Below are 144,179 nucleotides of genomic sequence, written 5' to 3' on the forward strand. Positions count from 1 at the left end.
TGTGTCTGCTGAGTATAAATTAATATAATGGGCGTGTGTATAGCATGATGTAACGTTTGTATGGTATGAGGACGAGAGAAGGGACAAGGTGAAATAGCAGTGCCGGCAAACAGCCATCGCCTCTAGAACAGCATCATGGCGACGGCCAGGCATCTCACGAATGGATCGCCATCACTTCGTGAGACACTGCAAAGAAGTTTGGAAATGAATCCAAGACATTGGCTCATAGTCTCATGATCAGAAACTTCACATCACCAATTTTCATCCCCTTGTCATCCAAATACTGCCTGCGAAAATTTCTTGCAACACCAAGATTCGAATCTCCGAGTCGAGCTCCAACACACAGGAGTGAGTTAGCGCCCTCAGCTACGGTGGTGAGAGATAAATCTGGAACAAGAAATGTCAGTTTTGGCTCGGTGGCAATGGCAATAGGAAATGTGGCCCATCATGCGAAGAACATTTCAGGTTAAAAATTGGAGACATTTTTCTGCCTTATGCAAGACACGAATAAGTTCGCTGTATGCAGAGAAAGTCATTAAACATCAGATATTTGTTCGATATAATAATAAAACAGGGAAATACTGGGCAGATTATCAGCATAAATTTTAAGGCGAATGCTCTATTTGATTATGCTGGTTACGTGAATCATACATTAACGAGCTACAGATGAGGATATGTCTATTACAAAATAGAGTAAAAGCTTTTTTTTCATAATGTGGGGCCACTGTCATAATATATTTCTTTAAAGTCAGTAACGCCATTAGACTGTTTTTTATTTGCTGTGTTACATTTACAAGATCATGATTTCGGCTTTAAATTGCCATTATCAAGTGTTTTCTGAAAGCATATTAGACAATAACAGTGAAATACATAACAAGTGACATAACCATAAGAATCTATATTTGTAATGCTTACTTACAATGTTATACAATGCCTAAGATGGCATACTGTCATATTTAAAATACGCTGTTAGACACATTGCCTACAGGAATTTCTTTGACCAAGACAATTTGACACTTGGCCAACTGTCATTCAGTCGAGATGGTACACTCAGTGATAAAACAAAGCAGCACGCTTTTAGCAGAAATATTGACCCTTAGACAGTGTGACTAATAATGTATTTTAAATACAACAGTATGAAAACCTATGGGTTTCGTTATGAAAACGTTCACTAAAACTCATCAAACTCCAATGCCAGACATTGTAATATGGGAGTTGTGCGTCACGGGGATTGTCACTGTTAAAATCTGGAGAGCGCGCATTGCAAGACGAGTCAGGTAACGTATTACTTCTTCCCACATGCATTGCGTGAAATGACCACTACGGGAAAGTTAGAGCTCATACACAGTCTTACCAACATTCCTTCTTCTCACGCACCACTTGAATGGAATAGGAAAGGAGAGAAATTATAGTGGTGCCACAAACGGCAAGGTAGTTCGCGGAGTAGTGTCCAGCGCTTCTACTTTTCATATGGAGTTTCTCTGTGTAGGAGGACTTGGATGAAACTGTTTCAGCCACGCAAAGACACCTTAGAAACCCCGATTTCAAAAGACAATATCAAGAAATAGAAAGCAGTGCGCTGACCACGATGGCTTACACTGAGGTCGGCCGGAAAATTAATTTCAGACGAGACGATAATACTACAAATTTCAGCTGTGTATAGTGTTGCGATCACCTTTGAGAAGTTCAAATATTGTAAACACATACTTTCTTTATTCTTCCTATTTCAGCTTTGTTGTTGCCAAAGAAGCAACATCATACTTGAGTACATTCTGTGTCCTTTATGTCTTTGAGATCTTGGATCTCTCTTTCTCCTCAACCAGCACATTATCTAACTCTTCCGAACCTGTATCTCTAGTGGATACAATCAGATAATGGCCAGAAAGACTTCCGCTGATACTAATTTTAAAAATATTTTGTTTGTTGCTTGTGCTCGTGTTGCTGCTAGAAGCATGCAGGCACAGACAATTGCATGACATCGTATCGTGACAGATAAAATAGACACATGATCTTTATTGTTTGCATAAGTAGAATATGTTATTTGCATCTACAGTGGCCATTTTGGCTATTATTTTCCTCCTCTCATAGCCGTCGGCTTCGTGTGGTTACTGAAAGAGCGAAATTCATCCAGAAGATATCTAATCTTTTGGAGACGGGAATTTTTGGGTGAAAAGGAGCCGGATTAGACTGTTTTATCACTGGATGATTGGACAGCAACATACTTAAACTTACTACTTTCATTAGTTGAAAATAGAGTTGCTGTAACACGTTACATATGAAATCGTTAGGCATGACCTCGGTAAAAGTTAAAGAAGTACTTCAGTCCCCAAAAAGCTCTAATGTGTGCCAAGGTCCATTGGAACGTCACTGCATAGTACCATGACACATACTGAATAGCAACTGCAAAGATAAAGTTATTAAAATGCTCTGAGGTATGTTGCAATTCACGCAGAAACTAGCATAATAAATTCCAGCACATCACTGTAAAATTTCTCAGAAATAAGATAAAAGAGACCAAAGGTTCATTAGTTTACAACACACAATCAATTTCCACTTGACTGCAGAGTTCCGTTTCATCCTTTTTTTAAAAACTCATAATTATACGCCTTGTAACTATTAATTGAACTCCTGGAGAGGAGTCGTTTGTGAAGCTGGTACACCACAGCTACTAAGTACTTGAAAAATGAAGACATCCTCCGGGAAGTTGTATTTTACTAAACGATTAGATTCCATAGCATTGTCGTTATCTGATCAGTGCAACTGCATCATACTATCTACTGTAATCCACTGTTTATCATGTGCCACAAACCACTAAACATGATATGCATTTATGCTTTATTATATATGTATAAGCGGCATGATCTATGAAATCTGTAAACTTTGCAATACGAAATTTTATTTCTAAAAAATCAAAATGCCTAGGTAAGCTGCAGCGTATACACAGTGTACATCCTATTTGACACCACACAACAAACTACTGAAAGGATGTGTTACAAGTTGTTTCATGACTGAAATTAAGTTAGATTTCAATGTCCCGTGACGGAATACAAATATGGACCGTAAAGAACGCGAAGATAAATCGGCTTCGGCATTGTTTACCGAACAAAGTGATTTAAGGGAACTACGGAAAATTTAAGACAGGATGATCGAACTGCTTTCAAAACCCACTTTTCCCGAATACGAGTTTTAATTTCTGCGCTACCACGAAAGGCGTTTTCAGACTGACTTTCAAGCTTCGCTCCATAGGAATCGCAGCACTGTTGACACATATCGTCGGACCTACGACAGCTATTTTATAGTCTTAGTAAGAGTGAACTGAACATTAAATCACAGCAAACAAAGATATAGCTTTATTTTTTTTACTAACCTATTCTATGGACACAAAAGTTTGCACCTATATCATGACAATAGGTTTTAAGATAACTGCATTGTTCTTCAAGATCAATTTTCTTCTTTGGGGTGTCAGTGCTTGCTGGTCACCAGAGGTCGGGCACCCGAGCGATTTCGGTTATGAAATGTTTGTTGCAAGCCTTGATACTTAGTATTTAGCTGAATTCAAGTGCTTGTATAGAGCTTACACGATACACTCATTCACCTTCTCTACCTCGTCTCACAAAGAGTTGCCGCGAAAACTCTTTACGCTACCGAAACTCTATACCCCAGAACACGCGTCGGTCGCCACCGTGAAACCGCGATTACGTGACCTCGACTGTGGAAGCCTTCTGACTACCAGCATGCAAGCTCTCAACCTGCTGCGTTGTCTCAGTTTTCTGTCCCCCGTCTTGTCTTCCATTCACATGAGAGGATATTTAGATCAAAGTATCAAAGTAGTCTCTAACCGTTGATCGCTCCAGTAACCTCATTCCACATCATGAGTTTCAGTTCCAAAGACAACAATAAAATATTCCACAAGGTAAGCCCGTACTCCAACGACAAAATTTCGGATATTGTTCAGGACTAGTTTCTGATTATTTTGGTTACAGGAACCTGTTGTCTCCAATGGCTCGTTATAGAGTAATAATGTGATTACGTTATATTCAGTTTAACATCCTAATTAACAGTGAAGAAGGCAGCAATATGCAATCACCAAAACGTACAACACAAAACACAGAGTAATGCAACAGCCCTAGGACAAAACACGCTTCTGGGTGTTCTGCCGAGTTGGTGTTTCCATTTTATGCACAACATTTCGACGACTTCGTATGTAGATAAAACGAAAGTGACACCATTTCAGGGCAGACAAACAGTAAGACCTGAAATAATCTGAATAATGAAATCTTAGGGCAAGTTTAACATTTTAAATATGTAGGATGCGAAATAACTTACGAATGTAAGCATGACGTGATCAAAGAATTAAATAAATTTACTTCCATATGTGGAACGATAGTAAAACGTTTGTAGAATAAATCCAGGAAAGAAACACAACTGAAGTTTTATATACAAAAGAATGGAAATTTGTGGTAAGGTCTTATGGGACCAAACTGCTGAGGTCATCGGTCCCTAAGCTTACGCACTACTTAATCTATTTAAACTAATTTACGCTAAGGACAACACACACACCGAAGCCCGAGGGAAGACTAGAACCTCCGACGGGTGGGAGCCGCGCGGACCGCGAAAAGACGCCCCAGACCGCGCGGCGAAGTTTTGTAAAACAATAGCAGTACCTACCCTTACTTCCGGAAGTGAAGCACAGAGACAACAAGAAAGCATGATACAGCATCAAGAAATGATATTTCCAAGAAGAATGAGAGCAAGGGTTGATCGTAAAATATATGAGGATATTACGAAAGATTTAGGAATATATAACCTAAACGGTAAAATAAAGGAAAATAGGAGGAAAGGAATATGTAGACCAAAGGGTGGAGAAAGATTCTCTGCAAAGACTGTCAATTATAAATGCACTGGAAGAAGAAGTGTAGGAAGACCATACAAGAGCTGGAGTACCGTAACGGGCAATTTGCCTAATACATGAAATGAAGAGGAAGAAGAAGAAGTTTTCATCGACCGACCCAGCAGCTGTATGGTCTTCAGCCAGACATGCTGATGCAATAGCCCAACACTTAACAATAATATACAACCGTTCGCACGACGGAAGATCCGTACCCAAAGACTGGAAAGTTGCAAAGGTCACCCTAATATTCAAGAAAGATAGAAGCAGTGATCCACTTAATTACAGACACATATCATAAACGTCGATATGCAGCAGTATTTTGGAATATATATTGTGTTCGAACATTATGAATTACCTCGAAGAGAACGTTCTATTGACACACAGTCAACAAGGATTTAGAAAACATCTTTCTTGTGAAACACATCTAGCTCTTTACACACACGAAGTGTTGAGTGCTATTGACAAGGGATTTCGGATTGATTCCGTATTTTTAGATTTCCAAAAGGCTTTGGACAAATACAACACAAGCGGCTTGCAGCGAAATTGCTTGCTTATCTAATATCGTCTTAGTTATGTGACTGAATTCGTGATTTCCTGTCAGAGAAGTCACAGTTCGTAGTAACTGACGGAAAGTCATCGAGTAAAACAGAGTTATTTCTGGCGTTCCCCAAGGTAGTGTTATAGGCACTCTACTGTTCCTTGTCTACATAAACTGTTTAGGAGGCAAGCTGAGCAACCACCTTAGGTTGTTTGCAGATCTGAGTAGCCGTCATAGATTGTTTGCAGATGATTCTGTCATTTATCGTCTAGTGAAGTCATCATAAGATCAAAACAAATTGCTAAACGATTTAGAAAAGATATCTGAATGGTACAAAAATTGGCAATTGACCTTACATAATGCAAAGTGAACGGTCGTCCACGTGAGTGCTAAAAGGAATAAGTTAAACTTTGGTTACACGATAATTCAGTCTGATCTCATAGCCGTAAATTCGACTAAATACTTAGGAATTACAATTGTTGTTGTTGTTGTGGTTTTCAGTCGAAAGAATGGTTTGATGAAGATGCTACTCTATCCTGTGCAAGGTTCTTCATCCCCGACTAACTACTGTAACCTACATGCTTCTGAATCTGCGTCGTGCACTCACCTCTTGGTCTCCCTCTACGACTTTATACCCCCCCCCCCCCCCCCCCGCTCCCGATGCCATCAAATACTAAATTCGTGGTGAACCCTTGATACCTCAGAACGTGTCCTACCAACCGATCAACCGATCCCTTATTCTAGTCAACTTCCTGACACTTAAGTCTATACACGATGTTAACAAATTTCTCTTCTTCAGAAATGCTTTTCTTGCCATCGCCAGTTTGCAGTTTACATCCTCTGTACTTCGCCCATCATCAGTTATTTTGCTGCCGAAATAGCAAAACTCATCTACAGCTTTAAGTGTCTCATTTCCCTCAGCATCACCTGCTTTAGGTCGACTACATTCAATTATCCTTGTTTTGCTTTTGTCGATGTTCGTCTTATATCCTCCTTTCAAGACACTGTCCATTCCGTTCAGCTGCTCTTCCAAGTCATTTGCTGTCTCTGACAGAATTACAGTGTCATGGGCAAACCTGAAGGTTTTTATTTCTTCTCCCTGGATTTTAACTTTTATTCTACCAAATTTTCTTTTGTTTCCTTTACTCCTTGCTCAATATACAGATTGACTGTTAGTAGTACCGTCGGCATGTTGTCTACTCCAGGGGCCTTGTTTCGGCTTGAGTCTTTCAGTGCTTTGTCAAATTCTTCACGCAGTATCATACCTCCCATTTCATCTTCATTTACGTCCTCCTCCATTTCCACAGTATTGCCCTCAAGTGCATTGCCATTGTATAGACCCTCTATATACACCTTCCACCTTTCTGCTTTCCCTTCTTTGCTTAGGACTGGTTCTTCATCTGAGCTCTTGACATTCATACAGGTGATTCCCTTTCCTCCAAAGGTATCTTTAATTCTCTTCTAGGCGGCATCTATCTTACCCTTAGTGATATATGCTTCTACCTTCCTACATCTGTCCTCTAGCCATTCCTCATTAGCCAATTTGCACTTCCTATCGATCTCATTTTTCAGTCGTTAGTATTCCTTTTCACCTGCTTCATTTGCTGCATTTTTATATTTTCTCCTTTCATCAATTAAATTTAATATCTCTTGTGTTACCCAAGTAACTAGCCCTCGTCTTTTTACCTACTTGATCCTCTGCTGCCTTCACTATTTCGCCTCTCAAAGCTACCCATTCTTCTTCTACTGTATTCCTTTCCACTGTTGTTGTCAATCGTTCCCTAGTGCTCCATCTGAAATTCTCTACAGCCTCTGGCTCTTTCAGTTTATCCAGGTTCCATCTCCTTAAGTACCTACCTCTTTGAAGTTTCTTCAGTTTTAATCTACAGTTCATAACCAATAAATTGTGGTCCACATCTAACCCTGGAAATGTCTTACAATTAAAACCTGGTTAGTAAATCTCTGTCATACCATTATAAACACATCAAAAAAAGTTTTGCATCACCTCGGTTCCGAGATTTCCGGAACCCGTACAGAAAATTGGAATAGAGATCAACATAAACATCATTTCTGCCCTCTTTATTGCTCATGAAAACCACACATTGCATGTTGTACCACCTAACAGCGAGACCTTCAGAGGTGGTGGTGCAGATTGCTGTACACAGCGGTACCTCTAATACCCAGTAGCACGTCCTCTTGCATGGATTCATGCCTGTATTCGTCGTGGCATACTATCCACAAGTTCATCAAGGCACCGTTGGTCCAGACAGTCCCACTCTTCAACGGCGTTTCAGTGTAGATCCCTCAGAGCGGTTTGTGGGTCACGTCGTCCATAAACAGCCCTTTTCAATCTATCCCAGGCAAGTTCGATAGGGTTCATGTCTGGAGAACATGCTGGCCACTCTAGTCGAGCGATGTCGTTATCCTGAAGGAACTCATTCACAAGATGTGCACGATGGGGGCGCGAATTCTCGTCCATGAAGACGAATGCCCCGCCAATATGCTGCCGATATGGTTGCACTATCGGTTGGAGGATGGCATTCACGTATCGTACAGTCGTTAAGGCACCTTCCTTGGCAAACAGAGGTTTTTTTTTTTTTTTTTTTTTTTTTTTTATACACTATGGGACTTAACTTCTGTGGTCATCAGTCCCCTAGAACTTAGAACTACTTAAACCTAACTAACCTAAGGACATCACACACATCCATGCCCGAAGCAGGATTCGAACCTGCGACCGTAGCGGTCACGCGGTTCCAGACTGAAGCGCCTTTAACCGCACGGCCACACCGGCCGGCTTGGCCACCAGAGGCTTACGTCGGCCCCACATAATGCCACCCCAAAGCAGCAGGGAACCTCCACCTTGGTGCACTCGCTGGACAGTGTATCTAAGGAGTTCAGCCTGACCGGGTTACCTCCAAACACATCTCCGACGATTGTCTGGTTGAAGTCCTATGCGACACTCATCGGTCAAGAGAATGTGATGCCAATTCTGAACGATCGATTCAGCATATTTTTGGACCCATCTGTACCGCACAGCATGGTGTCGTGGTTGCAAAGATGGACCTCGCCATTGACGTCGGGAGTGAAGTTGCGCATCATGCAGCCAACTGCGCACAGTTTGAGTCGTCACACGACGTCCTGAGGCTGCAGAAAAGCATTATTCAACATCGTGGCGTTGCTGTCAGGTTTTCTCCGGACCATAATCCGTAGGCGGCGGTCATTGACTGTAGTAGTAGCCCTCGAGCGGACTGAGCGAGACATATCATCGACAGTTCCTGTCTCTCTGTATCTCCTCGATGTCCAAACAACATCGCTTTGGTTCACTCCGAGACGCCTGGACACTTCTCTTGTTGGGAGCCCTTCCTGGCACAGAGTAACGATGCGGACGCGATCGAACCGCGGTATTGAACGTCTAGGCTTTGTTGAACTACAGACAACACGAGCCGTGTACCTCCTTCCTGGTGTAATGACTGGAACTGATCGGCTGTCTGACCCTCTCCGTCTAATAAGCGCTGCTCATGCATGGTTGTTTACATCCTTGGGTGAGTTTAGTGACATCTCTGAACGGTCAAAGAGACTGTGTCTGTGATATTATATCCACAGTCAACGTCTATCCTCAGGAGTTCTGGGAACCGAGGTGACTCAAAACTTTTTTTGATGTCTTTAGATTGAAGTGCCAAAGAAACTGGTATAGGCATGCGTATTCAAACACAGAGATATGTAAACAGGCAGAATACGATACTGAGGTCGGCAACGCCTATATAAGACAACAAGTATCAGGCACGATTGTTATATCAGTTACTGCTGCTACAATGGTAGGTTTTCATGATTTAAGTGAGTTTTAACGTGGTGTTACAGTCGGCGCACGAGCGATGGGACACAGCATGAAGTGAGAATTTTCCCGTACGATCATTTTACGAGTGTACCTGGAATATCAGGAATCCGGTGAAACATCAAATCTCCGACATCGCTGCGGCCGGAAAAAGATCCTGCAAGAACAGGACAAACGACGGCTGAAGATAATCGTTCAAAGTGATGGAAGTGCATCCCTTCCACCAATTGCTGCAGATTTCAATGCTTGGCCATCAACAAGAGTCAGCGTGCGAAGCATTGAACGAAACATCATCGATATGGGCTTTCGTAGCCGAAGGCCCACTCGTATACCCTTCATGACTGCACGACAGAAAGCTTTACAGCTCGCCTGGGCCGTCAGTATCGAAATTGGACTGTTGATGACCGGAAACATGTTGCCTGGTCGGACGAGTCTCGTTTCAAATTGTATCGAGCGGATGGACGTGTACGGGTATGGAGACAACCTCATGAATCCATGGACCCTTCATGTCAGCAGGGGACTGTTCAAGTTGGTGGAGGCTCTGTAGTGGTGTGGGTCGTGTGCAGTTGGACTGACCTGGGACTCGAACAGAATGTAACAGATCTCCAAGCAGAAGAGAAACAGGAAACAGAATGGACAGTGTTCATTTGAACCAAGTGCACATCCTGGTTGCAAAACCGCGAATGCTGATGGCCAAACCGACCTCCAAAGATGTGAAATGTATCAGTGGGGACACAAAAATATTTTCCAAGAGCTTATTTCGATTAATCAATATTGACTATAACGGAAACACACAAAGCATTGCACAGATAATGTCGCGATTTAATAAAAACAAAAATATTGTGAGAAAAAATGAAGTTGGAAGTGAACAGGTAACTTTCGAGCTCAAAGTACTGGACTGTGGCACCAGTAGTTTCAAGACACTTGTTTTTTATATAAAGGGAAAACCACGGGTCGCCTACGAGTGCTCGTTCATGGCGTAGAACGCATCAAACAGCTTTTTGCACGCAGTTTGCAGATATTTACTCGTAATCCCAGCCGAGAATTATTCATTATTCATATGTGTATTTAAAGTGTTTTGTATCAACGTTTGTGTTTCAATTCATACAAGATTCAGTTGCTACAAGTCCTTCATGATGGTGATAAACAACAGTGTGTTGGCGTGGAGATGAAAATGAATACACTCCTGGAAATGGAAAAAAGAACACATTGACACCGGTGTGTCAGACCCACCATACTTGCTCCGGACACTGCGAGATGGCTGTACAAGCAATGATCACACGCACGGCACAGCAGACACACCAGGAACCGCGGTGTTGGCCGTCGAATGGCGCTAGCTGCGCAGCATTTGTGCACCGCCGCCGTCAGTGTCAGCCAGTTTGCCGTGGCATACGGAGCTCCATCGCAGTCTTTAACACTGGTAGCATGCCGCGACAGCGTGGACGTGAACCGTATGTGCAGTTGACGGACTTTGAGCGAGGGCGTATAGTGGGCATGCGGGAGGCCGGGTGGACGTACCGCCGAATTGCTCAACACGTGGGGCGTGAGGTCTCCACAGTACATCGATGTTGTCGCCAGTGGTCGGCGGAAGGTGCACGTGCCCGTCGACCTGGGACCGGACCGCAGCGACGCACGGATGCACGCCAAGACCGTAGGATCCTACGCAGTGCCGTAGGGGACCGCACCGCCACTTCCCAGCAAATTAGGGACACTGTTGCTCCTGGGGTATCGGCGAGGACCATTCGCAACCGTCTCCATGAAGCTGGGCTACGGTCCCGCACACCGTTAGGCCGTCTTCCGCTCACGCCCCAACATCGTGCAGCCCGCCTCCAGTGGTGTCGCGACAGGCGTGAATGGAGGGACGAATGGAGACGTGTCGTCTTCAGCGATGAGAGTCGCTTCTGCCTTGGTGCCAATGATGGTCGTATGCGTGTTTGGCGCCGTGCAGGTGAGCGCCACAATCAGGACTGCATACGACCGAGGCACACAGGGCCAACACCCGGCAGCATGGTGTGGGGAGCGATCTCCTACACTGGCCGTACACCACTGGTGATCGTCGAGGGGACACTGAATAGTGCACGGTACATCCAAACCGTCATCGAACCCATCGTTCTGCCATTCCTAGACCGGCAAGGGAACTTGCTGTTCCAACAGGACAATGCACGTCCGCATGTATCCCGTGCCACCCAACGTGCTCTAGAAGGTGTAAGTCAACTACCCTGGCCAGCAAGATCTCCGGATCTGTCCCCCATTGAGCATGTTTGGGACTGGATGAAGCGTCGTCTCACGCGGTCTGCACGTCCAGCACGAACGTTGGTCCAACTGAGGCGCCAGGTGGAAATGGCATGGCAAGCCGTTCCACAGGACTACATGCAGCATCTCTACGATAGTCTCCATGGGAGAATAGCAGCCTGCATTGCTGCGAAAGGTGGATATACACTGTACTAGTGCCGACATTGTGCATGCTCTGTTGCCTGTCTCTATGTGCCTGTGGTTCTGTCAGTGTGATCATGTGATGTATCTGACCCCAGGAATGTGTCAATAAAGTTTCCCCTTCCTGGGACAATGAATTCACGGTGTTCTTATTTCAATTTCCAGGAGTGTATATTGCTAAAACACATACACACACACACATACACGTAGACACCCACAATCTTCCAGATAGAATTAGTTAATGTTAGGCATAACCATAATAGTTTCAGTCGTAATATTTCGAAGTAAATAACTGTTCTACATTAAGTTCTAGATGGTTGCAGATGACAAACAGTGTAAGAGAACAACTAAAATAAAAAACATAAAAATCCAGGAGAACCATATCGTATGGTAATAAGGGATATACACAAAACTTTGACTGGTTTTCAGATTCGTAGATACTGTCTTAAATACTCTAATTTGTTTGCGTACACGTAGTGAAGAGCGTTTTTCCTTTTTAATCGAAAGATAATAAACCCGACTAACGTTCCTAAAACTTCAGCGAAATATGTCTAGGAAATTAAAATAAAACATAAAAATCGTGTTTTGCTCAAGGTACACCGTCTAAGAAAAACAAGTCGATAAAAATTCCTTTCACGTTTAGTGTTGAGGTATGAGGCTACATTGCCGGCCGCGGTGGTCTAGCGGTTCTAGGCGCGCAGTCTGGAACCGCGCGGCTGCTACGGTCGCAGGTTCGAATCCTGCCTCAGGCATGGATGTGTGTGATGTCCTTAGGTTAGTTAGGTTTAAGTAGTTCTAAGTTCTAGGGGACTGATGACCACAGATGTTAAGTCCCATAGTGCTCAGAGCCATTTGAACCATTTATGAGGCTACATTCTATTTAAGTGGACAGCTGTAGCACCATAACGCAAGAATATGGGGAACGCAGCAGCCACATACTGTAGTCCAGCTCGAGTGGGACTCTCGAAAGCTTCAGGTGGTTTTACGCCGTTTCTCGGGAAAAGATTTGCGACCTGTTCTTGTTTGCGAAAGAACGGTTACGGGAATCACGTATCTCTGTATATATATGATGGGCATCTGGTTTTTTCCACAGTTGCGGGGATACGCCGAACATTCCATTTTTCAACAGAACGGAGCACCAACGCACTGGCACCTCCATATTCTTGAACAGTAAGCTGTACATATCGGCTCTGAACGAGCGTACGGATTACGCATTGCACCGTTGGCCTGCAACGTCACGTGATTTCACAGTATGTGATTTTTTGTGGCGGTTTGTGAAAGATTCCGCCTATGTGCCTCCCCTGCCAATAACTTATTGTGACCTGCGAGGCTACACAGCAACAGCAGTGAATGCACTGACTGCGGACGTACTCGTAAAAGTAAGGGGCAAGTTTCACTATTGTCTGAATGTTTGTTCTGTGTCCGGTGGAGAGTAAAATGAACATTTGTGAAAGGTAAATTAAAACTTTCATGCCGAACATAATTCTATAAGGGGCGATCAAAAAGTTTCCGTCTGAAGGCATTGCTGAAGCGTATATGCAACACAGCGCGACTCCGACGCAGGTATATAAGCACCAACACATAGGAAAGGAATTAGTGTGGCATTTGTGTCTTTCCGACGAGATTGTGGTGAATGTGGAAGGGAACTATGGCGATGTTAATACTAAATGCGTCCAAGGAGGACCAACGTGTTCAGTAGCGGACCTAGAATATTTTTCTGAGAGGGGGGGTGGGGGCACAAACTTTCATGTCAATAATTACCCATACCACAGCCGAGCACAGTGTATATGTCTATGATAGGATACCCATATGTTAAAGTCAACGTGGTCTTCACAAGGACTTCCTAATAAATTTAAATCAACTGAACTGTTTTATTTAAATGTTACTGGTTTCATTACAGCAAAGCAAGTTGAATAAACATTTATATAGGTATCAAGTAAGATACATTCTAATAACTACTGCACTCTCAAAAATACTGCAAGTTCAATCTTCTATCAAATTTTCGACAGAAAACTTCTAGCACTTCTACTGCTGTAAATTTGATGTTCCTGTTGATGTGCATCAAAGCTAAGCCATTCAGTCGGTTTTCTACCATGGTGCTACGAACATAGGTTTTTGTGCGTCGCTGCGCAGAAAATGACCTTTCTGCTGTGCTCGTAGTGATGGGCAGAATCGATAAGAGCTGAAGGAGGAATGTGATATTTGGAACACAAGCTGAACTTTTATAAGCTTCTTCTGGGGAGATTGGCTTGTGGTCTTGTTTTTCCCGCAACTGGTTCCAGATCATCAGTTCCCTTTCCAAAGCTGTGAAACATGGGAAATCATTTTTGTGTATTACAGCACTCTTCAACAGTTCCACAGTGGACCCATAAGAAATTTATTTTGGTATTAGCTTCTTTAAATGAGCAGAGGCTTCAAGCTGTACTTTGGGGAATCTATAGGTCAGTTCATTACACAGAAAATGTAGAAAAGGAATCCAGATTGCTGCTCTAAAGTATTCCACGTGTGACTCAGCTGCGGTATTCGTTCGATTCTTCTGTAGAGCAGTTGTTCTAGCATTTTCTATCTCAGCGCCAAATTTCTTAGCAAGTTCTTCATCTGCCTTAAAGACAGGATAGAAGTGTAAAATACTGTTCTGACCAAGTTCTTTCAAGCAGTCGCACGTTGCTCCCACGAGTTGCATTGCTTAGAATAGATCGATTTCCTTGTCTTGCAGTTGTTGAGCAAGAGGAAATGTTACCCAAGCACTTTAGCAAGTACACATAAACTTATAATAAATTCTGATGACTGCACAGCGGGAAGTAAGGAAAATGCAGCCGTTGCAGTACTGCTTCCAATGCGAATGTTACATAGTTTCTGCAGCGGGGTATTTAGCATAGGAACGATGTCTCGGAAATGTACGACAGCATCATGTCTCTCTACCCAACGCGTTTCGCACGGTTTCTTTATTGTGTGAATCTTTTCTGCTGGTAGAGATTATTGTAATTGTTCCTCTAGTAAGTGTCGTCGTCGAGCAAATTCCGTAATGAAGTTCGCTACTGAACCAGTTATATCCATTGCATTTCGTACGCTGCTTAAAGGACCGACTTTTCTTAGCGCAATACTGAACCTGTCAATAGCGCAGTGACTGTAAATGACTACTGGCTGAACTCCTTTAAATGAAGTTCGCTACTGAACCAGTTATATCCATAGCATTTCGTACGCTGCTTAAAGGACCGACTTTTCTTAGCGCAATACTGAACCTGTCAATAGCGCAGTGACTGTAAATGACTACTGGCTGAACTCCTTTAAATTTGCCGCTCATATTCGCTCCTCCGTCATAGGATTGTCCTCACCAATAAGCAACATCACTGCCATTTGCCTTAATCTCCTGGGGGATAGTGTTTGCTAAGTTTTCACCCGTCAGTTCAGTAACAGCAATGAATTTTAGGAATTCTTCTCTAACAGCTCTACTCCAAGAAGCGTAGTGATAATTGTTCAGAGATGCTTATATCAGTTGTCACATCTGCTGTTATTGTGACAAATTTGGATTCCTTTATGGAATCAACCATTTTTCCAGTAATAACATGAGCATAGCAATCTGTTAAATTATTTTGTATTGTCTTATTGGTATAATTGGCAGTTTTTGAGACCGACAACATGTGTTGTGTTAACATTTCATCGTCTGCGTTCATTCGAAATTTCAGTAAAGCTTGAAAGTTTCCCTCTGAAGTAAATTACAATTATTCATTGTTCATCTCCTGACTGCCTTCACCAAGTAATAGTCCCTCATCTCTATGCCCTCGCAAGGGTATATTCTGGGCTCCACGTAACATTGTTGTCTTTACAATTGAGATTAATTTTTTATGTTATCATCCACTCTTCTCTTTCTGACATCATCCATTATTGCTAAAACATCCGTTGACTTCTCTTCAATCACATGCAGAAAGTTCTGCCAGGCAACCATATTTCTCTTATGATACTCTCTCCTGGTGACTGTGCTTAATTTCAGTTGCTTTCTTATACATTTTCATTAGTTGGTACTGTTGGGCCTTCAAGGCCTGTTCGGGCGGTGTTTGTGTTTGTTTTTTTACCCAAATGCACTTTAATCTTTGACATATTCCCTCGTCCGTCAGATGTCAACTTCTGTTCACCAAATTACGGATAGTATGTTCATCCGCAATAATCTTGTCATCACATAAACCACTCACATTACTTGCAGACGAATTACTAGTAGAAGCTGGATTCACAACAGCTGGAACTGATGCCCCTTCTCCTACATTAATTCCACTTTCACCTTTTAAGTTTTCACAAAAAAACTAGCGAACTGTCTTTTGTCGTTTGGACTCAATCATATCGTTTCCTGTTTAACGCCCAGCAGGAAGCAAGCACTATAATGTATGTTTACAAACAATTGCTGAAGCGATCAAGTTCGTCATGTTTATTCCACGAGTAACTGATTGCCAACCTTTCTTGTTTAAACTATACCGAATAAGAATAGCAGTACCTCTACTAAAATCATCTACCGGCCATAGTTACAAGTACATGAGTCTAAAATATGTGAATAATGAATACAATGTTCTAACAAGCGTCCCGCTGTGTCCCTCCCCCCCCCCCCCCCCCACCCCCACCCCCCCCAAATCCGCCACTAACCGTGCTGTTATTCTGTTCTTGGCTGCCGACGGATAAACACCGGTAGACATCTATAGGAGAATGAAGAATGTGTATTGGGGAGCATGACTGTCGAAACACTGTCCCGCACGTCCCGACGCTCACCCTGTTCTTTGATTACCGGGGCCCACTGCTTATTGCTTTCGAAGAACCAAGCACCTCGTCACTGGAGATCGGTATTGTGCAACGCCGGAGAAATTACGGCACTTTAAGGCGAAACGTCTGGAAAAACTGCAACATGCGATGCTTCTGCTTCATGACAACGCACGACCCCATATCGCAAATGTTGTCTTGCAGAACTTACATCTGGGAGACACTCGAGCACCCGCCCTAAGGTCCTGATCTCTCCCCATGCGATTATCAGGCCTTCTGTCCGCTAAAAAGGTCTTGAAGTGTCGACCATTCCTGTCTGTAGAGGATGTGCAGCAGGCAGTTACGAAATTGTTCACACAGCAGCATAAGGTGTTCCACCAAATGAGTATTTTCAGTCTGGTGCGTCGGTGGGGTTATTCCTTCAATGCTCACGGGAATTTCTCCTGATTGGCACACCGATTCTGGACTGAACGGTCTCGAACGGAAACGTTTTGGTCACTCCTTATAAAAAGCACCTCAAGGTTGGATGTGCATGCATTTAAAGATACGCCAGTGTAAAATAGGACGATTCTTTTGAAATAAAACCTTGTAGTATTTCGCGTAATTTAAAATTCACTCACGAACGAAGAAGGTATAATCGTGTAAAATGGGATCAATTTTTTTAAATGCACTATTCTATGAACACTTGTAGAAAATTAGTTCTATAATATGGAAAAAAAGCTTCTTCGGACCGGTGTGCACAGGCTATGACATATTTGCTTTGTCGTGAATGTTTTGCCGTATCTTTGTGGTACATCTAGTATGCCAGCGAAATAGTACTAACAAACTGTTCCGCATCTCTGGTGCTATTTTAAAATAAATATCTCTTCAGTCAACAGCTAACTCGTAAATTTAAGGAGGAACAAGAACGAGACAGGTTGCAAGAGACCAATCTGCCGGTCAACATTTCTAAATACGGGAGAACAACGTACAGAAGAGGGCATGGATACCATTCACGAAAGACATTATCACCTGTCTCGATAAACTCATGGAAAGAAATTTAGACTAGAAACTGTATAAAACACAGCGGAAAAAAATGACGATGGCGAAACTACTGAAACAGATGACCATTCGAGGCAAAAGAAGAAACGATGACTTCCTACCATCAAAATTAGAATATGTGTTTGTAATTCAAATACATCCATCAGCAGGCTCGTAACGACGCTTTCCGTATGCGAAAGCCGTACCTTTGCTAAAGATTGCTCGTAAAACTGTGGTTCGCCTTAGCGGCTGTTGCACACAAACAAGGTCAAATCAACTACATCAGCGCTGCAGGCTCTGCGGAGCCACGTATTGGTTGCTTATTACTACTGGAGAAGAAAAAATGCCTGTGCTAACAATAATCAGAGAAACTTTTTGGATGACACTGATCGCCTCATTTCCGCAAATACAGTATTGGTCCGAATGTAAGCCGCACCCTTGAGAAAGGAAAAAGAGAGAGAAATTCAGTGGAGAAAAATTTGTCACATAACTTATTTACAAAAAATTGTTCTCAGCATGGTCACTTTCAGTCACACTTTTTATGTTGTTATTTAGATAACTAACATATAAATACCACCCTTCTAATCATTCTTCACTAATGTCACTGTTACGTCTCTAGTGGTATTTGTTTCATCAGTGTCAGCATTTTCGTCACTCTCTTCCTTGAGTACGTTGTCATTGCTACCATACCCGACAGTTGACACGCAGCAATTCTCGAAACCTGTGACGATGCAATCTGGTGATATAGTGTGTCATAAAGTGTTAATACACTCACACAAAAGGCTAGCTGATGGCTTGTCAGATGGACTGAATGCACGATCCCCTTCTGAAAGCCATTCGGAATGGTGTTTTCGGAGACGGTCTCCAAATGGCATATTTACGACGACATAAAGCCCCTGTAGTTTTGAAGTCATACCTCCATGTGTAGCTACAAGGTCTTCAATGCAGCAACGTTATTCTTTAAATCAGATGTGAGGCATCCAACACTAGTAGCTCTTCAGGTCTACAGTTCCAAACAGGATCCAGTCAGTTCATCATTAATCCTGCTGCCATCCAGCCTTTTTCTTGGCAACGAATCACTAATTCCTTAGGGTATTTTTCCTGAACGAAATTTTATGCTTCAGAATAACATAAGGGGTGGGGGGGGTCAACTTTAGTCCATCTGTAACATCACGATAAATCTTTTGTTTTTCATTTCAGGATGTTGCTAATGAGCTGCTAACGCCCCGCTTCTAATCCACTATTGTACTGCCCGGCGTTTTCCACAAGACGGTCGTCTTGTCGGCGTTGCCTATCGAGTGTTGAGGGTAAGAGTGCCGCTGTCACAGTTGGATCAAGCCTCTGGAAAATAAAATGCTTCTCGGTAAAATCCTCGGACAGTCTATGTGCTAGTGAAGTACTTCGCCGGATAGAGTGGCAACTTTTACGCATAAACCTGCGGCACCAACCGATCCGGCCACGTAATTCTCCAAGGCCTTCAACTGGATTATGTCGAGAGGTATGTATCCCATTTTTGTTTTAATCTTCTACAAAGGAAGGAACCCTGTTTCGCATATTTTGGCCCTTTGTTGGAGTTACTTGATGAAACTACAGTTTGCATCTTCTTCTCCAATGCAGTCCAATGCCGCACATTAGATTCGTCTAAGCTATACTTTTTGATAGCTTCTCTATCACACTGATCAGCCAGAACATTATGACCACCTAGCTAAGAGCCGGTACGTCCACCTTTGGCACAGATAACAGCGGCGACGCGTCGTGGCGTGGAAGTAATGAGTCCATGGTAGGTCGCTGGAGGGAGCACACACAAATAAGTCACCTAATTCCTGTGAATTCCAGGGAAGGGGACTATGAGCTTTGATTCCACATTGAATCACATCCCAGATGTGTTCGATCGGTTTCAGATCTGGCGAGTTGTGGGGCCAAACCATTAACTGGAACTCGCCACTGTGTTAATCGAACCACTCCATCACACTCGCGGCCTTGTGACATAGGACGTCATCTTGCTGAAAAATGCCACTGCCGTCGGGAAGCATGATCGTTATGAAGGGATGTACGTGGTCTGCAACCAGTGTACGGTACTGCTATGCTGTCATGGTGTCTTGCATGAGCTCCACAGGACCCATGGATACCCAGGTGAATGTCCCACAGAGCATAAGGGAGCTGCCGTCAGCTTGCTCCACCGCGAAGTACAGGTGTCAAAGCGGCTGGAAGACGACGGATTCGCGCCCTCCCATGGGCATGATGAAGAAGTTAACGGGATTCATCACACCATGCAATGCTCTGCCACTGCACCAACGTCCAGTGTCGATGGTCACGTGCTCATTGAAGTCTTAGTTGTCGATGTCGTGGTGTCAACATAGGCATATGCATCGGTCGTCGGCTACGGAGGCCCATCATTAGGAGTGTTCGGTGCACTTGTTTATTCAGACACACTCGTTCTCTGCCCAGAATTAAAGTCTGGTGTTAGCTCCTGCACAGTTCTCCACAGTTCGCCGCATGTCTTGTTTTACCTGTCTGCCAAGCCTACGATGTCCGACATCTGTATTGAGGGGTGGCAGTCCAACGCCACGACGTCTGGACGTGGTGTACCTTGGTTCCGTTACGTGTTGAAGATACTCGCCACAGCACTCCCCGAACACCCGACAAGTCACGCAGTTCCCGAAATGCTCGTGCCAAGCCTCCGGGCCATCACAATCTGCCCTCGGTCAAACTCAAATAGATCGCACGCCTTCCCCATTCTACACACGGACAACACATTCACTAATACCATACGCACCGTGCCAGTCATTCCTCGTCAGGTGAAACTGCCCTCGCCTGGACGGGTTTATATCGATAGTAGCTCGGTAGCCATAATGGTTTGGCTGATCACTGTGTATGAACTCTTCACATAACGAATAACTGAATTTGAAATTTGCATCATAGCTGTGCCAAAGGCCGAAGTTTGTTGATTAATTTATTTTGACGTTACCAATCATTGGTGAATACTAAATGCTGCTCTTTAGATGGAGAAAAATTGTTACATAATAAAGAAGCAGTGGGCTCGATGGCATTCACTACTTAGAAGAGACGTCAAAAATTGAAGACGGTTGCCTTATTACCTCACATGCAACCATTAATTTCCAAACACTAGCTATATTTACCAAATTTTGAATTAAGGGTGGAATATTACAGTTGAAGCGTTATAGTACAATGTAAAAGTATACCGGTATTTGTAAGGTTGCGCTGATAAGTCGCACCCTGATTTTTAATTGCAGAAATTTGAGGGAAGGGTGAGGATTATGTTCCGGTCAATAAAATAACTTGCCCACTTAATGATTATGCTAAGGATCTAAATAAAAAAATCAAGCCATTGTCCATTTTAATGTCAATATTTGTGATTCTGCCAGCGTTTGCCACCCAACATTGAACAGCAATTTGCAGCGACATAGAATATATATAAATTGGGATATCCCACAGACCTCGCCATCACATTCACACTTCCTTTACTTACTGATAAGCTTCAAAAGCTAATTCCATATGTTACCTAAAAGGGCTTTTACGATCTTGACGTAGTAGACACAAGTTAGCCGCTTTCTGAGAGTTATATACATTTTTGACTGTAAGTTCTTACTTTCTCACATATTCTGTTATCTATATGGACTTAATATCTGCATGCTGTACACATTCGCTCTCTCATATCATTTCTACTGACAAAACCTTGCGCCGTATCAATATAAATGGGATTTGAGAAAACAGGGACATTTCTCTTTCAACGCATTAAGTCTTCATCTTTTATTTTTCTAAGATTCCGTGCTATCATCTGAGTCAATGGTTAGGAAACTGTTGTCCGGGTAAAAGCTGTTCTGGCAAGCAGACAAATTGTTAACTACGAAGGGACTTCAGAAAGTAAGTTACACATGTCGTCCCACGCTAGGACCAATTGGCAGAGGAGAGTACGTGTTCCACATTTTCTGCAGACACAGTTCTGCTGGGCTAAAAGTAACAGGTGTTCATAGTCTGTTAATGAAAGAACGCGGTAACTGGAAACGTACTCCGGTAAGATTCTTGTGGGCAAAACGTATAAATTTCACACCTATTCACGGTGAAATTCTAGCAGTGTATGCACCAAACACAGTGTCGTATCAGCCGTAGTGAAATGGTGCCAAGAATTTGATTAAGGTGGCACAGAAGCAGTTGATGCTGATCAGGATGTGCACATGTCCACCATGCGATTTCCATCTTTTCTGTAAACTGAAAGAACATCTGGGGGAAAAGAGATTTTCCGACGATGTGGACATTCACACGAATGCCTCCTTGACCATCGTTGAGGAACTCAATGTCTGGTAGAACGTTCGGGCCGTTCTTTACAGAGACTTGGTGACTATGTTGAAAAATAGTGTTATGTATCTGTGTCACTCTGAAGTGTAGTTCAGCATTGAACAAAGTTTACTTAGCTTGCAATAATTACTTGTGACTTACTTTTTTAAGTCCCCTCGTATGTATATATGAATGCAAAGTAAGAATCTGAAAGACTTGAACAATCGCCAGAAAGAGGTACCCGAACTGATATCGGAGATCGCTCTGATAGCCCTGTTCTGTTCTAATACTGTACTAAGTGAACGAACAGAATTGCCACAGATTATGATACTACGACAAATCAGAGTGGAAATACGTAAATTCAGAAGCAAGATTAGCTTGAACGTCCCGTCGCCCATCGACAGCAGTGTCATTAGAGACGCAGCGCAAGATCGGGTTAGGAAAGGATGGGGATGAAAATCGGCCGTACCCCCTTCGAAGGAACAAAAAAATGGTTCAAATGGCTCTGAGCACTATGGAACTTAACATCTATGGTCATCAGACCCCTAGAACTTAGAACTACTTAAAGTTAACTAACCTAAGGACATCACACAACACCCAGTCATCACGAGGCAGAAAAATCCCTGACCCAGTCGGGAATCGAACTCGGGAACCCGGGCGCGGGAAGCATGAACACTACCGCACGACGACGAGCTGCGGACGTCGAAGGACCAGTCCAGGCATTTACCTGGAGCTATTTAGGGAAATTACGGAAACCTAACTCTTGATGGCTGGACGGGGATTTGAATCGTCGACCTCCTGAATGCGAATGAAGTGTGCTAACCATTGCGCCATCTCGTTCGGTTGTACCACCGAAAGTCTTCATATATGACCAGAATTTCGTTTGGTGTTGTGAGGGCTTTTTCGATAAAGTTGTGCTGTGGGGGTTATTGAAGTATTTATGCAGTCCCCTCTGAACACCCAAACGCGTATCAATTACCATTTTTCTATTTACAGTCCTATGCACTGTTTTACAACTATGTGTAGTAGTTGCTTTGTCTTTACAGAGATTGTATACCATAGAGAGTCTCTCCCATTACGAATTGTTCTACTAGATACCATCTATCCAACGCTTGGCTGACTATTCTTCTAAACTTCAAGCACAGTTCCTCAGTTCCCAGAAGGTAAAATAAAATTTTCTGAGGGGTAAAAACAAAAGGGTTTGATTATGTTTCGCTGACGAAACTTTACTATTCTTAAAAGACCGTTACTATTATTCATATTTCGTAAGACTGTACATCTACATCTACATCTACATCTACATGGATACTCTGCAAATCAAACTTAAGTGCCTGGCAGAGGGTTCATCGAACCACCTTCACAATAATTCTCTATTATTCCAATCTCGAACAGCGTGCGGAAAAAGCGAACACCTATATCCTTCCGTGCGAACTCTGATTTCCCTTATTTTGTTATGATGATCGTTTCTCCTTATGTAGGCCGGCGTCAAAAAAATATTTTCGCATTCGGAGGAGAAAGTTGGTGATTGAAATTTCGTGAGAAGATTCCGCCGCAACGAGAAACACCTTTGTTTTAATGATGTATCATGTCAGTGACGCTCTCTCCCCTATTTCGCGATAATACAAAACATGCTGCTCTTCTTTGAACTTTCTCAATGTACTCCGTTAATTCTGTCTGGTAAGGATCCCAGACCGAGCAGCAGGACTCCAAAAGAGGACGGACAAGCGTAGTGTAGGCTGTCTCTTTAGTAGATCTGTTACATTTTCTACGTGTTCTGCCAATAAAACGTAATCTTTTGTTATCCTACGCCATAACATTTTATATGTGTTCTTCCCAGTTTGCGTTGTTCGTAATTGTAATGTCTAGGCATTTAGTTGAATTTACGGCCTTTTAGATTTGACTGATTTATCGTGTAACCGAAGTGTAACGGATTCCTTTTAACACTCACGTGAATTACCTCACACTTTTCATTATTTAGGGTCAATTGTCAATTTTCGCACCATACAGATATCTTTTCTAAATCTTTTTTCAATTTATTTTGATCTTTTGATAATTTTTCTAGACGATAAACAATCTAAGGTGGTTGCTCAGCTTGTCGCCTAAATCGTTTATACAGATAAGGAACAGCAGAGGACCTATAACACTACCTTGCATAACGCCAGACATCACTTACTCAAAGACTTTCCGTCAATTACTACCTCTCTGACAGGAAATCACGAATCCAGTCACATAAATGAGACAATATTCCATAACCACGCAATTTCACTACAAGCCGCTTGCATAGTACAGTGTCAAAAGCCTTCTGGAAATCTTGAAACGCGGAATCATTTTAAAATCCCTTGTCAAAAGCACTCAACACATCGTGTGTGTAAAGAGCTAGTTGTGTTTCACAAGAACTATCTTTTCTAAATCCGTGCTGACTGTGTATCAGTAGACCGTTCTCTTCGAGGTAATTCATAATGTTAGAACACAATGTATGTTCCAAAATCCTACTGCATATCGACGTTAATGATATGGGCCTATACTTTAGTGGATTACTCCTACACGTGTCTTGAATATTGGTGTGACGTGTGCAACTTTCCAGTCTTTGCGTACGGATCCTTCGTCGAGCGAACGGTTGTATATGATTGTTAAGTATGGAGCTATTGCATCAGCTTGCTCTGAAATGAACCTAATTTGTATACAGTCTGGACCGAAAGACTTGCTATTATTAAATAATTTAAGATGCTTCAGCTACTCCGAGGTTATCTACTTCTAAGTTAATCATATTGGCAGCTGTTCTTGATTGAAATTCTGGAATATTTACTTCACCTTGTTTGGTGAAGAATAATGGTTACATAAGTTACCAACAACACATTTTTTCGAATACTAACTTCAACAAGTGGAACAACGTGGTGAAGGTAATAGCTTGTGAAATGAATGTATGGGCAACATCTCCCTCATATAGTCCTCCCACTATACCCATAAAAAAAAGCACTCCGTCTTCAGGCCGCGAGTGGCCTACCGGGACTATCCGACCGCCGAGTCATCCTCATGGAGGATGCAGATAGGAGGGACGTGGGGTCAGCACACCGCTCTCCCACTCGTTATGGTGGTATTCTTGACCGAAGCCGCTACTATTCGGTCGAGTAGCTCCTCAATTGGCATCACGAGGCTGAGTGCACCCCGAAAAATGGCAACAGCGCATGGCGGCCTGGATGGTCACCCATCCAAGTGCCGACCACGCCCGACAGCGCTCAACTTCGGTGATCTCACGGGAACCGGTGTATCCACTGCGGCAAGGCCGTTGGCCGCACTATACCGATAACAGTTATTATTACTATTATTATTGTTATTATTATATAATTATCAATTATTAGTGACAGTGGTTGGACAAAAGTCACTGACAACCTGAAACCTTCCAGTGTTTTCCAGTTCAGAAGTATGGAATCCTGCAGTCAAGTTATTTACGAACAGTACGTATAGTGCATAAATTTTAAGTTGGTTAATTTTATATCGAGTAGCAGGGTCTGGATAAAGCAAGTATCGCCAGGGAGAGGTGTGATGTGGAGGACACATGTTTTGTGACAAGTGTCTACCCTCAATGTGTTTAGCAGGTTTTCTTTTCCGAGGAAGAGCTGGGAATTACCTCATCATTCTATAAAAAAACAAGACTTTTAGAAATAAACATTACTAACTGTCTCATTGATTAATCAGTTCGTTGTTTAATAAAACATCTACAACAACTAAATATCATTTATCTTTCGTCATTATAAAAATAAAAATTATCAAAGAAAATTCTTTTTCTGTCTATAGTTCAGTTAGGCGCTAATGTTGGTAATGGTGGGGGTGGGGGTGGACGTACTAGCTAATATCTGATAGTACTCAGGGGTAATCGTCTCAGAAAGGTTGGGAACCAGTGCTCAATATTTTAAGTTCGTCCTTGAGATCTGACGCTACCCGTTTCTAATTCACTGCTTGCGGTAGTTGCACTTCGTATATTGGCAATCATTGTTGCTACAATCGCCTCATGGTCATTGAAAACTGTTTCAACTTGGGTATCCTTAAAGGGATCAGGTTTATTTGCTGCCGCTTGATCTAATAGGTTCCCACCATGAGTGGATTTCTGAACCGTCTGTTCTAGTTAGTTATCAAAGAAGACATTTAGCACGATTCTGCAGAAGATCTTGTCACACCCAACACCTGCAAAACTCTTTTGATTCCAATCGTGTGCTGAATGGTTAAGATCTCTTCTAATTATAACAGTATAATTCGCGAACGTACGTACTACCTACCTGAGATTTTCTCCATTTTTTCTGTTTGATGTGGGGGTAAGTCTGATGCTCAATGGGAAGGTCCATTTATCAAAGTCGTGTAATCTTTAAAGAAGGGAAGAAAGAAACAATCTTGCATGCATCCCACACACAGTCATACGTTACCTAGGTAGCAGCATGTTACGTGTACTGTACCCTTGACCCTTTGTGGAGACTTTAAATTTCTCAACCATAAGGAGCAAGTCTAGGAAGTCGCAGCCTAACACTAAAGTTACGGAGTCTCTGATTCAAGTTGTCCACTGGGACTAAGAACCAGGAGACTACAATCATTTCTGAAGACGATACAGCAGATTGTGTGTCCATGAGATAGGTGGGTCCTCCCACTTTCTCTGCTGTCGCTGGAACGACCCAGGTATGACCTCGGAGCCCAGACGGCAGGCATCGCGCGTTCCGACGTGGTCTACAGTCTGCAGCTGCCTTCACTCTGCTCACTCAATAGCAGCCGGAACAGCCTCTTCAGCGTGTTGAATGGAGCCTCCAGGCGTACTCAGTGATTATAAACTGAAGTAACAAAAGTCATGGGATACCTTCTAATATAGTGTCGCACCTATTTTTGCCCGACGTAGTGCAGTATCTCGTCGTGGCCTGGGCTCAATTAGTCGTCAGAAGACCCCTGCAGAGTATTTAGCCATGCTGCTTCTATAGCCACCCATAACCGCGAAAGTGATGCCGGTGCAACGGTTTGTGCAACAATTGATCTTTCGATTATGTACCATAAATGTTCAATGGGATTCAAGTATGGCGATCTGGGTGTCCAAGTAATTCACTCAAGCTGTCCAGACCGTTCTTCAAACCAATCGCGAACAATTGTGGCCCGGTGAGGTGGCACATTGTCATCCATAAAAATTCCATCGTTGTTTGGGAACATGAAGTCCATGATGGCTGCAAATGGTCTCCAAGTAGCCAACAAAAACATTTCCACTCAATGATTGGCTCAGTTGGACCAGAGGATCCAGTCCTACACCATTATCTAGCCACCACCAGCTTGCTCAGTACCTTGCTGAGAATTTGACTCCATAGCTTCGTGGGGTCTGCGTCACACTCGAACCCTACAATCAACTCTTACTAACTGAAATCGGGACTCGTGTGACCAGGCCACGGTTTTCCAATCGTCTAGTGTCCAACCGATCTGGTCACGAGTCAAAGGCACTCGCGTCGATCTTCTGCTGCCATAGCTCATTAACGTTAAATTTTGCCGCACAATCCTAACGGCTATGTTCTTCGTACGTCCCACATTTGCTTCCACTGCTATTTCATGCAATGTTACTTGTCTGTTAGCACTGACAACTCTACGTAAAAGCCGCTGCTCACGGTCGTTAACTGAAGGCCGTCGGCCACTGTGTTGTCGTGGTGAAATTTAGTATTCTCGGCACATTATTGACACAGTGGATCTCGGAATATTGAATTCCCTAATGATTTCCGAAATGGAATGTCTCATGCGTCTAGCTCCAACTACCATTCCGAGTTCAAAGTCTGTTAATTCCCGCCGTGCGGGTAAGCAACTCGGAAACCTTTCCACATGAAGCAGCTGAGTACATATGACTGCTCTGCTAATGCTCTGTCATTTTCTACTTTGAATACGTGATACTACAGCCGTCTGCATATGCGCATATCGCTATCCCATGACTTCATGCCATTTCGCTAGGAGGTACCGTTATTCAATGTACGTTAGAAGTGCTGACGATTAACCGATACCTGCCCTTTTAAGGAGTTATAATTTTTCTTGCCCACTTCATAAATAAGCGCAGGGGTTGCAAACGTCAGTGAGAGGGAAGGGATGGGAGACTTTGTCCACAGGCACCAGGAGATGCCTGCGAGGACTCGGAGTACGGGCCGTCTGGTTGTCTGGGCGGCGTCCAGCCCCGCTGACCTCGGCTGCCCGCAGCGCCGCCGTCTGGCAACGCCGCCAGCGCCCGTCGTGACCGCTGCCTCCGCGGCGCGCCGCGCTACCTCGGCCTGCGCAACATGGCGACAGCCGGCTCTGCTGCAACGCGCCACACGCACCTTCAGCACAACTACACGCCACACCTACTGTCAGCTTCCTTAACGCGACCCACTGTTTTACAAAGCGAGCAAGAATCACAGAAACACCGATACGAAACTGAAGAGCACCTTTTTTAAAGAAATTTAACTTCCAGGAGAGGAAATAAAAACTTACAGATATGCTAGTGACAATGCAAATATGTCAGAGCAACTACTGAAATTCTTTGCATCCCTTCGCTTGCTCTAGTATTCTCTGTGGCCGAATACGGTGTCCCAGTACAGTTCAATAGTTGTCATTCCGAGTTTGTTAATAGACAGTTTAACACCACCGTGAGACTGGGACCATCAAACCCACACCTACGTATTGGCTTCCGGTGTTGTGAACTAATTACCTTCGGAAATGCGTGGAAAAGAATCCCCTCCTAAACGGATTTAGAATGATATGTTGAAAATCCAAGCCTAGCATTTGATGAAGATACCTCACAGCTAAACCGCAGACAGGAAATGTATTCGCAATTGCGAACATGAACCACCATCGGCTGTATATTGAAATGACGACAATAAAAATTTGCGTCGGACCAGGAATCTAACCTGAATTTCCCGCTTTACGCGAGCGGTCGTATTAACCGCTTTGGTTGTCCGTGCGCGAATCGTGGCCAGAACCAAACCTCCATAATTATGTCGTCGTCCATATTTTATAACCTGCACTCGTGCGTTGCACATATTCCCATCCAGGAAGGAGGGCCTCGCATTGGCGAATAAATACGAAATACCATGGCTGTTTCTTAAACCGCAGTCGTCTCAGCTCCCGATAACCGTCGCTACGTCTGGATGAACAACTTCAAAACGACGCTTACATATCATGAGATCAATAGATGCGTGGCTGAAAAAAAAAAAAAGAAAACAGAAAAAAATCGCTGCAACAATGATTGCAGGTACACAACCTCAATATTCCGGGGACTGAATTAAGCGTTAGACAATGGACGGCACTAAATCGGGTGCGCAATGGACATGGCAAGTGAGCACATTCAGTACGTAAATGGGGAAAAATTACATCTTCGGTCTGTGACTGAGGCGCACCGGGACTGACTATCCAGCATCTTCGCAGCGGATATTCTTTGAGATCTGAAAATTGGACTGACTTCAGAAGGCATCTGCATCGACGTTAGAATCTTGACACTGACATATAATTTCGTTTCTGTCTATACTGTTTGTGAGATTTCGTAATTCTTTCACACTTTTGTGTAGTTTCCTTCGGCTATGTCTGCAGCCTTACTTGTATGTAATGCTATATGCTAAATAAATAAATCTGTAAGAGGCCGCAAAGGACTTGGAAGATCAGCTCACTGGAGGGTATAGTGTCTCGAAAACGAGGCTGCAAGATGAACGTAAGTCGTACAAAAGCTTAGGTGTAACAGTCCGCAGGGATATGAAAAGGAACAATCACAAAGGCGTAGGTAGAGCAGGTGCAGACTTCGGTTCATTGGCAGGACACCAGGCCAGTGCAATTAGTCAGTTAGTGACTTCTTGAAGACATCTGCATCGACGTTATAATCTTGACACTGACGTATAATTTCGTTTCTGTCTATATTGTTTGTGAGATTTCGTAATTCTTTCACACTTTTGTGTTGTTTCCTTCGGCTATGTCTGTACTCTTATTTGTATAGTGCATAAAGGATTCTGATTACAAAAGACTGATGAGACCCATATTATAATAGTGCTAAAGTGTATGGGTTCCATACCAAGAAGGAGTAACAAGGGATACTGAGCGTAAAGAAAGAAGGGCAGAACGAATCGTCACAGGTTTGGTTCTTCCATGTAAGAGGGTCGCGGAGATGCAGAAAAACTGATCTGCCAGACTTTTCAAGATAAACGAAAACTATCCAGTGAAAAACTACGTACAAAGTTCCAAGAACCAGCTTGTAACGATTAATCTAGGAAAATACTACAACGCCCTAAGTATTGCTCAAAAAGGTATCCCGAAGACAAGATTATACTAATTACAGCGCGCACAGGGGCGTTTAAGCGATCATTCTTCCGGCGTTCCATAGGTGAATGGAACAGGAAGAGGCTCTAACGAGAACCCTTGGCCATGCACTTCACCGTGGTTTGCAGAGTATGCGTGTATATGTAGAACAACAGTAAAACCAGTGTAAATAAGTGCAATCGAATTAAATGATGTAATGCTGAGGGAATTTGATTAGAAGATTATTCGTTATAGGTCGTAGACAATTTTTGCTATTTAGACAGCAAGATAGTTGACGATGGCAGAATTGAAAAGGATATAAAATGCACAATGGCAAAGGCAATGAAAGCTTTTCTGCAAAGGATAAATGTTTTAAGATCGAATGTAAGTTTTTAAAGTGTTGAGAAACTTGATTTTGAAGTATTTGTCTGGAATGTAGCTTGTGCGAAAATCAAACTTGGTCGATAAACAGTAGATGTACGAAGATTATAGAAGCTTTTGCAATGTGCTGCTACAGATAAAAGGTGAAGATTAGATGGGTACATCGTATAACTAATGACGATGTTCTCAGTTCGAGTCACGGAGATTTTTATAGTAAATAAATTAGTGATAGATGGTAATGCTAGTATGTGTGAGTGTTTGGAGTGGGAGGGGGGGGAGGAGGAAGTCAATAATTGTACAGGGAAACTGTGGCTGACTACAGAACCGTTTTCTAGAAAGAAGAAGGAAGATTAGTGTTTAACGCCCGTTGTCATGTATGTCATTAGAGATGGAGCACTAGCTCGGATTAAGGAAGGATTAGGTAAGGAAATCGGCCGTGCCCTTTCAAAGGTACCATCTCGGCATTTGGCTTAAACGAGTTATGGAAATCACGGAGAAACGTAAATAAGGATGACCATACGAGGATTTCAACCGTCGTCCTCCCGAATGCTAGACTAGTGTGCTAACCATGGCCCTACGTCGCTCGGTAGCGGATGTGAGTTGCAGCAGTTGAAGAGACATACTCAGGCTAGAATGGATAGCTGCATCAGACCAGCTTACGGACTGAAGTCAACAGCAACAACAACAGTAGGTAATAACTTATGTGTCAATTGAGAGAAAAAATATTATTATCTCTAACAGTAACGCTGTGTTCCTCAGTCTGCAAATGTTGATGCCCTTCTATTGCACTACGTTGACCACGACATGTTGTTATTCTGTCGAGATGATGACGCATTTTAACATAATGTAGTGTCCTTCCTGACATGCTGACGAGGGACGAGTGTGGGTTACACTTTATAGTTCTGGATATATAACGTGGTATCTGGATGGATGGATCTTATGGGCGCTCAACGGTGAACCTGGTATCTGTGAACGTGTCATACACTATTAAGCAATTTGTTCGTAGTATGGGATATGTTTCACAATGTTGTGAATTTGACGCTTATAACACATTTGTTTTACATTTGCTGATCGAAAAAGTCTAGTATTTTGAAATTGGCAAATTACTATGTAAATAAGATGTTTGTGTGGAATAAAACTACAGCCTGGTGCGGGCTTCATGCAAGAGATTATGAGAAAGTTAGCAGAAACATATAACTCACGTCATGGCGTTAAGAAGCCATGCAACACTGCTCCAAACAAAGAATATACTTCGAACACAACACATATGTGAGTTACACGAAAGTTACGTAACTGTCTATAGCAACCTGCAGCACAAGTTATGTTAATACAGAATTTGCCTGCGTCGAGCAGCTTTACAACGTACACAGCGGGGTGTGTTGCAGTGAATGGTGTGTCTATGGGATCAATTTTAAGTGAATGTCTTTGCTCTTGCAAAGCTGCTCTCAAAGCAGCAAATATCTTTAGAGTAGAACTACATGCAGCAACACACGTGCCATGAGTACCACAAACGTGATGTATGGGACTCAGGTCATCTGATCTGATTGGCTGTTCCATAAGAAGAATATTTAAGTTTTGAACTATCCTCGTACCAGACTGGCCCTTCGTACTTGCATTGTTGTATCGTAAGATGCAATTATCATCAATTACACCCATCATAAGAGCAAAAAACTTCACCTACATCTACTTCCACGCTCTGCAAACAACTTCGAAGTGCCTGTTGTACCACGTATTACGGTTATTTTCCCGATCCACACGCGTATGGAGATTGAGAATAATGACTGCTTACGTACCTCGGTGCCTGCTATAATATATCTTGTCTTTACAGGCCCTACAGTAGCGACATGTAGATCTAGATTTCTCACTTAATACTGGGTCTTGAAACTTTGAGTAAGCCTTCGCGAGACAGCTGGGGTGTATCTTGAAGCGTCTACCAGTACAGATTTTTCAGCATTCGTGTGACACTTCCTGTGAGTCACAGAAATCTCCTTTGCATACTTTCAGTATCCCCTGTTAGCTCTATTTGGTATCGGTCCCACTCACTAGAGCTATATTCGAGGATGGTTCACATCGCCGTTGTAAGAGGTCTTTTTTTTTTTTTTAACATCTGACTTCTCGCGAAATTAAAAGCACAGTGAAAATCTGGTGAAGCTTTGCACAGGTGTCTTGTACAATGAGTCTAGTATGCCCGTCTATCGCGTCACGTCGCATTATTCAGTTCTGAGCACACAGCGAGCACATAAAGTTGCCTACAACAATAGTGCCTCCCACCAAGCGTTAAGTACTGGCTGAGGGATTTCGCCTGATTTCATGCAGCCCCCTTAACGTAACTGTCATGCGTTTCCTTCTTCATGACAATTCCCGGCCGCACACCGCCGGCGCAACGAAGATACTCCTGTAACGTTTTCGGTGGGAAGTGTTTGATCACCTGGACTTGAATCCCTCTGATTTTCATCTCTTCGCTCACACGAACCGTTGGCTATGAGGACAGCATGTTAGCTGCAGAGCACGTAGGGGATTGGCGGATATCGCAGGTGGCTGCCTTCTATAATGAGAGCATTGGAAAGTTGGTATGATGCTACAACAAATGTCTAAGTAGGAGCGGCGACTATGTAGAGAAGCAGCCGAAAGGACTAGCTAAATGTTTCAAATAAAAAAATTTGATTTTCACTATGGTTTCCAGTTTGCGACCGATCAGAGGTTGAAAAAAAAAAACTAGCCCTCATATTTCCACGCTAAAAGACGTAGACCTCCGTGCGTCCACAGGAAAATAAAACTCCCCCTCGCAGCGACTGCCTCGTCGAAAGTTATCCCTTTGACAGAGTTCGATGGATGATGATATATTTCACATTCTCGTCAAATAAAGGCACACCTGTTGTCGCTATACATCTACAGCTTTATGGCAGGTGACAAAAGTCATGGCGTACATGGACTCAAGAAGGTGTCTGAAGCCTCCTGTAGAAATACTGATTTGCATTTCAGTGTGTACGTTACTCATCTGCAGCTCCACTCCGCAAACAGTCTTATGGTGTGTGACGGTGGTACTTCATGCTGCACTGTAACTTTCCCCCTTCCCTGTTCTGATCGCGAACGGTACACAGGATGAACGACCATTTGGTAAACCTCCATGTGAGCTCGATTTTCTCTTATTTGACCTTCATGATCTTTCGCCAAAGTATATGTGGGAGGAAGCAAAATATGGGCTGACTCTTCTAGGAATTTTAACAGTTAACCATATCGTGGGTCACAATGCTTCTCTTGTAGTATCTGCTGCATGAGCATCTCGTTGACGCTCTCCCATTTTACTACACAGTGACGAAACGAGCTGCTTTTGGAAAAGTCTAGAAAAAACCTTTATCCAGCAGTGGATGCCAGATGGTTGATGATGATAATAAAGATAATGACTTTTACCTCTATCTGATATGTGATTGTGTATTTATTTCGTTGTTTGTTTTACAAAGCAGAAAACTAGAAATGAACTAATGTTGGAATTAACGAAATTTCTGTCGAGTAAGAGACCACAGTGACTGAGAATTTTCAGAATAACTCAGTTATCTAGGATACCACATTTATACTTAACTAAATGACTGGTTCCGGCACCTGCCACCCTCAGATTTACAAACAAATAAATTTAAAAATTAAATTAGAGGTTATGTAAATTACCCCAAGCATTAAGTACACCAAGATACAGTAAAATAAGTATGTCGTACCATGAAATATAGGTCTCGGTTCAATATGAAAACTGGGGAAATCACGTTGTCAAAGACGATGAGGAAGGTTCTGTACATAAAACGCTAATCCCCTGGCAGGCTACTGACTAACTATTCATTCACTGATGACATATTTCAACAAAGGTTGTATGATATGACTTCATTCTATTTTATTGGGTATTTATTTTACGTAATCTGGATAATTTCTCTTTTTATTTATTTGTTTGCAAATCTGAGGATGACCGAAGAAACAAATGTGACTGTGCCGGATAACTCAATTATTTTCAGAACGTAACTAAACTACATGTTCCTATTACATCAACATAATTCTTAATAGGATATAAAATCATTTCGCATGGTAATCAGACGTCATCATTCACCAGGACCTTATTTTCTGAGTACTTGTTAAATAATTGCTCGGCTATACTACAAAGAGTTTCATGTCTTGTCACTGTTTTTGTAAAACTATGATTAAGATCGTTATTCAAATGCAGCTCTGTACCCAGGTTGAAGATCTATTCCACAGCCTCCTCGGACAAGAAATGAAGATTTTGTAATCTGCTTACGAAAGCCAACAGTTGCTGTTTGGTTCATATGTGACACACGAAGTCCACAGTGGAAGCGAATACAGGCCTTGCATCACCGAATCTGTACGGTATTTTGACATATTCCATTGCCGTTTCTAATGTCGTTCGGCATCCGCCAATTCCGAGTGAGCAGGTTCAATCCAGCAGGCTTCTCTGAGTCTTGAATGCCGATGAGGCAAGGTAGTATTTTTCTTGATACTTCTGTTTCCAGGTATCTAGAGAGCTGAAAGAATATGTCTTTACATCTACAGAGAGGTTTTACTCTGAGGCGACTAAAGTGATGGGATACCTCCTAATACAGTGTCGGACCCCTTTTGCCTGGCGTAGTGCAGCAACTCGATATAGCATGGACTCAACAAGTCATCTGAAGTCTCTTGCAGAAATACTGAGCCATGTTGCCTCTATAGCCGTCCATAATCACGAAAGCGTTGCTGGTGTAAGATTTTATCCACAAACTGCCCTTTTGATTATATCCCAGAAATATTCGATTGGATTCATGTAAGACGATGTGGATCATTCACTCGAATTGTCCAGAAAGTTCTTCAAACCAATCGCGAACAACTGCGGCCCAGTAATATGGCACATTCTCAGCCATAAGAATACCACTGTTGTCTGGGAACACGAAGGCCATAAAAGGGTGCAAATGGTCTCCAAGAAGCCGAACGGTAGCATTTCCAATCAATGATCGGTTCAGTTTGACCAGAGGACCAATTCTATTTCATGTAAACACAGCCCTCACCATTATGGAACCACCACCAGCTTGTTAACAACTTAGGTCCATGGCTCCGTGGTATCTGCGGCACACTCGAATACTGCCATCAGCTCTTACCAACTGAAATCGGGACTCATCTGACCAGGCCACTGTTTTCCAGTCGTCTAGGCTCCAAACAATCTGGTCACGAGCCCAGGAGAGGTGCTGCAGGCGATGTCATGCTGTTAGCAAAGGCACTTGCGTCTATCGTCTGCTGCCACAGCCCATCAACGCCAAATTTCGCCGCACTATCCTGACGGATACGTTCAGCGTACGTCTTACATTGATTTCCGCGGTTATTTCACGCAGTGTTGCTTGTCTTTTACCATTGACAACTTTACGCAAACGTCACAGCTCTCGGCAGTTATGTGAAGGCCGTCGGCCACTTCGCTGCCCATGGTAGGGGTAATGGCTGACATTTGGTATTTTCAACACACTCTTGACACTGTGGACCCCTGAATATTGAATTCCCAATCGATTTCCGAAATGGAATATGCCATGCGTCTAGCTCTAACTACCATTCCGCGTCCAGAGTCTGTTAATTTCCGTTGTGCGGCTATGATCACGTCGTAAATATTTTTACAAGAATCACCTGAGTGAAATGACAGCTCCGCCAATGCACTGCACTTTTATACATCCTGTATGTGACACTACCGTCATCTTCATATGCGCGTATCGCTATCCCGTGACTTTAGTCACCTCACTGTATCGGCTTCTAACGGGTTTCCTACAATAAATAATTCAAGTCTGGTTTCTATTTTAGCAGAAGAATATTGTGGTGTCACCGCCAGACACCACACTTGCTAGGTGGTAGCCTTTAAATCGGCCGCGGTCCGTTAGTATACGTCGGACCCGCGTGTCGCCACTATCAGTGATTGCAGACCGAGCGCCGCCACATGGCAGGTCTAGAGAGACTTCCTAGCACTCGCCCCAGTTGTTCAACCGACTTTGCTAGCAATGGTTCACTGACAAAATACGCTCTCATTTGCCGAGACGATAGTTAGCATAGCCTTCAGCTACGTCATTTGCTACGACCTAGCAAGGCGCCATTACCAGTTACTACTGATACTGTGAATCATGTACCGTCAAGAGCGACGTTCACCATTAATGGATTAAAGTTAAGTATTCCACCAGCTACGTCCGTTTTTTCTAAATTCTAATTTCCTTGTCCTGTTCCAGACCTCACGCCAGCCTGCGTGAGCTAAAACGCGTGCCTTTCGGCTTCCTCTAGTAACACGGTGTTGGCTCTCCTGCAAACCACAACAAATATAATGCGTTTGATTTTCTTAAGCATGGAGTAGAACGTGTGACGTTTTAGTTAGTTACAGGTATATGTTGGGCATCAATTATGTAATGATGGTTTTGTTTGTGCTTTGCTAGGCAGCTACTTTAAGTAAATTCCATTTATGAATTATAAAATAATTGCACTTGAATGTAGGATTTGCAGTTAATGACAGATCTGCCTGTACCACCGTTAGCTGAATTCAGTTACGCTTTACGGAAACTTAATTACAAAACAATTAATAGCTTCACATCACACACTATAATTACAAAAGAAAACATTCTATGAATAAATCTCTCAGAGTCACTTTCCCTAGATTTCACAGTCTATGCTGATGGAGTTTGATTAGTGAGTGAGACCTTAAAAGTAGTGGATGAGATTTATTACTTGGCCATCAAAATAACTGATGATGTCTGATGTAAACAGAACATAAAATTGAAATTGGAAATTTGTGGTAGTCTCTTATGGGATCAAACTGCTGAGGTCGTCGGTCCCTAAACTTACGCACTACTTAATCTAACTTAAACTAGCTTACTCTAGGACAACATAGACACCCACGCCCAAGGGAGGACTCGAACCTCCGACGGGGGGAGCCGCGCCGACCGTGGCAAGAGGCCTCAGAACGCGCGGCCATAAAAAGCAAATTGAAACTAGTAATAAAAAATGGCTCTTAGCACTATGGGACTGAGGTAACCATTCCCCTGGAACTTAGAACTACTTAAACCTAACTGACCTAAGGACATCACACACATCCATGCCCGAGGCAGGATTCGAACCTGCGACCGTAGCATTCGCGTGGTTCTGGACCGAAGCGCCTAGGACCGCTCGGACACAAGGCCGGCGAAACTAGTAAGAGAAGATGTTATTAAAAACAAGTATTGTAACGTCGAATACAATTTTCAGTGTTACGATCTCATTTTCGAAAGTATTTTCCTGGAGTGTAGGCTTATACGGACGAGGAAAACGGACGATAAACAGAACAGATAACAAGAGACTAGATATTTTTAAAACGTAGTGTTGTAGAATACTAATGAGTGAACCGTATAACCGTCGAAGAGGTACTAAATGAATCTCGAAGAAAAGATTTTTATGGGACACCTTGCTAAAAGAAGGAATATACAGTATTGTAGGCAACACCCTGGGGCATGAGAGAATAATAAATTTGGTAATGTAGGTTAGTTGTGAGTGGGAACAGTTGTACAGGGAGGCCAAGGGTTGACTACACTAAGCAGCTGCAAGCGGATGTAGGTTGCAGGAGCTGTAGAGACATGAAGAGACAAGCGTAGGACAGACTAGCGTAGAGAGACTGCATTATACCACTCCTCAGACTGAAGAAGACAACAGTTATTACGTGAGACAAATGGAAGATTGGCATGCTGGCTGTTACTGAAGTGCCTAGTGCGTGTCATTACCAAGCGGTGTGGCGGCCGTTGCGCGAAGTGCATGCGGCCTTTGCGAGCAGCGGTCTAGCCTGCATACCGCAGTCGGATGGTACTCAACCCCGGCGTCAGCTGCAGTGACAGTCACCACATGCGCTTACGACCACAGTCAGGAACAGCCTCGTCTATGCTCTGTATGGACTGCTCACGTATTAAAGTATTATAATTACATTAAAACATTATATTTATTTTACGTGTTGTTATTATTTTTTAAAATATTTGGCATCTTTGGCACCTTAATGAGGGTTACGGCAAGCTATACTGAGGGGGAGCGGGAGGGGAAAGACAGTAAGAATCTGTAACCCCGCTCCACTCCCTCCCCATTCGAGAAACAAAACTTGGTTACGTGTCTGTCTTTCTGTAAGTGTTGCTGCGTTATCTTCAATTGCGCTTAAATTTGAAAGCACCACATAAGCTCCCTATTATTCATCCTTTCATATGATGTCATTAACTTCCCTTGTGCTTTATTGCGCTGAACCATGTACTTGCCAGTGTTGTCCTTGCCTTAACCTGTGTGGGCATGTTAGGGCTTTGCTTTTAATATAGGTACACCTATGGTCCACAATTGGAGGACACAAGCAAATTAGATGATTAAAATTAATATTACCAAATACTCTAATAACATTTATTGCACTAAGCTCGAATTATCATGAAGTCCATGACCAAAACATGAATCAAGAAAAATTATCTGTGGGAGAGATTCATATTGGAACAGTAAATCGCATAAATACAAATCATAGGTTAAGAAAAAGCAGCTTCTCAAAAACCTATAGTCGAGGTTGTTGTGTTGGCAGAAGAGCCAACACCGTGTTACTAAAAATGGTTCAAATGGCTCTGAGTACTATGGGACTTAACATCTGAGGTCATCAGTCCCCTAGAACTTAGAACTACTTAAACCTAACTAACCTAAAGACTTCACACACATCCATGCCCGAGGCAGGATTCGAACCTGCGACCGTAGCAGTCGCGCGGTTCCGGACTGCAGCGCCTAGAACCGCGTGGCCACCGCGGTCGGCACCGTGTTACTAGTGGAGGCCGAAATGCACGCGTTTTAGCTCACGCAGGCTGGCGTGAGGAGGGAAGGACTATACTGACGTGAGGTCTGGAACATGACAAGGAATTAGAATTCAGAAAGGGGACGTAATTAGTTTGATACTTAACTTTAATCCATTAATGATGAACGTCGCTCTTGGCTGTACATGAGTCACAATATCTGTTCAGAAGACATAGTAACTGAATATGGCGCCTTGCTAGGTCGTAGCAAATGACGTAGCTGAAGGTTATGCTAAACTGTCGTCTCTGCAAATGAGAGCGTATGTAGTCAGTGAACCATCGCTAGCAAAGTCGGCCGTACAACTGGGGCGTGTGCTAGGGAGTCTCTCTAGATTAAACCTGCCGTGTGGCGGCGCTCGGTCTGCAATCACTGATAGTGGCGACACGCGGGTCCGACGTATACTAACGGACCGCGGCCGATTTAAATGCTACCACTTAGCAAGTGTGGTGTCTGGCGGTGACACCACAGAGGTCATGTCAACATCAGTCTGAAGAAATAAGTACCCGCAAAACAAAATGCAAACCTTACAAAAGTTGCGGGAACCACGTGCATAGATTCAAAATAAATCATGTGATTTGAAACAGGGGAGTCCTTAAGCTTAAGAAACATTGACGCACAAGGATTTCTCCCTCTCCCACACTATGTGACAGTGATCATTCCCAAGTAAACATACATGTAAAGCCTAGCTATTCGATTTAACAACTTTTTGACTGAGTAAGTACTGAACTGCAATGTGACCGATGGAAAGAACAAAGTGAATCAGCTTCCTGCACGATTCTAGGGACTCCATAGCTCACTGTGGGTCTGCGTTGCAGGCGATACATATCCCACCAGACTCTAGAAGTGAATGCCAACACGCATACGTTCATTTAGAATGGGAGAAACTTTCGAAGATAATCATGTTACTGCAAAGCACTCTTGAATCAAAGAAACTAGTGCGCCAACGATCTAAGTGGGAAAATCTTATAGAGGTAGAAATTTATCCACCTTAAATTCAAGCGTGATGGAGGGAAATGAGCTACGATGAAAGGAGCTCTTAAGATGGCTGATACCTGCAAGCTCGTGTCCTGTCGAGTCACTCGTACCATTTTGTCAGTTCTCTTCGGCCGGATTTTGTTGCACAAGTGTTTCCGTACCTCCCCAGTCTGTTAGGAGACCACAATAGCGCTTCCCCTTCTGGGTCGACGTTGTCGTCCGTCTGTCTATTGCTCCAGGCGGCTGAAGGTTCCCACTGGCCGACGAACACACACACACACAGCCAATGTATTATGGATGGTTGGACATATTCTGGGATGACTCGTATTTATTGATTGAGTCTGAGCAGTACTCAGCTGTGCCAAACAGAAATACCGGGTGATCGAAAAGTCAGTATAAATTGGAAAACTTAATAAACCACGGAATAATGTAGATAGAGAGGTAAAAATTGACACACATGCTTGGAATGACATGGGATTTTATTAAAACCACCCCATATTGCTAGACGCATGAAAGATCTCTTGCGCGCGTCATTTAATGATGATTGTGTGCTCAGCCGCCACTTTCGTCATGCTTGGCCTTCCAGGTCCCCAGACCTCAGTCCGTGCGATTATTGGCTTTGGTGTTACCTGAAGTCACAAGTGTATTGTGATCGACCGACATCTCTAGGGATGCTGAAAGACGACATCCGACGACAATGCCTCACCATAACTCCGGACATGCTTTACAGTGCTGTTCACAACATTATTCCTCGACTACAGCTATTGTTGAGGAATGATGGTGGACATATTGAGCATTTCCTGTAAAGAACATCATCTTTGCTTTGTCTTACTTTGTTATGCTAATTATTGCTATTCTGTCGGACATTTTATGAACTTTTGTATTTTTTTGGTTCTAATAAAACCCCATTTCATTTCAAGCATGTGTGTCAATGTGTACCTCTCTATCTACATTATTCCGTGATTTATTCATTTTTCAAATTTATACTGACTTTTTGATCACCCTGTATATGGTTCAGTCACATTAATGTAACCACCGCCTATCTACGATCTCGTGACGCGTACGAAAGAAAACACTCTACAACAATCATCGGAACACAATGGATCAACACAAGTATTCATCTAGCCTTGGTGACCATGTCCACTACTACATACACTTTGATTTTCCTCAGCACGATGGCATTTACTAGGTGCACAGTACAGTGTGTTACACAGCTCGCAGTGTAGGTACGTTGTTCGAAGAGCACCAGGAGGAGTTGTCGTACTCCCATGGTCGCCAAAGTCCCCGGAGTAAAACCCAGCAACGAATCTGTGGGACCACCTCGATCGAGCTGTTCAAGCCGTGGATACTAAATCGACAAACGTAGTGCAGCTGGCCACGGTACTGGAGTCGGCATGGTTCCACATCCCTTCCGAAATCTTCCAGAGCCTCATTGACTCTCTTACTGCACCTCTCACTGCGGTCAGCGCTGCACAATGTGGTTATTCTGGCTTTTGATAGGTTGTCACATTAATGTGACTGGACAGTGTATTTGCCATGCAAGTCATGGCTGTTGATTCCATTGTTGAGGTATTAGCATTTCAAGAGGTGGTTCTTAATATTTGCTATCCGTAAAGACTTAATGCGGGCTAAAGCAATCGGTGAATGGAAATCAGCTACCGCCTTCATGAAGAAACCATTTTGGCGTTCGAGTGCAGGTGTTTACAGTAACCATGGAAAGCCTAAATCATTCTGGCGTGGGCTGTGATTGCGCTACTCTAGAATTCGACTTCAGTGTCTGAACCCCTCGCCACTTCGCTCGGAGGTTCTTTTTTTTATATGTATATGCACAGACATGTTACTGTTTTGCTTCCTGTGTACGTGAGAATTGTTCTGAAAGTTAACTTATACGTACATTTTCTCCTGATGTTGCACTTTTTAACACTATAAAAATTCTTTTACATTATAGAAACAAGTCATTAAATCGAATGAATGTAAGAAATAACTGCCTTGAAAATGGACAATGGAAGAAACGTTCCTCGTGAATCTTTCGGATTGGCTTCCCTTGTGTACCTTATGTGTCAATAGAGTGTTTTCCTCGTCAATTAGAGCGAAACCTCACGGGACTGAAGTGTACTCTACAACAAAAAAGTCCGATATGCTTAATTATACAGAATTTGGAAATTGAGCATTAGTTAATGAGAAGTGCTGACAGCCGGGGAGAGATAATGACACAATTGAAAGATGGAGATGATGGTTAACCATTCCGTCAACGACAAGGTCATTAGGGACGGAGTACCAGGGTATTTAAGGAAATTGAAATTATCATTTTCATAGGAGCCTTCCCGGCATTTCCCTAATGTGGTTTAGGGAAATCACGGGAAGCCTAAATGCGGATGACCAGGTGGGAACCTGAATCACGTGCTGCTATGCAGTGGTACATACACCACTGTTGAAGTTCAGAAAGTGGGCCGTGAGTCGTGCTGGGACAGCTCAAATGGGTTCAAATGGCTCTCAGTACTATGGGACTCTACTTCTGCGGTCATTACTCCTCTAGAACTTAGAATTAGTTAAACCTAACTAACCTAAGGACATCACACACATCCATGCCCGAGGCAGGATTCGAACCTGCGACCGTAGCGCTCTCGCGGTTCCAGACTGCAGCGCCTAGAACCGCACGGCCACTTCAACCGGCCGGGACAGCTCAGTCACTAGGACCATGGTTGGAGTGCCTGTCTTCCAAACAGTTTCTTTTCTTCAGAAAGTTTCAGTAGACAATAAGCCTAGACTCGCTCAGTCATACTTAATTTGGTGCTATTTTATGACCAACTTCTCTGTTTGTCTTTGCTTCCTGAATTTGATTATATTTTTATTTTAATTTTTGCTTTAATGCCGCAAATCTACATATGTTATTTCATATTCATCGCGTGATGTCAGACCCGACATCAGGATAACAATTTGACGTTTCCTCCCTTCTACGCACTGTTCTTAAGCAAAGGCAGTATTTCGCATGTCAGATCTCAAGTGGTGCGACCTTGAGAGCGTCAGGCGGAATAGTGTGAGCAGAATTTCACGCCGGTTTGTAACAAGGACACATTCCGAAACGTTCCTCAAAGAGATGGCGAGTGGCAATGGAAGGTGCCTCAAGCTGTTTCAGCAAAGGCCACGTGCAGGAGCTTTCAATTAAAACAGACGCTGGTGGAAAACCTAATCAACACAGCGTATAAGTTGCTCTGAATTTCAGGCATGCTTGCGTAGTACCGTTGTGGATTCAAATTTAAAACGATATTCCGTAATAATTAATATTCATAATCGGAAGCCATAAATCAACATTAATCCTCCTTTTGGTTTCAAACTGAGTCCCCGGAAAAAATTTGTTCAAATTCTTATAAAAAAGTTTATGTATCACGCATAGAGATCTTTATTACATCATTTTTATACAGATATCATGGCCTGATGCAACTAAACAATAATTACATTCATGAATGAAATGAACGGAACATCAGAGTCAACATCACTACAAATACACAAACTTATGCCATTAAGTAGAATGCAGCTAGACTCGATGTTAACAACGAAGAATAGCTCCTACTGACCTCCACATTATAATTCCAGCTATTAGAACCGAAAAGTTGAATGAGGCGGTAACCTGAAGGAAGAGGTCACACGAAATTCAGCGGCAAACGAAAGTAAATTCAGGAAAGTTTTACAACTTATTTCTTACATTTTTCCACGTTTCATTTATATTTTGTTAATGAAGTACTTTTTTAAATTCAGATTCCTTGCATTTCCCCTGACAATGGCTTTTCGAAACTTACTACATACATGTCATTTAATCAGCCAGATTATTCCATTAGCGCACACTGCCTCTGCTGCATTTGCACCCTACATTTATTTCTCGAATAATTACTCGTTATATGTTGAATTTAACGACATTTCTAAGACAGATCCAAACCACTACACAAACTGCCAATTTTCTATAGTTTTCCCTAAAGCTTGTACTGAAATAATGTATATAAATCGTGATGGTTCAAATGGCCCTGAGCACTATGGGACTTAACATCTGAGGTCGTCAGTGCCATAGAACTTAGAACTACTTAAACCTAACTAACCTAAGGACATCACACACATCCATGCCCGAGGCAGGATTCCAACCTCCGACCGTAGCGGTAGCGCGGTTCCAGACTGAAGCGCCTAGAACCTCTCGGCCACGCCGGATGAATCGTGATTACTTCCTCTGACACAATAATTCGGAAACATTTTTATTTCTTTCAACAACTCCGCACACTGCTCTGCAAAATTTAAAGACGAGATAGATAAAGTAACATAAAATATTAGGCCGGCCGTGGTGACCGAGCTGTTACAGGCGCTTCAGTCTGGAACCGCGCCACCGCTACGGTCACAGGTTCTAATCCTGCCTCGGGCATGGGTGTGTGTGATGTCCTTGGGTTAGTTAGGTTTAAGTAGTTCCAAGTTCTAGGGGACTGACGACCTCAGATATTAAGTCCCATAGTGCTCAGAGCCATTTGAACCATAACATATTAACAAGTCCGTGAAAACGAATAAAAGTGCGCGAGTATGTAGCCAGAGGTCTCACAGTAGTGCACAGGAAGCTGGACGTCACGGAACGGGATGTACTGGTCTTTGAGTAAAGAGACCGTCCCATGCAGCCGCCGTGCCACTGTCAGCTACAGCAGACGATGACCGCTGCACTGTCCAACAAGCAAGAAGGAACGCACGCCAAACAGAGAGTGCAATTGCTACATTTAACAGTACTGCACCAAGAAACTTTGTCCAACATGATTGTTTTGGTGGTCCAGGTGACATGATGTGGGGAGGCATTAGTCCCATCGAAGTTCTGGCATCCAAATTTTTTAACATGGTATACTCACCGCTCAACGTTATTGTGACACTATACTTCTTCCCCATGTGCACCTTTTCAGGGGTGCACTTGACTCTGACTTGATTTCTGTGGATGACAATGCGCGGCCGCATCAAAACGCAAGTGGAGGAGCTTTGGAATCAGAGGATTTTCGGCGAATGACCAGACCTTCCCTCTCCCCCAACGTAAATCCCATCAGGCAAGTGTAGGATACATGGGGAGACGTATCACAGCAAGTTCACATGCATCAAGGACCATCCAGCAGTAGTCAACTGCGCTGATGAGGAATGGAAGACCCTCTCAAACAACTCCTTACCAACCTCGCCACCAGCATTGCAGCATGTTTTAGAGCACTCACTGCTCTCCATGGTGATCACACACCCTATTAAGAACCACGCCCCACCTTTTTTAACGTACAGGGACCATCATAAATCGCGACGACTTCAGAATAGTTATTGTCTTTCAATATAAGTGTCATTTCTCTTCGTCTCACTGCGTATTTCTCTCGGTTACCTTCTGCACTATACTACTGCAGTTCTTTCCACGTATGGTGGAAGTTTCGTCGAAATATGTTAGTTCACATTGGGAACAACATCATGCGAAAGCTATTTTCATCCTTAAGAGTTGCGCACCGCTGAAGTACTGCATCAAATTTCTTTGGAGAGATGGTAAAGGAGTCTGAATCCCCGACCATTCCTCACTATATCATAATATATTAATAGCCTAGAACAGCTGACACATAATGCGTTCCAGATTTCAACAAGACACATCTGTGCTTAAAGGAATGGATCGTAGAAGAAGCACTAATCATTCAAATGGTTCAAATGGCTCTGAGCACTATGGGACTCAACTGCTGTGGTCATAAGTCCCCTAGAACTTAGAACTACTTAAACCTAACTAACCTAAGGACATCACACACATCCATGCCCGAGGCAGGATTCGAACCTGCGACCGTAGCTGTCGTGCGGTTCCAGACTGTAGCGCCTTTAACCGCTCGGCCACTCCGGCCGGCCCACTAATCATTCCTCGGTATGTTACTGTACTATTATCCTCAGTATTTTAATGCTTCTCCCTTGTAACAGAGACACAAATACATGCCGTGTACTCTCTTTCTACCGTTTAGGGCAGTTTTCTGTTTCCTTGGCTCATAGTTGCTAGAACGGATAGAAAATTTTAAGGTAAAATCTGTCACTGATGACTTCTTTGTTTTCACTAATATCCGTCGTTTAATGAAATCTATGGTACTTACACACTTCTACATTTACACCTTAATTATAAATTGGAAGTAAAATTCGCTAGTTGTGAGTGATAACACATAACACAAAATGTTTAAAATGTAGTCATCAACTTTACTGCATGTATTCCAGAGTTTATCATCAGGATTTCTTGAGGTTTAGTTTGTAAATTTTTTTGAAACTTAATTAAATCTGGATCATCTTACAAAAAATTGCTTGCGATTAACCTCAACAATCTATTACTTTGGTGCATCAAATGTGTCTTCGCTTCATGCTTCAAACGTGACTGCAACATATTTTCTAGGTAACCCATTGCAACGTCTGTTTGTAGATGCCTAACGTCAGGCAGAATGTTCCAGCCTGTGGCCTCGCAGAGGGCAGCAACCTCACCTGCACTGGCTTTCCTGAGCTCGGCACAGTAGCAACACTTCCGTGCACCTGCGTTCCTTCTTATTTTCATTGCGCTCAGATGAGATTCTGCAGTAATACAGTTGTTTTTACAGGTAAAGCAATAAAATAATTCTATTCTTGTATTATAAAAATATGTAATGTCATTAGCTTGACTGGACGACGAACATTCCCCACAAAAGAAAGTAACAAGTGTGCCCCAAGGACGCGGAATATGACCTCTAATGTTTGCAATATACATAAAGGATTTATCAGCTAGGATCGGCAGCAGTCTAAGATCATTCGTTGACGACGTAGTTGTGTACAGGAAAGAAATTGCAGAAATACTTGGACAACATTTCCACTTGGTATAATAAGTGACACATCCCGTCAAATGCAGATAAGTATAAGATAATTCCTACAACAAAGGGAACCAACCACATATTAACGGGTTATAAGATTAGTGACGAAAATCTTGACGACGTCAAATGGTGTAAGTATTTAGGGGCAACGCTAAGAAACGATATGAAGAGGAACAACCACGAAAAATCAATTTATGGAAGGTAAAGGGAAGATTTAGATTTGCTGGAGGGTTTTTGGGAAAATTCAGTTCATCTCTGAGGGAAATTACAAACAAGTCCAAATCTTAGATTCACTATTGGTCCTCAAGTATGTAAACGATCGTCCGTCTAATATACAACAAGCAGAATTAATTCTTTTTGCAGATAACAGTAGTATTGTAATCAATCCAAGCATACATACAGAAACAGAAGAAATGATAAACAAAGTTCCTAAAAGTATCATTGATTGGTGTTCTGAAAACGGTCTCACCATCAATTTTATAAACACACAACATATTTAGTTCTGCGCAGCAAGGGGTACTATACCAATGATGAGTGTAACCCATGGGGAGGAAATAATAAATACGTTCGAAACTTCAAAATTCTTAGGTGCTCATACTGATGAGAATTTAAATTGTAAAAAGCACATTTTTCAACTCCTAAAACATCTTAGTCCAGCCACCTTTGCACTTAAGAATTATTGCAAATCTTGGAAAGAGACAAATCAGTAAGGTGACATATTTTGCATGTTTTCATTCAGTAATATAATATGGAATGATGCTCTGGAGTAACTCATCTTTAAGAAAGAAAGTCTTCATTGAGCAAAATCGAGCTGTAAGAATGACACGTGGTGTTCGCCCACGATCATCCTGTAGACATCTGTTTAAGAAGCTGGGCATTCTGAGTTCTGTCTCACACTATATTTGTTCCCTCATGAAGTCTGTAGTAAATAATCCGCTAACAGTTCAAAAGGAACAATTACGTACATAATTACAATAACAGAAGGAAAAATTATAATCATTACTCTAAAGTAAGGTTGTCTTGCACAGTGTTGCAACAAAAGTTTTTGATCACTTATCCAGCGATATAAAATGTCTGACAGGCAGCAATGTAAAATTTGAAAACAAACTGGGAAAGTTTCTCCTTGACAGCTTCTTCTGTTACCTGGAGGAATTTCTTTTACTGTAAGGTGTAAATGGTGGTGGAAGGATTTACTTAGAAATGTTCAGAATGTACCCATCTGCAATGTGAATGTAAAACGACTCGCTCCACATCATTATGATCTATCGCGCAAAATGATCAATAGAACATGAAACTAACTAACTATCTAGAGTGTCGTTTCAGTATTTGGGGCCCATATCAAGTAGGTACGACAGCAGACATCGAGGGAATTTATAGATGCGTTGTTGGGACCGTAACGTATGCGATAGCCACTACGAAAGTGAAAGAGAAATGAATCCTTGGGGAAGAGACGACGTAATTCTCGCGAAACCCTGTTGACCAAATTTGGGGAATTTGTATTCGTAGGTGATGGTGCGAATAAAATGCTGCCACCATCGCACACTACCTGACGGAAAAAGTGAAGCACCCTTAACGGGAGAAGGAAACGAAATGAAACTTCACGGGTGAGAAGGTGTTTGAGCCAGCCGGAGTGGCCGAGCGGTTCTAGGCGCTACAGTCTGGAGCCGCGCGGCCGCTACAGTCGCAGGTTCGAATCCTGCCTCGGGCATGGATGTGTGTGATGTCCTTAGGTTAGTTAGGTTTAAGTAGTTCTAATTTCTAGGGGACTGATGACCTCAGAAGTTAAGTCCCATAGTGCTCAGAGCCATTTGAACCATTTTGAGGGTGTTTGATGTTATTTCAGTGATTACAAAAACGAGTCAAATTTACTAAGAATTTGGCAGTATGAGCCTTCTTATTACTATGCCGTTGCACAGCCTCTGGTCTGAATGCATTTATTGATTTAATTGGAAAGGGTATCGTAAAGCCGTTGTATCCTCGCCTGAGGCAAGTTGACCCTCAACTGTTGTAACTTGTGCGTGATATCCTGGATAATGGCACTGCGATAGGGTTGACGTCTGAACTGGTCCCACGCATATCCTATTGGGTACTGATCTGGGGATCTCGCTGGTCGCGAGAGTACCTTCACATCACACCGACAATTCACTGGGACACGTGCCGTGTGTGGACGAGTATTGTCCTGTTGGAAAATGGCGCCAAGATACTACCGCATTAGGACACAGGATGTCCGTGACGTACCGTTGCGATGTCAGAGTTACCTCAGTCATTACGAGCCGTGATATGAAGTCGTACCCGATAACTCCCCACACCATGAAACCAGGAGTAACACAGCTGTCTCTTTCCAAAATATCAGAAGAATGGGACATCTCCTCAGGTCGCCGCTATATACACCGACGATGGTCATTCGGGATAGTGCAGAACCGCGATTCATCGCTGAACACAACGCCATTCCACTCATCCCGAGTCCATTCCAAATGCAGCCTTTCGCGTCGTGGTGTCAACGGCAACCTACGAATGGAACGGTAATTCCCTCGTCCACCTGCTGCTAGTATCCAATAAATGTCGCAGGATGACACGTAGTGGGGGAGGGAGTCCATTACTTGTTCTCGGATGGCAGGCGCAGATGCGAAGGGGCTACTGTGAGCTCGGTGCACAACATGGAGATTTCCTCTTGTGGTGGTCAGGCGTGGCCTACAGGAACCTTGAAGATGAGTATGTCTGGCCTCACGTGCCCATTGGGGGGTAGTTGGGGGTGAAGCCCAACAATTTTTAGTTTGGTAACAATGTAACCAATAAGGGGTAGATTTTGTCGCGATTTTAGGTTGAAGTCATAGGCTGGGTTGTTACCTGTGACCCATCCAAAAACCCGCTCTGTGTGATTAGTAATTACAGAGATACTTACAACTTAGCTAATACAAACATTGCGGTGTTTTACTCCACAAAATGGGGTAAAAACCCACAGTTCCGGTCTTTGCCCCAAGTCTCATAAACATGAGAGAACGGATGACTGCACAGTAAAAACACTTGAAATAACCCTTTGTAACAAAAAAATGGCTCTGAGCACTATGGGACTTAACTGCTGAGGTCATCAGTCCCCTAGAATTTAGAACTACTTAAACCTAACTAACCTAAGGACATCACACACATCCATGCCCGAGGCAGGATTCGAACCTGCGACCGTAGCGGTCGCGCGGTTCCAGACTGAAGCCCCTAGAACCGCTCGGCCATAACGACCGGCCTTTGTAACATTTTTGTACAGTAGCCAAGTTATCCAACATAATACTGAAAAATATTTCGTAAATTTTATCATAATGCTTCAAAATACTTGTACAAAAACAATACTTCCTTCTCCACGTAAGAAAGTTTAGTAGGGTGAAATGAAAGAGTTTAATTATTGAGGCTAAGCTATCTAGGTACCTGGTAAACAGTGTACTGTGTTAGGTCCTCTCACTATTCCTTGAAGCCCCCGGCTCTTGTTCTTGTTCTTCTTCTTGCTCTTCTTCTTCTTCAGATATTTCTTCGCCAAATAGTAAGTCCATACCTATATCTGAGCTACTGTCACGATGTGAGGAGTCTGGATCTCAACCTGAAGAATAATCAGGTGACTGCTTGATCTGTTTTCTTCCTTTTATTGGGACTGATGTAATGAAACTCAACTTTGGTCGTGTTGTTTCTATAACACGCTCTTTTTTTTTCGTTGGCACGTCTTTTCTTCCCAATAGCAAGCTCTTCTTTTCCCATTCGTTTTTCATTGAGTGTCGACGTTAGAAGCACAGATTTCAACGCTTGGCCAGAAAGTTTCTCCTAAATATTTATTTTAGACAGTGGAATTATTTCTTCAAGTAACATAATTGTCGTCACATTGTTGGAACTGCGAGGATTTACTCCAAGACACCTGCTGGGATTTGCACCATTTCGTCATTTTCTGACAAATGCGCCATACTTGATTGAAGGGACCCACTGCAACAGTTGCTTGCTTGCGAAAATAAAGCTTAAATGCTGTAGCGTCAACGAGTAATTCGTTGATTCTTCTTTTCAAATCGTATGTTATACAAAGTTCAAGTAAAACATTAGAAAAGTTGCTTGTGAGTAGCAAAAAACAGACTCTCACCTCTGAAGCGACCTGGCGGAACGAACTTTCCTGGAACAATAAGTTACAATAAGACAAATCTGCAACCTGGTGGTCAGCTCCTGAATCGCCAGTAGTTGATTCAAAAACTCTGTGCGGGTGTCCACCCCACTGGGAACTGTACCCCCACCAGGCTGGGTAACAACACTAAATACGAACAACAATACTGCCCTCTGATGGCCGTTCTGTCCTTTCACAGAGTTTTGCACTCTAATCATTTACAGACCCGCCGATGGCCTGTACTTGAATGACGTTGCCTTAACATTCGACCATATCATTTGGGCACTTCACATTTTTGTCCGGAAATTTTTGTCAGGGATCATAAGATGAAGATAAGAGACACAGGACGTGTGCACAGACTTACAGACAAATGGTTTCCTTATACTCATGCGAATGGTACAGTAAAGAAAGTCGACAATCCGAGTACCATGTACCTTCCGCCATACATTGTTCAGTGACTGGAGGAGTGTAAATGGAATAAAAAACTCACCATGTGCGTAAATTTACGCTCACAAACTTACTGTGCACGCGTCGCCTTCAATCTACAGCGACTGCACATGTCGATCAAATCATCGAATTTACTCTGTATACATACTAACAAACAGACTAAACGTACATGCACACTAGGTTTTAATATTTTTTTCTGGGACATAACATCCCAAGATTAAATTTAAAATAGTTGTATCTCCGCCCTCTGTTTTGACCAACGTTTTCGGAAGGTTTCCGGCAATGTAAGGCAAACGCTGCCACTGGAAAACCCCACCCTAACATTCCAAATTGAGACTCCCTCTGCCCTATTACCAGTTCACCTGGTATTTGGCTGAAAACAACATGAGTCTACAATGGTACATAATTTGAAGAGTTCACAATAGGTGTATAGATACACAGGGTGAGAATTATTGAACTACACACATCAAAAAAAGTTTTGCATCACCCCGGTTCCCAGAACTTCTGAAGATAGAGGTTAATTGAAGATATTGAAACACAGACACAGTCTCTTTGACTGTTCAGAGATGTCACTAAACCCGCCCAAAGACGTAAACAACCTTGAATGAGCAGTGCCTATTAGACGGAGGGTGTCCAACAGCCGATCAGTACCAGCCATTCCACCAGGAAGGAGGTACAGGACTCGTGTTGTCTGCAGTTCAACCATGCTTAGACGGTCAATACCGCGGTTAGATCGCGTCCACATCGTCACTTTGTGTCAGGAAGGGCTCTCAACAAGGGAAGTGTCCAGGCGTCTCGGAGTGAACCAAAGCGATGTTTTTCGGACATGTAGGAGATACAGAGAGACAGGAACTGTCGATGACATGCATCGCTCAGGCTGCGCAAGGGCTACTACTGCAGTGGATAACCGCTACCTACGGATTATCACTCGGAGGAACCCTGACAGCAACGACACCATTTTGAATAATGCTTTTCGTACAGCAACAGGACGACGTGTTACGACTCAAACTGTGCGCAACTGGCTTCATGATGCGCAACTTCACTCCCGACGCCCATGGCGAGGTCTATCTCTGCAACCACGACACCATGCAGTGCGGTACAGATGGCCCCAACAACACGCCTAATTGACCGCTCAGGATTGGCATCACGTTCTCTTCACCGATGAGTGCCGTGTCGCATATGCCTTCAACGAGACAATCGTCGTAGACGTGTTTGGAGGCAACCCGGTTAGGCTGAACGCCTTTGACACACTGTCCAGCGAGTGCAGCAAGGTGGAGGTTCCCTGCTGTTTTGGGGTGGCATTATGTGGGGCCGACGTACGCCGCTGAGGGTCATGGAAGGTGCCGTAACGGCTGTACGATACGTGAATGCCATCCTCCGACCGATAGTGCAACCATATAGGCAGCATATTAGCGAGGCATTCGTCTTCATGGACGAGAATTTGCGCCCCCATCGTGCACATCTTGTGAATGACTTCTTTCAGGTTAATGCCATCGCTCGACTAGAGTGGCCAGCATGTTCTCCAGGCATGAACCCTATCGAACATGCCTGGGATGGATTGAAAAGGGCTGTTATGGACGACGTGACCCACAAACCACTCTGAGGGATCTACACTGAATCGCCGTTGAAGAGTGGGACAATCGGGACCAACATTGCCTTGATGAACTTGTGGACAGTATCCCACGACGAATACGAGCATGCATCTACGCAAGAGGACGTGCTACTGGGTATTAGAGGTACCGGTGTGTACAGCAATCTGGACCAACACCTCTGGTCTCGCTGTATGGTGGTACAACGTGCAATGTGAGGTTTTCGTGAGCAATAAAGAGAGCGGAAATGATGTTTATGTTGATCTCTATTCCAATTTTCTGAACAGGTTCCGGAACTCTCGGTAACGAGGTGATGCAAAACTTTTTTTGATGTGTGTATATGAAATAAAATCGTCATAACTTCTGAACGGTTTATGTTAGGACGTTCAAACTGCATGGTTGGCCGTGGTGCACGATGGGAATTAGTATTAGTATTTGATTTAGCGACGAAGCTCATTGTCAGTTGGTTGAGTTCGTCAATAAGCAAAATTGGCGCATTTGGGGGACTGAGAATCCGCATTTCGCGATCGAGAAGTCTCTTCACCCTCATTGGGTGACTGTGTGGTGTGCAGTGTCCAGTCACGAAATTATTGGTGTGTAACGGTGACTACGGAAAGATACGTGAAGATTTTGGAAGATGATTTCATCCTCACTATACAAAGTGACCCTGATTTCGACAAGACATGGTTCATGCAAGACAGAGTTCGACCCCATCGGAGCAGCGGTGTCTGATATCCTGGAAGAGCACTTTGGGGACCGCATTCTGGCTCTGAGGCACCCGGAGGCCACTGGCATGGGCCTCGGTTTGCCGCTATATTCTCCGGAACAGAACACATCCGACTCCTCTTTGTGGGCCATATTAGAGAGGCAATTCTGACATTGCGGTTGATAATGGAAGCAAGACCAAAGAAAAATCAAGACACGTTCATAGGATTTGCCTACCTGGAAAAAGTAGTCGACAATGTAAAATGATGCAAGATGTTCGAAATTCTGTGAAAAATAGGGGTAAGCTATAGAGAGAGACGAGTAATTTATAAGAGAAAAGAGGGAATAATAAGAGTGGATGACCAAGAACAAAGTGCTCGGATCAAAAAGTTCAATCTGTACATCGAAGAAGCAATGATAGAAATAAAAGAAAGGTTCAGGAGTGGGATTAAAATTCACACTGAAAGAATATTAATGATATGATTTATGGATCCTGAGTGAAAGTGAAGAAGAAGTATATGAACTGCTGAATGGAATGAACAGTCTAATGAGTACAGGACATGGACTGAGAGTCAATCGAAGGAAGACGAAAGTAATGAGGAGCAGCAGAAATGAGAACAGCGAGAAACTTAAGATCAGGATTGATGGTCACGAAGTAGATAAAGTTGAGGCAAATCTACTACCTATGCAGCAAAGTAGCCAATGACGGACGGAGCAAGAAAAACGTCAAAAACAGATTAGCACTGGAAAGAATGGCATTCCTGCCCAAGAAAAGTCTACTCGTATTTGGAATGTACGAGATTTATTCGAAGAGTAAGGAACGATTGGTCGCGAAATGGAAAATAATGTGAAAATCTGATAAAGCTTTGCACACATGCGTTGGGCACTGTGTCCAGTACGCCCGTCGATCGCATCATGTCACTCTTTTCCGTTCTGAGCTCACAGTAAGAACGTAAAGATGGCTATAAATCAGCGTCTCGCGCCAAGTATGAGGGTCTGGCGAAAGATTTCGCCTGAAGCTATGCAACCGTCATGCGGTTCGTTCTACACGACAATTCTCGGCCTCACTCAGCAGGGGCAATGAAGATGATCCTGCAGCGTTTTCGATGGGAAGTGTTTGATCACCCACAATACAGCCCGTAATTGGCAACCACTGAGGTTCATCTCTGCTCATATGAATCACTGGGTATGAATACAATATTTTGACACAGACAACGAGCTGCAGTTCAGAGTAGAAATTGTCGAAAAGCACTGGTGGCTGTCTTCTATAACGAGGGAATTTAAAAGTTGGTATAACGCTGCGACAGATATCTAAGTCTGAGCGACGACTGTTTAGAGAAGTAGCTGGAAGATGTAGCTAACCGATGCAAATAAAACAGTTTTAATTTTCACTGAGGTTTCCATTTCGCGACTTATCGTTCCTTACTTTCCGAATAGCCCTCGTACGTTTGGAGCACAGCACTGCACGGCAGTGAAACATGGACTGTGGGAAAACCAGAACAGAAGAGAATCGAAGCACTTGAAATGTGATGCTACAGAAGAATGTTGAAAATTATGTGGACTGATAAGATAAGGAATGAGGAGGTTCTGCGTAGAATCAGAGAGGAAAGTGATATTTGGAAAACACTGGCAAGAAGAAGGGACAGAATGATAGGACGTCTGTTACGACATCAGGGAATGGCTTCCATGGTACTAGAGGAAGCTGTAGAGGGCAAAAACTGTAGAGGATGCCAGAGAGTGGAATACATCCCGCAAATAACTGAGGACGTAGGTTGCAGGTGCTACTCTGAGAGGAATCCGTGGCGGGCCGCATCAAACCACTCAGAAGACTGATGACTTAAAAAAAAAAGTTAAAGACAGCGTGAACAGAAATAATCCTGAAACCACTGCTCAGCTGAAGAAATCCGTTATGGAGGTCATCGACAGCATCTATGTTCCAACACCTCAGCGGGTCATGCAAGATTTTTCTATTCGTCTGCGCCACATAATCGCTAAGGGTGGCAGGCATATCGAACATGTCAAAGCCTAAATGTTTACATGTTGAATGAAGTGTGTGCACGCCGCAATTTGTAACTAATTTACGTTTTTTTCATGTAGTTCAATAATTGCGGATAAGAACAGTATATGTAAAAAAGCTACTGTGTGATGACTGACAACTTCTAGCACCACGCTTATTGCAGTGTCGTTCAACTGACGTATCACATAACACTACTGCCATGCTGGAGGTACGTTGAATGTACACGTCACAGGTCTGTTTCATATCATCGATCTCGCGTTGCCCTTTGCATGACACAAGTGTCTATTCTGAAAAGATACCGTCACCAAAACCTTTGTCCTGCATTGACAAATGAGGGCTGACAATTTCACATCAGTGTTGGCCACTGGCATGTCATTGCATAGATACTATTATAAACTCTACCACAGTGGAGCAAAATAAATACGCTCCGTTACGTTTACATACACAATAATTACAAATACATAAATTCACATAACACAATATAAATATTAAATAACATATTTAAAGCGACTGGCGAAGTAGACTTAGCAATATGCAAGTAAATGTTGAATGTACTTTGTAGTCAAGAATTGTTCTAATAAGAAGAACATGACGGTATATTGTAGGAATCGAAGGGAGAAAATGCTTCCTCGCTTTTCTACAACATTTTTAAACAGATAATCAGCACAAAGGGAACAGCTCTATGCGGAAATTCATCGGTCGAAAATGGCAACGGAATATTTATATTTCATTTTATTATAAATAATTAGAAACGGATAGAACATCATTAAAAGGAGAGCTTAGAAGTCCTGATTTGGATTATCTGTGGTTTCCGTAAGCTGGTTACGACGAGTGTGGGGGTGGTCCCTTTGAAATGGACGTTGCACGCTTCGTTCCTTTTGTAGCGCTACGTGATCCGACTATCCAAATCTAAGTTTTCAGCACTTCTCATAAACCTCGTAAGGGAAATTCTAAGGTGATTCCTTTGAAAAGAACACAGACGATTTACTTTCCCATTCTCCAAAACCCAAAAGGAAGATTAGGATTTAACGTCCCGTCGACGACGGGGTCAATAGGGAATGGGCACAAGCTTGGAAAGGGAGAAGAAACTGGCAGTGGGCTTTCAAAGGAGCCATCCTGATATGTACAACAATAATTGGTAGCACTTAACCGTAAATTTTGCCCTACGCACAAATCAACAATGCGTTTCGAGAGACAATGTTCTCATTATCAGGTTGTAAAACTTAGTTCATGAAGTTGAATCGCTAAAAAGTCTATCAACACAATTGCGGCATTCACAAAATAAAACTGAATAAAAACACATTGGACTATGGGTCCTCGTCTTACACTAAAATCGACGACTTCTGTCAATGGCCACCCCTTTCATACCGTACACTACACCAAGCCGCGCCCTGCTGATTTGCTGTGGGCTTCTGCACAGGTCGGGGGTTGTTGTGAAATGACATGTTACCAGTATTATGGCGTAAGCTCAGCTATTGGCTCAATCATAAGGTTGTTCTGTTGATCACCAGAATTTTCCTGATTTCCTAAGTCTAGGGTTGTCAGTTTCTATCTACTTCGTCTAAGAAGCATGGTATTTTTATAATTATGTATATGCCTTGAAATAATTCTAGAAAGGCATAAAGAAATCTCATATCTTTGTGATGATCTTGCCCATTCGAAATATTGCCTCGTTTCTTTTCGTGAATGGGGATCTCCAATTCTTCTAGCAAGTCGAGTTTCCCTCCTCCTTTTCTAAGTGCACGATTTCCAAGTATTCATCTGTTTCCTTACGGAGATGGGCTGCTTTGTATACTTCATTCGCAACAACTGATTCGTCATAATTACACAGTCTGAATGTATCTTTATGTTCCTTGTATATGATCGAAAATCTTCTTTCCTTCTGTCCACTACACGTTGCATCACTCCTGATTTTTCGAACTTATTCATCTTTTCACCAACGTCATGTTTCAAGTTATACCTCACTAGACTGTTTGCTGGAACTCTGTTTTAACATCATACGATTTTAAAATGTTCGCGATGTTTTGCGAAACTGTTCCATAATACGACATAGTGGTCGTTTTCGGCAGGACGAAGATTTAGAGTACTCCTGACTACGCGTCCACTGTCTTACCACTGAGCCCCAACCCGAGTTTGTGCTTTGACTCTTGTGACCACGTCATCGACACGATGTTAAACCTCAGTCTTTATTCCTTGTTTTCGGTTAAAACAATAATGAGTTGGAGCCACAGATCCACATAACAACTCTGTTAAATGACATTTTATACCATATTGTTAAATCTGAATTTCATAAAATTAAGGTGCGTGTTTGGAGGACAAGGAATGTTTAACGTGCAAAAGAAGAAATCACTGTTCCGAAACTCTTAGATGTATGTGACAAAACCTTTTAGAGAAATATTCCGTGATTAAAATTACGAAATTTTTACTCTTTGGTACTTAACTTTCGTAATTCACTAGCAACACAGAAACAGAAAATCTACTGTTGAGCGATGCCTGTCGATCTGCCGCTTTTCCGTTGCGTACACCAAGAAAGTGTATGATTTTATGGAGCTAGTATTACAGGAAAATATGATAAAGGAGCGATACTTTTGTCCAGAACAACGAATCCGTATGAAAGTTCTTCGGGTGAAACGGGATTAGCAATTTACATTCACAGTTCCGTTTATAGATATTTCTTGTTACTTGAATTCGTCTACTTGGATTGTACTGTTTGTTTTTCAGTGTTCGGTTAAGCGAAACCGAAAATAAGAGTTACTGTGTTTATGGGCTGTTGTCAGCGTTGTTCATTCAGCCACTAATTGCATAGAGCGTGCAAAAATCTGTCGCTAGTCAGATGTCACCTGTTATCTGTCACCTGTGACTGGTTTGGGTGGTGATTTGTAGCATTCTCACAAACTCCCAAAGGGGAAGGCTGTGGTGAGTCCTCAAGGTCTGCTGATTGCTTCCCTGTTGGAAGCGAGACCGAGTGAGCCAACTCAATGTCGGCCAACATAACGCCCTCAAACCGCCAAGGCCGCCTCTCAATGCACGTGACCTCAAAAGACGTGTCATTACAGCATTTTGCACCGGTGACCTTCTCTGCGCCATTCATCGACCTAGCAGATGACACTCTGCACTGTTCTCTGGTTCACGCATTTTAAGAAAGAGAAAAGAATACTCTTCTTGTGGTAAAGGGGAAACAACGGCCTTGCTTACCACAATCTTCGTGATTGTTACGTACAGCTCGGAACCTGCCGAATTCTCTCTTTATCAGTGTCTAGATTCTTTCGTAAAATTTTATTGCCACTGGGATATTTTGCAGTTACATGGCCAGAATAATCAAATTCGATACTAATACGTTATCCCTTTCTCAAAAATTGGCCGTTTATAATTTCCTTGCGTATGTGTAGGCTACAAATTCTGCTGGTTTCTCACAGTATGGCACCATACTCGATAAATTCTAACATAGACAACATTATTTCCGAAAAGGCTGTTAGTATAAATATTTTCAATTTAGTCTGCACTTGATTTGTCCAGTCGTTTCCGCCATTACGAAATGCACCCTAACATAATAATAAACTTAAATAGGACACAATTCAAAAACTATAAACCCGTACAACAAAACTGGTTCTAGCGTCGTAACATAAAATCTGTGAAGTACCCTACGTAGTTACGAGTATGTATATGTGTCAGGCTCATGACTTTATTTTTAAGGCGCAGCGAGTGTAATGTCGTTCTGACCCATGTAAGTAACATACAGTACGTAACTGTTTTTATCTCAGCCAACTTAGTTGTATAGAATTTATAACCGTGTCCTATTTGAGCTATTTACTACACTGTAGACGCATTTGACAATGGTGCAAATGCCGCAACCGATCTGCAATGCAGAATAAAAATTGTAGTATTTATTATAACTGAACAGACTTTGAGGAAATGATGATGGCGAGGATGGAATATGAACCCTTAATAATACTATTAATTACCCTCCGCTACGCACTGTTCAGTGGCTTGGCAAGTACAAACGTTGATGGGGATCGGCGTTTCTCCAATAGATTACTGTCTGTGGGATTGATTAAAGATCAAAGTGTACATACATTGCGGCATTTCCTAAACTCGAGGTCAACAAAAAGTTAAATTCTGAGCACCTGATTCAACTGATGCACAAATCCAAATCCAATTTATGCATTTCATTAATAACATGATGAATTAAACTGGCTGCAGTCTATTCCAGGAGTGTGTTCCCAGAGTTCACTTGTGCAAGGCGAATATTAATAAGTCAGAATCATGCATTCATACTACAGTATTTATTACGTGAACACAAATCACTATCAGTGTTCACAATAAGAGCCATCGGCCATTTTTCTGCACTGCTGAAAGACTACTTTTGGAAGAAATTCACGAGAGTACAGGTATTTTCGGTCTCACCGAGCTACCTCAACAACGTCTGACCCTGTACTGCCTTGTGTTGTCTCTCAAAACTCTTATATGGACATGACTTGCCTCGCCAGTTTACGTGCTGTGTGGCCACAAAAATGAAGTATACGAATGTACCTCACATTAGAATTAAATTGCCCGACGGCTAGCACTGTTTTAATTTACATTAGTGGTAAGATATTTTCCTTTGTACAATGGTGTATTGAAAAGTAATGCCTTCATTTTTTTATTTTGTTCTCAATATCGGCTAAGGTAATGTATGTGTTGCATATTAGTCGGTCGACTTTCCCGCTTCGCTGACGCAAGTTGCAACCCTCTGCCACTAGAGGGCTCCGAATTATAGTGTGTAAGATAGCGGGGTGTAACATAACTATGTGTCTGCGCGAGAAACAGCGTACTGTAATCAAGTTCCTAACGGCAGAGTTCGTCCACACAGGGATCACCCTCTCCTTCAGCATGACAGTGCCAGACCAGAGCCGGCAGAAGTGGCCGAGCGGTTCTAGGCGCTTCAGTCTGGAACCGCGCGACCGCTACGGTCGCAGGTTTGAATCCTGCCGCGGGCATGGATGTGTGTGATGTCCTTAGGTTAGTTAGGTTTAAGTAGTCCTAAGTCTAGGGGACTGATGACCTCAGAAGTTAAGTCCCATAGTGCTCAGAGCCATTTGAACCAAACCAGACCACACACAAGTCTTGGCTTCACTGTCATCGAACATCCTCCATACAGTTAACTTAAAGAACACCTTCGAGTGCTTCACTTTCATAGTGATGAAGCGGTGCAAGCAGAGGTGAGGTTGGGGCTCCGTTAACAAAGTCAGACATTCTATAGCGAAGGTACCATCAAACTGGTCTCTCACTGGGAGAAATGTGAACTTCGCCAGGGTGACTAAGCTGAGAAGTAAATATGTAGACATGAAGAATAAAGATGTAGAATGTTAATAAAATTTGTTTTATTTAAACAGTTTGAAGAGTTTTCACATAAAAAATTCGGTACCTTTTCTTTGCAGCACGCCTTCGCATATTAAACTGATCGTGTGGTGTCACCGCCAGACACCACACTTGCTAAGTGGTAGCCTTTAAATCGGCCGCGGTCCGTTAGTATACGTCGGACCCGCGTGTCGCCACTGTCAGTGATTGCAGACCGAGCGCCGCCACACGGCGGGTCTAGAGAGACTTCCTAGCACTCGCCCCAGTTGTACAGCCGACTTTGCTAGCGATGGTTCACTGACAAATTACGCTCTCATTTGTCGAGACGATAGCTAGCATAGCCTTCAGCTACGTCATTTGCTACGACCTAGCAAGGCGCCATTATCATTTGCTATTTATCTTTGATGCATGTACCGTCAGTCCGATGTTCACCAATTATGGATTAAAGTTAAGTATTTCAGAAGCTACGTACCTTCTTTTGCTAGTATAATTACTTTACCTGTTCCAGACCTCACGCCAGCCTGCGTGAGCTTAAACGCGTGCCTTTCGGCTTCCTCTCCTAGTGGCTTGGCTGTCTTGCCAAGTCACAACAGATCGTATTGCCTGCTAATTTGGTAGTAACCATATTTGATTCTAATATTTCTTCCACAGCTCGTCCAATAAAATAAATATATTTTTACGAAATTTAAAACGACTGTGAAATAATGTACGAAACGTCCCATCTTAAAGGAATTTTTGTGCTAATTCCTAAACTGCTCTTAGATTTTGCGATCCTGAAATGTTTCCGAGGGTATGGAAAATTTTAATTATGATTAATATTTTCGACGAACATACTACGCTGTAGTAGCAGGCGAGTAGGTAATACTTCGACGTGCAGCAAGGGGTGTCCTCACCGACTTGCCGGAGGACTTGAACGAAATAAAATAGCTCTCGCGGGCCTAGCACACAACAACCTCTACAGTTAACAACCGTAAATTTAACACAGAGCTTGTTCCATACAAGACTGATTACGTTTGAATGTCAAACATGGAAAGAAACCTTTTACGGAAAAATCCACTGCTTGACAACTGTCAAGGAAGACTATACTCGGATACGGTGGGTAGCCAATTGAAAGATAACTTAGATGAGTCGGAGCATCTGGAAATAGCCAAGACTGACAGCACTCCGTCTTCAGGCCACGATTGGCCTACCGGGACCATCCGACCGCCGTGTCATCCTCAGTGGAGGATGCGGATAGGAGGGGCGTGAGGTCAGCACACCGCTCTGCCGGTCGTTATGATGGAATTCTTGACCGAAGCCGCTACAATTCGGACCCAAGACTGACAGAAGATCAAAATTTAGACTCAAGACAAGACAGGTAAACTATATAGTAACGCACAACATCAATTTCATCATGCAACCACGGAAACTCAAAATTTTGACAGACGAAGTGGATCGCAAAGGGGTTCTAATAACTGGACTTCAAGAGATGAGAAACACTGGTCAGACACTAATAGAATCAGAAGGATACAGAGTTTATAAGAGAAAACCACGAAAAAGAGTGATGAAGCAATGTCCACAATTCGAAACAGGATTTTATGTCGCTCTCAAAATGGTTGAATCCGTAATAGAATTTACATCACAATCTTCCAAGCAATCAAGACTAACTATAAAGCTGCAAATGAAATATAGACTACATAGTAATAAATGCCCACGCACCAACTAATTACAAAAATAATGTATATTTTTACAGAGAAGACGTGGATGAACTTTGGGAGGCTTTAGAGCAGACGACAACAAACATAAATAAAAATCACACCAAAATTTTAATTGGAGGTTTTAATGCCCATTTAGGAATGGAAAAGAGATATAGAGACGTAATAGGGAAATGGCCAGCACAAAAAAGAACGAGCAGGAATGGCATGAGATTTGTGGAATTCTACAGAAACTATGACATGATCACAAAGTCAACATACTTCAAAAAAAGCCCACATAAGCTAAAAATCTGGAAACATCCAGACTGGAAAAGAAGAGAACGGCAACTGGATCATATCTGTATTGATAAAAATTACCACAAGGAACTCTACAAAGTGAAAGTTACGAGAGTGATAGATAATGGATGAGATCGTAACATAACAAACATAAAAATTAAGTTTACCTCATTGACAAAGAAAAAGAAGAGAACCTACGACCCTCAGAAATTGATAAGTAACAAGGAATGCGGTAAACAAACGAGGAACATAAAACTAATAATTCATCTAGAGGAAATAGTTCGCTAGTTGAAACAAACAGCTGAACAGCTAGTCCCATTAAATCCAAAGAAAAAACACCAATGGTGGAACTATGAGTGTGATAAAAAAAAGTGGTAGATAGACTCCAAGAATGATATAGGTGTCAAAGTCACAAAACAGAAGAATCACACATGAAACTCACAGAACAAGGAAAGATAACCAAAAATATAACAAGAAGGTTAAACGCCAGTATCAGAAAGGTATACTTCTAATGAAAGAACCAAGCAGCGAGAAAACAAACTCAGGGGAATACTACAAAATATTCAGCAGACAACTACTAAGGTACGACCCTCCAACATTAACGTTAATGGATAAAAACAATAACATGGCCCACATCAATAAAAAGATACAGAAATTTTAGCAGAAACATTTAACAAATTACTAAATTGCGAAGATCCCCCAAAGCAACTGCAAATAAACACAGATACCCCTATTAAAACACCAGCAGAAAATATAAACCTACTTAAAATCCATGACATCTACAAATCTTTGAAAGAGCTGAAAAACAACAAAGCAAGTGGAGAAGATCAAACACTTGCAGAAGTATGGAAATATGTAGCAGAACCATTGAAGATATCATTATACCAATTCACAATGAAAATCTGGAACAAAGGAGAACTACCAGAACAATGGACTAGAGCTATAATCCATCCATTACACAATAAAGAAAGTAAACCAAATCCAGACAACTATAGAGGAATTTCCCTTTCGGGCATCACATATAAAGTCATGTCAAGAATTGTACACAATCACTGTTAAGATCAACTTGAACTGGAACTAGAACAATATCAAGGAGGCCATGGACCCTGGAGAAGCTGCCCAGAATAGATAATAACTTTGAAACTGGTTATTGCTTACTACAAAAGAAGACAGAAACAATAAACCATAACATTTGTGGACTTAAAAAAACTTATGATTGCATCAACAGATCTTTAACGATGAAGACACTAAGGAATTTCGGTCTCCATCACAAATTAATAAAAAATGATAAACGTAGCTCTAACATACACCAAACCCAAAGTAAAGTTCAGAGGAGAAATATCTGAGCCATTTACGATTAAAACAGGTTAAAACAGGAAGACAGTTTACAGCTATTACTTTTCAGCTGTCCCGGCGGAGGTTCGAGTCCTCCCTCGGGCGTGGGTGTGTGTGTGTGTTTGTCCTTAGGATAATTTAGGTTAAGTAGTGTATAAGCTTAGGGACTAATGACCTTAGCAGTTAAGTCCCATAAGATTTCACACACACTTTTCAGCTGTGCTCTGGAGTATGTGATGATGGAATGGTAAAAGGAAAATCCAAAAAAAAATAAGAATCCTAAAAAATAATAACTGGAATCAAGAAAAATTCAAAGTGTTTGGGATTCGCAGATGACTTAGCGTTACTAGCTAATAACACTCAAGAAGCCAGAAATCAAATAACAAGCGTACAACGTACAGCATAAAAATAGGACCACAGATAACATTTGAAAAGACAGAGATAATGGTAGCAGATTCACTAGTAATCAACCATGTAACAGTGAATAAAAGGAAAGTAAAAATAGTGAAACAATTTAAATATCTAGAACAAATTATAACATACAGCTTGGACAACAAAACCTGCGTCGCAAGAAAGAATTAACAAAATGAAAAGAGCTCAAAAACAGCATGGTCTACTTATATTGAAAAATGTCTATCAATGAAAACTAAATTAAACCTTAACAAGACGATGGTTCAAGCAGAGGTGACGTAGTGAAGCGAAAATATTTTCAAAGTTTTTGAAATACAGTGATCAATAGATTATTATGTTGTAAGTAAAGTTCAGTCTTGATCACAACACTTATGTCTCAATAACCTATGTTACTGACATAAGAGTTGTGATCAAGACTGAACTTTAGTTAAAATATTTTCAAAGTTACCAAAAGAAAAAGAATCAACAAAATCCTAGACATAGAGACAAGAAAAGCAAGAACATGCATAAATAAAAATATCAACAAGATTGACAAGGGCGGATAGTGCCATATGGAGTGGTATACAGTGAGTTGGAGCCCATTACAGATACTATGTGGAAAAAAAGGGTCTCCTTTACTCGTCACATTATGAGGACACCAGAAACCAGATTATCAAGAAAAATTATAGAGAAACTTTGGAACATGGAGCAACAAGTAGGATGGAAAAGGAAATCAGGGGAGATATGAAAGAGCTAGACTTAACACTGGACGATTTGCAGAACAAAACAGAAAATTTAAAGGAACTGAAAGACATAAAAATAAGATTTCAATCCAAAATAGGCAAACGACAAACAATAAATTGGGTATTTACAGACGAAAAAGATCAGCACGTATGAAAAGATACTGAGCAATTCAGAAAGAAAACCTGTTGAAGAAGATGACCAGAAAATGAATGACTGAAGCGGTCCAATGAGGCAGTAAAAGCAGGAGCAGAAGAAGATTAATATTTTATTAATATTAATACATCTGATGCATTTCTCTAGCATTAGTTGAATAAACGTTACTTCTGATAACAGTCATTTAAAAAAATTTCAGTATTGCATCAATAGGTGACAAGTTTGGCATCAGTCAAATTAGTAGGTCCCCGATGGAACCTAGTATTCTGTTAAGACCTTTAGTACTTATTGACCCTCAGTTTATGGTAGCAAAGTGTGGGGTGATGAATTTAACTGTTTTCAGCATTAGAAATGTGGATTTCTTACAGTAATCCTAAAATACAGTTTCAGCAGAATTGTGTGGTACCTGTAGAATCAGAGAGCAATCAGTAATGTTGTGCTGTCGGCATAAACGTGTCTAACGTACGAAAAAATGGAATTTACGTAATATAAATTTAGGTTAAAATCGAAGAGTGTGATGCTAGGTGTCCCTATGGATTTTGCTTCGATAATCGGTAATCGATTATGAAATTATACTTAACGTAAAAAAGAACCAATTAGAGTACAGTTGTTTGCTAGTACTTCAAAACCCCGTTAAAAAATTTACACGTCATCTTGGATTAGCAACACTGTATCTCTGAACGCAATCTGCAAAATGCATTGAAGTTGCTGGCTAACAACAAAACTCCACAAGAAACGTCCTGTTAATTTAGTGTCACCTAAACCGATCTCGTTTAATGCGGCTCAAAATATCTGAAACTGGAAAAACGGGGACCACAAATTTGTTTCCTCTTCAGAAAGGTTCATGCTAAAGGACTTAAGGTATGTTCGTTCTCTGCTGAAACCCCTCTGATAGATTCTCTAGCCACTGTGCAGTTCTAAGCAGTGTGTTCCTCGTAACATTACTATTTTGATGTGTACACTATGTGATCAAAAGTATCCGGACACCTGGCTGAAAATGACTTACAAGTTCGTAGCACCCTCCACCGGTAATGCTGAAATTCAATATGGTGTTGGCCCACCCTTAGAATTAATGACAGCTTCCACTCTCGCAAGCATACGTTCAGTCAGGTGCAGGAAGGTTTCTCGGAAAATGGCGTCCCATTCTTCACGGAGTGCTACACTCAGAAGAGGTATCGATGTCGGTCGGTGAGGCCTGGCACGAGGTCAGCGTTCCAAAACATCCCAAAGGTGTTCTATAGGATTCAGGTCAGTACTCTGTGCAGGCCAGTTCATTACAGGGATGTTATTGTAGTATAACCACTCCGCGATAGGCCGTGCATTATGAACACGTGCTCGATCTTGTTGAAAGATGCAGTCGCCATCCCCGAATCGTTCTTCAACAGTGGGAAGCAAGAAGGTGCTTAAAACATCAATGTAGGTCTGTGCAGTGATAGTGCCACTCAAAACAACAAGAGGTGCAAGACCCTCCATGAAAAACACGATCACACCATAACACCACCGCCTCCGAATTTTACTATTGGCACTACATGCGCTGACAATGACGTTCACCGGCCATTCGCCATACCCACACCCTGCCATCGGATCGCCACATTGTGTACCGTGATTCGTCACTCCATACTACGTTTTTCCACTTTTCAATCGTCCGATGTTTACGCTCCTTACACCAAGCGAGGCGTCATTTGTCATTCACAGGCGTGATGTGTGGCTTATGAGCAGCCGCTTGACCATGAAACCATGTTTTCTCACCTCCCGCCTAACTGTCGTAGTACTTGCAGTGGATCTTGATACAGTTTGGAATTCCTGTGTGATATTCTGGATCGATGTCTGCCTATTACACATTACGATCCTCTTCAACTGTCGGCGGCCTCTGTTAGTCAAAAGACGAGGTCGGCCTGTACGCTTTTGTACTGTACGTTTCCACTTCACTATCACATCGGAAACAGTGGACCTAGGGATGTTTAGGGGTGCGGAAATCTCGCGTACAGACGAACGACACAAGTGACACCAAATCACCTGACCGTATTCGAAGTCCGTGAGTTCCGCGGAGCGCCCCATTCTGCTCTCTCACGATGTCTAATGACTAATGGGGTCGCTGATAATGAAGTAGGTGGCAGCACAATGCACCTAATATGAAAAACGTATGTTTTTGCGGGATGTCCGGATACTTTTGATCACATAGTGTAAGTGTATACTAGTATTAGCACTAATAGCATCTTTATAAATCTTGGTTGGCCATTTATTCTACTGAAAAAAAGGTCCAGATTACATAAATCACAATTTGCACGAAAAAAGGGATAATTATTTATTTCTTTTCGTAGATAAATACCCCGCACTCTCTGCAGATAATAAGCGAGGTAGATATATGAGGTCTTTATTCTAACAAAATATTTATTTATTTATTTATGTTAGATGGAGACCTAGAAACCGCCGTGTCATTCGATGTGTTCGTCTGCCATTGTCAGTGCTCTCTAATGGAGCCGAGATTCTTTTAACATATTGCTACTAGTGACAGAAATCTGAAAGCCTTACCCTAAAGTATTTTTATTTCCTTTAACTAATAATTAAATCTTGTGTCCCATGAGCACAAAGGTTACTATATTTCTTCCTAAGATATATATGTATTTGTACCAGATTCTAACCATTTAACTGAATATCTAGGAGAAAGGTTACGACACGAAATGAAGTATTAAAAAAAGCGAGGCCAATGGACGACTTACAGTTATTGGGAAAATTCTAGTATGTACAATGGCAACGCAGAGTTCGAAGTTCCTGGATTTGTAACTGGGCATCGCAGAGAGCGCAAAAGATATCTATAGTTCTGAGGACACTTACAAGGGAATAATTAGTGGAATGATCACATTCTTTGTTCAAGACCTATTTGGAAAGTTTAAAGAACTTACGTCTGAAACAGGTTGCAAAACGATTCTTCTGCCTCCATCGCATATCTCGTGCAAGTACCGTCAGAAGATGGGAAAGGTGACTAGTGTTCCTAAATCATAATACTGCCGTCATTTGACTGCATGTTTCCTGTTATTTCTACTGCTGGGATTTCGATGTTCAAGCCATTCTCAAATGCAGCTGGGGAAGATATCAAAAGCCTGCATGTCGGCTTTACATGTCTCACGTTTTTTGCATACCACAGCACTGCGTTTGCTAAGATTAATACAGCACAAGACGTAAAAGTATATCTGCCGTGCACGGCGTTAAACGTAACCCCTGTGTACGATTTGTTCTCATGACGAGGCGTCTGGTTTCTGCACGCAGATATGAATTGTGTAACGACGACTTGTTATGTAGACATGTGTGACATGTACTGATATATTTCCCAGCTGCACTCGGTAATGGTTCAATAACCGAAATCGTTATATTGAAAATAACAAAGGACACAGTCAAACGGTGGTAGTATTATCCCATAACAACTGTTTTATGAATGTGGTCCACAGAAATGGGGAAAATCATGAGTTCGTTAGAGTGTCTAAAAAAGAAGACAAGTGCTGACACATGTATTATCGAACCACTAGTATAACAAATTAATGAGTTCTGCAGTAATGTAATAACAGCCTAAGAAATACTGATCCCACAGTTTATCTTAGAATGCATGATGGAGCAAAAGAACGTTTATAGTATCTTCTTTTGACAGTGTTGACTGGAATATTCTCTCTGAGATTCTGAAACCATCGAGGCAAAAATACAGCGATCGAAAAGTTATGTACAACTTGAATCGGAACCAGACTGCAGTTACAGAAGTCGAATGACATGAACTGGAGGCAGTAACTAAGAAAGGAGGAATACGGGGTTATATCCCATGGTAAAGAAATCAGTTTAGGAAATCAAGGAGAAATTCGCATAAAGAATTAAAATTCATGGAGAAGAAATAATACCCTTAAGAATTTGTTGATGAGATTGAAATTGTGTCAAAGACGTCAAAGGACATGCAAGACCAGGTAAATAGGTTTCATAGCGTCCCAAAAGAGGTTGTAAACTAAAACAAGGTTAACTGAGTGTAGCCGTATAAATTAAGTAAGCCTGCGGGAATTGGATTAAGAAATGATTCAGCAAAAGTAGTAAATCAGATTTGCTATTTGGACAGTAAAATAATTGACGACGAAGAAATAATGAGGATGTAAAATCCATACTGACGACAACAAGGTGAAATTTCTTATCAAAGAGAAATATATTATCATCGAATATAAATTTCACGTTAACTTTACGTTAACTTCCCGTCGGTGGTTGCAAGAACGTGACAATACGAATCATTTTGGACGATGTTCCCTATTTAACTTTTAGGAAGAATTTTCTGAAAGTATTTGTCTTTAGTGTAGACAAGAGAAGAATAGAATCTTCCGAAATTTGGTGATACGGAAGAATGCTGTAAATTACATGGATGGATCGGGTAAGTAATGAAAAGGTACTGAATGGAATAGGGAGAAAAGCCATAGAACATCATGATTAAAACAACGGGTAATTTTATACGCCGTGACCTTAGAATTAAGAAAGAGTTAACTTAGTAATGGGGCGAATTGTGGTGAGTAAAACTGTAGAGCAGGAACAAAGTTTGAATACAGTGGGCGGACGTAAGATCACCGATCGAAGTATTAGTCATTCCCTTAAAAGAGTGCTCTAGGCGCTTTGGATGCGCTGTCGATACCACAGAACTAGTACCGGGCGCTCATGTGACCCTCCGCAGCTAACGTACGTCATGGTAGGAAGTGGTCTGTCTGTATGTGCGGGCGGTTGTATAGAATCAGCGCAGTAACATGTGACAGACGGACGGAGTGAGGACGCAACAGCATGGCTGCAAAGATTTATCGGGTTTCGAAGCGCCCATGTCCACAAGGTGAATGAAGTTTCTTCATTTATTGGAATATCAAAGATAACTGTCCAATGTGTCTACAAGGAACCGTCAAGAACCGGAGAAGAATTTCACGCCTTACCAACAAGAATTAGTTTCAGACTCGACAGGAATTGCTATCGTCATTGAATGCAGGTCCATCTCAACTAGTCTCCGAGGGAAAGTTTTGAAGAAAATTTCATACATTGGACATTTGGAGTCAGGTACTTCGCAAAAGGCCAGTGCTCGCAGCGCCATATAAATACGCACATCTTCAAAGGGTCAGACTACGCAGAAACTGGACAGTAGACTATTGAAGGTCACTTGTGTAGACCGACGAGTAGGAATTTTGCCTCCAAACGATATGACACGTCGAGTCCCATTGAGGCGTTTAACGTTCAGTGTGTGTAGGGTATAGGTTAGGACAGAGGCTGTTCTGTGAGGCTTTTGGGATGTTTTTCATACCATGTACTTGGACCCACTCATTCACGTACACATTGAACATTAACCAGGAAGTTTATTTCAACAACCTCTGTGAGAAAGTTTTGCCGTTTCTTCCACATGCTGATGATGAGAATGCTGTTGACACTTCCGTCTTCCAAGACGACAGCAACCGTGTTCCCGAGGCTGCACGCACAAGTTCCAGATTTTATTAACACTCAGACACCCTATTACACCTAGAATGGTGCATTAAATCAGCTGATTTTAAACCCATAGAAAATCTTTGGAACTCTTTGGAACAACGGTCAAATGTAGCAATCAATATGCACGGAATCTCGTATCTCTACAGGATATAATCATTTATCCGTAATTTCAGCTGGAAATGGCATATCTGAAGAAGCTTGTGAAGTCTTTACCTCTCAGAATTGAGTCATTATCTGGGCTAGAGATGTTGTTATACCATCTTAGCACGATGTCTCCCTGGGGTGCTTGGGTTGTTATGCAGAGATGCAGAGTCTTGCACAGTATTGATTGGCCTGGAAAGCTGCAACAAAGCAGTCCTCCGATCGAGGACAACAACACAAAAAAATAAAAACTGTCGTTTGTTTCCCGCGCTCTGTCTGCTTGTGGAACAAGTGGGAGAGGGGAAATCAACGATACGAAGTACCGTTGGCAAAGCACTATCCAGTGGCTTGTGGGGTGTTTTTGTAGATTTAGAGCCTCTCCGAGAAGCCACTGAAGAACCGCGTGTGGTATACCTGCAAATACAGTTAGCATTTGGCATTTCCCGGCGGATTACGTGTATTACACTTGTGTCGCGGTACGACGTCCTCAAGCGAGTAATAAATTTAAGCGCCGGGAGGTGGCACGGCTTAACCCGAGATCCACGGCGCGGCACCAGCGGAGGAGGTTGCAGCAACGAGGAAACCGCGACGCAGCCGGCGCCGGTGAAGGAGAGGCAGAGGTAGAGGTAGAGGCAGACGCCGAGCGACATACCTCTCTCCGCGGGACCCGAGTGCAAGTAACCTTCAGGCGTCCTGTGTCGTAAGTTCAGCGCCAGCGCTACAGCCACCGCCGCCGCCGCCGCAGCCGCAGCGGAGAAAACGCCGAGGCTTCATTTCTACGTCTCGCCAATTACCGCCGCCTAAAGATGCCGCTGGCGTTGCTGCTTATTTTCGTGGCTGTCTCAGCATCTGCCTCTGGAATCCAGGTGTCGCCCCCTTCCTGAAGCTTGGATTGTCGCCTGACCTTTTCTTGGCCGCGGGAAAGTTTCTTCCTTCTCTTCCCAGATTTGCTCGTGGATTAAACGCCAGGAGGCGGAACCCAGTCATTCAGTGGGCCGCGCTGGTGACTGGAGCCACTTGCCGCTTCACTGCCCACCTACTTCTTTTTTCTCCGCGTGTTGTTTTTGCAGTCCTCTCTACATCGCGGAACCGGAAACATTCGAGTTGCTTTTAGGATAGCTGAAGTACTCATCAACAAAGGTTCGAAAACAACTTATTGGCTACCGCTATTTAGTTGCAATTGTTTGCGTAACCAAAACAAATTTATCGAACGAAAATAATCTGCCGCACCGGCTGTCGTTAGGCGGAATAATACATTCCTTTCTTTTTTTAATTCTCTGTCTCAGCACAGTTTTATGCCGTGCAGTCAGTTTCATTACCTTCCATTCTATCCATCCTTCCTATCTTCCCATTTAGACGCTACTGTAAACAACAGAATACTGACTGATATTTGCAATGGATTAATCGCCACCACATAACATAATCGAGTTATAGGAAGAATTTGTAACTCAGATCGAAGTATGGGGTATAAAGATGCCTTAGAAGACTTAACTGCATGTAGTACCGGTTTAGTTTCATTGTCTGACAGGTAAATACACTGTTTGTTCAAAAGGTTCTGAGACTGATTTTATTCCTGACATATAAGCGACGTCAGCGTTGCAACTACGGTGGCAGCTCGAAGTGACAACTGTAAACGACAGATGTGCATTCGACCGTTCAGTCGTGAGCAGGCAGCGTTAAGTAGTGGACTTGCAGCCGTAGTGTTTCAAAGCTGTTGCGTCACAAATCGCAACAGAGAAACGATCTGAACATCTCTAAACCAAGTGTTCAAAACTTTCTCCAGAATGTTTTGAAGAAGAGAAAAAGAGTGTGTGCAAAGCTTGTCCGGTACATATTTGACCCCAGAATAAAAATAATAGTGATTGGACGCTTGCCGTGACTTGACGGAAATGAAAAACGCGGATAATTCTTTCCCGTAAAAAATCATCGCAGGTGACGAGAACTGGTGTTATCGTTACAAACCTATCATAAAACGCCGAAGTGCAGAATGGGTCTCTGATGGTTCGCCAAGATCGAAGAAAATGTAAATGTGACGCAAAAGCTGAACAACTTCCCAAAGAAGGACTTTCCTGGCAGTTTCACATAGTTGTACGAACGATCTGTGCGTTGTACTCAAGTGGGGAAGGACTATGTAGAACAACTAAATGGTATCAGATATTTTTTTGAAATTCTACAAGACCTGATACTAGTCAGGAGGAGGAACTATCCCATCATTCACCTGAAGTGGCTCAGGGAAGACACGAGCAGATACATTGATACATGGTAGGACATTGCAAGCACAGAATCAACTTACATTAACAGTCATGTCCCATTTCACAGTAGATGACTGTAGCTCTCTCTCTCTCTCTCTCCCTCTCTCTCAAGCGCACACACACACACACACATACACACACACACACGCACACACACACACACAGCCAGGCAGGCGATAACGCGTCCTGGCATAAACATTACAAATCTGACAATATCATACCACAACACACTTAAAGCGCTGAACAGTTTATGGTCAGTTCAAAGTCACTCTGATACTCGGTTAAGTGAACTCTGGGGCAGATACGAGAGGATACAACAATGCCGTCCTGGGCAAGATCCTAGTGGAAGTGATTTGACGTTGCCTTCATGGATCTGTTACGAACCGTATGGTGTGTATCTGTGTCGCGTGGATCGCTGTGATAAGTACTTACACAGTGTAAAGGTTGTGCCATACTAAAAGCGGAGGTCAAAACTAAAAACATACCTAAGTGTTTCTGTCTCTTGTAATTTTTCCCTGATAACTGCGACGTTATTGAAATCGGTAGAATGCGCTCCAGAAACAGGTAGGTTTAGCAAATGAGTATTTGTAGAAGCACATCTACGTGTACATCCGACGATAAGGTATCTGGGAGCCCCATCATTCCATCCTTCTTCAGCCTATGGTCAGAACGAGTGAAAGACTAACAAAATTTATTACGATAAAACGACGAAGATTAAATTAATGAGGAGATGTTGACGTTTGTTCTCTCTGTTCTATGGAAAAGATAGTGGTGGCAGCTCTGAGAAATACTAGGTGGGAAGATTGGAGAAGGCTGCTGAAGTTGTTGGAATGGAAAGGACGCTATAGGCAAAATGTTGGATTTTATATGCGAAACAACTAATGAAAGAACTGTAGGTGTTGGGCCTAGGAAGTGTTGTTAGTAGGATTGCTGCTTAACTCGCAAAGGATGGATTGGAAGAGGTAAGATGGATTATGGCTGACAGGAAGGGTAGATGTTGGAGATGGTGACATGGGGCTGATGTAGGTGATTGGGGCGATTGAGGTTACGCAAGTAAAAAATTTGAAGTGTCTGGGGGTGGTATGTGTTCATAGAGATGCCACAAAAGGCCAGAGTCTTCTATGATGAGAGATGATATAGCCTACGAGAAATGTAAGACTTGCGAAGGTATTCTCGGTGTATGAGTTCTCTAAGTGGTCCAAACGTTATTCAGACTTGATTGGGGGAAATTTCATTTCCTATTCCCGTCCAAAGAATTGTAGTTCTCACTTTTCAGTTCTCAGGGACACGGGTAACTCTTGAAGCAAACGTAATTGCAAAAAAAAAAAAAAAAAAAAAAAAAAAACTTCAAATGTGTGTGAAATCTTATGGCACTTAACTGCTAAGGTCATCAGTCCCTAAGCTTACACACTACTTAACCTAAATCATCCTAAGGACAAACACACACACCCATGCCCGAGGGAGGACTCGAACCTCCGCCGGGACCAGCCGCACAGTCCATGTCTGCAAAACGTAATTCCACAAATTACCTTTTACGCCAAGTTAAAGCCAAGACACATCGAAAATCACGAACTGAAGCTAACCGACACGACACTGTGTACGTGTTTTCTGTAGCAACGAGCATCGTAGGTTTACGGTAGAGTTAATCCACCGAAAGGAATGCTCGTATACAGTTTTCTGCGAATTAAACGGCCTCGAAATGCCGAATCTACGTCTGTGAACTCCATTACTCCCGCGTGGATGAGATGTGGTGCTGTCACACTTAATAACGTCGGTATGCATGCGACAGCATGGGCTACCTAATATGTTCCAAAACGCAGCCCATAGAAACAGTATTTTTCCGAGCTCATATCACGGATGGTGTTAGGAAGGTAGGGCCAAGTGTTTTGGATAGCCCTTGGGCTTGGGACAATTTTTACAGCCAACAGAAGGATTGTCTTACTGTAACTATTCTACAGTACAGGATCAAAATTTGAATATTTCGCTCTTCCTCCACAATAAGCAAATGGAGCAAATCGGTTGGCTCTCTTTGTATTATATGGTGCGTCTTAAGGGGCTTATAGAGGCACTTTTAGTTCATGAGTGGTTCCTCAGAAAACCTGTAAAACATGGTTTTTGGATATTGAAATGAGCCGCGGGTTCCAAGACGGCTACTCACAGAAAATGGCTGAAATTCTTATATGTTCCCAAGATCAAGATCTCGAATAAACTTGAAAGTTTTCTTGATATGTTCACCCGTTTACGAGATACAGAGGTTCAAAGTTACCTACTTGTACACGTAAAATCTAGTGTGAGGTGACATCTAAATAATAAATAACCACACGAAATCCCTCAAATTTTCGCGACATGTTCTCTAGGCATTTATCTAGAAGTGCCATCTTCCCATTTTCAGAAATATTTATTCGTTATCGAGAAACACCTCAAAAGTACGGTTTTTGGATACCAAAACCGTGTCACGGATTCCAAGACGGCTATGCCCAACTAATGGCTGAAACTTTTCAGATATATTCCTAAGATCCCGATCTCGAGAAATCTCGAAAACTTCCTTGATATATTTAGCCATTTCCGAGATACAGTTATTCATAGCTACCCTACTTGGCCATAGAAAATACGCACTAATTTCCGGTGCGACACGGAAACGTAGTATATAAAGTGACGTAGCACGGAGGAATACGCTGTAAAATGTCTCCGTTATCATCAGATGGGTCCTTGAAACCTCATGTTGTAGTAGTGAAGCACATGCAAAATTTTTGTGCACGTAAATTCCGGCGTGCGGTGTAATATTAGTTTTGCGTTATTTCAGTTTCACATAAGTAAACGATCAAAATTTTAAACTAAATGGCTCTGAGCACTATGGGACTTAAACTTCTGAGGTCATCAGTCCCCTAGGACTTAGAACTACTTAAACCTAACTAACCTAGGGACATCACACACATCCATGGCCGAGGCAGGATTCGAACCTGCGACCGCAGCGGTCGCGAGGTTTCAGACTGTAGCGCCTAGAACCGCTCGGCCACTACGGCCGGCTTTTAAACTAAAACTGAACTCTGTCCGAACAGGTCTTGGAAGGCCCAACAGTACCGACCGGCCGCTGTGTCATCCTCAACCCACAGGCGCCACTGGATGCGGATATGGACGGGTATGTGGTCAGCACACCGCTCTCCCGGACGTATGTCAGTTTACGACACCGGAGCCGCTACTTCCCAATCAAGTAGCTCCTCCGTTTGCCTCACAAGGGCCGAGAGCACCCCGCTTGCCAACAGCGCTCGGCAGACTGGATGTCACCCATCCAAGTGCTAGTCCAGCCCCACAGCGCTTAACTTCGGTGATCTGACGGGAACAGGTGTTATCACTACGGCAAGGTCGCTGACGATCAAAATTTTACTGACCCATAAAGTTCTTCTCGTATGAGTGACTTGTCCTGCTATAGCAGGGAAAAAAAGGAACCAGCGGAAAAATGCTCCTATCAGAATACAAAAAAGGCGAATACGCTGCTGTTTCAAAAGAGTCTGGTTGAAAAGTGGGGTACCAGCTGCCTCTTTCTGCCTCCTCCTTAACAACGTTCCCAAAACTTTTGGCACGCGAACATATACGTGCTGTTATATGCTGTGAAAGAAGGAGACAATGGCAGTGGAAAACAGACGGAACAGTAACAAATACTGAAAGACAGAACGTGATTGTGCCGTAGAAAGAGCGAAAGAGATAATGGCAGTGTGGGAGAAGCAAAGGGACACAATGCCAGCGGAACATAGTTGATAGTGTCAGGACAGTGCTAGGAAGAGAGTGAAGGAGACAGTGCCAGTGGGAGAAGAATAAAAAGAAGGAGAAAGTGGAAGTGCGTGAGAGCTAGTGCAAATGAGAGACTGATTCTATGACAATGACAACAAGGAAGAAAGGGATAATGACATTGAGAAGAGATGGCAGCAGTGGGAGGGGATAAATGAAATGGTAGTAGGAAGAGAAAGCAAGAGGGAAACATTGACAGAGGAGACAGTACTACTAGGACAGAATCAAGGAGACTGTGGCTGTGACAGAGAGATGCAAAGAGATAGTGGCATTGAGCTGGGCTGAATAAGAGTTAGAATGGGCAAGTGGGAGAGGACTGGTACGAGCGACTTACAGCGGTCCACCCTTGGGTGTGAGCGAGTTACAGTTAGGGGAGTTTGTGGGAATGAGGAGTAAGTTGGATAGTAAAAAGTGCGTAAATATGTTCGCATGCCCCAAATTTTGGGAAATTTTTTAAAGGTGCTGAGGAAAATAAAATGAGACAGCTGGTACCCCCACTTTCCAGTCAAAGTCTTTTCAAACAGGAGCACATTAGCCTTTTTTGTGCTCTAATAGCAGCATTTTTCCGATGGTGCTCATTTATATTCCACTTGCTTATCTCTCTTAGATCTATGGATCCCATGCCCCTTGCAGTCGTGTCATAGGTCCCACGCAAGTAGCCGTGTCACGGTATCTACATCTACCTCCATACTCCGCAAACCACTTCATTATGTGTGGCACAGGGTATTTATGAATTCACTATCATCTCTCACACCCCTCCCCACCCCACCCCACCCCCAACCCCCCACCCACGGTTTTTGTTTTGCGTGGTGCGTGGGAGGAAGCACAACTGCCAACAGGACTCGCCATGAACTCTGATTTTCCTTGTTTCCCGTCGTGCTCATTTCACGAGATTAATGTGGCAAAAAGTAATATGTTGCTGGGCTCTACTTGGAAGGTACGCTCTCGTGACTTTACAGTAAGCGTCTGCCTGTCACAACGTCTCTCTTGTAAGGTTTGGAACAGATATTTGACGAGTATTTCCGTGACGCTCTCGCGATACGCGCAGCTGTTTTTTGTATCTTATATTCATACCTCCTAAGGGACCCAGACTAACCAGCAATACTCAATAATCGTTCGAAGGAGTCTTGTGTAAGACACTTCTTTCGTGAACAGATTAAATTTCCCCCAAGATTCTTCCAAGGAATTATAGCCTTGCATCTGCTTCCCACTTTACTTAACTTCTGAAAAACACTCTAAACCTTTTACTTTCGGTACTGATCGCAGTGATTTGTCGCCAATAGTATAACTGAAGAATAATTAGTCTTTCCGCCTATTTATTCAAAATATGTTACACTTATGTACGTCGAAAATTGACTTAGTAAATGCACCAAGCGCTGTTTCCCTGCAAGTATTCCTTCTTCTTGCTAAAGTTACAAATACATTGACTCCGTTAAAAACGATATGATGATGCTGAAGCCCTAACTCTCATCGCAAAGGTGACACAATGTTCCATAATCTCGTAGTTTGTTCGTCAAGAGCCAGTGTGGAACTATACCGAATGCCTTGCAGAAGTCAAGGAACTTCACATTAGCCTGAGCGCCGTAGTCAACGGTCATTTGGATTCATGGGCGAACAGAGCGAGTTGAATTTCACAAACCCATTTTCGGGCAAGCTGACAGTTCGCTCCAATTTGAATTTTCTCTCAGCGGACTTCCCTTTATTCAATGTTTAGCACATCCGACCTTGCTTCGAATTACTTATGCTATCCTACTATCTTTCAAAATCCTCCAGTTTGCACAAACAGGACTGTATAATGTACAAAACTATGCCAATTTAAACACAACTAACGGTCAACAAAATACATGTCTATCGTATTTGTATTTTTACTAACAAAGTTCGATCAGCAATAACTACCTGAAATTCTAGGACTTGTCCCGAAATTCACATACTTTCAGAAAAAACATTAAATCTTTATCTGACTTAGCCCGTACATGTAAAACGTGATGATCGCTTGTTATTTAAACATTATTTAGTATTTTCGTTATAAATTTCTCTCTCAGAGACATGACATACCTCATATTACTTTCTGAGAATATGAAGGTTTTGTAGACAGCTGTCTAAATTAACCATAAAGTTAACACGATCTATTTGATAAATAATCACAGGGTGAAAATGACACTGAAATTCTGTCACTGTTGTCATTATTACTACACCTTTTATGCTACAACAAATAATGCCAGTAAAAATAATAATTTTAACAGTAGTTATCAAATCAAATTACAAAATGATTTAGACAAGATATGTGTATGGTATAAAAAGTGACTCTAACAAGGGAATCTCCACATCCCCCCCCCCCCCCTCAGATTTAGTGGTAAGATGGCCCAGAGGACAACCTGTCAAAAACTGAACACAGATCAAGCATGGAAACAAGAAGAAGGTATACTGAAGTGCGAAAATAGAAACAGGAACGGTCCAAGCTCATTATAATGCAACATCGAGAGAATATCAGTACACGCGGTGTCGCGGTTCTGTGGTCACGGTGTTGGATTGTCGAGGGTGTGATCCGTGTTCAGATTTCCTTAGTGCCCCCTTTTTTTCACAAAATTATCAACTGTTCGTCCGGTCGTTGACGTGTCTGCTCGCTGTATTCAAATTTACGTCTGTGTCGTGGTTTAACGTCCGTTGACAACAGCGAGGTGTAAGGAAGGGACCTCCAGACGTACGTACCTCCTATTTGTTCTTTCTGCACATATTCCACATGTTTTGACTCTTGCGTTGCGTTATGGAAATTTTGACTCTTGAATTCCTTTGTTGTAGCATAGTTCACACTTGCTTATTTGCTGTTTTCATTTCTGCGAAAGGTCTATGCGGTATCACGCCTACTCTCACTATTCATTACGTTTACTTGCGACGTTAACGTATTTTTACCACGTGATTCATATTCTATAACCAATGTATAATACGACAATTGCCAAGACTACAGAAGGAGAACGGACACGTCAATGACGGGGCGGACAGTTCATAATTTTGTGAAAAAAAAATCTGGGGAACGAAAGACATTTGAACACGGATGTCCCACTTTGCAATAAAACACCGTGACCACACAACCACGACGCCGTTCTTTCAACTCGCTCGATGTTACACATTTTGAGCTTGAACCTTTCACTGTTTCTATTTTGCTTCTTTTTTCACACTTCAGTACTCCTTCTTCTTGTTTTCATGCTTGATCTACGTTCAGTTTTTGACGCGCTATCCACTGGATCATTTACCACCAAATCTGAGGGAGGATGCGATGGGGAATTTCGCTTGTAACTAACGAAAAGTGTGATATCATCCACATGAGTGCTAAAAGGGACCCACTAAGCTTCTGTTACAAGATAAAACACGCATATCTAAAGGCTGTAAACTCAACTAAATACGTAGGGATTACAGTTACGAATAACTTAATTTTGAACAATCACATAGATAAGTTGTGGGAAAAGCAAATGAGAGACTGCGGGCTATTAGCGGAATCCATAGAAAATGTAAAAGGTCTACTAAAAATAATGCTTACACTACGATGTCCTCCCTCTTCCGGATAATGCTACGCAGTGTGTGATCCGCATCAGCTAGGATTGACGGAGGACGTCGAGAAAGTTCAAAGCAGGGCATCTCGTTTTATATTATCGCGAAATAGGAGATGATACACAAACTGGGGTAGCAGTCATTAAAACAAAGGCGTTTCATGCTGCGGCAGGACCTTCTCAGGAAATTTCTGTCACCAACTTTCTCCTCAGCGTGTGAAAATATTTTATAGCGCCCACCTATGAAGGGAGGAATGATCATCATAATAAAACAAATCAGAGCTTGCAAGGAAAGATTTAAGTGCTTGTTTTTCCCACGTGCTGTTCGAGAGTGGGACGATAGAGAAGTAGCTTACAACTGGTTCGATGAACCAGATGCCAGCGACTTAATCGTGAATTGCAGAGTAATCATGTAGATGTAGATGTAGAGATTTGTGGTGCACTGTGTTGCCTTGATACTCGGGTTTCTGCTGCTTCCACGTTTATCAGAGCGTACCATGCACGTGTGCCATTGGTTTTCCTTGTTCATTGTTAATCTCCTAATTACAAGTAACGGACGTCAGCTGAAGACCAAGAATTCCTTCGAATTTCATTCCATTCGTAAATCGTCGAAATTCCTCCTCGCGGTGGAAGAAACAACTACCTGAGATGAACACAATGATTAGTATACTGCTGCCACTATTGATCTGCTGTGTGGTTGTAATGAAACTTTCCCTTCATTACAATCTGAATTTGGAAAATGAGTGATCGCAGGAACAGAAACTTTAATGAACGATCCCGCTGAAACGTTTTAATACGATGCTGCGTCAATATGTGTTACGGAAAAGCTGTAGGATACGAACGAACGATGAGTGCTATAACTACATATTGCCTTAAAACTGTTGAGTGAAACACAGATCTCTGCTGCAAGGCAAGCAGCCTATGTTAGTGAAAACAAAGCAGTAACGCTGCCTGGTAAAGCTGCACGTCTTTGGACCTTGAGCGCCAGTCTCTTCAAAGAACAATGGCACGATGATGAAAGTGGAAATGAACCCACACCCCACCGTGACACATCCACTATACACAGGAACTACATGCACACTGATTAGAGGCGAAGTAGTTCCACGTGTTCAATGCAACGCGTAAGAGTAAAGTGTGTTTTGTCACTCCATATGATGGCTCAAGGACAGGTTTCGTCCATCCAAATCTCTCCTACGAAATGAAGACTGAAGTCAACACCTTGTTTTGCACCCTGTGGTGTCCACTGCTGAGAAATATGAGTGCTTAAACGAACATCGTTTGAGAATTCCTGTTATCAAAGGCAGGTCTCGGGATGGTCATGGCTGAAAGTAATTTACAAAGGAGATGTTCAAACTGCACGACCTGTGGCGAAGAGGTTTCATGATAATATACCTACAATGAAGTCATTTTTTCAGAATGCGATGGAGCATCAGGGGGATCCTTCTATCTGCAGCAGTGTGTGCTCTGTTTCGAAATTTCCTGGTAAATAAAAACTATGCAGCGAACCGGGGCTCGAACCCAGTTGAACTAACCAGACACATCTCCCGATCCGCCCGCACAGTTTTAGTAACACCTTCTCACTTACTTTCCAAGCTTCACGGAACTCCTCCTGGATACATTGCTGCACTGTTACCCCTAATAGACGTGGTATCGCGAAGAAATGGTTTAGCAAGAGCTAAGGGGCTTCCATTGTACACCGAAGTGTACACTGATTTGAACCTTTGTATGAGATTGGAATTGCATACCAGGCTGAGACTCTCATCCCAACTCTTGTGTTACACAGTCAATGCTCCAGACACGACTCACGACTCAATTCCCCAGCAACCCCCTGGCCCCCCCCCCCCCCCCTCCATCACAATTTCAATTCTCAATTGTGCCAGTACCTCTCTTCAATTTTCCACATTAGTTCTCCCGCATACCTCCACTGACGTTGTAACCCTTCTTTACATATCTGGTCTTCTTTGAAACTAAAATTTATTCGAACTGGCCATGAACAATTCCCATACTTCTCATAAAATCACAAATTCTAGTTTTGAAGCAGAATATTTAAATAAAAGAATAATAAGTGCCAATGGAATAGAGTATTAAATGCAAAGTAGAGAGGGGCTTTATTCAAAGAGTTTCTAACGAACATCCCTTTTGTTTCATAACCTTTTGTATAAACCCAACGCACGTATTATTAACGTCTCTAGCGTCTGTGAGTCTCCAGCGTCTGGGAGTCTTCAGCGTTCGATATTTTAGTGTTCGAGCTTTTAGCGTTGGAGTCCTGAATATTCGTGTCTCTTTTAACCTCATTGTAAGCCGGGTAAGTAAATTTCTTTGACTTTCTATTATAGACCATTCATCGTAGTGAATCATATCAAAGAAACTGTGTTAATAAAAAAAACGAGTTAAGGATAACCTATAGTGTCCTGCGATTGCGAACGGAGAATCACGAGCAGTGATAATAATAATAATAATAATAATAATTATAATAATAATAGTATATTCCATACTCATATAAAAGGGAATAATTTTCAACGGACAAAACATCGTGCTGAGTTAACCTGTGACCTTCTGAAGGAACTGCTTCAGTGAACATGGGCTACGCAAACAAAGGATGTCAATTCATTTTTAGACTCGAATCGGTCGCCTAGTCACTGTAAGTAAGCATCTTTGGTGGCAACCGCTAAACCACACGGTTAGCCGATGAGTAATAATTTGAATCTAAACTTATTGATCAACAAATACTGACTGCAGGGACAGATAGTGTTGTTTCGCCTCGCTTTCACGTATTTCAACGAGGTGAAGAACGCTGGATGGGCTTAGAAAAAGGACGTTACACCGCTGATCGAGGAAGTGCCAGTAGGAAGCAATAGGAGGCGTCACAAATGGCGCCCAACGTGGGGCTCGAAGGTAACAAGTCAACAATATATAGTTTATAAATGTGATTTTGTGAATTATTTAGTGACTGTATAGGAACGAAATAACTATGTATGTAAATTTGCTCGTGTTACATGTTCACTGTCTTCGAGAAACTACGCCCGGAGTGATAGGAAGAAAGTACTACAACGAACTGAAAATGATAAACGTCGTGCCTGAGGGAGACACACGTACAAAACACACATTCAGGTGTTACAGAAGACACAAAACTCAAGTATGTACCGAAATAATTGACATGACGAGCTTGCCGTAATTATAAATGTTTAAAGTTTGAGTCATAGCTCATCGTGCTTCAATTAAACATGTTGTTACAGCTGGTGAATGACTACGGCAAGTTTGTCGCGTGGTCGAATTGATATTGGAGCCAAGACAGTATTTGTGTGTTGTGTATCTGTAGCTGTGTTAGTGTTGATCGGTAGTAATTTGTAGTATTTGACCATGTCAAAGGAATCCTATAGGTGGAGATCTAATGTAGAGGATGTGAACGAAGATATGACTAAGGAGGAGGGAACAGAGACGGATGATAATACGATAGAAAACTTATTCCCTGAACAGATGAATCGGGCAGGAGAATTAGAATCATCGAATGCGACCGGAATAGACTCGTTGTTTGCGACGGAAACGACTGAAAGTAGCAACGTCGGAATGTCGATACCCAATAGTGACTCCACTGTACGACCTAGAAGAATGGATAAAACTAGAGATAAGCGGAGTGGACGTTTTGTTTGACATTTTAATTAAATTTACGGCGGAGATATTAAAAGCTAATCGGCAATGGGAGGTACAAGAACGTAAACACAGGGAAGAATGGGATCAGAAAGACCGAGAATTTCAGGAGGAAATCAAACAGGTGATTTAATCGTTAGAGTCTCAAAATAAGGAAAGAGACGATGCGTCGGCTAAGGAACTCGAGAAACTGAGACTGGATTTAAAGTCAGCAAGTAGTAAACGTGATACCTTACAGGGAGTGGTAATTACTTCAGAGAAGGTGCGAAAGAGATACGTAAAGAGCAGTCTACCACGTCGGATAGAATAGATTAACTATCACTCAAAGTAAAAGACCTACAGTTAACAAGTCAAAAGTATACTGACGATTATTTAATGGGTCAGACGAAAACGATTCAGGAAAAAATGTCCGAGTGGATAGAGACCAGATCAGAGGAGGTACGATACCAAAGTACGGAGCGCTGTAGAGTCAGTTAGTAAACCGATCAACCAGGGATCATTGATACCCGGAAGCACCGGCTTTCAGAGTATTAATGAAATGGCAATAACATAAATTCCCGCTTGGCAGAGTCAAGTCAACAGCCGATTACTGCTTACGGAAGGTGAGTCAACCGAGCTAAAATCGCTGGATACACCGTCCGATCAACGTTCATCGATCAATCCAAAGATAAAGAAAAGGAGGTGGAACAGTTGCCGGGAGAAATCTGTTAGCAGTAGCGAAGACTCAGTTAATGGGAGTCAGCGTTTTGACGGTCGAAGTGCAATTTCCTCGACAAAAGCCGAAAACAGTGTAGTTAAAGACAGGCTATTCCATACGTTCTCAACAAAGGAAAATTCTGTTCACCCTGTGGTGTTCATAAAAAGATTTCGAAATGTATTTCCTAAATCCTGGAATGAGCAGGACAAAATTCAGTTTATAGTATCGAAAAACAGTGGTGAAGCCCTCTATGGTCATCTGAGGTAGATGAGTGTTGTACGTCATGCTATGAGTTCCAAAAATAATTTATTGCTAAATACTTGTCGAAAGGAAAACAAAATAGACTTAGAAATGACATATACTGTTCAGAATTTTACAACAAGAAAAAGGGCACTTTTCGAAAGTATTTCGAAAAGTACATAAAGAAGACCCGATACTGGGGTGAACCCATCAACCATAGCGAGGTGAATCTAGAATATAAGGAACATATAAAAAACGTATCGTACAATTTTTGTAATTATGTCATATCACCCATTCATATATATATATATATATATATATATATATATATATATATATATATATATATATATATATATATATATATATATATATGCCTCTCAATCATAAAGAGGAAAGAAGGAAAAAGAAAAAAATAAGGTCTCAAGCAAGGATCCAAAATGCTGATCCATAAAAGAACTAGAATCCTAAGTCAAAGGCAATCATAGTTAACGAAGAGCCCCAGCCCACTCAGATTGAACGTGAAAAGGCGTAATGTTAGCATACCTCGCGGCTACCTTAAACGATGACAATTTGATTAAAATAAAGTAGTCAGCGTTGCGGGGCTGTGTAAACCCTCGTTACACATCTGATCTTTTTTGAAACTAAAATGGCCACGAACAATCCCCGCATTTCATATAAAATCTCGAATTCTAGTTTTATAGCAGACAAAAATTAAATAACAAGAGCCAATGGAATAGTAGAATATTACATGCAAAGTAGGAAGGGGCTTTATTCAAAAAGTTTCTAACGAACGTCTATTTTGTTTCTTAACCATTATACAAACCCAGCGCACATACTGTTAACGTCTCTAGCGTCTGTGGGTCTTTAGCGTCTGGGAGGCTTCAGCGTTTGAGATCCACAACAAAATCCAATTAATATTTCTGTAGGTTTCGGTTAAATCTCGATAGAGACTGAACTACAGTATCAACACTATGAAACTGAAAGACATTATGAGATCGAAAATATGTGCAGGTGGCACCTGTCTCGAACAAATACTGAACTCTAATTACATAGGCCGTAGTGTGACCAAACCATCGATAGGAACTTAGCTAGTTTCTCACGGATGTGAGGTGCAATCAGAAGAACGCTATCAGAAACCTTCCGCACAAAGACGCAAATTAAGTTCACCAAGAAAATCGCAGCCCATTTCTTTTGTATGGCAGCGGAACATGGATCTCGAATGCCACTAATAGCACCCGAACTCAACCACACAAATTAAATCTCTGAGAGGAATCACATGTTGTGCCAGATTCGATCACATCCACAACAAAACATCAGAAGGAAATTCAAAATATTTTCTGTACTAGAAAAAAATCGAAGAAATCCGTCCAAGATGGTCCACATACGTACTTCGAGTGGACAATTATCCGCTGCCAAAACAAGCTAGTTAATAGTGACCATGTTGGGCTTGGTGGTCTAAAGGTAAAGGGCGTTTCTGGAATCCGAAATGTCGCGAGATCGAGTTCCGGCCAGACCACACAAATTTTCAGTCTGTCTTTAACTTAGCCTTCACCTCTCAACCATGCGAGGAGCCGCTAGAAACGACAAGTGATATGGATTCCACGTTAAACAGTAGATCTCCTTTCCCCGGTTGGATAAGTAGGGTTGATCAGCAGCACGCAAATCGCCAAACTGACGCCCAAATGAGAGACTGGCACCCGGCCATAGCGCCATACAATGTTCTTACAATTAATGGCGACCGACAGCAAACTACGCCAGAAATACGAAGGCAAAGGTGGACTGATTCATCGGAACAGACGCGCAGGTCCATCGTGGGCTTTCTAATGGCCACATATTGGTGACATGGGTGTTGCTACTAAGACAAGTCATGCGCTGAACTTGTAGCATTTATTTGTTGCAGCAGCATACGATGTAACTGCCATGCCGTCTGAGAAAGGTCTGGCGGGCGACCGGAATTCCTCCTCTAATCAGCTCAGTCATCCCGTCGACAAGAGTGACGCACGTGTCTGGGTCGTTCGTTTCAGCAAGTCACAGATAATTGCAGCTGTTACGTATGGTAGCAAATAACTGCATCTTCTCGGTGAGAGAGGTTTGCGAGTTCCGTGATGAGCATACGGCGACCTTATGCACTACTTATACCTCAATGTACTGGTTTCTGCCCCTCTGATGCAACAGCACGCCGCTAGATATCTTCCTTTCTCGTACATTGATCGAGTGAGCCAATCGCTTTCCTGAGGAGCAATGACCTGCCTACCAATAGCAACCCAAAACAGGACTTAAAAACCGAGCGAGGTGGCGCAGTGGTTAGCACACTGGACTCGCATTCGGGAGGACGACGGTTCAATCCCGCGTCCGGCCATCCTGATTTAGGTTTTCCGTGATTTCCCTAAATCGCTCCAGGCAAATGCCGGGATGGTTCCTCTGAAAGGGCACGGCCGACTTCCTTCCCTGTCCTTCCCTAATCCGATGAGACCGATGACCTCGCTGTTTGGTCTCTTTCCCCAAAACCAACCAACCAGGACTTAAAAGTTGATGAGCTACTGCTAACGACACGATGATGAAAAGTTTTGAACGCAGCTAGTAATCGTAGTTGCTACTGATGTGAACGGGGCACCCAATTCATTTTTCCAAATATGTACTCTCGTAGCTGACTGGGTTATGGTCTTACTTCCAGCTACGACTTCATATTTTTTGTTTTCCCATCGAAAAGTTGTGAAATTCTCAAGGTTTGTGTATTTTGCGCAGCCCACATCAACCAAGACATGAATTAATGAACAAGTTACGTCAGACAGGCAATTTCATTTGCAGATCACATGATCCGTTGGAGAAGTGATGCATGGACACCATACTCACAACAAATATGCCAATTCATGACGTTTCGTTATAGTGAATCAATCTATTTTAGCACAGCTTTACCAGTGATATCTATTAGTAAACAGGGGAAGAGCACAATTCGAAAATATATAATTTAGTAGTACACTTCGCAGTATAAACAACGAAAACAGGTTCAGAAGCATAAAATACAGTATCTTCTTGTGCGAAATACGTGCAAAAGGCAGGGACTTCAGGTTAATTTGGTCGTAACCTGACAGTATCTCGTGCTATAGCACAGTTTAGATGACTTGTACATAATTCGAAAATTATCTTTATCGTTCAAACAAAATACTACGATAATTTTTATTTCGTCATTTCTTTATTATTTAAATTCACGCTTATACTAAGCAGATGTTACAATAGATAAGTTAAAATTTGTAACTACTATTGCTTAACAAATTTTTAAGTAACCTGGGAATTAAGCTAATTTTCAAAAATCAAAAAGCTTGAAGAATTATTGGTTTTTTTTTCAGTTCTAACTCTTTCGATGAAATGATCGGTCTATTATGTCTAAAGAATTAAATAGGTCCGCCAGCCGAGAAGATATCAATAAAATTACTTAGTTTTTAGATGGAAGACCACTAACCGAAGGGGGAATTATTTTCGACATTTCCGCTCAATAATATCTGCATTCATTTTTATCACTTTCACTATCACTTATGTATTATAAAGCGATAGAATTACACTCAAGGTCTAAATCGCTGTCTCCGCCGACATCTACGTCGTCGTGAGATGTTAATTATTCATTTTGAAATGTCTGCAACAAAGCATCATCTGTGAAAGGATTCTTCCATCTTTCAACCGGAAGATTATGACAAGGTCCTCCACCTTTTTTCGTCTCTAGTGATCACACCTTCGTCGTAACGTTAAATTAAATTTCCCCCCTTTTTTCTTTACAACACGGTAGAGGAAAGAACATGCCTAAGGTGGACATATGGACGACCATCTTCCTATTAGTGTGTGGTTAGTTGAATAATGAGTCACTGGCGTTTAATTCAACACAAATACGATGACTGCTTGACAAGGCCTTCTCAGGCGCTTAAATTCAGCAACGTTTACTCTAAGTGTAACGGCTGGTTTTGGCGACGAAGGCATCAGAATAATACAATGTTGATTTTCGCAGAAACATTCATGAATAAATAATTCACGAAGTTCTTGCCACATAAAATTTGTATTCAGTCTCAAGCTTTCGACGACTTCCTCCGGCGTCATCGTCAGGCCATTTCTGGAGGCTGTTTCGTACTTTATTGATAAAAGTTTTAGTATGTCGCATCTTGCAGCTCTCAGATATTGAAGAAAAGACATTTTTAATTGTTTGTACCAAAGCCGCTAATTATTCATTGTCTGACTAGTTTCTGGCTTTCCCATTTTCACAAGCCACGTATGACAGAGAACAAACTTTTTTTATTGGTAGATACTTCGAATGTGAATAACAAATTTATCGGTAATACAATGTGGACCAGATGGTAACTACTTACGTATTTTGTATATGGGATATGCTTGGTGTGGACAGTCCTATTTACGCCATCACACTTTACGTGATGCTCAGATCTGCGTTAAAACACGTCGTAATTGTAGTTACAATATACTGCAGTATGTCAATGTATAAACATAAGATATATTTAGAGGCATCCACTCATAAAAAAATTTGATCTCTCTAATAGCAGAGATTATGTCGATATCTGTGATAGACGAACACTGGTGGCGATTTTTATTTCGTTAGATGGTGGGTGACTTAGTTTATTTCTCTGTGGCCTTTCAGCACTAAGCCCCGCTTTTCCATGCACCACTAAGGATGTACGGTATCTGCTGTTCCGGGACATCCGTCGTGACTTCATCACGTCTCCGTGACATAACTAAATGAAGTATCAAACGCCCTACAGCAATTTCTTGATTATGGCAATAGAGGAAGTCATCGAATGAGACTGAATACGAATTTGACACGCCGCGAATTCCGTGATGCATTAATTATTAAAACGCAAGAACGTTGTCTTACTTACAAACTTACATTCATTAAACTAACATGGAATAATTTTCTGAGATAAGCGTGCTGTAAGAATAATATGTCGTGTCCGCTGGGTTGGGTTGTTTGGGAGAAGAGACCAAACAGCGAGGTCATCGGTCTCTGTCGTGTCCGTCCTCGAAACTCGTGTAGGGAATAGTTTCAAAAACTAGGTATATTAACATGTCCCAACACTTTTAGTCTTTTTTAAACTTTTTGTAAAGAACAAGTTACAATCTGAAAATAATATTAGCATTCATAAGCATAATATTAGGAAAAAAATTTGCCTCCATTATACGCAATTTAACTTTCTCTTGCAGGTAAATAAGCCATAAAAACATGTTACCCCCGCCCGTAGGGAATTAAAGGTACCAGAAGAAAACGAATTTCTGAAACTAAACTGAATTCATTTCTGCTTGACAACTTCTACCTCATAGAGTGACTTCTGAATAGACAATATCTGTGTGGTTACATGCATTTATTACATTACTATGTAGATATAGTTGAAGCACGAAAATGGCCAGCATGTAACCATATTTTCACTCATAAAATGTTTACGAATTGTGAATCTAATGACGCACACTCATTGGCACACACACACACACAGTACGTTGCCAATATGATCCACCGAACATCTACATAACTAAAATGGCACAACCAGCAGTGGTAGTGTCAAGAAATGGACTCCGTGTTACACTGGTCTACACCTCCTTAATATTCGGGCCAGGTGAACGACCAAGAGAAACGGAAGGAAAGTGCAATTTCCTGCCGGCAAAGGAAGTGGGACCACTCGATGTCAATCTGATGAGAGAGAGAGAGAGAAAGATGGAGAGAGAGTGGCTACTCTCTAGGACACGCTACCGAGATTTACTATAAATCGTAGTATAATAACGTTTCTTCCGCAGTGAGTGTACGACGCTGAAGTTTATTGTGCGGCTGGAAGCAACTATTTTTCTCTTCCTTCTTATTTATTTTCACTCAGCATACTTGATCTGAAAAGTTCGTTCTGCTCTTGAATTAGGGTGATAATGAGGTCCTGCTGCTATTTGCAGCATAATCCGTTGACAGGAGATAAAAAAAATGTTCAAATGTGTGTGATATCTTATGAGACTTAACTGCTAAGGTCGTCAGTCCCTAAGCTTACACACTACTTAACCTAAATTATCCAAAGGACAAACACACACACCAATGCCCGAGGTAGGACTCGAACCCCGCCTGTATCAGCCGCACAGTCCATGACTGCAGTGGATAGGACATAACTCTGTGTTCAAAACCATTTAGCCCCATTGTTTGTAGCCATTATTTGTGGTACCTGATCGTTGCTCCATCAGTATTCTCTAAAGTGCATTCCTCGAAGCATGCTTTCACTGAAAAAATGACGGCTGCTTCTTGATGAATCTTCTCTCACACGATTCAACACCGTCCCCTCACATTCTACTGAGGAAACAATTCTCTCTCTAGGACCTTAGCCAGATTGAACGACCTGGTTTCTCATACGTTTCTGTACAGAATTATAAATTTCTTCCAATTAGGATGACCCCTGTTCCGAATTTTTTTCCTAAATATTCGTTCAATTTTCCGGGCACCAGTCCCTGTTGAATCGTATACGAAATACATATCTAGAAGTTGCTGCACCGAGTAATATTCCACCTTCGACAACCGACATGAACTGTTACCAGTGGTAAATTCCACCCTCATCTCCGCACAGACTATTGTGTATTGTTTTTTAATATAGAGTCACCAACGTCGATGTCGCTGGCAGTGATTAGTTATGAAACATAATCATTTTCCAAACAAGTCCTTCATACACGTTGCCCGTGCAATACCACGCACCAACTGAAATACTTATATCCGACCACGGTTCCTCATCTCAGAATACTCAGTATACAAGCCTCTACAATCTGCATAATTTTAAACGTAAATGTTTCGAACACTATATATATGAATATGACACATAGTTCCAGCCAGAAGAGCACCTTGGCTGCACGACAATTTTTGAAAATGCAAAGGCCATTGTGACATGGGATACATGAAAACGATCAGTGGATTAGAATGCACTATTCGTAAAACGACCTCTTAATTTAGCATGTGAGGCGATCTAGTGTGCAGACCTTGAAGAGCCCAACAAATGATTTAGCGTTATCAACAATGTATAAGATACCAGATCGGAGTCAACATGTCTCGGCGATCTCAAAAAGCACCGTATTAGTCAACTGTAGATTCGAAGATCCTGCATGATTTATTTTCGCGACTGAACTGGTTTTCTTCATCGTTTGGTTACACTTACAAGGATATAGCGCCATGACGACGGTGACACTAGAACTGAGCCATACCCTTCGTGCAGCCAATAAAGACACACGAAATATGACGACTTTGCAGGATAACAGATACATCATCCGTATGACAGTGCCGAACCGTCCAGGCTGTTCTCGAGCGTTAACACAACACTAGAGCACTGATATATGTATGACTGATTTTACAATTATATAACCTCCGGTATTACGAAGAACTCATAAAAGCTGTCATTTGGGTGGGGTTTTGTTAATCCGAGGTCATTGAAGTGTCAGGCTCCAATGCACACAGAATATAAAGACTGAGGTTCGTAATGATTTTGGACAACTACAGCTGTAATTATCCCCATACCTACATACTGTTGGGGATCACATGCCACCAAGCGCTTTGTGGCGTAGGGCATTCTTATGTCATCGATCTTCGCACCTCCTGGGAGCTACACACTTTTCAACACCTGTATGCGAGTGCCGCCATAGAAGGATGATTTCCTGTACGTCTGTGTACGAGTTAGAATTTCTCAAACCTTATCGCTATTGACGTTGCTTGGTAAGCGTATGGGAGTGAGTATTACGTTTATTGCCTCTCCGTAGAGAACAGGTTCTCACAATTTTAAGACTAACCTGTCCGTGAGGCGTAAAGCCCATGTTAACCTTATCACACAGGACTTCGTTGAGATGTCTGAGGCAATCTCGCTCCGACTTAATAAGCTCGTAACAATCTGTGAAAGTTTTCCCCGAACCTTATCTATCACCTCAGTTATCCCTGTTTAGTCCAGTTACCAAGAAAAATAGAGAAATCATAGAGATATCGTATGAACGATATTTAAGATTGCGGCAGATGAGGGTTTTATAAGCGAGGGCATTATTTACATTTCCGAAGAATATTTCCAATTAATCTCAGCCTGTCATCGGCAGCTGAAGGGGCAGTCATTATGATGAAGGCTCATAGCGTTATAATACGTAGTATAGACCTGTTCTCTCTCTCTCTATCTATCTGCCTGTCTATCTATCTATACTATGGACTACTTACATTACATCCTGTGATGTTCGAATACCGAATCAGTGGAGTTTTACTAGACAACGTCACTTCGATTAAATACCTATTCGCCGCGCGGGATTAGCCGAGCGGTCCAAGGCGCTGCAGTCATGGACTGTGCGGCTGGTCCCGGCAGAGGTTCGAGTCCTCCCTCGGGCATGGGTGCGTGTGTTTGTCCTTAGGATAATTTAGGTTAAGCAGTGTGTAAGCTTATGGACTGATGACCTTAGCATTTAAGTCCCACAAGATTTCACACACATTTGAACAAATATCTATTCCAAACGTTGCAAAGAGATATTAAATGGAAAGAGCACGTCACGAAGGTAGTAGGGAAGGGAAATGCCCCACTTCGGTTTTTTGGGAGAGTTTTAGGAAAGTGTAGTTCATGTACCCCAATGGAGACCGCATATAGAACACTTGTTCTACCCATTCCTGAGTACTGCTCGAGTGTTTGGGATCCCCACCATGTCAAATTACAGAAAAACATCGAAACAATTTAGAAGCGTGTTACTAGATTTGTTACTGGTCGATTCAATCAACACGCGAATATTACGGAAATGTTTTTTTTTTTAACTAAAATGAGAATCCTGGGGGGAAAGACAACCTTCTTTGCGCAAAACACTGTTGAAAAAATTTAGAGAATGGGCATTTGCAGCTGACTGCAGAACGATTCTACTGTCACCAACGTACATTTCGCTTAAGGACCGGGATACGCACTCGTTTTTCTCTCACTCCATTTGCGAGTGGAATAGGAAAGTAAATTACTAGTAGCGCTACACGACATCCTCCGCCATACACCAAACGGTGACTTGCGGAGTATGTATGTAGATGCAGACGCAGAATTCAAAGACATTTGACAGACGCAGCTGCAAACCAGTGTCCTGAGATACCGTGAGCGTTCTATACAAACTAAATAACTTTATTCAACAGTCTGCCTATACTCAGATAGTATTAACTACTGTTGTATTCAGATTTAAATTCTTTTGCTTATACCTTATGATTCCGACGGCCGTGGTGGCCAAGCGGTTCTAGGCACTTCAATCTGGAACCGCGAGACCGCTACGGTCGCAGGTTCGAATACTGCCTCGGGCATGGATGTGTGTGATGTCCTTAGGTTAGTTAGGTTTAAGTAGTTCTAAGTTCTAGGGGAATGATTACCTCAGATGTTAAGTCCCATAGTGCTCAGAGCCATTTGAACCATTTGAACCTTATGATTCCAGTTCTCCCCGAAAAAAATTTCTAAGGTATTCCAGGGATATTGTCTGAGTATTTTGGTGTAAGGGACCCCTGATTTCCGGATGTTTCTTGCAGGTAAATTACATTTCGTTTAATCTCTTATCCCCAAGTACCTTTGTATCTCCGTTGCAGTGAATATACCCCTCACAACACTATTAATGTCGACGGTACGTGCTGTGTGTGTTACTTGGAAACGAACTTGTTCCATTCCGTAATGGTGCTTTCTGTTGACAACAGTAATGTCCACTTTCTCTGCGCCCTCAAGGTTGCATCAAGTACTGCTCCGTTCTGTCTAGGGTTTGTTTGCTGGCAGTGTTAGTTATCCGTCAGTTGCGATACACAGCGGTATGGATGCGTTTATTGATTAAGACTTGGCAGACATGCATCTCGCGTTTAAGAGCAATGAATGCAATGAAAGAGCAGCACAACGGCACTATGCCGAGCTGTTCCCGCAGCGAATACTTTCACATCACAGTACTTTTGCATGTGTGCATGGGTGCCTACGAGAAATCATATCACTCCGTGTTTAACTCGAAGATAATAGTCATGCCCTGTATGCCAGAACACCCAATATGGAAAGTATTTTCGCAGAAACAAAGGCAATCTGGGTCACAAACCAAATAAATCAAAATTACGTTACTGCATGGTAACGAGCCACCGGAGATCACTGGCCCCTCATACCGAAATACTCAGAAAATACAACTAAAAAGCCTCCGAATTGTTTTCGGTTCACCTAGTTTAAGAACCTAATTACCACTGTAGGGCTGTTAAATAGCACTGATAGTTCACTGTGCACTGAGATTTACAATATCTGAGCTGCAGATGTAGTCTCATACTTGCTTTTGCAGATATCACCAGTGTTCCTTCCCACGTTCAAAAAATTGCCGGGAATGATATATATTTTTACGCGCAGCAAAACTAGAATTGTAATAGGGTAATTTTATTTAATTTGATCAACTTATTTTACAACTACAAAAATAAGTAAATACATTCTTTGCTTTCACTAAATTTCTGTTTTTTTTTTTTAATATTTTTGGCACTCCACACTTGTGTGAAGTCCCACCAACAATTGCCGGCCGAAGTGGCCGCGCGGTTCTGGCGCTGCAGTCTGGAACCGCGAGACAGCTACGGTCGCAGGTTCGAATCCTGCCTCGGGCATGGATGTGTGTGATGTCCTTAGGTTAGTTAGATTTAACTAGTTCTAAGTTCTAGGGGACTAATGACCTCAGCAGTTGAGTCCCATAGTGCTCAGAGCCATTTGAACCATTTGAACCCACCAACAATTATTTTGCAATTAGAAGTCTTATTCATACCTCACCAGCTTCATCAGATTTCTAGATTAACGTGCTCCCTGCATTAAAAAATTTGGAACGTACCCTTTGGAAAATTATATATTACTGTTCTGGTAAACTTCTTACGTTATTTTGTTTTCAAACAGCTGAGCAAAACTTAACGTGCTCAGACATTTCTCTCTTTACTTATTCTGATCATCAATAAACTGGCACACAATATTTTTAGCTCAACGCAGTCTGACTTTCAATAATCCCTACAAAAGGATGGCCCTGACTAACAATAACCTATACCTTTCATGAATCACTTACCTCACAAAAATCTTAGTTACTCGAACTACTGCAATACAGGGAGCGCCAATACTGCCAGCTAAATAAAAGATTTTAACTACTAAAGGCACTAACTACTGATAGGCATAGTTAGCAAATGAAAGAATTTGATGGAGAACAAACAATGTATTTACCTTAATAGTGTTCAAAAGTCATAATATATATATTAGTTCATGACATCCGATCATACAAATTTCGTTTTTCTGACGGACACACGTCCAGATCGTCCGCTCTCAAAACTGCCATCTCTCTCCCCACATCCACCACTCCTGTCTCTTTCCCTACATCCACCACTGCTGGCGGCTCACCTCCAGCTGCCCAACGCTACGAGCTGTTCACATCCAGCTGCCCAACACTGCAATAGCGAATATTCCAACAATGCCACCCAGCCACAGATTGCACACAGCACATTCAGTGATTTTTCATACAGAGCGCTACGTGGCGTTACAAACATAAAAACCTAAACAGCCTACTTACAAATTCTTACACAATATCGGCATGGGCTCGAGCTACAGTCTTCACCTTCACAACAAATAAACTATCTTACTTTTCCTCGCAGTTACAATAGTTTATGTTTGGCCTTTCTTCAGTTTCTTCGAGTTACATATTTTGCATCAGAATCATATCCACAGTTGGATTATACCGTTCAGGGAACAGTCAACGAGTCTACCCTCACTAACGCCTTTTATTTATAACAGTCGAAAGTTTGTATATAACCATAGACTGAAAGATTACTCTCGATCTAGAATGAAAGTGTCATTGATATACATATACTACAATTTTTTTTAAAATAATTTTATACATCGATGAGAAAGAAATACGTTTTTACACAATAAAGATTTCGCACTGCAGCAGAGTGTACACTGTTTTGAAAGTTCCTGATAGATTAAAACTATGTGCATTCCAGGAGTGGTAGGCCAGTGTGATCTGCAGAAGAGTTTCTGTGAAATTTGGGAAGTAAGAGGAAAAAACTGGAAGAATTGAAGCTGCGAAGGGAGTAGTGAGTTATGTCGGGATAGCTCAGATGATAAGGCAAGGCCCTGGGTTCGTGTCCCAGTGCGGAACTGTTTTAATCTGTCAGAAAATTTCATATTTTTTATCCTTTCAAATCAGTCAATATAGAAAAATACAAACATGAATTATGCATAAATATAGCGCTATATTCCAACACAACAACAGACAACCAGCTTATTGCACAATTCTATACAATAGTCCCGATACCATATTTTTCCTTGGTGTATTGATTCGACAGACACGTTGTCGATTGTGTACGAAATTAAGCTACGTGGTCATTGTCCGGGCACTGTCGTCCAACAGTAACCTGTGGTCTGATACCTACGAAGCACTGTGGGCTCTGATACTTCTTTAACTGTATGTTACACACAAGCTCTCATTGTAACTCTTGGTGGCTACTCAAACTATAGGTTAGTTTCCAGCATAGTGACTTTATTGGTCTAAAACATGTATCATCTATTTGTAAGCTCGTAGTTTTATTATTCTTTTTTGTTATATTTTCTGATGAGTTCTTCGTAGCGTTACAGTCAGCTTTAGGCATCTATTCAGCTCCACTGTCGCAATATGGCTACCCTACGCGACAGAGCCAATTCTTTTCCCCTTCCTCTCTCTTAAATAGAAAACCTTTTCTTGAAAGCGCCGCACCCGATGCAGGTATCCGCATCTCCTACTTTCCCTTCACAGCTTTCGTTGTAAAAGAGGTAGCCAACGAACTCTTGCTCGGAAAATACGTCATACGCAATTGCCTCCGTCGCTCACTGTAAGCAGTTTCTTCAAATTGATTGCAAAGAGTAACTGATTTCTCCAGTTCCATTTTACATACCGAGAGCATCTGAGTGTAGAAATGACATGAATGATTCCCATTGACGATTGATTTTAGTGTTACAATCCAGAGAACAGGATATTCACCAATTATAAATGATTCACTTTGACATTCCATTATTTTAGAATAACCAGTTTTTTCTGTTTATCGCGTCAGTCAACATTGTCATTCAGAATTAATAACCATTATTTATTTATTTACAAAAAATGACTCTCCATTGGTTAAGTAAAATGAAAGAAGAAGGAATTAACGTCCCATCGATGACGAGGTCATTAGAGACGAAGCACAAGCTCCGACTGGGAAAGGTTCTGAAAGGTAATTGGTCGGCCGTGTTGTTTACAAAGGAGCTATCTCGGCATTTGCCTTAGGCAATACAGGAAAAAAGTCTGGATGGATGAATGGGCATTTGAATCAACGTCCTCTCAAATGCGAGGCCAGTGTGTCACAACAGCTCCACCTAGGTCGGTAACTTAGTTGGACCTTACTAAAAACTAGCAGTATTTGCCATGGTGGCACGAAGCAACAGTAAATGGTCTGAATACTTTGCGTCGCCTACACATTAAAACTTATATGGATGGCAAACACCCATTATAATGTAGATCCACCATTTTTCTGTGGCGATGTGGTCACACCATCTTTAATTGAAACTTAGTAATAAATTTGGCTTTTTAAACGACACTTTCTGCAAAACACAACGTATTTCTTATTTTTTTATTTATTTAAACATGTTTCGACACTTGCTTGTCATCTTCTTTGGATTTCGATTTATTTCATTAAAAATATTGTGTTACACAGAGTTCATAGTGTTTTTCTATTTTAGCTCTACAAACTATAGCATACGAATTTTTAAATTTACGGGTTTACTCTAACACAGACGATTACAGCAACCAGCCACTTTTTGCAATGCTATTTATTTATTTTAACAGCGCCGTTACCGATACATTCATCTTCAGACGGCTAGTTCACGTTTTACATATCATTCCATGTTTTGTTTCCGCACCTGACGAAACTTCCTTGGAGTGGTGATGCCCTACAACCAAAACAAGATGTGAGACATCGTCTTTTTAATTGTAATTGTGCCTCACGACGATTTTAAGTATGTAAACAAATTATTGTTATTAAATGGAAGATGTTTCGGTTACTTACAATGAAGAAACCGTTCCATTACGTTCCAGTGGAGGTTGTTTATCATCTTGCAGCACCTAAAACTGTATAATGCACTTTTTTGTATATATATGTATGTATATATAATGTAACGCACCACTCACACACTTAGAAGTTTCACCACATGGAGGTATGTATACAAAGATGGCGATATTACAACGATAACAATGCCAAAGACTCCCACTCTCAGAGATATTTCATTACGTACATGCACGTGACAGCAGAAATTTGCAAATTGCTAATGTTACGTTACTTACTATTTACACTGAAAGAGAACTGATTAAAATTACGATCAATAAATAAAGCAGTCAGTTACAAAGTGTTACTGCAGTAATTTTACGTACATATTATGGTGTTTTATGTTTTTATGCTATATTTTCTGACATGTTCCACACCCACGAGAATCATCTCATTTTTTGGGTCTATGGAACGAAAACTAATTTAATCTAAATATACATTGGAACAAAAGTAAATGATAAGGGCCAGACGCACATAATAAATATGGACATATTATGGCATACGTTGAAAGCACAGTAAATGGGTTGGGATGGATGTGCAAGTATAAATATTACAAAAGTGGACATTTTATTTTTATTTATTTTATTTTATTTATTTATTTATTTATTTGCTGTAATATTCTGTGTAAGCGTCAACCTATATTTTGTACGCAGCCACGGGCCCAAAATGTCAGTTTTTGACAAAATAGCATTTTTAAATTTATTTTGATTGCTCACCTGAAACAGTCTTGATTGTGAAAATGAATTTGCACAGGTCGGCTTGCTTTTATGTCTTTCTATGACTTGACATTATTTGATCTGCAAAGTAATCGGAAGAATTTGCTTAAAGTATTATGAATTTTGAAACAGTTTTCCGATTGCAGTTTTGATGTATGTCCTGTACTTATGTTTTCCATCTTGTTGTACACCTTTGGTGTATTTCTTTTCTTTTTGTAATTACATATGCTGTTTTTCACACCTGTTGGACTTCACTCCCACCTTGTATCACACATTTTCATACACAAGAACGAGATATGGGAGAAAACTTACGTCGTCATACACATCGAGGATCTACAACAGGAGTTTCCAATTCCAGCAAATTGGAAATAGATACATATAATCCGGGTAATTTGTGAGACTGAATACTACGTACTACAAAAATTAAGAGTTTCGAGAGTGGTAGAGGCAGACATGTTTATAGTATTATCCCTATATAATACTGTATATATGTACCGCACCTGACTGGTAAGTCTTTAATAAATGCGTGAATGTTCCGTGTCAACTGTGCTGAAATATGGAATATATCAGTAGATAGACGAAGCAGTTATTGTAGCACTGTCAGTGTAGCAGAAAATTAAAGACGAATGATTTTAAGCAGCCAAGAAATATTTCACCGATTTTTTAACAAATTCAAAGGAATCTGTGGCAATGACACTACAATTGCATTTCAATATTGTTGCCCTTGTAAACTTTGGTTAATGAGTCTTGCTTCTTGACCCTAAAGACGTGAATTAATCGACAGTCTCTGATTAACAAAAATATATTTTTGTAGCCGAGAAGTCACATTTTTAAAATTTCAGCATTTATATGAAGTTAGAGATAAGTTTTATTCCGGATGCTTGTTAAATAAGATGTAAGAGCTCCACAGAGATGAAAAATACCAACATTAGGATATCACCAAGAGGAAAGCAATGGCAGTATTTTCAGTAGCAGCATTAATTTACATACAGTGTTAAAGGATTATGTGCCATTTAAATGCGAGAAGCTAATAGGTAAAGATTTTTAATCACGTGTCGTCACGGTTCTGACCTCCATTGCAGAGGCGTCAAATGAAGGGGTGAAATGTGTGAGTAAGAGGGGGTCTGACGACATTCCCATCGTGTGACAGGTCCACGGTGGCGCTGCGCACAATACTGGTGAAATCTGATGCCAATGTGAATCATTAAACCAACTTACACGTCACTTGTGCTTCCGAGTTCCGGCCTTTTTTTCTCATCTGTCGACACCTTGATGTTCGAAGTGCCGTCGAGCCCGAGTAACGTCGTGGGGAGTCACGCATTTGTAGCATTACAGAGGGAGGTTGTTGGCACCTTTGAGCTAAATTTAAAACTTTTACGTCGCAATGGGAGACAATTACGGCGTTCCGAAAAAGTGGTCCTTTAATTATGTTGGGTTGTTTATTTTCTTATTCCATTTTTAAACATTGACATTCACTTTTTGAGTACTTCAGTCTTTTTCTGAAATTACAGAAATTACTCCTGAAAAGTAAGACTTTTTTTCAAATCTGAAACATTTTTCCAAGATATGTGATGATATTGTATCTAGGAACAAATATTCTACTGAAATGTAAAAGAGTTGCAATCGAGAAAATCTTGTCAGTGCTGTATTTAATAGTCAGTCTGTTATGTTATTACCCTAGTACATAGCAACAATCTATAAGTGACATCAAATTAAGTGGAAGTATTATCAATTCCAGTTATAAATTAAACGCATTTTGAAATAGAAGGTATTGGAAACTGACAGAAATTTTTATTTCAAGGCAGATAAAATTGTTAAGACGGTAAAGAAAATCAGTTCACTTGGAACTACTGTGGTGTCACCTCCAGCCTTTAAATCGGCCGCGGTCCGTTAGTATACGTCGGACCCGCGTGTCGCCACTATCAGTGATTGCAGACCGAGCGCCGCCACACGGCAGGTCTAGAGAGACTTCGTAGCACTCGCCCCAGTTGTACAACCGACTGTCCAAGCGATGGTTCACTGACAAAATACGCTCTCAATTGCCGAGACGATAGTTAGCATAGCCTTCAGCTACGTCATTTGCTACGACCTAGCAAGGCGCCATTACCAGTTACTATTGATACTGAATCATGTACAGTCAAGAGCGACGCTCATCATTAATGGATTAAAGTTAAGTATTCCACCAGCTACGTCCGTTTTTCTAAATTCTAATTTCCTTGTCCTGTTCCAGACCTCACGCCAGCCTGCGTGAGCTAAAACGCGTGCCTTTCGGCTTCCTCTAGTAACCAGGTGTTGGCTCTCCTGCCAACCCACAACAACTACCACGTGGTCCGTGGTAGAAGACCTTCTTCCGTTTCAGGGTACAAGATGGAGCCCGACCGACGTAGTATATAAGTTATATAACTATTTTTAAAGATATATAGTAGAGAATATTACTTGCCATAAAATTCTGTAATAACCTCCAAATATCTTTGTTGTATTACACAGCATTTAGTTGTGTAGCACTCAAAATATTTACAAATGTTGCACAAAACAAAAGCTCATTCTCACAACAACAAGAACATTAGAAAATCCCAGAAACTGCTAATGGTAGTCGCTAAAACCGGTCACTAGATCGGAACATCGACCGGGAAACATCATATATTCCTAGGTTCAAAAAAATGGTTCAAATGGCTCTGAGCGCTATGGGACATAACATCGGAGGTTATCAGTCCCCTAGAACTGAGAACTACCTAAACCTAACTAACCCAAGGACATCACACACGTCCATGCCCGAGGCAGGATTCGAACCTGCGACCGTAGCGGTCGCGCGGTTCCAGACTGAAGCTATTCCTAGGTACACCACCCTCAAGGCAGCACACTCTTCCATGAGCTTCACTTTACTTTGGTGTCGTGTGACTTTGGACCTAGTGACAAAGCTGTCAAAGAAATCTACTGAAGATGGCGAACTTTCATATGTATGGGCGACGCAAAGAAAAAGAGGAATTATGTCTTGCTCAATGCAGAATCTTTCAAACACATATGAACACAAGGCGAGAACTGTCTTAAACAATCACTTCAATAATAAATAATAGGACCTTATTTGCAGCCACCCTGTTTGAATGTTGTACGCCACCCGGTGCTCATTCAGGATGCGCTGCGACAGTTGCTGTAGTCTGAAACTCGTACTGTCTGCTAGAGAATGTGGTTTCAACATGGCCGTCTATCATCCCACCCTGATATTAAGGTCCACGTGCACCTGAACCACGGATAACCTTGTAGTTGTATTGAAAGAGGATGTGTTGTACCATGAAGAGCGAGATCGCCCAGTCTCTGTTCCGTGGATTCTTTCCGGTAGGGTTATACGAAGTCATTACTGCATCAGAGTCCACAAATGATCGGCAGGGTCCTAGCCTGTCTTACTGTACACCACGCAGCAGGGAGGTTTGAGGGAGTATGGCGAAATTTTATGTGCCATTGTAAAGCACGTACTGAGACCGGTGGTCGTCATCTAGTATATTCGCTATGATCCTAAGTTTGTCAAGTGGCAGATAAGGAAAACCGCCATTCCCGATACTGCGAATGATGATTAACATGATCCACTAGTTGCTTACTCTACGTGTATGCTATAGTTAACTGCTAATATGTTCATTTCTATTTCCACTTGCATGTGAACGTTGTACCTGTTTTAGAGTCATGTAGGCATAATTTTGGCTATTAGCTCATTAATTTTTTACGCAAATTCACTTCCGCAGAACATTCTAGAAAGATCACTTTGTAATCAGTTCCGGTAGGGTTACACGAAGTCACTGTTGCACGACACTGCATTAGAAACTTCAGATGAAACGATCGGCAGGGTTCTAGCCTGTTGTATCATTCGTTTACTATCTCAAAAATGTTGAATGATTCAAATTTCATAGTACTCACTGACATTGAGTAAATACGTGAAATGGCATTGTAATTAAAATGTTGTTAAGAAATATTTTAATCTAATTTTTGACGATGTTAATTCATTAACTTTCATGTCAAAAAAGTAATCTAACTAGCACTGTAACTATATCAAAAGTTTTCTTCAGAAGTCAACTTCTAATTGTAGCTTCATTTGTGTTCAAAAATGGTTCAAATGGCTCTGAGCACTATGGGACTCAACTGCTGAGGTCATTAGTCCCCTAGAACTTAGAACTAGTTAAACCTAGCTAACCTAAGGACATCACAAACATCCATGCCCGAGGCAGGATTCGAACCTGCGACCGTAGCGGTCTTGCGGTTCATTTGTGTAACTTGTCTAATAACTATTTGTAAAATTTTCATGGTTAAAACATAATACAGTAAGACGTGGTAATCCGGCACTCGATAGTACGGCAGACACGACAGTCCGGAATGCATCGCAAATTTTCTCGCCATTTTTGCTCGGCGCGGTTGCAGTACAATCGGACGCCTTTGAGAAACATCGTCAGTAACATAACCTCGTCAGTAACAAATGTCTGCCTCAATGAGCGATTATATTCTCTCCAAGAGAAGCCAGCTGCATTGTTAGCTTTCTGCCAATATCAACAGTTTTTCGTTCAAATGGTTCAAATGGCTCTGAGCACTATGGGACTTAACTTCTGAGGTCATCAGTCCCCTAGAACTTAGAACTACGTAAACCTAACTAACCTAAGGACATCACACACATCCATGCCCGAGGCAGGATTTGAACCTGCGGTTCCAGACAGTAGCGCCTAGAACTGCTCGTCCACCCCGGCCGGTGTTCTTCGTTCACTAACACTAAATCTACAGTACTTACATTTGCATCAGTGCTGTGTGGTTTTAACTAATAGTTATTCAATACAGTCATTGTACTGTATCAGTATTCAGCAACTCGTACGACTGCCAAATAGACTACAACGCTTTAAAATGTTCGTACTCACAATGAATATGTTTTACAAACAGCAAAAGTCGACTAAAACGGCACAATGCAAACATTTGAAGTTGATATCCACCAAAAACTGGACATCATAAGAAGACTAGAAAAACGTGAGGACCAGAACAATATCATGGGAAAATTAACACCAGTACCCTACTTCAACTACACTGACGGAAAAATTTGTAAAACAAAAAAATAATTATTTTGGGGTAGCGAAATTTTGGGAGTACATTTGTCTAGGTAACATCTTTAAGTGTTTATCATTGCAAGATCACAGGTTAATGCAAGCGCAAGTTAATCCACAGCAAATGTGAAATTCTGGTCCAGAGATAACTGGTGTAACCGCCAGAATGTTGAATGCCAGAGTGCAAACGTGCATGCATTGTGTTATACAGGTGCCGGATGTCACTTTGTGGGATGCAGTTCCATGCCTGTTCCACTTGGTCGGTCAATAAAAAATGTTCAGATGTGTGTGAAATCTTATGGGACTTAACTGCTAAGGTCATCAGTCCCTAAGCTTACACACTACTTAACCTAAACTATCCTAAGGACAAACACACACACCCATGCCCGAGGGAGGACTCGAACCTCCGCCGGGACCAGCCGCACAGTCCATGGCTGCAGCGCCTGAGACCGCTCGGCTAATCCCGCGCGGCGGTCGGTCAATACAGGTACGGTTAATGCTGTTTGTGGATCACGCTGGAGTTGTCGTCCGATGATGTGCTGTATGAGCTCGATTGTAGACAGATGCAGTGATCGAGCAGCCAAGGCAACATGTTAGCATTCTGTAGCGCAGTTTGAATTACAACAGAGTTGTCTGAGCGAGCGTTATCCAGTTGGACAACACTACCTGGAATGCTGGTGGTGAATGACAGTACAACAGCCCGAATCACCAGAATGACTTTCCAATTTGCAGACAGGATGCGTGGAATAAGCACAAGAGTGCTCCTGCTGTCAAACGAAATCTCTAACTCCAGCTGTAGGTCCAGTGTGTCTAGCACGCAGACAGGTTGATTTCACGCCCTCAACTGGCCTCCTTCTACGTAACATACGGCCATCACTGACACCGAGGCAGAACGAGCTTTCATCAGAAAACACAACAAACCTCCACCCTGCACTTCAATGAGCCCTCGCTTGACACCACTGAAGTCGCAAATGGATGTGGTTTGGGGTCGGTGGCGTGCAGACTACAGGGCGCCTGGCTCGGAGCTGTCCTTGAAGTAAGCGATTTTTAACCGCTAGTTGTGTCACTGTGGTGCCAACTGCTGCTCAAATTGCTACTGCAGGTGCAGTACGATGTGCCAGAGCAATACGCCGAACACGATGGTCTTCCCTCTTGTAGTGCCACGTCGCCGTCCAGAGTCCGTTCTTCTTGCGACGGTACATTCTCTTCTCACCGCTGCCAGCAATCATGTACAGTAGCTACATTCCTGCCAAGTCTTCCTGCAATATCGCAGAAGGAACATCCAACTTCTCGTAGCCCTATTACACGACCTCGTTCAGACTCAGTGAGGTGCTGAAAATGGCGGCTTTGTCGTCTTAAAGGCAATTTTGATTGACATCAACTTACCATGTCCAATCTGTAAGGTAACTAACACTCACGAACTTTACTGCGCGTACTGAAAGCGAACCTGGCTTCCACCCTCACAGTGGCGCTACTAGCACCACTCTTATGCGACTGGCGTGAAATTTGAACAGATATCATCTTTCAGCTGTAGATATATGCGTACTAACTTTCGTTTAAGTCGCACTACTCCTTCCTCATGTGATTTTTTTTGTCGTCACTATATACAAGGTGTTACAAAAAGGTACGGCCAAACTTTCAGGAAACATTCCTCACACACAAATAAAGAAAAGATCTTATGTGTACATGTGTCCGGAGACGCTTAATTTCCATGTTAGAGCTCATTTTATTTTCGTCCACCTACGCTCAATGGAGCACGTTATCATGATTTCATACGGGATACTCTACCTGTGCTGCTAGAACATGTGCCTTTACAAGTACGACACAACATGTGGTTCATGCGCGATGGAGCTCCTGCACATTTCAGTCGAAGTGTTCTTACGCTTCTCAACAACAGATTCGGTGACCGATGGATTGGTAGAGGCGGACCAATTCCATGGCCTCCACGCTCTCCTGACCTCAACCCTCTTGACTTTCATTTATAGGGGCATTTGAAAGCTCTTGTCTACGCAACCCCGGTATCAAATGTAGAGACTCTTCGTGCTCGTATTGTGGACGGCTGTGATACAATACACCATTCTCCAGGGCTGCATCAGTGCATCAGGGATTCCATGCGACGGAGGGTGGATGCATGTATCCTCGCTAACAGAGGACATTTTGAACATTTCCTGTAACAAAGTGTTTGAAGTCACGCTGGTACGTTCTGTTGCTGTGTGTTTCCATTCCATGATTAATGTGATTTGAAGAGAAATAATAAAATGAGTTCTAACATGGAAAGTAAGCGTTTCCGGACACATGTCCACATAACATATCTTCTTTTTTTGTGTGTGAGGAATGTTTCCTGAAAGTTTGGCCGTACCTTTTTGTAACACCCCGTTGCCATTTTTCGGGGTTCACTCAGCCTCGTGATGCCAATTGAGGAGCTACTCGACCGACTAGTAGCGGCTCCGGTCAAAGAAAACCATCATAACGACTGAGAGAGCGGTGTGCTGACCAGACGCCCCTCCTCTCCGCATCCTCACTGAGGATGACACGGCGGTCGGATGGTCCCGATGGGCCACTTGTGGCCTGAAGACGGAGTGCTGTGTACGAAGAAGAGCTGACTGACGATGTGACATTACAAATTGTTTTCAACCCACCGGAGGCATCAGAAATTGAGAGTGACGAAGAAGATACGCCTACAACTCACATCTCTTTGGCTGAAGCTTCAGAGGACTTGAACTTGTGAATCACATAAAATAGTTTTCGTCAAAAGAGAGATAAGTCCAAGAAACGAGAAGAATTTATGCGATGTTACAGAGGGCTCAGAAGAAAATTCCAGCCAAACCGTTAGTGGTAGATACCAGTTCGACATATTTCATGCCTCGACATCAGATATCCGTCTAGTTCCTGAAGACAGCGGTTCCAATTAAACTGCACCAAATTCTTGGTAACAGTTGCTATTAATTAGCTTGTGGTTGATCTTTTCAAATCGATAGTGTTTTTTTATTTCATAACTGGTGTACAAAAATTTATTTATGTATATTTAACTTATGTAAAACTTTCAGCCTCAAACTGATTTACGACAGTAGTGCAGTATTCGACTTTTAATTTAATTTTGTTTTTACAAAACAGTAATATATATCTTTAATTTTTTTGTACTGTAATCTCTCCTGTCGTTTTTAATAAATAACTGTTACTTGTTCTTGCACGCTAAAACTTTAGATTTCGCTTACATCCCCTTTTTAAACTAGTTTTTTTTTTTAAATGACCTTGATAATCCGACATATCTGATAATTCGGCATTGACATATCCGCGAGCGTGCCGGATTATCAAGGTCCTACTGCATATGGTTGTGCGGTAGAGGCCACGCGAACAGTTATTGTAATCATTTCAGTCCAGTGAAGTTCAGCATTACTTAGTTTTTGCAAGCCGTATTCAAATGTTAATTTGTATAAGAACTTGAAATGTATAAATTCTGTAAGGACTATAGAACGTGTAGATGTAGAATGTCATCAACGTTTGGTATTTATTTGAACCAACAAACAAAAGGTTGAAAGAAATATGGGCTTGGGTTATTAACGATGAGGAATGTACCCAGGCAACAATCAGTTCAACCCCTGAAGATAAGTAAAGTTTATTAGAAATCAATTTCAGTTTTTCGTTGCTATGCGAGATTATCAACTCTCGGTGACGTGAATCAGCGTGTTCCGATCAGATGACCTTCAAATAACAATTTTTAACTGTTTGCAAGATTTTGAAACTTTGGTTTATCATTGGACGGTACCGTTAGACGTTGTTGTTACAAGTTGTGAGCTGTTTGTGTCAATAAAAAAGGAAATATTTATTTCCGACTGTTAGTGTCTTATTTCAAATTACTCAGTTTAAAATACTATATCATCTGTATAATTTTGACCCTAAAGGGCTGATACTGAATTTATCTGCTAATCAAAGCACAGCCAGTACCAGGACTGCAGTTGAAATCTGCATAGGTACTGTGTTTTAGGAATGATGAGTCTTGGTCATATAATCTTTGTGCAAATAAGTGTCCACTTTTTGTTACTTTAGCGAAAGGAATTGAGGCATATGTCATTTACAATTTTCAGAATTTTAACATTCTGTTTCTCGTGCATCCGGTAGTGTGGGAAAGAACAGCGAGAGTGGCATCCGTATCAGACGAGTGAGCAGGATATTAAGCGATGCAGTGGATCTGGGAGTACCTTTGTATTCAGTCTCAACAATGCAACCATTAACACCGGCAGAATGCGGCTGTGTTTACCGTTAGCTGCCGCCAATTGTCACCGCCAGTGCAACAGGTCCACGGGCGACGATGTTAGATGTCAGAGTTCACTACGGCCGCCCCAAGGTTGGGGCTCGGCGATCCAGAGTTCTTGATCCACATACTATGCTAACCGTCAGTATGGCAAGGAACGCATTCTAATTAAGTTCAAGGCAAACGGGAGCGTATGGCGGACAACGGCATTCTTTCAACCGGCCAGCACTATGCCCAGCCGATCTTCTTAAAGTAGGTCTTCTGTTCGAACCGCATACTAAGGATCACCTATTCACAACCCACAGTGCGTATGTAAGCTGTGAAATCATACGTGCATACGTTTTTGCTATACGGTTAGGAAATGGAACGCGCAGAAGCGTGATACGCCGATCTAGAAGGCGCGCGTGTGCAGTTGCGAGCTTCAAGTCAGCAAGAAGAGAGTTCTGAACCAATCGCAGAGTGGCCATCTTCATTTATATACCTCGTGATTTCCATAAATCTCCCAGAAAAAATACCAGGAAGACACATATAAGACAGATACGTCTAATTAATTCTGCTTGTCTCTACAAATGAGTTATTTTTGCAGGTACGTTGTATAATAATCTTCGATGAGACATTAAGGAAACACACACACACACAGAGGCGGAAAAGAGTAGATTTGATCAAGTGTGCTCCTACGAAGCGCTATAGGACGTGTAAGGAAATGTACGAGTACAAGGGCGTGCTGAAAAGTAATACCTCCGAATTTTATAGGTGAGAACTCTTAGAGGTTTTTTAATAAAGTGAGCGTTATTAACACGCTACATCTTTATTCTTCATGTCTACATATTTGCAGCTCCCTGCCTCTAGAGGGTTTCGAATTGCAGCGTGTCACGTGGCGGTGTGTAACGTGACAATGTCGGTGAGCGAGAAAGAGCGTGCTGTAATCGAGTTCCGAATTCTAAGAGTTCGTCCACACATGAAGCACCCTCTCCCTCATCATAACAATACCAGCCCACACACGAGCGCAATTTCTGGTCCATTGCAGAAACTACGTTACATTCGGAAAAGAAATTTTCGTGTTATTTTTAGCATTTGTCACCTGTATGTCTCACTTTCACTGTCATAGATATACAGCACAAAGTACGTGTCTATAAGGTGGATTATAGAATTAATCATCTTTCGTGGCTACGGAGACGAAATACTTACCTTGCAGATTCTTGATGTTCTGTTCGCTGTAAACATATCCACCTGTAAGAAAATGTTTAGCTCTCCATAATATCAGGATATGCTCGTATTGATGAATCAGTTCTAAGAAATGACGTATCCAAAAAGAAATTGTTCTTAATAACTTGTTTATTGACAACACAAAGTTGACAGTCAAGTAGATCTTACAAAATTTTTAACAATACTGAAACTGCCGCCTATTGCAGCAGCTGCTTACATGGCTTACAATAATCCAAATGTGAACTCATCCATTGTTTAAAACACTAATTTTTAAGTTCACAGTTAAAAGCTTGATAGACATCTAGAAAAGTCTATTGATTATGAAATTATGAATCGTTACGATCACTTCGGAATAATTAAGAGTAGGTTTACTATCTTTGGCTCGAAAAAAACGTGTTCTTTGATAATTTCTTTCTCGGGATGTGTTATAGATATCAATGTCAAATTTGGTCAAAATGTTTATTGATATTTTCTCTACGAACTGGAATTTTTTCGACCGGAAATGTCGAAGAACAAAGGCGGACGTGCCGTCGGAACGAAACAAAATTTCGATGTAGACCTCCACGCGAGATATGTCACAGGTCAGCCGGCTCGTCTGAAATCAAAACTGAGTTGACGCTAGAGAAGTAAATAAGATACTTTAGGAGTTGTACCTCGCTTAACTTATTTGCAGCATAGGAAACAAAATGGCGGCCATTTGAAGAAATAGAGTTTTTTCATCGATTTTTCGACTTCGTCGGCCAAGTAAAAATGTTTATAGTTGATGGATCGGAATAAAAGTGGTACAACTCCTAGAAAATTTAGTTAGCTTCGTTGGAAACAAAGAATCAAGCCAATCGGTTCCTTAGATTTGAGTTACCATACCGTGAGATAAAAAAAACGTCATTTCGAAAAAACGTGTTTGAAGTTTTCACTACATATAAATGCAATATTATGCAACGTACGTTCAATCTGCTATTCCGGCTCCATAAACTAGTCCTTCCTCTTCCTCACAGAGGGAGTTCTGCTCGATCTGGGCCATCCTGCGCTGCTCCAGAGTCGCTCGTACGGCCGGTGACAAATGGTTTTCGGCCGCTTCAATCCGGTGGTTGCCGAATGCTTGGCGAACTGCGTCGGATAGAGTCCCAGGGTGACGTCCATCATTGTCATGGTCTTCAGAATTGCTGAATACCCTTCGTTGAAGCTGCTCACTACCAGGAAAGTCGCAGTCTCCACAGTCTTCGCACCAGAATGCACATGCTTGGGGGCTAATTTCGAAATACACGCGTTCAAACTTTCATTTGAATTTGTATGTTTCCTCCCAAGCACCGGTACAATAACTCGTCCTCCGAAAGAAAAAGAACTGGTGCGTGAAAAAGACCGATTTCAGGCAGGTGCCATTTCTTGTTCAGCCGCGAATAACAAACATTTCCGTACCGTGTTCGGAAAAACCGTTTCAGGGGTGGATTCTAAACACTTTTATGGATCCAAAAATGCAATTTAAAAAAAATCTATTTTTTGAACCGAAAGATAGTAAACTTCCCCTTAACATGCCAAAATAATGCAGTTACCGCATCCAAAAGAATTAAAATACTTCTTCACAATAATACTTGATCTAGAAATCGACATAAATGTTTAAATACAGATTTCATTTTGATACTAACATAAATCCCGAATCTTCATATGCCGGTAAATAGTAACTACTATTAGATTTTGCTGTATAAATTTTACAAGTGAGAGTTTTAGTATTCGTTTACATTCGTTTCGCATTGGAAATTACTAAAAATATGGCGTGGCTAGAACTTTTTTAAATTGCAGAACAAAGTAAGGTGGGCTCGAATGTGAAGTGACTTGCTCATTTTCGTGAATAGGTAATCTGCAGCCTACTTAACTAAAATTTCAACAGTCGCACATATAAATTGGAAAAATTGCACTGATACTATCTATCGCAAATAAATTTTGGTAACTTACGTAATCAATGTTGTAGTGTTACAGAATTATGCTAATAGTAATGATCTTTTAAAAATAATGTAGATTCGTGACTGGGACACAACAGAACCACTTTGACTTCTACCCATCAATAGCCGAGCGGTCTCAGGCGCTGCAGTCATGGGCTGTGCGGCTCGTCCCGGCGGAGGTTCGAGTCCTCCCTCGGGCATGGGTGTGTGTGTTTGTCCTTAGGATAGTTTAGGTTAAGTAGTGTGTAAGCTTAGGGACTGATGACCTTAGCAGTTAAGTCCCATAAGATTTCACACCTTTCTACCCATCAAAAAATTTCATTTTACCCCTCTGTGGGTAATTACTCCCAGATTGGGAACTACTCTCCTACAGGTTTCGATAGAGGCAGCGTATATTCAGCGACCAATGCCACGTTAAGGCGAGAAAGTCAGAGCGAGGAAGAGGATCCGTTATTCTTGGAATAACCTTGCATTCTATGAATTTTACTATTGACTCTTTCATAGATTCTTTTCAAATTCCACAACTAATGAGTATTGAAGATTGTGTCCTAACTAATGGTTACTATGTTCCCTTGAAACTGAATCTGAAAAGAAGCAATTCATTTTTTAGAAGTACGTAATTGCTAAAAAATAAAATTTTTGACGAAGGCAAGTAATACATCATTGTAATAAGGAAGACGCCGAGGAAAGATTTCAGTCACTTAAATAATTTTTCTTCGCCCACGTCTGCATGTTTCCTATTGGAAGTATAATACATAGCCTAAAACATAAACTTTATTACACAGTGTCGATATTTATGTCTATAGTGTGGTGGTGTTTCTTGTGGTATCGGTGATTATGACAGAAAAAAGAAGTCTGTATTCCAAAGTCGGCAAACATATTGCTTAATTAGCAGAACATCAGTTTGTCGCTACATATTTCTTCATGACCGCGCGATATGTAGATGCATGTCTGAATCGTTTTCATTGTATGGATTTTTCCTGTAGAGAGACGACGAACAAATATATATCTAATTTCGATACACTAGACAGCTGTGAGGTCTCTATCGTGTTGAAGCGTGGCGTCCGACACTATATGTCTACATCTATATTTACATCAATACTCTGCAAACCACTGTGAGGTGCATGGCAGTGGATACTTCCCATTGCACCATATGCTAGGGTTTCTTCCCACTCCACTCCCATATGGAGGGCGGGAACAATAACTGCTTAACATATGTGTATGCACATTAATTAGTATAATCTTGTCACCGTGGCCACTGCGGAATCCATACGGAAGGACTTGTAGAACATTCCTAGATCCCCCACTTCATACTGATTCTCTAAACGTTGTAAACAGGCTTTGGAGAGATAGCTGGCGTCTGCCTTGAAGCGCTTGACGGTTCAAGTTTCTCAGTATTTCCGTGACGCTCTCCCGCTGTACAAACCAGTGGCCATCCATCCTCCCCGTCTTTTTATGTAAGCAGCTACCAACAAGATTCCGTTCAAAGACCTTACAGTCTAGAATCGGTGTCCTAAACAGGCAAAATCGCGGTGAGCATTGAGGCAATCATCCGACCGACGCACCAAGTTAAAGATACCCATTTGGTAAAATGCTGTGACCTGCTGCGTGAAGAAGTCCGTAGTTGCCCACTGCGCTTTCATGACCGACAGAAACCGTCGACCCTTCAGGGCGTTTTTGAAGGGTCAGAGGGCGTTTAAGCACGTGGAGATCAGGAATATAGGGCAGGTGCTCGAGTGTCTCCCACATGAGTCGGTGTAACTTCAGCCTCCCAGATCGACCGGCGTCTTACGTCGAATCGCGACCAGTACGGAACTTAACACACCATTCCACAGTGGTGGTTTTCGACGGACATGCTGCGTCATACACATTGTTCACTCTCCGATGGACATCATATTTATTAATTTAGAATGTCTTCAATTTCTTCAGATATAAAAAAAACTATTATTGAAGCATTATACATTTTGCAGTCTGTTTCTGTGATGGTTATACAAACGTAGAGGGACGGTAGAAATCAAAAGTGTCAACATCAGATAAGAAATTCGGTTCCACAGATGGACAACTTTAAAGTTATGAAGCCAAGCATGTTGTGGGATAATTCTGCCAATGGAATACAAGAACATACATACAGTTGTTTGTGCAATGTATAATTATTAATTTATTACGTACATAGATCCCAACGGCGGGCCGGAGTGGCCGAGCGGTTCTAGGCGCTACAGTCTGGAACCGCGCGACCGCTACGGTCGCAGGTTGGAATCCTGCCTAGGGCATGGATGTGTGTGATGTCCTTAGGTTAGTTAGGTTTAAGTAGTTCTAAGTTCTAGAGGACTGATAACCTCAGCAGTTAAGTCCCATAGTGCTCAGAGCCATTTGAACCATTTTTGATCCCAACGTCGTAGGTGAGGCAAACCCGTGCAACAACTACATCATGTGCTGAGGGAACAGGAAACCCACACTTTCTACATCTACATACAGAGGTTGGACAAAAATATGGAGTCACCGTGATAAATGTATGCTTGAAGATAAATGCAGAGCCTGGACAAGAATTCAAGCTGCACTGTTGTATTTGACCACGAACGCCATCTGTGCAGTGTCATCAATACATTGCAAGTGTCTATCGTGGTTAAAACAGTGTTCTGTCACGGACATATTATTGTTGCTCGTATGGCTGGTGCTTCCGTTACCGAGGTAGCTGAATCCTGTGGTGTTTCAAATCGCACCATATCGAAGATTTATACCGCATACAGAGAAATCGGAAAAATATCATCCGCTAAGACACAAAGTGGCCGAAAATGTGTGTTGCGTGGTCGTGATAGACATTAATTGAAGATTAATCTGACAAAATTAAGACTACTGTAGCTACAAAAGTCGCTGCAGAACTGAATGTCGCACTCGCGAACCCTGTCTGCACCAAAACAACACCAGGGGAGCTCCATCAACAGGAAATTGCAAGGTGAGCTGTAATTCCAAAACTACTCATCAGTGATGCTAATGCCCGTAAGAGGTTCAAATGGTTCAAATGGCTCTGAGCACTATGGGACTTAACTGCTGAGGTCATCAGTCCCGCCGGCCGGTTAGGCCGAGCGGTTCTATGCGCTTCAGTCTGGAACCGCGTGACCACTACGGTCGCAGGTGCGAATCCTGCCTCGGGCATGGATGTGTGTGACGTCCTTAGATTAGTTAGGTTTAAGTAGTTCTAAGTTCTAGGGGACTGATGACCTAACCATTTTTCATCAGTCCCCTAGAACTTAGAACTACTTAAACCTAACTAACCTATGGACATCACACACATTCATGCTCGAGGCAGGATTCCAACCTGCGACCGTAACAGTTGGGCGGTTCCGGACTGAAGCGCCTAGAACGGCTTGGCCACAGCGGCCGGCCACGTACGAGGAAAACGTGGAAACGAAGTCAGAAAATCTGGACCATTAAGCAATGGAAGAATGTCGTTTTCTCAGATGAGTCTTGTTTCACACCGTTTCCAGTCTCTGTCCGAGATCACGTCACAAGAGTGAAACATGGCAGGGGTTCGATGACGATTTTGGCAGCCATATCACTATATTCCACGGGACCCATGGGTACTCACCAAAGTCGCATTACTGCCAAGGATTATGTGACTATTTTGGCTGATCAACTCCATCTCATGGAACAATGTTCTGCTGATGCTGTGTTTCGAGATGGCAGGGCCCCATCGTCCAGCACGAGGAGGAATTGTCGCATCTGCCATGGCCACCACAGTCTCCAGACCTCAGTATTATTGAGCCTTTGTTGTCTACTTTGGAGAGGAGGGTGTGTGATCTCTATCCAACTCCATCATCGTTACCGGTAATTGTCACTATTTTGCGGGAAGAATAGTATAAGATGCCCTTGACAACCGTACAGGACTGTAGCTATCCGTTTCGAGACGACTGGAAGCTGTTTTCAATACCACCTACACCGCACTGGGCATAGTAATCTGTTGTGTTTTTGGTTTTTTCATATTTTTGTCCTCCCCGTGAACATATTCCGCAAGTCAATGCATGGTGTATGGTGGAGGGTACCGTGTACCACTGCTAGGCATTTCCTTTCCTGTTTCATTCGAAAATAGAGCGAGGGGAAAACGACTGTCTATGTGCTTCCGTACGAGCGTTCACTTCTCTTATCCCGTCTTCGTGGTCCTTACGCGAAATGCACTTTGTCGCAAGTAGAACAGTTCGGCAATCAACTTCAAATTTCAGTGCTCTAAATTTTTTCAGTTGTGTTCCGCGAAAAGAACGTAGTCTTCCCCCAGTGATTCCCATTTGGATTCACGAGGCGTCTCCGTAATACGCGCGTGCCAGTCGAACCTGACGGTAACAAACATAGCAGCACTCCCCAAAGTTGCTTCAATATTTTCCTTTAATCCAACCTAGTAGATTGCCAAACACTCCAGCAGTACTACTAGTAATGGGTCGCACTAATGTTCTATACGCGATCTCTTATAAATAAGCTATACTGCCCTAAAATTTTCCCAATACACCGAAGCTGAGTATTGGACTCCCTGCAACCGAACTTACGAGCTGGTTCCATTTCTCATGTCGCTTTGCAACGTTACGCCTAGATACTCTAACGATACATGATTGTTTTTTCTACTGATCGGCATTAACTTTCTTTTGTCTACATTTAGAGCAAGTTGTCACTCATCACACTAAACAGATATTTTCTTTAAGTCATCTTGTATCCTTCTTGCAATCACTCAACGACGACACCTTGCTGTACACCACAGCGTCATTGGGAAGCAACCGCAGACTGCTGTTCACCCTGTCCGTCATATCATCTGTGCATGTAGAGAATAGGAGCAGTCTAATCACACTTTCTTGGTGCGTTCCTGACGATACCCTTATCTCTGATAAACACTCACAATAGAACACGACGTACTGGGTTGATTTATTTAAGAAGTCTTCGAGCCACTCACATATCTGAGAACTTACTCCGTAAGCTCGGATCTTCATTATGACACTGCAGTGGGGCATTGCCGATGCAGCGATGCATACACTGACATGGTCAGTTCTAATCCAATGGCCTGTAAAACTGCAGTCTGTTTTTCCAAGGAGAAGTGGCTATCGGTCATCCATTGTGAAATGTCGTTGTAAGGTTATAGAATTGCCAAACGCGATTTCTGTGTACGAATAAACAATCTGAAACGGGAAGAAACAGAGCTCGCTCTCTTGAATGAGGAGCCTTCAGCTAGAACTGGAAATGAGAGTCGTGACTCGTTAAGCCAAGAGGCCCTGAAGCGCTATATGTATGATCATCATTTTCCTGCGTATGTAGATTTTCTGTGATAACGTTTGTTTCAAAAGAAACAACATGTTTATCAGACGGTAGGTATGAGCCATAGAGATTCCTCACCGTTATGAAGAACTGTCAGCACAGACCTTGTGACAGAAATGCAGTGATACTGTTGGCGGGCTAAGTGAATAATTGGTTAATAGGTCCATATCTGCTTGCACCCCACGTGACAGAATAAGTGTACTGTGCGTTTCTATAAGACATACTCCCCACGAAAGTTATTCCACTTGATCTTCATGCGCGTGTAGATCCAACACGCTGGAGCCCGACTCACTTTGCACGCCGTGCTCGTGATTACTTGCGTCGGATGTTCCGTGAAATATGGTTATGTGTTTCGTGATCAACTTAGTCCCACCACTACACACACATCTCCTTGCGGTGTCACATGAAAATTCTAGCATACAGGACACCAATCTAGACTATAAAAGATCTCCAGACCAGAATTTTCGCTGCCTCTAAAACTGTTCGAACAACACTGGAGTTGTTAGAATGGATATGAGCGAACTGTGCGACGATGTCGTTCTTGCCGAGAAACTAGGGGAGGCTACATGAACAACAGCTCAGTATGCAAGTTGTCCAGATAAATAAATTTGTTACATACACTCTCCAGCAAAAAAATAGCAAATCTGAAACCGTCTCTTTTCCAGTTCTGGGTGTTGATGATGATGGTGATATGTGCGTTTGCGCGCACATATGGGTTTTTAGCACCCGTACGAAAATCTTTGAGAGACGAGTCTGTTAAAAGAAATCCGTAAAAATTTCAGCACCAATTAAAACATAATATTTCCCTAAAATGTAAGCTCACAAGCAAACCTACGCATGCTTACACACTAAAATCTATTCAATCATCAATTCCGACACTTTTAACTAAGAGAGAAAAGACATTATGAAATATGTGATACAGTAAACATAAATCGTGGCTGGCTAATCGCTGGGCTAAAAAAGGATGATTCAACTGCCCTGCAACGCACTAAAACCTCCAATCTAAGAATTTAGACCAGAGTCTGGGAGTCTGGCCAGTTCACAACATTTCAAAAATTGCATCACACTCGCCTTGTCATCTGATTAAATAGAGAGTAGATTGCCATTCAAATCTATAATTGCCGTTTCGTCAGAATATAACATGCGCTTCATAAAATGTGACTGATCAAATTTTGAATGTCACAGGCACTACAAACGGCTGGATCCTCCCGCCTAAGCAAAACCATGGTCAAGACGGCTGTGTCCTATAAGGAGACGACTATTTTCACTTCCCACTTAAACCTTTCACTCCAGTTGTTTCTCTATCAGAATACCTTATCTGAGACTGATACATCTGCCTTTTTCTGTCATTCCTGAAATTTGTACCAGCACGGAAACACACTGTAGAGGCTAACAAACTCTGAACATGCAAAAGACTGCTGCCTAATTAATAGTGTCAAGGAACATCCTCTTACTACTAGTACGGCGTTTAATATTCAGGAAAGACTTTAAACAAATATTGAGACACCAGTAACAGAATTTGTTTCTGTTCTTCCTGAAGCATTGAGGATAGATGTTGCAATATTTCTAGGAAATTTCTCTGCCATGCAATCTACACACATCGTAGAATTTAGGAACAATCGCCCTTCCTCTGTGGACAGGAGACCTATCATGTTGATACGGCAAAGGTCTAATTCTAAGCTGTCAACACGGTGTGTTTAGCATTCTATTACATAAAATGTTTTCAAAGAAACATGCGCTCATTTTGCCAGCGATGAAACGTAATGGTACGTAGCCCAAGCCAGAAGAACATCCCTAGATTACTACAAATGCCCATTTCAATGCAGCATCATGTATTATGGCCCATCGCTTCATAGAACCTTCTTCCACTGCTGCACAGAGCAACGAAGACGTTGTTTTCATCACTCGAGGCAATGTCGCGTCTCTGTTCTTGTGATCCCCAGCTTGAGGACTCCAGTACGGCCATGAAAAATCGTGTCCTTTCACCGCTCTACGGATTGTTCTATCATGACGTCTTCACCTGACCTGCAATGGAAGTCCCTTGAAGTAGATGACAGGAGTGTCTGACAACAGGCTCACACTGTCCTATTTACAATTTAGCTATCGCTTTCAATTTTTTAGATCTGCCAGAGAGACGATAGAACTTATTGCTTCTTTGACTTACATTTCACAACAACATCGCTAACACTGCACCTGGGAACATGTAGCTTCTGTGAAATCTGTCTATTCAATATTATTTCCAAAGAGTTTTTGTAATGTACCTGTTCTTCCCCGACCCGTATTATTTCTCGAACACCGCCTCCACTTGAGACACTGACAACAGGCCTCGCTAAAAACTGCCATTGAAATAAATGGTTGTAGCTCCGTCACAAGTTGCAGTGAGAAATATCTTTTTTTATTTCTTGATCGTGACTAGTTTCGGACACCTGTGTCCATTTTCAAGCCACCGTATCGTAAGTGTGACAAATACAGTCAATAGCATACGTACAAAAACTGCCCCTGTTATGATGATCAAAGGAGCACTATGGCCAACTCAATTACGGGAAATACACCACATAGGTCGGTCATTAGAGAACTCCTATGTAGTGTATTTAATGTTGTTGAGCCGGCCATAGTGCCGCTTTGATCGTTACTGCAGGGACAGTTTTTGTACGTTGGCTATTGCTCATATTTGTCAAAGTTACGGTACGGATGGTTTGAAAATGGACACAGATGTCCGAAACTAATCACCATCAAGAAATAAAAAAAGATACTTCTCAATGCAACTTACGACGGAGCTACAACCATTTATTTCAATTATAAGACAAGCTGCGGACCTATTTTTCACCCGTAGCACACTGCAAATTAGTAAAAGGTATAAGACCGCCGTTTGGCTCTTTCTGTACTTCATTGATTGTATAAGGGGCAGTCAAACGAAAACGAGGCAGATGGAAAAAAGTAAGTACACGTTCTGCACCTCTTCGAAAATGGTTCAAATGGCTCTGAGCACTATGGGACTTAACATCTGAGATTATCAGTCCCCTAGAACTTAGAACTACTTAAACCTAACTAACCTAAGGACACCACGCCCATTCATGACCGAGACAGGATTCCAACCTGCGACCGTAGCAATCGCGCGGTTCCGGACTGAAGCGCCTAGAACCGCTCGGCCACACCGGCCGGCCCGAGTGTAATGTCTCATGTTGACTATGCTTGTACAAATAAAGATGTTTTGTTTAATTACCGGCTTCCGCTTAAAAAAAACTAGAGGTGAGCGGTTCAGAGATGGAAAGGGGGAGGCATCGTGAACAGGCCTTGGGTCTCGACCCCTGCCCACCCTGTCTCCACCGGCTCAAAATTACCCACTCTACTCTTCACCTGAAAAAAAAAATTAAAATAAAAAAGAGGGCTGTGTAAAAAGAAAGTCAGTGGAGCACTTGCCTGCGAATGGCAAAGGTCCCGAGTTCGAGTCTCGGTCCGGCACATAGTTTTGATCTGCAATGAAGTTTCATATCAGCGCACACTCCGCTGCAGAGTGAAAATATCATTATGGACTGCCAAGTTACTAGCAGGGGATGTCAGTCTCTGGTGGTGGAACTTGTCCAAGTGAGTGTTGGCATCCACACCAGTAGGGAAGGGTGGGTACCTGCACCGCCCAGGTGTTGTTCCGCTGCCCTCCAAGGCAGATGTCTGGTAGCAACTCGATTGGGACAGAAGGGAGCCCATCGGTGAAGTATCAAGTTTAAGGAGGAAGGCTTGGCACTACTAGAAGGGGTGGCGGTGTCAACCCGACCTTGTAGTGGCCGTGTGCTGCCCCATGTCACTCGGTCATCCCATATGGGTCTCCCTTGTGTCTTGAAAACAGGTCATAAGGTTGAGATAAACGAAACTAAATTAAGGGTTATTGAATATAGCCGAGTAAAATGAATCCATGCTGAGGGAACTAAATTGGGAAATGACACACTAAAAGTAGCAGATGTGTTTCGCTGTTTGGGCAGCAAAATAACTGATAGTGGCAGAAGTAGTAGAACACACAATGAAGACTGGTAATAGCAAGAAAATCTGTCTGAAAGAGAGAAATATGTTAATATTGAACACAAATATAAGTTTATATGTGTGGTGTCTGTTTTTTCGGACATGTCCGAAAAAAGAGACACCACACATAAATATATGCTCCTTGAGAGCAATTAAAGATCATTCAGTGCAGATGCCCTCTTTGTCCGATCTCTTGCAGCCTGTTAGCTATAAGGGTAATGGACAGGGGACGCTGCGCATGTAGTGTGACACTAGTCGTAAATTTGGGTTGGCCATGAAACGTGCTCGGATAGCCGAAGCGGTTACGGCGACCGCTCGCGGAAAGCGCGAAATCCGGATTCGAGGTCCAATTTTCACTTTTCGCTACTGAATTTATTTCAGTGCCTGCTTGCGGTTAATGTCGGAATTTCGACACGAATTTAAATGTTTAGAAGCCTTTTCTGGAAGTACACTACTGGCCATTAAAATTGCTACACCAAGAATAAATGCAGATGATAAACGGGTATTCATTGGACAAATATATTTTACTAGAACTGACATGTGATTACATTTTCACGCAATTTGGGTGCATAGATCCTGAGAAATCGATACCCAGAACAACCACCTCTGGCCGTAATAACGACCTTGATACGCCTGGGCATTGAGTCAAACAGAGCTTGGATGGCGTGTACAGGTACAGCTGCCCATGCAGCTTCAACACGATACCACAGTTCATCAAGAGCAGTGACTGGCGTATTGTGACGAGCCAGTTGCTCGGCCACGATTGACCAGACGTTTTCAATTGGTCAGAGATCTGGAGAATATGCTGGCCAGGGCAGCAGTCGAACGTTTTCTGTATCCAGGGAGGCCCGTACAGGACCTGCAACATGCGGTCGTGCATTATCGTGCTGAAATGTAGGGTTTCGCAGGGATCGAATGAAGGGTAGAACCACGGGTCGTAACACATCTGAAATGTAACGTCCACTGTTCAAAGTGCCGTCAATGCGAACAAGAGGTGACCGAGACGCGTAACCAATGGCACCCCATACCATCATGCCGGGTGAGACGCCAGTATGGCGATGACGAATACGCGCTTCCAATGTGCGTTCACCACGATGTCGCCAAACACGGATGCGACCATCACGATGCTGTAAAAACCTGGGTTCATCCGAAAAAATGACGTTTTGCCATTCGTGCACCCAGTTTCGTCGCTGAGTACACCATCGCAGACGCTCCTGTTTATGATCCAACGTCAAGGGTAACCGCAGCCATGGTCTTCGAGCTAATAGTCCGTGCTGCTCCAAACGTCGCCGAACTGTTTGTGCAGATGCTTGTTGTCTTGCAAACGTCCCATCTGTTGACTCAGGGATAGAGACGTGGCTGCAGATCCGTTACAGCCATGCAGATAAGATGCCTGTCATCTCGACTGCTAATGATACGAGGCCGTTGGGATCCAGCACGGCGTTCCGTATTACCCTCCTGAACCCACCGATTCCATATTCTGCTAACAGTCATTGGATCTCGACCAACGCGAGCAGCAATGTCGCGATACGATAAACCGCAATCACGATAGGCTACAATCCGACATTTATCAAAGTCGGAAACGTGATGGTACGCATTTCTCCCCCAACAACGTTTCACCAGGCAACGCCGGTCAACTGCTGTTTGTGTATGAGAAATTGGTTGGAAACTTTCCTCATGTCAGCACGTTGTAGGTGTCGCCACAGGCGCCAGCCTTGTGTGAATGCTCTGAAAAGCTAATCATTTGCATATCACAGCATCTTCTTCCTGTCGGTTAAATTTCGCGTCTGTAGCACGTCATCTTCGTGGTGTAGCAATTTTAATGGCCAGTAGTGTATTTACCTAGAGTGTAGCATTAGTGCAGTAAGGACTGTAAACTGTTCATGAAAGAAGAGAATAGAAGCTTTGTTCTGTATGTCTGCAATGGAATAAACGTAAGACTTCTACCCTCTCACGTATATCTAGTCACAAGTCCCATGTCAACAATGCAGTGTATTCAAAGCCTGCTGCAGGCATTAGCAAAACTAGCAAGCAACCAGTCACTTCAGTGCTACGCCAGTCCAACAAGCTTTTTGTTCATTTGCATATTAGTGGAAGACATGTGAAATTTCACTGGAACATGGGTGCCACTGTTACATTGCTGAATCGTAACACATTAACTTTTAGACTCTCCATGCCTGTCTAGAAATAGCACGCACCTGATGGCTTATAATAGACAAGACATTCCCATTCTCGGAAAACGTACTCTGCCTGCTATGTATCGCACGCATACTCGAACTGTAACTTTCACTGTGCTACAATTACGTGACTGTGAGAATATATTTGGTCTTGATTCATTTTATTTGTTTGGCTTTAACATTCAGGACAATGTGTTGTCCGTGTCTGCATTCCATGCAAAAGACAGTGCAGCTAGCTTGTTAAAAGAATTCTCGGAACTCTTTTCGGAAGGTTTAGGCAAGGCTAACAACTTTTTTGCACATATTACTATGAAAGACAATGCCCAGCCGAAATTTTGCCGGGCTAGAACTGTTCCCATTGCATTACAGGACAAAGTTGCTGCTGAACTTAAAGAATTGCAAGATATCGGAGCTATTGCGCCCATAGAAGCTGGTCAGTGGGCAAGTCCACTGGTTTTGCTCCCCAAACCTTCGGGTCGCATTCGCCTCTGTGTTGACTTTAAGTCTACAGTCAACCTACAAACCATGACTGATACTTACCCATTGCCACACCCAGATGATCTCATGGACAGATTAGGCGCTGGTCGCTTCTTTTCAAAAACTGGTTTGCGCAACACATATCTTCAAATACCACAAGATGGAAAATCTCAAAAAGTGTGTGTTGTGAACACTCATTTGGACTTCTTTGAATATTTGCGTTTGTCTTTTGGCAGTGCTTCTGCACCCTCCATTTTGCAACGGTATTTGGAACAACTGACTGCTCAAGTATTAAACTGTTCAAACTATTGGACGATATTGTCGCAACAGGTCGTACGCCTGAAGAATACATTGAAAACTTGCGTGCTTTGTTTTGTGTGTTATCTGATGCAGGACTAAACTGCAGACTGGACAAGTGTGACTTTTTTAAACCTGAGTTGCAGTATCTTGGTCATGCCATAAACAGTCAAGGGGTACATCCTCTTCAGTCACATTTGTTAACCACACGTGACCTGCCAGTTCCTCGCAATGTCACAGAACTACAGTCAGTTTTAGCGAAAATGAAGTATTATATTCGGTTCACGCCGAATGCTGCACAACTCGCAGCTCCATCGAATCGCTTGCGTCGCAAGGACGTCCCCTTTGTTTGGACAGGTAAGTGCCAAGAAGATTTTCAAAAACTTAAAGATTCATTGCTCAGTAATCGATGCTTGGTTCACTTTGATCCTGACAAACCAACTGTGCTGCAAGTTGACGCTTCCTCTCACCGAATCGATGCAGTGCTTTCGCACAGAATAGAACTGGTGATAAAGACAGGTCTATTGCTTTCGCATCAAAAGTGTTGCCCAAAGCTCAGTGTAACTATTCGCAAATAGAGAAAGAGGCATAGGCTATTGTGTATGGTGTCACCAAATTCCGCCACTATTTCTATGGCAGAAAATTCTACTTAGTAACGGATCACAAGCCATTGCAGTCCTTGTTTCATCTGACGAAGCCGGTTCCTCTACGAACTGCCCAAAAATTGCAAAGATGGGCTTTCTTCTTGTCTCAATACCAGTACGAGATTGTGTATCGTCCGACAGCTCAACATGGTAATGCTGACGCACTTCCACATCTTCCGATTGGCCCTGATACAGACTTTGACGCTTCTGCTGCATCTTGTTGTCATATCGATGCTCAGGATTCTGAATTGCTTCAATGCTTTCCTCTGAACTATAGGAAAATTGCACAGGCCACAGAAGCTGATTCAGATTTGAACATTTTGCTAAAATACATTCACACATCTTGGCCTCGCTCATTGCATAGTATAAAGAACTCTGTAGTGCGCCGATACTTGGCACTTCGAAATTGCCTCGCTATACACCAAGGTGTGATTCTTGTTAAAATGACAGTGGACGGTCATGTGTGTTGATCCCCAAAGCTTTGGAAAAAGAAGTGTTGCAGTTACTTCACCAAGGACACTGGGAGATTTTTCATACAAAACAGTTATCGGCTCGACACTGTACTTGGCAGGGTATCGACACCCAAATAGAACAGATGACGTTACAGTGTCACGCAGATGCAGAAAATCAGTCCGCTCCGCCACAAAAATTCTCTGCTTGGCCTAAGTCGCAATCACCATAGAAACATGTCCGCAGCTCATGGTCTAGTGGCTAGCTTTGTTTGGATCACGGGGTCCCGGGTTCGATTCCCGGCCGGGTTTGGGATTTTCTCTGCCCGGGGACTGGGTGTTTGTGCTGTCCTCACATTTCATCATCATCGTCATTCGTGACAGTGGTTAGATTGTAATGCGAAAAAATTGGACTGTGTGAAAACTGGGACTATGTACGGGCGCTGATGACCGCGTAAGTTGAGCACCCTACAAACCAAACATCATCATCACCATAGCAACATGTGCACATAGACTATGCGGGACCATTTTGGAATACTCATTGGTTGATTGTGCTAGACTCTTATAACAAATTTCCTTTTGCTGCGCCAATGAACTCGACTATGTCACGTAGCACAATTCAGGCGTTGTCCTCTATTTTTTGCCTCGAAGGTTTGCCTGAAGTCATGGTGTCGGACAACGGCCATCAGTTCACGCCAAATGAATTTGAAACATTCTGTGAAAGCAATGCCATACAGCATCTAAATAGTGCACCGCTCCATCCACAGTCAAACAGCGAACCTTCAAGCACCAGATGGCCAAACTTCGCACCACATACACCAGTGATCTAGCATTGCAACTGTTTCTGGTCTCCTATGGTTCGCATCCATGAGATGGACCATCGCCGGCGGAATTCCTTCACGGCCGCCGCCATCGGACACTGCTCCACCTGCTCCACCCTCCTCAGCATTCAGGCGCCGACGGAAGACCACAAGTATCCCTTCGCCCCACATGATGATGTGTTTTACAAGGTTTTTAGCGGCAGCAGGCGGTGCACGCGAGGTGAGATCTTTCGTCGACTTGGCGCATGCATGTATCTCATTTCATACCCCGACGGATTGCAGCGCTGACATAACAATGCAATTCGCCACTGTCATGTGCATGGTGATTCTTCCGTATCTCTTCCCCCAGATTCACTTATCCCAGGGACAGTGCGGCCACAGCACCACCGCAGGGTGTCATCACGACACCGCAGGACGACCACATGGAGACGGAGCCTCCTCCACCTCCTCTCGTCCTACCGATAGAGCTGGAAACGCCCATGCCATAGCAGCCGACGCCTTCGACATCTAGGTACTGAACTCAAGAGGTGAACATTACCCTTCTGAGCGTTTTCTGGGGGACGTTTCCACCAGAGCGAAGGCCAGATGGTGGGCTGTGACTGGAAGTCTGATGTCCTCTGCACCCACAACTCGTAGTGTCCACGCTCCTGCCTCCCCTCTCGTTGTCATGCTCCTTATACGTCGCTTTGTGGGGGGGAGGAAACTTATGGTGTAAAGTCAGGCGCCGGCACGCCAGTCGGAAACGATAGAGCAGAGAGGGCTGTGTGAAGAGGTCAGCCAATCGCTTGGTGACCGACCACTCTCCAGGACGATAAAGTGACAGCAGCGGCCCCTATGTGAAGAGAACATAAGCGCCGCGCCCGACTAGCATCCGCCAGTCGTACAGTAGCATCAAGATTAAGCACTAGTATAGCAACGACTTAGGAACTGTAATACTAAAGAAGCTTGTTTGTTTCGTTGTTCGCCCTTTGCTTGCGACACTTCTATGTAATTCTCAAAGTTAAGTATTGTCATTTACTTTTCGTAATAAAACTCATTTAATACGATTTATATGAATGTTGCCTAGCGATCCAAGAAAGTCAGTTTCCTAGACACCCCATATTCGACGACTAGTCAGGATTTAACACTGCACAAACACTCATTGCATGTAAAAACGCTTTCGAACTATCATTAAGAAATTCGACTGCAACGTATCAGCAAACTGTTCCATACAGTGGTCCAAGGTGTGTATGCTGGGATGGCACGCACACCCCGGTCTAGCCTGTCCCACATGCGAGACGTCTTCTTCTGCGTACGTGGCTGACGCATCGCCCTTGCACCTGCGTGTCCTGTGAGCGAGATGTTTGCCCAGCTACTCACCCTCGCAGGCGCATCTAAAAGGTTGTCAGAGGCGTACTGACGCCTCATGTCTATATAAAAAAACAGCCAAGTCTCTCCCTGGACTCGCTATAGAAATCTTTTGCAATGCTTTCAGAAACTGTTTACGAAAATATCTCAGAATAGCACAGGATGTATTCTTCCTAGTGATCCTAACGGGACGGCCCGTCCATTACATACCAACTCTTCCCAGAAATCGTGAAGTTTCACAGAAATAGTAAACGGTCGCTTTCGTGATGTCTCAACTTGTCTGCATGGAAATTCTTATCCTAACAGGACCTGTTTACGAAAATAGCCCAGAATAACACCGAAATCATTCTTCCTGATGGTCCTGACAGGGCACCCCGTCCATCACATGTTACCATTCCCAGAAATCGTAACATCCCACTTGCAACATACGTCTCAGAAACGGTAAACGTTGGCTCATGCTCTCACCGCTAAAAGCCTTCATCACGTCTGTGCATGCTTGTGAAAACGCCATTAATCATAAAAGCATTCTTGTTGATTGGAAGGAGAGCACTGTCTAAGCACAGATGGGAAAATCAGAACAATTATGCTAACAGAATTCGAAGCACTATCCTACAGAAGAGAAAAATGGCTGGAATTTTTGGTGCCCTACAGATGCTGGTCTCGAGATGTCAAAATGCCACGCCAGAGACAGATGGTCTGATTCAACTAGTCTCTGAACATGTGAACAAAGAATACATCACGTTACTCTCAAAACTTTCTATAGATACCTTGCCCCCATCTTGTTTGAACCAGTCTCTAGAGGCTCCTATGTCCCAGCACAAAGGATGTCTTGTGAATGCATGGAGCGTGCTGATTGGCTCTTACTGAATTTACCTACCGAACCGCTGCTGCTGCCAGTATAGGAGCACTGTCCGCCATTTTTTTCTGCAGATGAGACTTTCAGTGACCAAACTATTTTGTACAGATCGCCATATTGCGCTGACAGTTAAACCCTGCAAATGTGGTCTACAGATCGTCAAATATGGGAAGACACATCCTCAATCCACTGCTCTGCTATTGTTGAGCAAAGATTGAATTTTTCGGTGTGAAACGCGCCAAATTGCTGATGCTGCCGGTGTGGGAGCACTGTTCACCATTTTCTGCAGACGATACTTTCAGCAGCAAACTTATTTCGTACAGATCGCCATATTGCACTGACAGCTAAACCCTGAAAAAAGGCATCTATGAGTCATGAAATACGGGAAGACAAACCTAAATTACACTGCTCTACCACTGACAACAAAGCTTGAATATTTCTGCGTGAAACCGATCTCCAACCCAGCTATATAGCACCAGATACCATATCGATGTAGTAAACACACAATTCGTAACCTGCACCAAACAAAATCATATAGCTATCGACCACCAGACACTTGTTCATATACTGCGAAGACAGACAGCATAAGCACATGGACCGTCTATAGTCCTTGCAGCACTAGATATTTCCTACTAGCTCGTTAGGTCATCCACCACAACTGACAGTCACAAGTCATCTTTCCAGCACACACACTGCCCCGACACGTGACCAGAGCGCCCTCAGTGGACCGAGGTCACTCTCCAAACTTGTGCAAAGGCTGGCTCGGTTCCGCTCAGCACAAAGGCGTTACTGTTTGTGGCCCCAACCTGATTGCTTGCTTGCTTTATGCACCATCTCCAGACTCTGGTATTACAAGAAGATATGTATTTCCACATGCTTTACCAGAATATCATACCATTTACTCGATACTTGTCGATATGACCGATCGCTTGCAAGTATAATTCCAAAGACATAGAGTGGAAATTATTTATCTAGAAACTCGAAACTCTGGCAAAGTACAGCGAGGTGGAGCGTGATGTACACCACTGAGTAACTAGAAACTTATCTCGTCTGCGAATATCTTTGCGTGATAATACGGAAAAAATAGAGGAAACTGATATTTCCACTCACAAATACCGATGTCGGTGATATAACAAATTCCTAATCATCCTTATAATTTACAAAGTCAACTAAGGTGTTTCTCATGTCTAGAGAATCAGCAAACGTGTCTTCCACCCGCAGCACATACCACAATCAATGTTCTCGCAATAAAATAAAGACAGGAAATGTGCAGAAGCAGTCAACCAGACAAATTACATGGGAGGGAATGATGGTACAGCGCAAACACACGTCCATATTGAATCTTCTCAAATTTCCATCGAGAACATACGTGATCCTGCAGGCTGTCCAACACATACTGAGTATTAGTTCCCGTCTAGAGGGCGACACAGTTATGTCAACTACATTCCTGTACGCGAACCAATCTTTCCATTCGGATGGCTGCTGCTGTAAACCAGAAGCGTGAATCGTTCCGGCCATAGACCACAGCCGCCATGTACTCCTCGCACACCAGGCAGAATCGTCCTAGGAAATCAGCCACAAACATATTTGATCGCTGTACTTACAATTAAATAGTACGATTGTGGTCTCAATTTGATGACATTTGACAACGTGTGAAGTATCGTAAATACCCCCTGCTGATGGCTGTGGCTCTGGAAACAGATATATCTGTCTTATGACTTGCTGTCTGCGATTTGGAATCAAGTCTTTCCATTCAACTACACTATTGGCCATTAAAATTGCTACACCACAAAGATGACCTGCTACAGACGCGAAATTTAACCGACAGGGAGAAGATGCTGTGATATGCAAATGATTAGCTTTTCAGAGCATTCACACAAAGTTGGCGCCGGTGGCGACACCTACAACGTGCTGACATGAGGAAAGTTTCCAACCGATTTCTCATACACAAACAGCAATTGATCGGTGTTGCCTGGTGAAACGTTGTTGTGATGCCTCGTGTAAGGAGCAGAAATGCGTACCATCACGTTTCCGACTTTGATAAACGTCGGATTGTAGCCTATCGCGATTGCGGTTTATCGTATCGCGACATTGCTGCTCGCGTTGGTCGAGATCCAATGAGTGTTAGCAGAATATGGAATCGGTGGGTTCAGGAGGGTAATACGGAACGCCGTGCTGGATCCCAACGGCCTCGTATCATTAGCAGTCGAGATGACAGCCATCTTATCCGCATGGCTGTAACGGATCTGCAGTCACGTCTCTATCCCTGAGTCAACAGATGGGACGTTTGCAAGACAACAACCATCTGCACGAACAGTTCGGCGACGTTTGGAGCAGCACGGACTATTAGCTCGAAGACCATGGCTGCGGTTACCCTTGACGTTGGATCACAAACAGGAGCGTCTGCGATGGTGTACTCAGCGACGAAACTGGGTGCACGAATGGCAAAACGTCATTTTTTCGGATGAACCCAGGTTTTTTACAGCACCATGATGGTCGCATCCATGTTTGGCGACATCGTGGTGAACGCACATTGGAAGCGTGTATTCGTCATCGCCATACTGGCGTATCACCCGGCATGATAGTGTGGGGTGCCATTGGTTACGCGTCTCGGTCACCTCTTGTTCGCATTGACGGCACTTTGAACAGTGGACGTTACATTTCAGATGTTTTACGACCCGTGGTTCTACCCTCCATTCGATCCCTGCGAAACCCTACGTTTCAGCACGATAATGCACGACCGCATGTTGCAGGTCCTGTACGGGCCTCCCTGGATACAGAAAACGTTCGACTGCTGCCCTGGCCAGCATATTCTCCAGATCTCTCACCAATTGAAAACGTCTGGTCAATCGTGGCCGAGCAACTGGCTCGTCACAATACGCCAGTCACTACTCTTGATGAACTGTGGTATCGTGTTGAAGCTGCATGGGCAGCTGTACCTGTACACGCCATCCAAGCTCTGTTTGACTCAATGCCCAGGCGTATCAAGGCCGTTATTACGGCCAGAGGTGGTTGTTCTGGGTATCGATTTCTCAGGATCTATGCACCCAAATTGCGTGAAAATGTAAACACATGTCAGTTCTAGTATAATATATTTGTCCAATGAATACCCGTTTATCATCTGCATTTATTCTTCGTATAGCAATTTTAATGGGCAGTAGTGTGCTTATCTGCATCAGATCCTATGGAGAAGCCTATTAATAATTATAGCTACTAGTGAATCATATTCATGGCACTCTCATATCTCGAAACGAGTCATCTTTTTTGAACTCATCAGCTACAGTAAAATTGCAATGTGGTTTTAGATAGTCCCTATGCATCTTGCAACTGCTCCTCAGACTCAGCCCTGCCATCCCTGCAGCTTTGCGCATTTGATGGTTCCAATTTAAGTCGGAAGTGAGCAGAAGTCGGAGAGAGCTATATCTACCATATTGTGCAACCCATGTAGAAACAGGCTGAGCTAGTGCCACAGGACAATGTTTTGACCATTCGGTGGAAAGGGGGACATGTTGACGTAGCTCTGCCAACTGTGTATGATGTGTGAGGTCAGCGCCAAACGAAACACGCTTCTAAAACATGAAGTAGTATAAAAGAAGATACAAACAGTTAAGGTGGTGTTTTTTATAGGGAAAATTAGGACGATCATACAGGTACTGCAGTCCAAAGCATATCTGCGTGTCTCAGGATCCATTCACATCTCACCTCAACATTTTATCATCGTTATTCTGTACCATACAACAGAGAAAATTACAACCTGTAATCATCCAATAGAGAACTCGACAAGATTATTACTGAATCTCTCTCTTCCAATATATCGAACACAAATGCCGCATGCGTGCCGGCATTGACATTTGCGATGATCCTATTAAATAAAAAGGTACTGATCCATTGCACAGACCAGTGTAAAGTGTCAACGCCCTTACTGTAGGAGGAGGAGGAGGACCATATCCCGCAGAGGCTCCCTGTGTCATTGTTTGAAACATTTTTTTTTTCTGCTATAACATGCTTCCGGCTTATGGCAGGAGCCGTCCAAATGGAAAGTTCGATTGGAATACAGGAATGTAGCGACCTAACCACGTTGCCCTCTACACGGCTGAATAGCGAACTGATACTCAATATGTGTGTCCGTCATGGGTTATTATGCTGCCTAGGTAACAGAATTCGTTAACTTAATCTACGAGTAGTTCGTGGTTACCAACTTTGATGTTAAATTTCTCCCTGTTCTCATTTCAGTTATTTCTCATTAATTTTGTCTTTCTTCGATTTACTCTCAATCCATATTCTGCACTCACTAGATTGTTCATTTCATTCAGTAACTCCTCTAACTCTTCTTCACTTTCACTGAGGACAGCAATGCCATCAGTAAATCTTATCAGTGAAATCCTTTTACCTTGAATTTTAATCCCACTCTTGAACCTTTCGTCATTGCCTCTTCGAAATATCATTTGAACAGCTGGGGCGAAAGACTATGTTCCTGTCTGATAGCCTTTTTAATACAAGCACCTCGCATTTGATCTTTCACTCTTATTTTTCCTTCTTGGTTTTTGTGCATATTGTGTATCACCCTTCTTTTCCTATAGCTTACCCCTATTTTTCTCAGACTTTGGAACATCTTACATCATTTTACATTTCCAAAAGCTTTTTTAAGGTCGAAAAGTCCTACAAATGTTTCTTGATTTTCTTCAGCCTTGCTTCCATTATCAAACGCAATGTCCGAACTGCCCCTGTGTTGCCTTTCCCTTTCCTGAAACCAAACTGATCGCCATTTAACAAATCCTCAGTTTTCTGTTTCATTCTTCTGTATAATATTCTTGTCAGCAACTTGGATACATGAGCTGTTAAACTGACTGTGCGAAAATTCTCGCACTTCTTGGCGCTTGCAGTCCTCGGAACTGCGTGGATGATGTTTCTCCTGAAATCTGATGGCATATCGCCAGTCTCATACATTCTGCACACCAGCATGAATAGTCGTTTTGTTTCCACTTCCCCCAATAATTTTAGAAATTCCGATGGAATGTTATCCGTCTCTTGTGCCTTATTTGATCTTAAGTCTTTCAAAGCCCTTTTAAACTCTGATTTAGCTTCCCTGCACTTCTTTTTAATTTCATTCCTATGTGTTTGGTATTTCTGTATCGCTGAGTTTCCCTGAACGTTGCTGTATTTCCTTCTTTCGTTTATTAACTGAGTATTTATTTTATTAACCATTGTGTCCGTCCCCGGTGGCTGAGTGGTCAGCGCGACAGACTGTCAATCCAAAGGGCTCGGGTTCGATTCCCGGCTGGGTCGGAGATTTTCTCCGCTCAGGGACTGGGTGTTGTGTTGTCCTAATCATCATCATTTCATCCCCATCGACGCGCAAGTCGCCGAAAGACTCGCACCAGGCGAACGGTCTACCCGACGGGAGGCCCTCGTCACACGACATTTCCATTTCCATTAACCATTGTTTCTTCGCAGTTACCTTCCTAGTACCTATGTTGCTCATTCCAACTTCTGTGATGGCCTTTTTTAGAGATGTCAATTCCTCTTCAACTGAACTACCTACTGACATATTCACTATCGCAGTATCTATAGCCTCTGATAACTTTGAGCGTATCTCTTCATTCGTTAGTGCTTCAGTGCTTCTTAAATTTCGGGCTGCTCTTCATCATTACTGCAGGAAGAACGTCAGGACACACCTTAAATTAGCCGTGCCAAACCGTTAATAACCATGCCAAGCCTGCACCGATGCGGGACAGAGGCGCAATAAAAAGAAGTATGTATATCTGTAAAATTCAATGTACACACTTAAACTAGAAAAATATACGGGTATTTACATCACCGAAGAAAATAATTCGCGGCAAATTTGTGTTCTGTGGCTGACATAATAATTCGCCTGCATGGGATATACGGGCGATTTGATAATCTATTATTTATTAATGAGAGTCGCTACGAAATAGTTTTTCTAGTCGGAAAGTATCTGTCTATACCTTGTTTTAGCACTCAAGCAAATCCAATAACATTCTTTTTTACCGTATGGAATTAGTTATTTTCTTAATACTGAAATGTGATATAAAATAACAAGATATCTTTGTTAAGGACTGAGACTAACATGATGTCAAGTGTTTGACGCTGTCTGAAAAAGAAATTTCAAAAAAGGATTAGTTTCCCCAACCTGCAGGAACACAGTAGATGAATTTTATTGTTATCAAAAATCGAATTCTCAGTTCATTCAAAGTTACTGTCTATCAAATCTGAAGTTTGGCTGTTCTGCGCATATTTGTAATTACAGTGATTGACATGAGGGGTAAATTTAGTGGAAATGCATAGCAACATACCTCTAGACTCCGTTGTTGTTTTTTTACGTAGTTACCACAGGCTGATACGTACGGTAATGTGTCATGATTATAAATGAGTGTAATGATGAACAGTCGTTTCATTGTAGGTTTTTTTCAGCTTTTTCTTTTCTTTTTTTTTTTTTTTTTTTTTGTTTTTCTTGGCCTTTATCCCGTATCTTCACTGGGTCAACATGTTAATTATTGGGAATTTGGAAAATTTGTACACTGATAGAAGCTTCAACCACATGGAGTAAGAATACCATGGAAATCACCATCGTTATCACCAGCACTATCAACGACCATTGATCATCCACCATTGGCTATATACTTCTACTTCTTCCAGTCTTCTCCTGCATTATGGACAATCAGGTTGATGCGGCTTAAACTGTACGTCGTCAGTCAACATCAGGTTGTTCTCTCGATCTCGTCACGAGGAATCCAAAATGGCATGTGCTTAGTCTATCTTCCACCATTTCTTCTCACCTTTCTCGTCTCTATTTGCTTGTTTTTATATGCCTACTTGTTATACTCAACACGCATCTTTCCATTTCTGACTGAGCAACCCTCAATTGTTGAGTTGTTTGCATATTTAACATCCATCTTTTTCTTCGTAATTTACTAAGTGCAGTACATACTGGTTATAAACTTTCGGTTTAAGGCATATTGGAAATTTACTTCTGAATACAGCATTGCGTTTCTCAAATGAGCTTAAGGCCATATTTGTCTCTTTGTTTGTTTCCTTAAGTGTCCAACAGCTTGTTTTCAGTTGGCCTAAGTACAAAAATTCGTCAGATATTTCTACAAGTTCATCATTAATCTTTACTCTCTGCCTATCAGCATACAGATTGTACATTATTTTCATCTTACTGTAATTAGTCTTCAGGCTTACTGCCATACTTCCCCTACTCAATTTCTAAATCCCTAGCTGACGTTCTTGCTGAACCGAAGCAAGCAAAACAGTGACAACTGCAAATCTAAAGTAATTCAGAAAAGATCAATTTATGTGTTTTCTTCCTTCATCCCAGTTGAATGATTTGATGACCTCTTCCAAAGCTGCAGAATGTAGTTTTGGTGCAATGGAGTCACCTTCCCTAACAGCTTCCTCATTTCTGAACTTTACGTACCTGCATATGTACTGTGAAATCATCCGTACTGGAATAATTGAAATTAGTATGAAAAATGAACTAACTTGCTGAATATGCGTGACTCATACTCCACAAAATGTTCTCCCGTGGACCCGCAATCCATTTGTAACACTTACGTCGATTATCGATACTGTAATACCTGTATTCAGTAAGTTCGTGTACTTGAGATGCATGTAAATACTTTCTCTTTTTGCAATTTGATGTAATCTGGGAATATTTTGTAAATGTATTTTCTGAAGCTATGTCATTTTACGTACTGAACTGTAACATATGTAACTATTTCATGCCTACGGAAAGTAGAATTGCATACGACTGAAATGCTAGAGGGAAGTCTCTCTACAATGAAAAGGCTTAGGCGGGAATGTAAAAGGTGAAGAAACACGATTTGATGCGAGAAGTCTTTACAGTAAATATAGTCAGTGACTAGCTCTCGACGAGTCAACGCCCTGAGGAATCAATGAGACAAATATTTCTGGAAAAGTGGAGTAATCATACCTTGGATGTCGTTTTTATTAGACTGTGTAGCATTGCATTTTTGGGTTGCTGTAAAATTTACATTTACGACGGCAAGAATATATTTTACGCAACGTGTTGCATCAAGAGCGGTGATTGCACAATACGACTTTGTTTTTTTGTCACAGAAGATCGCCACTGCATCCACCTTCAGGGTAAGTAATATTTAATGTTGTAAATGCATGGATGAACCAGTGTTCGTCAAAGTGTTCAAATATCAATACTAATCTTTTGTCATGAACCGTGTTTTGTCCTATGTCATTCACCTTGATAGGATTCTGTTCCTGCTTCAAGAAAGTTTCGAGTTTTCCTTTCAGTATAAAATGAAAGTGCTTAAATGATTAATTACCATTATTAAAAGTACTGCTAAATTTTGTGGAGCTATAGGATTTGGTTTGGCAAATAACCTTGAGTAAATTAATTATCAGAATATAAAATTTACCGTAGGACTGTAACTACAGAAACAAAGTCTAGGCCTTAGAAGGTTTAAGGCCTGCAATAGTCATTTTGGTATAACAGGTACGTAAGTAGTGATCTTGTGTGTGTGTTCTTTTTGTATATATTTTGCTACTGTTGTTTATTACTGAAAAAATTAGTCAAGAAATGCATTGCGCGACTAAACAGTTTTAGGGTCTACCTTGTTATAGTCAGTTCACCAGTAAGCCGCAGTGAAAATTCGTGAAAAACTTACTTATTATTGAAGTAGTTGTGCTATAAAAATCAAGAGTTGCATTATCTTGCTTAAACTATTCAGCGTCCTCATGAATAACTCACATTATGTGCTATGCAAAGGTTATATATAGTTTATGAAAACTATTTATGTCTATGTTAGTTAAAATAATGGCTTGGTAACTACATCAAAATTGCTGTCCTTTAGTAGAAAAGTTTTAGCGCCACCTCGTGTCCACATCATCAATACATTTCCCCTGTTGAATGGTGCATTATAATTAGAATTATTCTTTACATACTAAAGTACATTATGAGCTAAAACATTATGACCACATACTTAAAATCGAGTTGGTCCACTTCTGGAACACATTTCAACAGTGATTCTATGTGCCATGGATTCGACAAGAACTTGATAGGTTTGCCTAGGTTTGTGATACCAGATGCCTACGCACAGGTCACACACTTCCCGTAATTTACGGCGGTTGGTCTGTGGGCGCGGAACTGGCGTCCGGTAGCGTTCCAGCTGGGTTTCATCGAATTCAGATAAGCCGAATTTGATGGCTAAGACATGAACTTGAGTTCACTCTCATGCTCCTCAAACCATTGCACACGGTTCTGGTCTTGTGATACGGACAGTTATCCTGCTGGAAGATGCCATCGATGTTGGAGAAGGCATCAAGCATAATTTACAGGTGGCTACTAACAACGCTCACGTAGTCCACAGCTGTCATGGTGTCTTCAGTTACTACCGCAGATCCTATGGAAGTCCAGGTGAATGTCCCCCATAACATAATACAGCTCCCATCGGCCTGCGTCCGTGGCGCGCTGCATGTTCCGAGCAGCCGTCCATCTGGATGATGGCGTATCTGGACACTGCAATCGGCCTGATTTAACAACAAACGGAATTCATCCGACCAGGCAGCACGATTCCACTGATTGGCGGTGCGATCTCGATGATCCCGTACCCACTGTAATCATAATTGACGATGTTGTTGGGTCATGTTCAACACTGTGCGCTCAACGGTGTGGCCGGCCGCTGTGGCCGAGCGGTTGTAGGCGCTTCAGTCCGGAACTGCGCTGCTGCTACGGTCGCAGGTTCAAATCCTGCCTCGGGCATGGACGTGTGTGATGTCCTTAGGTTAGTTAAGTTTAAGTAGTTCTAAGTCTAGGGGACTGATGACCTCATAGTGCCATTTGAACCATTCAACGGTGTGCTCCAAAACACTTGTGTCTGCGCCAGAACTGTACTCTATCGTCAGATCTGCTACAGATATCCACCTATCCTCCTTCAGACAGCGGGCAACCGTCCGATCCTTATATTCTATGATGGATTTCGTCAGAGATGCTGAAGTCGGCGGATTTCCGCATTTGCGCCATTTCTCGTCGCTAGAATGATTCCACATTCGTCTCTGCTCCGCTCATATACTTTTACCACGGCACGTGTCCTCAGCGCCACCAGGCAACATACAACCCCACGATGGGAAGTGGTCATAATGTTTTGGCTTATCAGTGTATGTATTGTACGTTAGTGTGAAGTATTATGTTGTCACTGAACTTAAACAGATAGTAGATGTACTCATGACTAGTTATTTTGCTAATAAATGATAGTGTGTGCTGTTGTTTTCCTGGCCTAAGTGGACAGGTTTCGAATTCAAGTTTAATAAAATATCTTGAGGCAAATGCCGGGATAGTTCCTTTGAAAGGGCACGGGCGACTTCCTTCCCCATCCTTCCCTAATCTGATGGAACTGACAACCTGGCTCTTTGATCCCCTCCCGCAAATCAACCAACCAACCGACAGTATTTAATTTGTTTTACCACAAATTTTGCTTCTTTATTAACATACCGTGGGTTCGACTCTAGTTCGAAAGCTTTGCTCCTTTCGATACATAACCCTTCAGGAGACGACATTTTGTCCGATTGCGATTCATTGGCACACACGATCACGGTCAACTTAAGACCCTAGTAAAACGGTAAAATTTTAGGGTGGACTTGCTATTGTGGTAAATCCCTAGAGTGTTATACGTACAATGACTACGTTCACAGTAAGTTCTATGCAAGCTGACTGAAAAACACATACTCGTCAGAAATCAGAAAGTCCTAAATATCTGTCATCGCCGCAAATGTTTGTTCGCAAATATGTGATTATGAGGTGTTTTAACTCAAACCGTAAAATGCCTGGACTTCTGCTGCCATACCGCTTCTGACTATTCATTTCGATCATTTCGTCTGTTGGTTGTTTAATTTCTTTTCTTGCGTTTCGTTAACGCGAGTAGTTGACTTCTGAAAACCTTTGAAAATAAGAAACCACACCGTCGTGTTGCCAGAGCAATGCACAAAAGAAAAATGATTCCGAAAAAATATTAATCAAGTCAGCAGGCTTAAAAAAATAAAAACGTAATTTATTTGTTGACATAAATATGTGTTCAGTTTTGCAATGCTAAGGACATCTGACTGTAGGAATTTGTGTAAAATACGAAAATGCAGATTCAGTAAAAAAAATAAAATTACGTATGAGTAGTGGAAAAATTTGTAAATGAAGAATAAGTAGGAATCGAAAGCGAATTTAAATTGAGCTCATTCGCATATTGCGTTACGCAGTTGAAGATCGTCTTAAGACACTGTTACCGAACGCTTTCTTGAGGCCACACATGGTCACGTTTCCACGATGAAGGAAGGTGTGACTAAGTGGTAACAAGGAAAGTATCCATCTGAAAGCAAAATTGCTCTTACGCGTTGATCGGTTTCCGCTTCTAAATGCGTACCAAGGTACGCATAAAATAGGTTACGTGAATAAATACCGAAGGACATGAATTAAAACCCTTCTGGCCTTCAGTCGTTCAGATCCATGCTGGTCATCCTACTTGCTACTGACACGGTACCCTTCCTCCCTTTCCCAAACCCATACCCATTCCCTCTCCCCCGCCCCCTCCTCTCACCATCTAACTAACAGCGGTTGAGATATAACTTTATACAAACCGTCGAGCGAGCTAGCGTAGTGGTCTCCTACTCAGGAAGATGGCCTTCCAGATTCCCGTCCAGCCACACAGATTTCGATTTTCCGAGATTTCTTGAAACGTTGAAGGCAGATTGTAGGATGGATCCTTTGCAAGTACACTGCCAATTTTCTTCCCAGTTCTTTCGAGCGAGCTAGCGTTGTGGTCTCCTATTCAGGAAGATGGCCTTCCAGATTCCCGTCCAGCCACCCAGATTTGGATTTTCCGAGATTTCTTGGAACGTTGAAGGCAGATTGTAGGATGGATCCTTTGGAAGTACACTGCCAATTTTCTTCCCAGTTCTTTCCCAATTCGTGTTTGTGCTCCGTCTCTAAATACGTCGTCGTCGTCGGTGGAGCGCTAAACAATAATTTTCCATTCTACTTTCCTTTTTATAAATTATAAGTGCAGTCGGTGTTAAATATTTTTTCTTATAAAAGATTTACGATGCATAAACATTTATTTATTTATCCTAAATTACAGTGTATTACCTAGTATTCTAAAGTGTCTTAAATTATATTTCTGCATTACTTTAAGCTACATAATGACGATGCTAGGGGCTAGGGTTAAGAATCGGCAATCGAGCGATGTGGCGCAGTGGCTAGGACACTGGACAGGCAGTCAGGTGGTGCTGTGGGTAGCACACTGCAGTCACACTCGGAAGAACGACAGGACGACGGTTCAAATCCCCATCCGGCTATCCAGAGTTAGGTTTATCTTGATTTGCGTCAACTGCTTCAAAAAAAAAGTGCTAGGTAGGCTCTTTTGAAAAGGGCACAGACGATTTTCTTCCCCATCCATGCGTAATTCGAGCTTGTGCTCCGTCACGAATGACTGCGCTGTCGACGCGACGTTAACTCTAGCCTTTCTTCGATTCTAGAGATCCACTGTTCAATTACCCTTCCTGCCATCCCGATTTAAATTTTGCTAATTGTGTATCTATTACTAAAAGGTAGCACTGCAACCAGTTTTTAGATAGTGTTCCTGTTCTTTGTATACGAGCTTCCAAAGCAAAATTTAAGAGTTTTTCCGCCTTCTAATTTATATTTCTTTCATCCGTACATGTAGTCATCGCTTTATGTGCTATATTCATTGTCTTTATTATTATTATTATTATTTCTTTCTTTTCTCAGCCGTTATGTCTGGTCAAAAATGGAAAGTGACGCGGACCTTGATCAAGCGTGACTTCCTTTTAACTGTACGGTATATGTTATATTGCATTTAGGAACTTTCGGGTAATTGAACATGTATCAATAATTACGGATTTCTGTAGTTGTATATATAAGTTTGGATGTAGCTGTATTGCATTGATGTACTGGTGGATATTGTGTGGTATGACTCCTGTAGTTGATAGTATAATTGGTATAATGTCAACTTGATCCTGATGCCACATGTCCTTGACGTCCTCAGCCAATTGGATGTATTTTTCAATTTTTTCTCCTGTTTTCTTTTGTATATTTGTTGTATTGGATATGGATATTTCGATTAGTTGTGTTAATTTCTTCTTTTTATTGGTGAGTATGATGTCAGGTTTGTTATGTGGTGTTGTTTTATCTGTTATAATGGTTCTGTTCCAGTATAATTTGTATTCATCATTCTCCAGTACATTTTGTGGTGCATACTTGTATGTGGGAACGTGTTGTTTTATAAGTTTATGTTGTAAGGCAAGCAGTTGATGTATTATTTTTGCTACATTGTCGTGTATTCTGGGGTATTCTGTATTTGCTAGTATTGTACACCCGCTTGTGATGTGATCTACTGTTTCTATTTGTTGTTTGCAAAGTCTGCATTTATCTGTTGTGGTATTGGGATCTTTAATAATATGCTTACTGTAATATCTGGTGTTTATTGTTTGATCCTGTATTGCAATCATGAATCCTTCCGTCTCACTGTATAATGTTGTTGTTGCGGTCTTCAGTCCTGAGACTGGTTTGATGCAGCTCTCCATGCTACTCTATCCTGTGCAAGCTTCTTCATCTCCCAGTACCCACTGCAACTCACATCCTTCTGAATCTGCTTAGTGTATTGATCTCTTGGTCTCCCTCTACGATTTTTACCCTCCACGCTGCCCTCCAATGCTAAATTTGTGATCCCTTGATGCCTCAAAACATGTCCTACCAACCGATCCCTTCTTCTAGTCAAGTTGTGCCACAAACTTCTCTTCTCCCCAATCCTATTCAATACCTCCTCATTAGTTACGTGATCTACCCACCTTATCTTCAGCATTCTTCTGTAGCACCACATTTCGAAAGCTTCTATTCTCTTCTTGTCCAAACTGGTTATCGTCCATGTTTCACTTCCATACATGGCTACACTTCATACAAATACTTTCAGAAACGACTTCCTGACACTTAAATCTATACTCGATGTTAACAAATTTCTCTTCTTCAGAAACGATTTCCTTGCCATTGCCAGTCTACATTTTATATCCTCTCTACTTCGACCATTATCAGTTATTTTACTCCCTAAATAGCAAAACTCCTTTACTACTTTAAGTGTCTCATTTCCTAATCTAATCCCCTCAGCATCACCCGATTTAATTTGACTACATTCCATTATCCTCGTTTTGCTTTTGTTGATGTTCATCTTATATCCTCCTTTCAAGACACTGTCCATTCCGTTCAACTGCTCTTCCAAGTCCTTTACTGTCTCTGACAGAATTACAATGTCATCGGCGAACCTCAAAGTTTTTACTTCTTCTCCATGAATTTTAATACCTACTCCGAATTTTTCTTTTGTTTCCTTTACTGCTTGCTCAATATACAGATTGAATAACATCGGGGAGAGGCTACAACCCTGTCTCACTCCTTTCCCAACCACTGCTTCCCTTTCATGCCCCTCGACTCTTATAACTGCCATCTGGTTTCTGTACAAATTGTAAATAGCCTTTCGCTCCCTGTATTTTACCCCTGCCACCTTCAGAATTTGAAAGAGAGTATTCCAGTTAACGTTGTCAAAAGCTTTCTCTAAGTCTACAAATGCTAGAAACGTAGGTTTGCCTTTTCTTAATCTTTCTTCTAAGATAAGTCGTAAGGTTAGTATTGCCTCACGTGTTCCAACATTTCTACGGAATCCAAACTGATCTTCCCCGAGGTCCGCTTCTACCAGTTTTTCCATTCGTCTATAAAGAATTCGCGTTAGTATTTTGCAGCTGTGACTTATTAAACTGATAGTTCGGTAATTTTCACATCTGTCAACACCTGCTTTCTTTGGTATTGGAATTATTATATTCTTCTTGAAGTCTGTGGGTATTTCGCCTGTCTCATA

The sequence above is a fragment of the Schistocerca americana genome, chromosome X (genome assembly GCF_021461395.2).
Source record: "Schistocerca americana isolate TAMUIC-IGC-003095 chromosome X, iqSchAmer2.1, whole genome shotgun sequence".
NCBI classification, from domain to species: Eukaryota; Metazoa; Arthropoda; class Insecta; order Orthoptera; family Acrididae; genus Schistocerca; species Schistocerca americana.